The sequence below is a fragment of the Lithobates pipiens genome, unplaced genomic scaffold (genome assembly GCF_037356315.1).
Source record: "Lithobates pipiens isolate NorthernLeopardFrog02 unplaced genomic scaffold, aLitPip1_a1.2 Scaffold_30, whole genome shotgun sequence".
NCBI classification, from domain to species: domain Eukaryota; kingdom Metazoa; phylum Chordata; class Amphibia; order Anura; family Ranidae; genus Lithobates; species Lithobates pipiens.
The window spans coordinates 144,394,835-144,539,013 of NW_027507791.1; positions in this window are offsets into that span (position 1 = coordinate 144,394,835).

Genomic DNA, 144,179 nt, shown 5'->3' on the forward strand with positions numbered 1-144,179 from the left:
CTATTTACAGTGAGATATGGGGTCAATAAGACCCCTCATCTCACCTCTAGGCTGGAAAGCCTGAAATAAAAAATTAATAAAAAAAGATTCTGGCTTTGATCGTATTGGGGAGCCTGTAGAAGCACCGGAGGGCGGTGGGAGGGGGGATGTCTATGGCTGGGTACTGCAGGGCATCACATAGTATGGCTGGTTATGGCAGGGTATCTCCGAGTATGGCTGGGTATCTCCAGGTATGGCTGGGTATCTTCGAGTATGGCTGGGTATCTCCGGGTATGGCAATTTATATTGGCAGGGTATTGCAGAGTATTGGCAGGGTATTGCAGATTATTGGCAGGGTATTGCAGAGTATTGGCAGGGCATTGCAGAGTATTGGCTGGTATAGTACTGCAGAGTATTGGCGGGTACTGCAAAGTATTGGTGTGTATTGCAGAGTATTGGTGGGTATTTCAGAGTATTGGCTGGTATTGCAGAGTATTAGCGGGTATTAGCGGGTATCTCCAGGTATGGCTGGGTATCTCCGGTTATGGCAATTTATGGCACAATATGCAACTGCACAACTGCAAAGTATTGGCGGGTATTGCAGAGTATTGGCGGGTATTGCAGAGTATTAGTATTAGCGGGTATCTCATGGTATGGCTGGGTATCTCCGGGTATGGCTGGGTATCTCCGGGTTTGGCAATTTGTGGCACAATATTGGCAGTGTATTGCAGAGTATTGGCAGGGTATTGCAGAGTATTGGCAGGGTATTGCAGAGTATTGGCGGGTATTGCAGAGTATTGGCAGGGTATTGCAGAGTATTGGCAGGGTATTGCAGAGTATTGACTGGTATTGTACTGCAGAGTATTGGCGGGTACTGCAAAGTATTGGCGGGTATTGCAGAGTATTGGCTGGTATTGCAGAGTATTGGCTGGTATTGGCAGAGTATTGGCTGGTATTGCAGAGTATTAGCTGGTATTGCAGAGTATTAGCTGGTATTGCAGAGTATTGGCTGGTATTGGCAGAGTATTGGCTGATATTGGCAGAGTATTGGCTGTTATTGCAGAGTATTGGCTGTTATTGCAGAGTATTGGCTGGTATTGCAGAGTATTAGCTGGTATTGCAGAGTATTAGCGGGTATTGCAGAGTATTAGCTTGTATTGCAGAGTATTAGCGGGTATTGCAGAGTATTGGCAGGGAATTGAGGGGTTAAATTCGGGGAGCAGAGATGTGGGCACTGCAGATGCAGCCCACAGCACTGCTGACACCGATATCTTCCCCCTCTGCTGTACCGATCGGTACAGAGAGGGGAGGGAGGAACCGGCGTCATGTTATGTTGTTTACAAGTGATCACTCCGTCATTTGATGGAGCGGTCACGTGGTAAACGACCGTGATCCGTGATGCGCCGTGTCCCGGCGGTCATGGATGCTCTCGAGTGCGCGCCCCAGGGGACGCACGAGAGCGGAATTCTGGGAAGATGTCATATGACGGCCTCCCAGAGTTAAGAAACCACCCTGTAGCCGTCATTCGACTATGGGGCGGTTGTTAAGTGGTTAATCAGTATCAGCTATATTTCAAAATGCAACCTGCTGCATTTACCTCTGAGGAAAAGAAGGCACTATTTGTTATCAACCTTCTGACTAAGGAACCCCTGGCTTTGGCCTTCCCTTATGTTGAACAGGGATGAACTTCGAGTTCGAGTCGAACTCATGTTCGACTCGAACATTGCCTGTTAGCCTGTTCGGCGAACAGTGAACAATTTGGGTGTTTGCAGCAAATTCGAAAAGCTGGGCACACCTTGAACAAGTCTATGGGGAAATCTAAAGTGCTAATTTTAAAGGCTAATATGCAAGTTATTGTCCTAAAAAGTGTTTGGGGACCTGGGTCCTGCTCCAGGGGACATGGATCAATACAAAAAAAAGTTTTAAAAACGGCCATTTTTTGGGGAGCAGTGATTTTAATAATGATTAAAGTGTATTAAAATAAAATAAAAGTGTAATATTCCTTTAAATTTCGTACCTGGGGGTGTCTATAGTATGCCTGTGAAGGGGCGCATGTTTCCCGTGCTTAGAACTGTCCCTGCACAAAGTGTCATTTCTGCAGGAAAAAAAAGTATTTTAAAATCACTCACGGCTATAATGAATTGTCGGCTCCCGTAATACAGAGAACACTAATTGAAAGTCATTGATATAAAAAAAAGCGTGGGGTCTGGTATGGATATTAAGGGGAACCCCGCGTCAAATTTAAAAATAAATTGACGTGGGGGTCCCCCTAAAAATCCATACCAGACCCTTAATCCGACCTCGCAACCTGGCAGGCCGCAGAAAAAGAGGGGGGGGACGAGAAAGCGCCCCCGAACCATACCAGGCCACATGCCCTCAACATTGGGAGGATTCTTTGGGGGTCTGTGACCCCTCAAAGCACCATGTCCCCATCTTTATGGGGACAAGGGCCTCATCCCCACAACCCTGGCAGGTTTCCGTTACATCAGAGGGTCACCCATACGTCATTGGGGAAGCCCTGCTTCCCTCACCAGCGTCAGAGAGGGGCGGGGTCAGGTGACGAGTGGCCCCGCCCTCCTCATATAAGAAACGTCTGCCGCCGGGATCCCCGCAGTGTCTCCTCAGTGGAGACAGAAGATGGATTCGCTGCGCTGGACTAAGAAATCACCAGTCGCTGGATCAGATCAGCCATCGCTGGACCCCGCAGAGATGACCATCCGTCGCTGGATAGCAAGAGTGGATTACCACCGCTGGAATCTTTTTTTTATTTTTAATAAAGGAATTTTTCAAAAGTGTGTTTGTCTTATTTAACTATTTTTTACACTTTCTTTGTGAAATGTTAGGGATACTTTTGTACCCCCTTACCATTTTAAACAGGGGGGGGCCCGGGATCTGGGGGTCCCCTTGTTAAAGGGGGCTTCCAGATTCTGATAAGCCCCCCGCCCGCAGACCCCCACAATCACCGACCAGGATTGTGGGGATGAGGCCCTTGTCCACATCAACATGGGGACATGGTGCTTTGAGGGGTCACAGACCCCCAAAGCATCCTCCCAATGTTGAGGGCATGTGGCCTGGTATGGTTCAGAGGGGGGCACTCTCTCGTCCCCCCCTCTTTTCCTGCGGCCTGCCAGGTTGCGTGCTCGGATAAAGGGTCTGGTATGGATATTTAGGGGGAGCCCCACGTCGATTTTTTTTTTTTTTACATTTGACGTGGGTTCCCCTTAATATCCATACCAGACCTGAAGGGCCTGGTAATTGAATTTGGCGGAACCCCACGCTTTTTTTTTTTTTTTTATCAATGACTTTCAATGAGTGTTCTCTGTTTTACGGGAGCCGACAATTCATTATAGCCGCAAGTGCAGGGACAGTTCTAAGCACAGGAAACATGCGCCCCTTCACAGGCATACTATAGACACCCCCCAGATACGAAATTTAAAGTAATATTACACTTTTATTGTTTCACTTTAATCATTATTAAAATCACTGCTCCCGAAAAAACTGCAGTTTTTAAAACTTTTTTTGCATTGATCCATGTCCCCTGGGGCAGGACCCAGGTCCCCAAACACTTTTTAGAACAGTAGCTTGCATATTAGCCTTAAAAATTACCACTTTAGATTTTGAAAGTTTAAGTCCCATAGACTTTAATAGGGTTCTAAAGTTCACATGAAGTTTAAGGTCTGTTTGCAGGTTCTGGTGCGAACCGAACAGGGGAATGTTCGACTCATCCTTAATGTTGAACAAGACAGCGCTACTCCTAACCGTTACGCTACTGCTGAACCAAAGTTGCATAGTATGCAGCAGGGTAGACATTCTGTTGCTGAGTACACAGCTGAATTCTGACGTTGGATCGCAGATACCACTTGAAACCCAGCAGCGCAAAAGAGTTCTGCCAAGGGCTCTTTGAACAGGTAAAAGATGAGCTTGTCAGAGTAGAGACTCCTAATGATCTTGAAGCATTCATCCAATTACAGTATGCATTGGAATTGATCAGAGTCTAAAGAGAGGAGGCATTCAGAAAACTTCTGTCTATTGTGGGGACTCTGGGCATTATGCAATGAATTGTGCCAACAGAGTCAAAAGAACAGCTGCTGCAACTGATGTTATAGGGCCTAAACCAATAAACTCCATTACCCAGTCTATCTCCCCATTGATCCATGAAGAAAATAAACTCTATACTTTCTCATCCCCATTAAAGTTATTACCAAGGGCCATGAAATTCCTTGCTCTGCTATGCTGGACTCTGGGGCTGGGGGGAACTTTATGGCAGGGCTGCCAACGTCCATACATTTTTGGACAGTTTGTACATTTCAACTGATTTACAGACTGTCCATAAGTGTCCGTTACAGCCAGCCTCTGCTCATAAAAAATATAACAGCGAGCCAACTATAAAAACTGTGCATGTGCAATTCCCGAAGCCAGCCGGGCTCAGGCAACTTCAGACATGTTTTGCAATTTTCGGTCATTCTATTCCATTATATCAGTGACCCCCTTACCTTAGTGTATTCACCCTGCGGAAGGTGGTCTATGGTCAACAAAATCCCCCCCCCCCCCCCCCACATCAGCATTTCCAGTGTTCCCCTTTACATCAGAGTCAGCAGGACTCCCCTGCAACTCTGTGCTGGGTTATATTAACCTGACCTTTATATAAATGGAGAAATATGGTTTTTGACTTTCCTAATAACTTAAACACATTGCTAATAGCACCAGGTATATGTTTATGCAGATGTACTGTGGCAGGTCGGCTCTATAGTGCGCGAAACTACGTACCTGTAAGTCATTCCGTGCAATAACCACTGGGAAGTGTGTGCTGCCATTAGTAGTAAAAGCTTGTAGATTGATAACTTTCGCACAAACCAATCAATATACCCTTAATGGGATTTTTTTTACCAAAAATATGTAGCTGAACACATATTGGCCTAAATATGTATTATAGCAGAAAGTAAAAAATATTGTCTTTTTTTGTTTATAACGCAATAATTAAAAACCACAGAGGGTGATCAAATACCACCAAAAGAAAGGGGAAAAAAAGGACATCAATTTTATTTGGGTACAGCAACCACACAGTTTTCAGTTAAAATAATGCAGTGCCATAATGCAAAAAATGGCCTGGTCATTAAGGGGGTAAAACCTTCCGGTCTGAAGTGGCTAAATACTGCTTTATGGACATAGAATTTGCCCATGGCAATAATATTCAAACTAAACATAAATCTTCCGCTACTGATATGGAGACGGTTGATAGTTCACCTTTATCATCACGGTCCTGTTACCCTTCAAACAGTCCACTAGTACTCCAGTTTGAGGCTGAGCATCGTGAAACTACCGGCTGATATGTCACCAAAATATCCTGTCATCCTGGGTATCCCTAGGTTTTCTACCCATAATCCCTCCATCAACGGGGGGTGCACGGACCATAAATTTTACATCACCCCATTGCAAGGAACATTGTAAAGAACCTTGTCGAACAAGGTCTCCACCGACCAAGGAATAACAAGTTGATGTAGTAACTACCCAGTTATATAACAACCTGCCTACGCAATACCATAAGTTCCAGGATGGTTGTGAACAAAAAAGAACAACAACCAATTACCTCCTGTTTGACCTTATAACTGTCCTATTGAACTGATCATAGGGGCAGAAATACATTTTGGCCACCTTTTCAATCTGTCTGAACCCAAATTAAAGGGAGTGGCTTGATAATAATTAAGAGAAGGACTTCATTAGACATTCAAGGTCTCCTGCAAGGGCAGCCCTATTCTTTGTTGAAAAAAAGGACTCCACCATGCATTGGTTACAGGGACTTGAACTTCCTTTAATCTCTGAAATGTTATGCCGCGTACACACGAGCGGACTGTATGGCCTACTTAGTCCGCCGAAACACATTTCAGCGGACAGTCCACTCGTGTGTGGGCTTCAGCGGACTTTTTCAGCGTGCAGTCCGGCGTACTAAGAATTTCTTTTTTTTCGAAATTCTGTCCGTCGTACTCGCATTTCGGCGGACAATCCGGCCGTGTGTATGCCAGTCCGCCGTACTTTTGAAATGAGCGGACTTTTCCCGCCTGGAGAAAAGTCCGCTCATTTCAAGCGGGTATCCAGGTAGGCGGGGCCCGCGAAGGAGACGTCGCTGGCCCCGCCGCCTGGTATGGACTTAAAGGGGAACCCCAACGCCGGAAAAAAACGGCGTGGGGGTCCCCCCCAAGTCCACAACAGACCCTTGTCTGAGCACGCTACCCGGCCGGCCAGGAAAGGGGGCGAGCGAGCGCTCCCCCTCCTGAGCCGTACCAGGCCGCGTGCCCTCAACATGGGGGGTGCCTTGGGGAAGGGGGGGCCACGCGGCCCCCCCACCCCAAAGCACCTTGTCCCCATGTTGATGAGGACAAGGGCCTCTTCCCGACAACCCTGGCCGTTGGTTGTCGGGGTCTGCGGGCGGGGGGCTTATCGGAATCCGGGAGCCCCCTTTAATAAGGGGGCCCCCGGATACCGACCCCCCACCCTATGTGAATGAGTATGGGGTACAATGTACCCCTACCCATTCACCTGTAAAATAAAAGTACAAAAAAAAACACAACACACGAGATAAAATACTTTATTGCACAGCTCCAGGGGTCTTCCGTCTTCGGGGGTCTTCTCGCCGGACTCTTCCGCTATCTTCTTGTAGCTCTTTTGCTAGCGGAGGAGTCCGGCTTTCTTCCTCGCCGCCGGCCTCTTCTCCCGACTTCGGGGGTCTTGTCCCCCTCTTCGGTTCTTCTGCCGGGCCACCGCGCCTTCTTATAGCTCTTTTACAGGCGGTGGCCCGGTCTTCTGTCGCCGCCACCGCCGCCTTCCATTCTTCTTCTTCTTCTTCTTCTTCTCCTTCTTCTCCAGGAGATGTCGACTCGACGCTCTCTCCGGCCACAATGCCAGGGCCGCGCTGCGCGGCCACTTATATAGGGACAAGGGGCGGTGTCACATGGCTTTATGTCACATGGGTTGGTCACATGGGTTGATGTCACATGGGGACTATGACATCGTAAGGGGGCGGGGTCACCATGTGACACCAACCCATGTGACATAAAGCCATGTGACACCGCCCCTTGTCCCTATATAAGTGGCCGCGCAGCGCGGCCCTGGCATTGTGGCCGGAGAGATCGTCGAGTCAACATCTCCTGGAGAAGAAGGAGAAGAAGAAGAAGAAGAACGGAAGGCGGCGGCGGCGGCAGCGACAGAAGACCGGGCCACCGCCTGTAAAAGAGCTATAAGAAGGCCCGGTGGCCTGGCAGAAGAACCGAAGAGGGGGACAAGACCCCCGAAGTCGGGAGAAGAGGCCGGCGGCGAGGAAGAAAGCCGGACTCCTCCGCTAGCAAAAGAGCTACAAGAAGATAGCGGAGGAGTCTGGCGAGAAGACCCCCGAAGACGGAAGACCCCCGGAGCTGTGCAATAAAGTATTTTATCTCGTGTGTTGTGTTTTTTTTTGTACTTTTATTTTACAGGTGAAGGGTAGGGGTACATTGTACCCCATACTCATTCACATAGGGTGGGGGGCCGGTATCCGCCGATAAGCCCCCCGCCCGCAGACCCCGACAACCAACGGCCAGGGTTGTCGGGAAGAGGCCCTTGTCCTCATCAACATGGGGACAAGGTGCTTTGGGGTGGGGGGGCCTCGCGGCCCCCCCTTCCCCAAGGCACCCCCCCATGTTGAGGGCACGCGGCCTGGTACGGCTCAGGAGGGGGGGCGCTCGCTCGCCCCTCTTTCCTGGCCGGCCGGGTAGCGTGCTCGGACAAGGGTCTGTTGTGGACTTGGGGGGGACCCCCGCATTTTTTTCGGCGTTGGGGTTCCCCTTTAAGTCCATACCAGGCGGCGGGGCCAGCGGCGTCTCCTTCGTGGGCCCCGCCTACCTGGAGACGCGCTCGAAATGAGCGGACTTTCCTCCGCGTGTGTGGGCGAGTCCGCTCATTTCAAAAGTAGGGCGGATAGTACGGCGGACTTAGTACGCCGCATTAGTCCGCTCAAAAAGTGCCGTGTGTGGGCAAGTAGCCCGTTCGGAAATTCCGACGGACAGTCTGGCGTACTTTTCCGCCAGACTAAGTACGTCATACAGTTTGACCGTGTGTACGCGGCATTAGAAAGACTTTGTTTTGCCAAAGTCTTTACATAACTATAACATATTTGTCAAGGAGATTAATGAAAAAATACTTTTAGAATCAGATATGGGGATTTTCAGTTCCTTTTGGCCTTTGCAATGCTTCCACAACTTTTTAACACTTTCTCAATGATGTTTTTCAAGATCTGTTGGACCAGTTTGTGTTTGCTTATCTGGATCATATCCTCATCTTTTCTGATAACCTGGAGGAGGATCACAACCATGTTTGAACTGTCTTTGAAAAATTAAGGAAGAATCGACTCTACATTAAACTGGAGAAATGTCAGCTTGAATGGACCCAGATCCAATTCTTGAGATATAATATTTCTCCAGAGGTGTGAGCATGGATCCCGAGAAGATCAAAGCAGTGGTTAATTGGCCTAACCCTAGAAATATTAATAAAGTACAATGGTATGTTTGATTTTCCAGCATCTATAGAAAATTCATAAGACACTTCTCCAAAGTGATAGCACCAATTATGCAACTGACAATGAAAGGGATGCCTTTTGTGTGGTCACCTAAAGCAAAGACTGCCTTTAGTAAGCTAAAGACTATTTTTACTTCGGCACCAATATTGGTGCATCCTGATCCTAAACTTCCTTTTATTGTGTAAGTGGATACTTCATACTCCGCCATAGGAGCTATCCTTTCTAAGCAAAAGTGAGAAAAGATTCAGCTTCATCCTTGTGCTTATTTTGCATTTTTAATGTCTTCAGCCAAAGGGAATTATGAAATTGGAAATAAGGAGTTGCTCGCAATTAAGGAAGTGTTTTCCGAATGGAGGCATCTACTGGCAGGGGCTAATCATCCTGCAACTGTTCTCACTTATCATAAAAAATTAAAATGCATTCATTCTGCAAAGAGATTGTCTTCTAGACAAGCATGTAGGTCTCTATTCTTTTCCAGGTTCAATTTTATTATCTCGTATTGACCTCAGTCAAGGAATGGTAAGGCTGATGCATTATTGAAGAATGTTGTCTGAACCTCTCTAGGAAGACAACTCTGAATGTACAATCCTGCCTCAAAAGAACTTCCTAGGGGAAACAATTTCAAAGACTTTCTTGAGTCTCCTCAAACAAAGATAGGAGAATGACCCACTCCTCAATCATCCTCCTAAGGACATTTATCTTGAGTACAAGAACAGCTTTTGGACTCAAGAACATGTCTCTATGTAGTTGAATCTGCTTGAGATGAAGCCCTCAGGTTGATTCATGATTCCAAACTTGATTTGGGGTTTCTAAGACAGAAGAACTGTTATCATGTTCCTTTTGGTAGCTTTGATATAAGAAATATGTCAAAAGCTGTGTAGCCATGTGCCTGACCTGTGCGTGCAATAAGACACCATGAGCTTCTCCTTTGGGGTTGCTCCAGCCGGTCTCTGTTCCATTAAGACCATGGGGGGTCAATGTGTATTGACTTTGTGGTTGATTTACCTCCTTCAAAAGAAATTACCACTATCTTGGTAGTCGCTGACTGTCTCACTAAGATGGCTCACTTAATATTTGTTAAAGGAGAACCCTCTGCTGTACAATCTGTAAAGTTGATGGTTTAAAAAGTTTTTAGACTACATGAAATGCCTGATGATGTGGTGTCTGACAGAGGAGTACAGTATACTTGGAAAATTTAGAAAAGCTTTTGCTCAGCTTCAGGAGTAACAGTTAATCTGTTTTCTGCTTTTCATCCTCAGTCTAATAGTCAGACTGAAAGGACCAATCAAACTGGACTATCTTCCTAAAGCAGAGTTTGCTTATAACAATTCTAAACATAACTTTACCTCCCAAACCTTTTTTCCTAAATACCAAGTATCATCTAGTTTTTATTCCTGATCTCCCTATCTCAACTCCAATTCCTGCTGTCAACAACAGATTAACTACATTGCAGGAGATTCATGAGAAATCAATCAAGACTTTGAGGGAGGCTCAGAGAAAATTGAGTACTGCCCCTGATACTTTTTTTTATTTGCACTAACATGCAATTTTTCAGGACAAGCTTTCAGGGTATGTCCCCTTCTTCAAGGTCCAAGCAGAAAAATTGTACGTTAGTGCAAATGAAAAAAGTATCTCGGACAGTACTCAATTTTCTCTGTCACAATTGCACTAATACGGCTACAATCACATCAAGGGAGGCTCAGGAATGTTAGAAAAAGGCTGCTGACAGATATCATAGATCACTCCCTCCCACTTCTTTCATGTGGGTGACAAAGTTTGGTTATCAACCAAAAATGTGAAGGTACACATTCTATCTGCTAAATTGGGTCAAAAGTTTGTATTAGCTTTCCAATTTTAAGCTCAGATTAACCCAGTCACTTTTGCTTAAAACTTCTTGACAATTTGAAGATTTATTCAGTGTTTCATGTATCCTTGCCCAAACCATTTCATGAAAACCTCTTATCTGGGAAAATTCTCACACCCTCTCCACCTTTGCTAGTGGAATAAGAATTTGTGGTTGAGAAAATTATTGATTCCAGGATCCTAGATTAACACCTGGCCCTAAGACATTCAAGAGATGTCCTGGGAGGAGGGGTGTACTGTCGGGACCGGGGTCTGAGCCTGCAACCTCTGCTCTGTCTAGGAATGTCTCTTATGGTTGAGCCACTGGGACAGCACCCTCTCTTATCCACTGGAAAATCCTGCTTCTCACCATGTAAGATTATTTTACTGTGTCATTAATAAATTACGTCTCTTTTCTTTGGACATCATGGTTCAGTGTAAATTTGTGAGCTTAAAGCCCCGTACACACGAGCAGACCTTTCAACATCCAAAGTCTGACGGACTGATTCCGTCAGACTATTCGATCGTGTGTGGGCTGCAACGGACTTTTGACTCGCCAAAGTCCGAAGGAATTTAGAATATGGAACATGCTTCAAATTTTTCTGAAGGAACTCCGCCGGACCCGGTCCCTACTCGTGTGTATGCTATTCCGACGGACTAAAACCGACGCTAGGGCAGCTATTGGCTACTGGCTATGAACTTCCTTATTCGAATCCAGTCGTACGTCATCACGTTCGAATCCGTCGGAGTTTAGTGTGATTGTGTGTGGCCAAGTCCGCTCAGCCGAAAAGTCCGTCAGAACTCCATCGGAACTCCGGCAGAACTCCGACGGAACTCCTTCGGAAGTCTGTCGGACATAAGTCCTCTCGTGTGTACAGGGCTTAAGACTGTCATTTGCATTCACCAGTGCCTGTCGAGCCTAACATTTATTGCTATTTATACGTTCTCATAGGAGTGTTCTAAAGCACCTTTATTGTGTTTGCAATCACCAGTCTTAACACCCCAGTGGTCACTTCTGAGGCTGCCTGTAATTACCCACTCACCTGCACCTTTTCCCAATTAACCGCTTGCTGAGCATCCGCAGTTGTGCTGCGGCAGAATGGCACAGGCAGGTGAATCAGCGGGCATGCGGCCAGCTGGTGGTCGCAAGCGGGCCAGGACCATCGCATTCAATCATGAACCGATCAATCCCCAGGCCCAGGCCAATGATATCTGGCCTGTACCTGGTGATTGGTCCTGACGAATGAGATCCTTCCCCTGTCGTGTAATTGTAAACACTGACAGGGGAAGTGATGTCATCTCTCCTCGTGACGGTCTTTCCCGTTCCAGACCAAGGAGAGAAGACATCTCAGAGTGAGTTGCACAACACTACACTGACACCAGGTCACGTAGGCACACAATTCACCCTCCAATCAATCCCCCCCCCCACCCATTAACCCCCTCCCCACCTGTCACTGTGTCACCCAGTACAGCAATCAGATTTTTATTATCGCTGTACTGGTGTCTTTAATGACAAAAATCAGTGTTAGGGCAATTTATATTGGGCCCAGATAGGTCTAGTGACACCCCTCAACACCCCCAATAAAGGTTTAACCCCTTGATTACCCCCTGTCACCTGTGATCACTGTATAAGTGTCACGGGTGACGCCGTTTAGCTAGATTTTTTTTATATAGCGCCAGGGCACCTGCCGTATTTTACCTAATAAAGGTTTAACTCTCTGATCACCTGATGGGTGATCAAAGTTAGGTTTTAGCACCAGAAAGGGTCTGCATTATCCCAGGCAGCATCAGATCAGTGCCAATATGGAGCAGAGAGCAATTACTAGTGCCGCTATTCCTTCTGGTCAGCGGCCTAGTACATCCTGGTCGTACACCCAGCACTGCAGTAACACTTGGTGATGTGGCGAGTCCCATAAGGGCAGTTCAAGCTGGCGAGGTGGCAAGCACAAGTAGTGTCTCGCTGCCACCAAAAAGAAGACAAAGACAGGCAAATCGAGCCCATAGTACCCTTCCTGCTGCATTCGTCAATCCTAACTGGGAACCCACCACTTCTGCAGCACCCGTACTTCCGCCATTCACTGGCCAACCTGGAATTCAGGTGCAAACAGTTGATTTTACGTCACTTGATTTCTATTCGCTGTTTTTCTCCGAAGATCTAGATCTATTGTGGACCAAAGCAATTTATATGCTGGTCAATTTATCATCGCCAATCCCCAGATGACCCTTGCCAGAGACTGGATGCCTATTACAGTCTCCAAATTTAAGACCTTCCTGGGCCTATCCCTCCTCATAGTGAAAAAATGGGGGAAAATACTGCGCTATGACTATAATTTAAAAGCAGCAAACATTACCAGAAGACTAACAGTTATCAAGAAGTAGAAAGAAAAATTAGGTTGCGCTAAAGTGCTAATATACATAAATTGTGAAAATATATTGGTAACCACAATAGATGTCACAGGTCAAATTCATACCAATAAACATATGGATACAAATAAAAACCTACTCATACTCAGAATGTGCACACAGAGGGAGAGGCAATAATAATAATGTCAGCAGAAAAGGTCAGAGAGGTTGTAGGGGCAATCATTCTAATCCTCTGAACTATTACCCCAATCCGAGGAATCATTATTATGAATATGATGATTATCAACAAAGGGGTTCCCCTGCCAGACACTATGAATATCCTAACAATTATTCCAACTCCACACAAGTCTACTATCCCCCTATTCCAACTCAAAATCGGTACCTACCCCTACAGGGGCATTATGATGATGTGGTTTATCCATATCCTAGTGCTAAACATGATCAGCCTACATATGGATACAATCAGGTTAACCACTTTCTCACTCAGGATTTTCACGAGGCTGAAAAAGAGGTCCCGACCCAAGAGAGGCTGCAGAGGAGGGAGGAGGGTACAGAGACGGAAAACGAAAACGCACATAATTTGTAAAGGAGTATTCAACTTGAGCAGTGTTTAACTGACTAATGAAGAAAAAATTGTCCTCGATAAGGGTCTCAAATTTGCACCCCTACGCAAACTGAACAAGTTTGAGACCTTTATCGATGTCCATAAATATATCCAGAAAATATTCAGAGATATATTATTTCAAATCCCACTAGAAATCAAGCTAGGGCTGCTACGTCGGGCACCGTTCATTCGGGCCTCTCTAACCCTTTGCTTTTCAATCCCCCCACACAGTTAGTCCTGTCTCTGAACATGTTTAGAGACTTGGTACTAAAGGACCTAGCTCAATTGCCCCTAAACGCAATTTTAGGAACCCCATACCTAGCATAGGCCTAAAGTCCCTACGTGATAATAAAGACCTAGTGATTCGCCCCGCCGGCATAATTCTACTTGACAAATCTGCATATATGACAGAGATGTACAAAATCCTTGGGGATTTTACCACATATATAGAATTAATTACAAACCCTACATTTAGGTTTAAGAAGGACCTCACAGACCTTATTACTAAGGCCGCGTACACACGGGCGGACTGTTCGCCCAACTTTGTCCGCTGAACAGTGTTTGGGCGGACAGTCCGCTCGTGTGTGGGCTTTCAGTGGACAGTTTCAGCGGACAGTTGGACGGACAAGGTTTTTCGGAATTTCCGAAAAACTGTCCGCTGAAACCTTGTTTCAGCGAACAGCCCGCTCGTGTGTAGGCTTGTTCGTCAAACAAAGTTGCGCGCATGCTCAGAAAGGATTTTCACGCCGAAAGCTATAATGCAGTGTATAGGACGTCGTATTTTTCGTCCCGTCGTACGTGCTGTTCACGTCATCGCGCACGGTTTCAGCAAACTGTTCGTTCGTCGTGTGTGGGCATGTCCGTCCATGCTAATTTTGAGCGGACTGTTTGCTGAAACTGTTGGACGGACAAAGTTGGGCGAACAGTCCGCGCGTGTGTACGCGGCCTCAGGGTTTCAATTCGTCAATTTTAAATCGTAAAGAAAAAGATTTTCTCATCCCTATAGCACCCCGCATACCCATCATCTACTACTTGCCGAAAATCCATAAGGATGCTATAAATCCTCCAGGTCGTCCCATAATTAGTGGGATCGATTCTGTGACATCAAGGATCGGCAAGTATGTGGATAATTTCTTACAACCAATAGTGCGGAAAATTCCCTCATCTCTTAAAGACACTAAGCATGTCATTAACATTCTTTCCTCAATAACTTTTTTGGTGAATTGGTACTCATTCACATATGGAAGGGCTGGAATCTGGGGGCCCGCTTCTTAAAGGGGGCTTCCAGATTCCGTCAAACCCTCCACTCACAGACCCCCACAGCACAGGGTTGTGGGGAAGAGATCTTTGTCACCATCAACATGGGGACAAGATGCTTTAGCACCCACCCCCTCCATGTTGAGGGCATTTGGCCTGGTATGGTTCAGGAAGAGGGGTTCTCATTAGTCCCACCCCCCTTTCCTGGCCTGCCAGGCTGCGTGCTAGAATAAAGGTCTGGTATGGATTTTGGGGAGACCCCACACTGTTTGTTTTTTACATTTTTAAAAATTTTCTATTGTCAGCAGTGGCATTGTATTGCCAGTAATTTAAATGTCATTTCATGCATTCTATTTATTTATTTGCTGCAACATGTTCTATACATGGTACAGATGCTCCACTTTACAGGCAGACTAGGGGGAACCCCCCCCCCCCCCCCCCCCCAACACTATATTTAAAGGAATTTTTCATTTTTATTGTTGCACTTTAACCACTTCAGCCCCGGAAGGATTTACCCCCTTTCTGTCCAGGCCATTTTTTTGCAATACAGCACTGCGTCGCTTTAACTGACAATTGCGTGATCGTGCGAATAAATAAATTGGACTTTCTTTTTTTCCCCACAAATAGAGCTTTCTTTTGGTTGTATTTGATCATCTCTGCAGTTTTTATTTTGTGCGCTATAAACAAAAAAGGCCAACAATTTTGAAAAAAAAACAATATTTTTACTTTTTGCTATAATTAATATCCCAAAAAAACAAATCCCAGTCCTGGCTCTCGCGCCTGCTGACCATGCGCATCAGGTCCTCTTAAAGGAGCCGCCGTACAGGTAGGGCGATCTGCACAGCAGTGCCACTTTGCCGACGTATATCGCCGCGAGCCGTTCGGCAAGCAGTTAAGCATCAATAAAATCACTGCTGTAAAAACTGTTTTTTTAAAAACATCTTTTGCACTGATACATGTCCCCTAGGGCAGTACTCGGACCCCCGTACACTTTTTATGGGCAATTACTTTTAATTAAGCCTTTTGTTCTTTTAAATTCAGCTCCCATAGACTTGGGGTTCGCCATTCGGGTCAGAACTTTTTCTCCATTTCTGGAGGGGTGTTTACCTAGAAATTGGTCTTGGAGATTGAATGATACTGTTACAATATTCTAAGATCTTGAAAAGATTAGAAATTATTCTGGGTATTTTTTTTTTCCTCTTAATGAATTCTCCGAAATTTCACAGGCTACTATTTGGGGGGAATATAGGGCTTATGTAAGAGGCATTTTGATAACTGCAGAAGCCCAGAAAAAAATAAATAAATGTGGAGTAAAATAAATGCCCTGGTAAAAGAAATTCAGGAAATAGAGCAAAGACATACTGTAAATTAAAAATAGATACTCGAGTTACAAATGGCTAGAATACCTCTTCTGGTGCAGCACTACCATGACCAGTGGTGTCACCGCCCCCTTCATTTGCATGTGGGGCGCCAGACTAATAGCTTTGTATGAGGTCTGTCATTTCTTACAAGCACGTGATTAGAGCCTGAGGCTCTAATTGGCTTGTAAAAGGTTGTCCTCAGGGCGAAGAGTACTACGCCCTGAACCTTCCCACTTGTGATATTAGCAAATCATTATTCGCTATCAGTTTCCAGCTTCTCATCCCAGCCAATCAGGATAGGAGGCGGATCTGAAGAACGGTTTAGCCAGGTGGAATATGGGTTGAAGCTAGGAGAGCTATGACCGCTGAAAGGGCTCCATTTGTAGGATGAGTGTGGACCTGAAGGGATTTGTTTGCCATCCCCCCAAAATTGCTTATCAGACCCCTGCTGTGAGCTGTGAGAACAGTCTATCTGCCTTTAGTAAATCAACCTCCTTATTTCCTAGGAGTGCAAAGTAAGGTAACAATTAAAAAACTTCAATACAAAATTAAGGACATTTTCAAAGTTTCTCAGTGCAATTCAAAGGTATAATGTAACTATTCAAATTGCCCTGTTTATTTCCAAGCCAATTTGTCACTGATATTTTTAAAGGGGGCAGAGCTGTTCTACCTAACAGTGAAAAGTAAATGGTATTGATATGCTGGAATATTCTGGGAAAATCTATGAATTATATTCTTTCTAGTGATTGCTAGTCACAGTGGAAAAGGAGTGGAGGAAAGCAGGCAGTTGTGGCTGTGGGGGGCCCTGGGGACACACTGCTTGTGTAAACAAGGAAGCCACCTGATGCGTCTAAGGTCAGATAAGACCCTCGTCACTTAATAAACAGGTGCTTCCTGACTGTGCAGTGTAATGAGTCTCCTCACAAATAAAACAACCAGGCTCACCAACCAGTTATACAAAGCCACTGAACATGCAGAAAGAAGACAATGAAATAATTAGGTATCAATGCAATAATGCTGTAGCAATTTTGTGTCTTTTTTTTAATAGAGCTCAAATAGTATTGTTTTGAATAACTCATAGTTTTATATCTAGTTATATTAGCCTGAAGTTTTTTTTTAAATTGAGTTGCTTGTTATACTGTAGTTACTGTATTGTGTTCTATTTGCAATGAATCAGAGTCCATTTACATTTGTGCGGTGAGTTAATGCACCTGTTAAAGCACATTAGGTTGCACATTAACATGTATTGCATTAAAGCAGTTCATTGAAAATAATAGTAAATAATAAATGTGGTACTAAAGCGCTGGTATGATAAATTTCAAAAAATCATATAATAAAATAAAAGCTGCAAACCAATGACGGTGATCGTTCACTGGTGAAGTATAAATAAATAAATAAAATTGGTGTACTAATACCTATATAGTAAACACAGTGCCTCTTATGTGCGTGAAAAAAAACAATATTATATGTGAACTACCATTCACAGAATGTGCCGCAAGGCCTAATATATCAAAACACTTTGAAAACCTTATGAGTAGTGCAGGTATAGAAGGTTCATGCAGCATTTATATATATTGATATCACAGCGATATTCATGCTCATATGATTCATTCTGGTATATGAGTTGTTTTTGTGATATAAGAGGTCCTTGCAGCATTTCACTGTACTATGTATAAGATTTTCAACATGTTTTGATATATTAGGCCTCACAGCACAAATATAAATTGGCCAACATTACATTATTGTTTATAAGGAGAGGCGAGAGATGGGACTTTGAGTGAAGCACACAGCAGTAAATGGATTGGTCAAGTGACTGGAAAAATTGTATTTATTTATATTTCACAAATCATACATTGTTTGCAAGTATTTTGGGCAACAAGCCTCTAAAAAATACTTGGGACAACATGCCTCGTACAATATAAATCACAGTTGAATAAATAAACATATATTGAGTAGTCTTGAGACCTTAGTTAGTAAGCACAGTGGTGTGAAAAAGTGTTTGCCCCCTTCCTCATTTCCTGTTCCTTTGCATGTTTGTCACACTTAAGTGTTTCGGAACATCAAACCAATTTAAACAATAGTCAAGGACAACACAAGTAAACACAAAATGCAATTTGTAAATGAAGGTGTTTATTATTAAAGGTGAAAAAAAATCCAAACCATCATGGACCTGTGTGAAAAAGTGATTGCCCCCCTTGTTAAAACATACTATAACTGTGGTTGTCCACACCTGAGTTCAATTTCTCTAGCCACACCCAGGCCTGATTATTGCCACACCTGTTCACAATCAAGGCATCACTTAAATAGGAGCTGCTTGACACAGTACGGTCCACCAGAAGATCCTTAAAAGCTACACATCATGCCGAGACCCAAAGAAATTCAGGAACAATTGAGAAAGAAAGTAATTGAGATCTATCAGTCTGGAAAGGGTTATAAAGCCATTTCCAAAGCTTTGGGAATCCAGCGAACCACAGTGAGAGCCATTATCCACAAATGGCGAACACATGGAACAGTGGTGAACCTTCCCAGGAGTGGCCGGCTGCCCAAAATTACCCCAAGAGCGCAGCGACGACTCATCCAAGAGGTCACAAAAGACCCCACAACAACGTCCAAGGAACTGCAGGCCTCACTTGCCTCAGTTAAGGTCAGCGTTCATGCCTCCACCATCAGGAAAAGACTGGGAAAAAATGGCCTGCATGGCAGAGTTCCAAGGAGAAAACCACTGCTGAGCAAAAAGAACATCAAAGCTTGTCTCAATTTCTCCACAACACATCTTGATGATCCCCAAGACTTTTGGGACAACATTCTGTGGACCAATGAGACAAAAGTGGAACTCTTTGGAAGGTGTGTGTCCAAGTATATCTGGCGTAGAAGGAACACTGCATTTCATAAAAAGAACATTATACCAACAGTAAAATATGGTGGTGGTAGTGTGATGGTCTGGGGCTGTTTTGCTGCTTCAGGACCTGGAAGACTTGCCGTGATAAAAGGAACTATGAATTCTGCTGTCTACCAAGAGATCCTGAAGGAGAATGTCCGACCATCTGTTCGTGTACTCAAGCTGAAACGAACTTGGGTTCTGCAGCAGGACAATGATCCTAAACACACTAGCAAGTCCACCACCGAATGGCTGAAGAAAAACAAAATGAAGACTTTGGAGTGGCCTAGCCAAAGTCCTGACCTGAATCCTATTGAGAGGTTGTGGTATGACCTTAAAAAGGCCGTTCATGCTCGAAAACCCTCTAATGTAACTGAATTAGGACAATTCTGCAAAGATGAGTGGGCCAAAATTCCTCCAGGACGCTGTAAAAGCCTCATTGCACGTTATCGCAAACGCTTGGTTGCAGTTGTTGCTGCTAAGAGTGGCCCAACCAGTTATTAGGTTTAGGGGGCAATCACTTTTTCACACAGGGCCATGATGGTTTGGATTTTTTTTCACCTTTAATAATAAACACCTTCATTTACAAATTGCATTTTGTGTTACTTGTGTTGTCCTTGACTATTGTTTAAATTGGTTTGATGTTCCGAAACACTTAAGTGTGACAAACATGCAAAGGAACAGGAAATGAGGAAGGGGGCAAACACTTTTTCACACCACTGTAAATTAACCAAACTACCAAAATAAAAATTTCTAAATGTGAATAAAAATTCAGATTATGTAAAAACTGGATATTCCATGATTACAATAAAAAGAAGGTAATAATTCAAGGCTCTACGCATTTCGCGGCACTGTAGCCGCTCATCAGGAGAAAGTATCATGGAATAAATCTAAAAAAGAAAAATAGCAAAAAATAATAAAAGGAAAAATAATGAAACAAAAATGAGCTAAAAATGGGTGTTAGTCCATATTTAAAGAAAAACTGTGCATCCAACTTACAATTGCATCAGCACACCATCTGGGTGGCATCAAGGATCGCCAAAAAAAGACTGCAAGGTGAAGCCCCCAGGTAGCATGGTAGCCTGCATGGATGACCGCCAAGGACACCTCCAGAGTCGGCGAGTGCAATGGGTGTGATGTGAACATAATGATTGAAAGAAACACCTAGGGGGACCTAAGTGAGATAAAAAATAAAAATATATGAATTGTGAGCAAGTGTTGCAGTGGTGGTGAATGAATGGTGCAAGAAAAAAAATCCATCCATTCACCACCACTGCAACACTTACTCACAATTCATATATTTTTAATTTTTATCTCACTTAGGTCCCCCTAGGGTTTTTTTTCAATCATTATGTTCACATCACACCCATTGCACTCACCGACTCTGGAGGTGTCCTTGGCGGATGCAATCATCCATGCAGGCTACCGTGCTACCTGGGGGCTTCACCTTGTGGTCTTTTTTTGGCGATCCTTGATGCCACCCAGATGGTGTGCTGATGCAAATGTAAGTTGGATGCACAGTTTTTCTTTAAATATGGACTAACACCCATTTTTAGCTCATTTTTGTTTCATTATTTTTCCTTTTATTATTTTTTGCCATTTTTCTTTTTTAGATCTATTCCATGGTACTTGCTCTTGATGAGCGGCTACAGATTGTAATCATGGAATATCCAGTTTTTACATAATCTGAATTTTTATTCACATTTCGAAATTTTTATTTTGGTTGTTTGGTTAATTTACTTACTAACTAAGGTCTCAAGACTACTCAATATATGTTTATTTATTGAACTGTGATTTATATTGTACGAGGCATGTTGCCCCAAGTATTTTTTAGAGGCTTGTTGCCCAAAATACTTGCAAACAATGTATGATTTGTGAAATATAAATAAATTACATTTTTCCAGTCACTTGACAAATCCATTTACTGCTGTGTGCTTCACTCAAAGTCCCATCTCTCTCCTCTCCTTATAAACTACTGACAGGGATGGAGGCTGGTGTCGCTTTGATGCTGGCCTCATTTAAAGTCCCAAAATGCACTTTTCCTATATTGATATTACATTATTGTTGTTTTTCTCTTTATTCATGAGAACCGGGAGCCAGTGACAAGGGGTCTCTTGGAATGAGAAAGTAAGAGAAGTTGTACAAATCAGCTGGATTGATCTGTCATCTAAGATTTCAGCAGGGTGGATTGCTAGATGTATGCAGGCGGACTGACCATCCGGTCACTCGGTGGCTGCCCGAGGGCCCCGTGGTGGGAGGGACCGGGCCGGCTCAGTCCGCCCCTAGAAGTGTTGAAGCTCAACATGCAGCCAGAATAAAAAAAAACTATACCCCTGAGGAAGCAGTGCCACTGTCTGCCAGTGAACCATTAAATCTTGCCTGGCTGATGGCTAGAGAGGCACAGAGGAGCGAGATTGCTGGGAATGGGATGGATCATCAGAGCCATCAGCCTTGCGGGGGATGATTTAAGTGACAGGCGCTCTCCGGCCACCTCTCCCCCTGTGGAATTTAGCTGAGGGGCGGGGCCATACATCGCTGCCGTGGGGGACAGACCGTGAAGGAGCTGGAGGCTGCAGATTTCACACAGAGGGGAGCAGACTGCAGAGTCATCTTACGATTTCCAACGGCACCCACACTGACCTGCCTTGTGTGCAGCATCAGGTCAGTGTGATAATGACAGAGACAGCATAGAAGTGCCAGTTAGTGTGTCTGTGTTGATATAAAAAGAACTTCAACTAGCCATGTGAATGTTCCTTCCTTCCTGCCCTGTGATGTGCCTATTTACCAGGTGGCAAGTGCTATTCACTAGTGCACACTGATATCTGGTACATTGAATGCCATTCAGTGTATAGATATCAGTGTTATATATATGGAATAGCACTTAGCCCTGGTTCACATTGGAGCAATTTGGCATGCAATTTGACATGTCAAATCGCATTGGCAAATGATCAGTAATTGCCAGCAATGGCATTCCCCAAATCGGTGCGATGCCGCATTTGTGTCACTGCACCGATTCCCAAAAGTAGTTTCTGTACAACTTTTGCTGACTTCTAGGTGCAATTTCTATAGACATCTGTGCAGCCACCCGCACAGATGTCTCTGAAATCGCTGCCAAACTCACACTGACATGTGGGTATGAAATTGTGCGAGTTTAGCTGAACTTGCACAATTTCATTCCCACTATCAGTGTGAACCTTGGCTAATTGACTTTATTCCATATAAATACATTAGTGATCAGTGAGAAGAATGTCCCTTACATTGGTGATCAGTGAGAAGAATGTCCCTTACATTAGTGATCAGTGAGAAGAATGTTCCTTACATTGGTGATCAGTGGGAAGAATGTTCCTTACATTGGTGATCAGTGAAAAGAATGTTCCTTACATTGGTGATCAGTGGGAAGAATGTTCCTTACATTGGTGATCAGTGAAAAGAATGTTCCTTACATTGGTGATCAGTGAGAAGAATGTCCTTTACTTTGGTGATCAGTAAGAACAGGGGCGGACTGACCAGTCGATCACTGGGGCGCCACTCGAGGGCTCGAGGCCATTAGGGGTTCGGTCTCGGCCACATGAGAGGCCACTTGAAGCGGCTGTGCCTGTATCGCATGCCATGATTATGTCGATTACAATACTGCTAACAGCGCGCTGCTCCCCACCGGCCCCTTCTTCCCTCCCGTCCGTCCCAGGTGATGTCACGACGCATACAGTACAAGCACCTGGGACGGACGGGAGGGAAGGAGGGGCCGGCAGTGAGCAGCGCGCCATTAGCAGTATTGTAATTGCCATGATTACGGCATGTGATACAGGCACAGCAGAAGAATGGAGGGGCCGGCGGGGAGCTACGTCATTAAAAGTATTATTGGCATCCGGTAAGTGATAAGTGATGGGGGATGGGGATGGGGGCCCTGGATCCCCCCACCCCACAGTGTCCCCCTCTGTGAGTGTCCATGTGTGTGTGAGTGTCTCCCCCTGTGTGTGTGTGTGTGTGTCTCCCCCTGTGTGTGTGTGTGTCTCCCCCTGTGTGTGTGTATCCCCCTGTGTGTGTGTGTGTCTCCAACTGTGTGTGTGTGTGTGTCTTCCCCTGTGTGTGTGTGTGTCTCCACGTGTGTGTGTCTCCCCCTGTGTGTGTGTGCCTCTCCCCCTGTGTGTGTGTCTCCCCCTGTGTGCATTCTCCCTCCAGTGACTCCCTGTGTGTGTACAGTGGTGTGAAAAAGTGTTTGCCCCCTTCCTCATTTCCTGTTCCTTTGCATGTTTGTCACACTTAAGTGTTTCGGAACATCAAACCAATTTAAACAATAGTCAAGGACAACACATGAAAACACAAAATGCAATTTGTAAATGAAGGTGTTTATTATTAAAGGTGAAAAAAAATCCAAACCATCATGGCCCTGTGTGAAAAAGTGATTGCCCCCTAAACCTAATAACTGGTTGGGCCACCCTTAGCAGCAACAACTGCAACCAAGCGTTTGCGATAACGTGCAATGAGGCTTTTACAGCGTCCTGGAGGAATTTTGGCCCACTCATCTTTGCAGAATTGTCCTAATTCAGTTACATTAGAGGGTTTTCGAGCATGAACGGCCTTTTTAAGGTCATACCACAACATCTCAATAGGATTCAGGTCAGAACTTTGGCTAGGCCACTCCAAAGTCTTCATTTTGTTTTTCTTCAGCCATTCGGTGGTGGACTTGCTGGTGTGTTTAGGATCATTGTCCTGCTGCAGAACCCAAGTTCGTTTCAGCTTGAGTACACGAACAGATGGTCGGACATTCTCCTTCAGGATCTCTTGGTAGACAGCAGAATTCATAGTTCCTTTTATCACGGCAAGTCTTCCAGGTCCTGAAGCAGCAAAACAGCCCCAGACCGTCACACTACCACCACCATATTTTACTGTTGGTATAATGTTCTTTTTCTGAAATGCACTGTTCCTTCTACGCCAGATATACTTGGACACACACCTTCCAAAGAGTTCCACTTTTTTCTCATCGGTCCACAGAATGTTGTCCCAAAAGTCTTGGGGATCATCAAGATGTGTTGTGGAGAAATTGAGACGAGCTTTGATGTTCTTTTTGCTCAGCAGTGGTTTTCTCCTTGGAACTCTGCCATGCAGGCCATTTTTGCCCAGTCTTTTCCTGATGGTGGAGGCATGAACGCTGACCTTAACTGAGGCAAGTGAGGCCTGCAGTTCCTTGGACGTTGTTGTGGGGTCTTTTGTGACCTCTTGGATGAGTCGTCGCTGCGCTCTTGGGGTAATTTTGGGCGGCCGGCCACTCCTGGGAAGGTTCACCACTGTTCCATGTCTTCGCCATTTGTGGATAATGGCTCTCACTGTGGTTCGCTGGATTCCCAAAGCTTTGGAAATGGCTTTATAACCCTTTCCAGACTGATAGATCTCAATTACTTTCTTTCTCAATTGTTCCTGAATTTCTTTGGGTCTCGGCATGATGTGTAGCTTTTAAGGATCTTCTGGTGGACCTTACTGTGTCAGGCAGCTCCTATTTAAGTGATGCCTTGATTGTGAACAGGTGTGGCAATAATCAGGCCTGGGTGTGGCTAGAGAAATTGAACTCAGGTGTGGACAACCACAGTTATAGTATGTTTTTTTTTTGTTTTCAAAAGTGTTTATTAGAAAATAATAATCAGAATATAGGATACACTGTGGTGAAGCATATATAGTTATACAAGACAAAAGATGCGAATTATATAGTGCACATCGTATAAGTTCAACAATGTGTGAACATGCCAGAGTAAGCAAAAAAAAGGACACTACAAAAACAAGGTGAATAACCTGAGAGGCAACTTTTGAGATAAATAATACCACATGGATCGAAAGGAAAAGAATATTGGTGAGAAATCAGGAAAGACAAAAGAAAGGAATATGAAGAAATGAAGAGAAGGTGACAGGATAGCAGAGCAAAGAGAAGGAGAGACCAGCACAGTTAATAGAGAAGTCTAAAGGTAGACCAGGGTTTCCATTTAGTGTCATATAAAGGGATAGAGTCATACAAAGTGTGGTGAATTTTTTCAACATGCATCATGAGATCTATACGGGAGAGGATCTGGGAAAATGACAAAGAGGGAGATTTCCAATTAAGTGCTATAGACCATAACATGGCTAGGCAGATCGAATGAATCAAACATCTTAAAGGTTTAGGAGTGTCCGGTGGAGCAACAAATAATAAGGCATGAGATACATCCATGTCTATAGTATAACCAGCTACCTTATTGATCATATCAAAAAGCAAACCCCAGAACGGCTGAATACGGGCGCAATCCCAAAAAATGTGTTTAAATGAACCCGGACAGGGGCAGCCCCTAAAACAGGTGGGGGAGACCTGGGGAAACATGCGGTGTAACCGTTGAGGCGTATAATACCATCTGGTTAGTAACTTAATAGCCGTTTCTCTAAGGGAGAGAGATTTAGAGCATTGGCGCATGTTCCTCCAGGCTCGGTCCCAGTCCAAGGCGTCCTGATCCAATTCAAGTTCATTTTCCCATTTGGGACGGTATGGCATCCCTACGGCCTCAGTCATCGAGGACATGGACACGTAGAGGTCAGAGATAAGGCCCCTCTGTCTAGGAGCCGTGAGGCAAATATCCTCGAAGGAAAACCCTTGGGGACGGGAGTAAGGGCCAGGGTAATGTTGTGAGAAAAAATGCCGAATCTGCAGATAGTGGAAGAATTCTGAATTCGGGATGGGATGATGGGATTGTAATTCCTGAAATGAGGCAAACCGGGAGCCCACCAGGAAATCCTTCAAGGTGACCAGGCCAGATTCAATCCAGATACGGAACGCTTTACTAGAATTATGAGTCGATATGAATCTGGGGTCACCTAAGAAAGAGACCCCAACCGGAGTCTGGGGTACTAAGCCGTATTTACTGCCATACATATGCCAGAGGCGCATGGCATCCAAAACACAAAAATTTTTATGGATGTAAGGGCAATGTGGTATATATGGGGACCACATGACATTCGATAGAACCAAAGGACGTATGGATTCCTGCTCAAATTGAACCCAGTTATAGTATGTTTTAACAAGGGGGGCAATCACTTTTTCACACAGGGCCATGATGGTTTGGATTTTTTTTCACCTTTAATAATAAACACCTTCATTTACAAATTGCATTTTGTGCTTACTTGTGTTGTCCTTGACTATTGTTTAAATTGGTTTGATGTTCCGAAACACTTAAGTGTGACAAACATGCAAAGGAACAGGAAATGAGGAAGGGGGCAAACACTTTTTCACACCACTGTATGTTCTCCCTCGTGTGTGTGTTCTCCCTCCAGGTCCCCCTGTGTGCTTTCTCCCCCCCCCCCCGTGTCTCCCTGTGCAGGTGTGGCTTGAGTGTGGCGCCCAAGGGGGCCCCATGATCGTCTATTGCCCGGGAGCCCCATGAGTTGTCAGTCCGCCCCTGGATGTATGCTGGACTATGAGTTATTCTGCCATGCTTCTTTATTTTCATTTTGCTTAGAACAATGTTCACCTAACAATGTTGCTAGGTGAAACAGCAGTAAGAGTGTCAATCCACCATAATATGCAATATTTCCTCCACTAGTTGGCCAATCTATATTTGCTATAGAAGGTTCATGCAGCATTTATATATATTATATATATATCACAGTGGTATTCATGCTCATATGACTCTGGTATATGAGTTGTTTTTGTGATATAAGAGGTCCTTGCAGCATTTCACTGCACTACGCATGAGGTTTTCAATGTGTTTTGATATATTAGGCCTCACAGCTCATTCTGTGAATGGTAGTTCACATATAATATTGTTGTTTTTCATACACATAAGAGGCACTGTGTTTACTATATAGGTATTAACTCACCAATTTTGTTTATTTATTGAAAATAATAGACTTCCAAAGCACTAAAACGTCTCAAAAATCAGATGTGCCACAAACATTTTGATGGCGCATTGGGGTGCTATTTAAAATGAATGGCACCACAAAACATCAATGCGTGTAACATGCATTTGTCATGTGTGGAAGTAATGCATGTATTCCCATGACACACAGATGTAAGTCAACTTAAATTGTGTTTATTTTTGGCTGAAATAGCAATGAAAATTGAAAATGTAGTGACTCATGTACAGTACGTCAATCAACAATGCTTTTAAGCTTTTTAGTCATCTCTATATAGATTATAACCCATTAACATTTGTGAGGTACATTAACCGCTTCAGCCCAGGAAGATTTTACCACCTTCCTGACCAGAACACTTTTTGCGATTCAGCACTGCGTCACTTTAACTGACTATTGCACAGGCGTGCGACATTGCACCTTTGCACATTTCTTTTGGTGGCATTAGATAACCTCTGCAGTTTTATTTTTTGTGCTATAAACAAAAAAAAGCGTAAATTTTGATAAAAAACACATTTTTACTTTTTTGCTATAATAAATATCCCCAAAAATATATAAAAAAAATAAAAAAATATTTTTTCCCTCAGGTTAGGCTGATATGTATTCTTTGGTATAAAAAAATCGCAATAAGCGTGTATTGATTATTGGTTTGCGCAAAAGTTATATGGTCTACAAAACAGGGGGATAGTTTTATGGCATTTTTATTATATATATATATATATATATATTTTTTTTTTACTAGTAATGGTGGTGATCTGCGATTTTTATTGGGACTGAAACATTATGATGGACACATCGGAAATGTTTTTTTTTTTTTTTTTTTTTTAATCAGTGATGTTTATTGAAAAGTTTTCAAATAACAATATTCAAGAATATTTTTAGCAGTAAAAGTACAGGCATTAATTGGTAAGGAGAAGAAAATAGAAAGTCTACTCATGTAGTACTTGACATACACAATATGGAGGTGTACAATAATGTCAAAAGTGTGTCCTTGTTTTATAAAGAACAAAGATAGGTAATTCGAAGTATCCATAGAATTCAATATCAGTGAGAATTATACTTAACCCAAGTAACCCATTGTTTATCAAATTTCTGGCCCTGCATAGCGTTAAGTGCAATAAGACGCTCAAAGGTGTAATTTATATGCACAGCCCTGGTCACATCTGAGAGGTTTATCACTGTGTTGGTTTTCCAATGGCGTAAAAATTAGAGCTCTGGTTTCCAATAGAATGTGGCTAACCATTTGTCTATATTTGGCAGGAAAGTCTTCTATAACAATGAGTAATAACGCCAATGCTGGGGAGGAGGTACAACATTTCTCCATGAGGGAGGAAATTAATTTGAATACCTGGTTCCAGAGACTTCTGATGTTTGGGCAATTCCAGAACGTGTGTAGCAGATTGCCTACCTCGCCACAGTCTCTCCAACACTGTGAAGACGACCCCAAAAAGTATTTGGACAATCTAAAAGGTGTATATTGCCACCTATTTACAATTTTTAGAGTCACCTCCCAGTGCTTAATACAATGTGTTGATGAGTGGATGGACTTGAAGGCGGTCCTCCACTGAGTATCAGAGAAGACAGTCTGCAAGTCCCCCTCCCAGTTGGTCATTGTTTTCGTCCGTTTAAAAGTAAGTTTATCTTGTAGTTGGGTATAACAAAATGAGGTGCTCCGAGTTTGCTTGGTATGGCCGGAGTAAAAGTGCCACAGTAGTTGTGGGACATAGGTTTCCGGATACGGAAGTGTTTTGAGGAAATTAGTAATATGCAAGCAAGTGAACAGTTCCTTACGTGGTAGATTATAGTGTGTAACTAATTGATCTATGCTTCTGAGTTTGTTTCCGTTATAAATATCCGACAAGGACGCTATACCATATTTCAGGAGGGATTTAACCGATAACAGTGGTATTTTCGTCTCAAGTATTGTTACAGGGATCTGATAGGGTATTTTTTGGGTCTCTCTATGCTTCAGATTAAGGAAAGCTCTCCAAGATAACAGAGATGCCTGCATGGGTGGAGATAGGGGAGCCAAACTCCATGGTGACCACTTGTCGCTCAATAGCAGTAACTTTAGATCAACAGTAGGTGATATCGATTCCTCTATGTCCACCCATATTGGGGGTTCCTGAAAACCTATCCAGTGTTTAAGGGAGTCTAGTCTAACTGCAGTCAAGTAATCATGCAGGTCCACTAAACCTGCTCCTCCTACTTTTTTATGCGCTATTAGGTTGTTACGTGAACATCTGGCCCTTTGTCCTTTCCATATGAATTTCCAACACATACTTGATAGCTGGGTAATGTAAGATGCGGGAATATGTACCGGGAGGGAGCGGAATAGATACAGAATTTGTGGCAATATCAGCATTTTGTATGCTGTAATCTTCCCCATCCATGAGATTTCCTTCTGGGACATCTCTCTAAATTGCTTTTCTAGTTTAGGGATTAATTGAGACATGTTGGTCTTGACTAAATTGGCTAGTGTACTAGTCAGTGTGATGCCTAGATATTCTATACCCGTATCACTCCAGGTGTAAGGCAGTTGGGTTTTCAGCTTGGTCTTGATCTTGGAGGGCACCCCTAGGTCTAATATGAGGGAATTGGTAAAGTTCACTTTATAATAAGAAGCCTCTCCAAATTCCGTAAGGACCTTGTGAGCCTGTGGCAAAGATTGTTGCGGGTTAGTCAAAAGTAAAATAACGTCATCCGCGAAGAGATTTATAGAGTGTTTACTAGCACCAAATTGGAACCCAGTGATAAGGGGGTGTGAGCGGATAGTTTCAGCCAATGGTTCTATTATAAGGTTAAAGATGGTGGGTGATAATGGGCAACCCTGCCTGGTGCCATTTGTGATATTAAAGACTTTGGACAAAAAACCTGCTGATTGCACCTGGGCTGAGGGACAGGAGTAGAGTGCCAATATGGCAGAAAAAATGTGGCCTGTAAAACCAAACTTTATCAAGACGGATTTCATATACTCCCAGTGCACCCTATCGAACGCCTTCTCTGCGTTAATTGATAACAACAGAGAAGGCGTTCGACTCACCCCAGCAGAGTGTATCACATTTATGATTCTCCTCGTAGCATCAGAAGTCTGTCTCCCCCTCACGAATCCCATCTGGTCACATTGAAGGAGTGTGGGAATAATATTAGTCAACCTTTTAGTCAATAATTTGGCATATACTTTTATATCGGAATTCAATAATGATATTGGCCTAAAATGTGTCGGGTTGTAGGATCTTTCCCTGGTTTAGGGAGTGTGACAATATGGGCCCTCAACATCTCTTGTGGAAATGAAGCAGTAGCAGCTGCTTTGTGAAACACCTGTTGTAAATGTGGGGCAAGAATAGATTGGAATGATTTGAGATATTAATTTGCGAATCCGTCCGGCCCTGGTGATTTGCCATTGGGAAGGCTAGAAATAGTTTGTTCGATTTCTTTGAGTGAAATTACCGTGTTGAGGTCATCTAGTTGTTGACTAGAGAGGGATGGTAGCTTTAAATGGTGCAGAAAAGATTGAATTTTGTCAGTGGATGGTTGTAATGTAGCAGGGTCTTCTGTAAGATTATATAAATTACTATAGTAGTCAGCAAATTGGTTCGCAATGTCTAGGGGATTGAATATTTTATGCTGCGTCGCAGACCTATAGAGAAATGGAATTCTGGTTTTCATACGTGAGGCTTTAAGTCTATTAGCCAAATATTTGCCCGCCCTATTGGCATTGGCATAATGATTGAGTTGTAAACGTCGTAGGTGTCTATCGTATTGCTGTGATAGATGTTCTCGCAGTGTTTCTCTGAGGTTGTTAAGTTTGCTAGCCAAGTTGTGTGTAGGAGCTCGTTTGTTTAGTACGTCAATGTTGTGAATCTCCGTTAGCAATTTATTTAAGGTTTGTGTGCGTTTTCTTTTTTGTTGGGCGCCTAGTTGGATAAGGACACCCCTCATATAAGCTTTGTGTGAGTTTCACAGGGTGTAAGGGTCATTAACTGAATGTTGGTTATCTGCAAATAAAATCCGGATATGTTGTGATATGGCATCATTGGTGTTAGGTTCCTGCAACAATCGTACATTACAGCGCCATATGGGAGGTGAGGAAGAGACAGACCCCTCCGAAATAGAGATTGCAGCATGGTCAGACCAGGTAATATCAAATATCTTAGTAGCTTCTATTTGTTGCAATAACCGCTTATCCGTCAAGAATAAATCTAATCGTGAGTAAGAACAATGCCTATGCGAAAAAAAAGTATAGTCCCTCTCGTTGGCGTGGTAACACCTCCACGCATCGAACAGTCCTTCGGTCTGCAGAAGGGGTTGAAGGGATGGTGTACCTCTGGATCTTTTGGTAGTTGTGTCCATGGCTAGGTCGGGTACAGAATTGAAGTCACCACAAATAAGAAGATTGCCATACAACATAGAGGCTGTTTTTTTGAGTACCCGTTTGAAGAAGCGGAGTTGGTGAGAGTTGGGAGAGTACAACGTTATCAATGTGTATGGCTTGGAATTGATATCACCATTAACAATTATGTATCTACCACCCTCATCTAGGAGAACTTTCCGGAGTTGAAAAGAGACAGAATTGCCAATGGCCATGAGTACCCCGCCTGCTTTACGATCCGGAGTGCAAGCCATAAAAACATGAGGGAAATTCTTGTTAGAGCAATAGGGTACTTTGTCTTTTTGAAAATGAGTCTCTTGGATGCAGAGTATGTCCGCTTTTTGTTATTTAGCCTCAGCCCATAAAGAAAATCTTTTGGCAGGGTGATTTAACCCCTTGGCGTTTATAGATAAACAGTTAATTACCATAGTTCAAATGCTGAATAGTCGGTTGTGTGGTACAAGTACTCACCGTTGCCATGTTCAAATCGTTTGGACCAGACCTATATGGTGGAAGGAAGGTATTGGGCCGTATTGCATCGGCGAGGTTCAACTGTAATTCTTCAGACTCACTGTATATATCGAGAGTAGAAAAAAAAGAACAAGTAACAAAACAGATAGAACAGGACAATACGAAGAAAAAAAAAACAGTCAACAAGATATGTTTAAGAAATGGATCCATAAACGATCCGTGTGCAGATTTAACTGCTTTGAGTCACCAGGGAGGGTCGAGGAGAACAAGAGAAACAGCTCCAATCCCCGGAGAAATGCATCTTGTTTAGTTTTTGTTGGATCTTGAGACTCCACTGTTGGGTTTCCTAGGGGATCTTTTACGAGTGACCACTTGCCATTCATCAGGTATGTGTTGAGGGTTACTCGGAAGCAAGCGAGATGATGAGGGATCCGGCAAGATGTTCCACTTCCTCAAGGCCTCAATGCGATCTTCCAAGTTCGAGACCATAACCGAAACCCCATTGTGGGTAATAGCCAGAGTCGCTGGGTATTTCCATTTGTGGGGAATGGCATGGTTACGTAGGGCTTTAGTAATGGTCCCAAGATTTCTGCGCCTTTGTAGTGTGTGTCTAGAGAGGTCCGGTAACATCCGTACGTCAGCATATTGGGGAGGCAACGTGTCCAACTTGTGGGATTCATGCAGTAGCCTTTCCTTGACATGGTAGTAATGAACCCTCAAGAGGACATCCCATGGCATTTCAGTAGGGAGAAACGAGGGCTTAGGAAGTCTGTGTATTCTATCCACTATTAAATCCTGGACTGTGAGTTCCGGAATCATTGTGGAAAACATAGTCTGGGCAAATTGCAGGAGTTGAGTGGCGGGGACGGACCTTAGTTTAAGGTTGTTTCTCCTGGATCGGTCCTCGAGGTCTGCGATTTTGTCTTTCAGCCATTGTATGTCATCTCCCTGAGCCTCATGTGCCTCTACCATAACATTGTAAGAGGAGGCGTGTGAACCCATTTGTTGTTCCACCCTATCAACTCTGTTGCCCAGGGCCTGCACTGATTTCTGACAGTCAGTGATTTCTTTAACCAAGTCAGCTTGAAGGGATGCCCTGAGAGACATTAACATGTCCTTCAGGGTAGATTCTGGTACCGGAGCATCTGTGATAGGAAAGTCACCAATGAGGTCCCTTTCCTGTGTCCCTTGCTTAGCTGTGGAAAGTTGCGGCCTGCTTACCTCCATTGAAGCCTCAGGCTGGTGTTGCGGCCTATCAGGGGATGTCCTCCTTTGTTTGGTTTTCGCTGGGCTGCGTGTAGAAGGGCTTTGGGTGCCCGAGGAGGATCCGCTGTGTACACAGGCTGAATCGGAGGCACTATGCGGTGGGCGGTGAACCATGTTGTACTGACCGGAGGCTCCGTTCGCCCGAGGCGTGCGTGAGCCGTCGCCATTTTGTTGCCTGAGGCAAAGTATGTGTCTAATTTATGTGGCTGTTGGACCATCTTTCGCCTCCGGCCCATCTCCGCTGGATGCCTCTGTGAGAGAGCCTCTCGATGATGCCTGTGAGGACTGTGGAGGACGCTGGTGGATGTTCTGTGAAAGATGATAGGAGTCTCTTGTTTTCTTGATCTTCAGCTAGCTCAGGTAATTAAACTGCAGTATTTGTAACTCCAAACAGGGAAACAAGTAAGTAGTAGATTGTAGAAGGAAAAATGCGCTGATAGTTGCGTGCTTGAGACAAAAGGCACTTATAATAATTCCTTATTAGCGGTGGATGTGTTGCAACATTAACTTTATAGCACATGGAAAGCAATCCTGCATATCCGTTGTGTGCAGATTATGAATGAATGAAAATACTCCTGGGGGGTCTTGTCTTGCATACACACAGTCACACAAAGTTGTCATAATTTCCGATCGTCAAGAACGCGGTGATGTACAACACGTACGACGGGACTATAAAAGGGAAGTTTAGCACCATGTGTGGCACCTATTGGGCTCCTTCTGCCGATCTTGTGTTTACCGCGTGTTAGTAGAAGTTTGGTTACTGCTCTTCAGTTTGTGTATCTGCTTTTCAGTGCGTGTAGTCAGTTTGCAATTGTTTGTCAGTGCGTTCTATTTATAGTACTGTATTTGATATTCAGTGCGTACTTGTCCATGCTTTGCTGATTTCAGTTCGTTCTTTCAGGCCTTGCTGTTTTTCAGTGCTTTCTGTTAGTCCATTCTGACCAGCCGACTGTTTTGAAGCCATGTTGCGTGTATGTACTCATCGTAGAGCTCGTGCTATGCAGGGGCTTGGTGTTGGGCTTTTAGCTTTGACACAAGCCCAGTCCAAGAACAGGGCGAGGAGGAGTTTATGGAGCAAGAATTGGTTGCTCCAGCGTGACCAATTCTCACACATGCCTTTGCTTCGTGAGATCCAGGAGAATAATCCTGATGATTTCAGGATGACGGACCCCGTTTTTCACCATCTGTTGGCTTTGCTGTCCCCTTATATCTGCTGACTTTGCCAACCCATACACACTATACCTACCTCTTTTGTGGTCATATTTTATGGATGAATTCACCAAAGCATGTAGTGCAAGAGCCTGTCTGAATACTTTCAAATGGTACTGTTTGAAGTTTGTTTTTCATATTATTATCTTGATAGGTAATAGCAGAAAACGTGCTTCCATTTGTTCAGTGTGCATTTTTTTTTTATTATGACACTTATTACCTGTCCCGTGGACGGCCAATAGTGTAAGTAAGGAGGGGCTGGCCAAAACACCCCCCCCCTACATTTTTGCAGTGGGCCATCAGATGGGGTGAGGAATCTGATACGTGAACCTTATACTTTTGTCTTTAAATACTAATTTCAAAAAATGTTATACTTATGTTGGCCAAAAATGTTTGTGTCTAATCTGCTTGCAATGTTGATGTGCAAAACGACTACATTTTTTTTTTCGTGTTTGACTCCACAGTTTCCTTCAACGCCGCAGGAATGGCAGACTGTGGCCTCCCACTTTTCCACCTGTTGGGACTTTCCCAATTGTGGAGATGCAATTGATGGGAGATATGTCCACATCGTCCCACCCCCTAACTCGGGGTCATACTGTTATAATTACAAGGGGTATAATAGTATAGTGATGTTGGCAGTGGTGTCAGCTACCTACGAGTTCCTCTATGTGGACGTGGGGAAAAACGGCCTGATGTCGGATGGTGGAGTGATCGCCCAGACAGAGTTCTACTGGTGCCCCCAGAATGGCAGCTTGGGCTTGCCACCTCCAGAGAAGAATGTGGAAGAACTCCCTGAAAGGTTATGTTAAGCATCCATCTTGTGTCTGTCAGCCATCTTAATATTCACAAACTTCCATTTTACAATATGTACAGTTTGAACACCCCTTTAACTTCTCAGATAACTGTCTCAACATGAGATTCTTCTAACTCATTTGTTCTCACACACTTATCTAAAACTTTCACACATTTTCTCAGCATTCCTTTAGCTACTGAAGAAATCATGTACTGTCTCTTATCTTTTTCTTTTATTAATTTAGCTAGCTTAGAACAAAGAACAATAGCGTTTTGTCTTGACCAGCTGTAATCATCTTGATGTCTACTGCGCATGTCTTATTCTGTGTGACGCGAAATTTACTATATCAATCACTTTGTAATAACTCAATACAATCAGTGGCGGCTGGTGACGTTTTTGGATGGGGGGGCGCCAGACCCCGCCCATCATGACCCCGCCCATCATTTTGGCCCCTCCCACTTCTCATAAAACACGCCCCTTATGTAATCTGAAAAAAAAATTGGCGTGGGTTCCCCCCTCCGAGAGCATACCAGGCCCTCAGGTCTGGTATGGATTCCAAGGGGAACCCCCTACGCCGAAAAAACGGCGTGGGGGTCCTCCCCAGATCCACACCAGACCCTTATCCGAGCACGCTACCCGGCCGGCCAGGAAAGGGGGTGGGGACGAGCGGGCGCCCCCCCCTCCTGAGCCGTACCAGGCCGCGTGCCCTCAACATGGGGGGGTGACTTGGGGGAGGGGGGCGTGCGGCCCCCCCACCCCAAAGCACCTTGTCCCCATGTTGATGAGGACAAGGGCCTCTTCCCGACAACCCTGGCCGTTGGTTGTCGGGGTCTGCGGGCGGGGGGCTTATCGGAATCCAGGAGCCCCCTTTAATAAGGGGGCCCCGGATACCGGCCCCCCACCCTATGTGAATGAGTATGGGGTACAATGTACCCCTACCCATTCACCTGTGAAAAAAAGTACAAAAAAAAACACAACACAGGGTTAAAATATTTTATTGCACAGCTCCGGGGGTCTTCCGTCTTCGGGGGTCTTCTCGCCGGACTCCTCCGCTATCTTCTTGTAGCTCTTTTGCTAGCGGAGGAGTCCGGCTGCCTTCCCCGCCGCCGGCCTCTTCTTCCGACTTCGGGGGTCTTGTCCCCCTCTTCGGTTCTTCTGCCGGGCCACCGCGCCTTCTTATAGCTCTTTTACAGGCGGTGGCCCGGTCTTCTGTCGCCGCCGCCCGTTCTTCTTCTTCTTCTTCTTCTCCTTCTTCTCCAGGAGATGTTGCCTCGACGATCTCCCTGGCCGGAATGCCAGGGACGCGCTGCGCTGCCACTTATATAGGGACAATGGGGTGGTGTCACATGGGTTGGTCACATGGGTTGATGTCACAGTCGCCATGTGACATCAACCCATGTGACCAACCCATGTGACACCGCCCCATTGTCCCTATATAAGTGGCAGCGCAGCGCGTCCCTGGCATTCCGGCCAGGGAGATCGTCGAGGCAACATCTCCTGGAGAAGAAGGAGAAGAAGAAGAAGAAGAAGAAGAACGGGTGGCGGCGGCGGCGACAGAAGATCGGGCCACCGCCTGTAAAAGAGCTATAAGAAGGCGCGGTGGCCCGGCAGAAGAACCGAAGAGGGGGACAAGACCCCCGAAGTCGGAAGAAGAGGCCGGCGGCGAGGAAGAAAGCCGGGCTCCTCCGCTAGCAAAAGAGCTACAAGAAGATAGCGGAGGAGTCCGGCGAGAAGACCCCCGAAGACGGAAGACCCCCGGAGCTGTGCAATAAAATATTTTAACCCTGTGTTGTGTTTTTTTTGTACTTTTTTTCACAGGTGAATGGGTAGGGGTACATTGTACCCCATACTCATTCACATAGGGTGGGGGGCCGGTATCCGGGGCCCCCTTATTAAAGGGGGCTCCCGGATTCCGATAAGCCCCCCGCCCGCAGACCCCGACAACCAACGGCCAGGGTTGTTGGGAAGAGGCCCTTGTCCTCATCAACATGGGGACAAGGTGCTTTGGGGTGGGGGGGCCGCACGCCCCCCTCCCCCAAGGCACCCCCCCATGTTGAAAGCACGCGGCCTGGTACGGCTCAGGAGGGGGGGCCCCTTCCCTGGCCGGCCGGGTAGCGTGCTCGGATAAGGGTCTGGTGTGGATCTGGGGGGGACCCCCACGCCGTTTTTTCGGCGTAGGGGGTTCCCCTTGGAATCCATACCAGACCTAAGGGCCTGGTATGCTCTCGGAGGGGGAACCCACGTCAAATTTTTTTTCAGAAATTTGGCGTGGAGTTCCCCCTTCAGAGCTCATTCTCTGATTGGCCACGGCAAAAGTCGCCTGGCCTGGGGAAACCTTTCTGGCTGTGAAAGCTTTTTGCATTCATTCAGCTAAATGCATGAACATTCTCCACAAAGTAGAAGCTAGAAAGCCTTTATGCGGTGACTCACCTCTCACTGTCTGGCAGCTCCGCTCGGGCTAAGGAACGGAGCTGCCTACGTCACTTCCGGGTTTCGTGAAGCACCCGAAAGCCGGAAGTGACTGCCTGTCTAAGAATGACAATGCTCCCGCCCGTAGAATCACAGTGATTTTACGGGCGGAAGCTAGTCGGCGTTCTGCAGTGCGCCGTAAGGCGGATTTTTAACCCGCAAATGAAGCGCCATGGATGCAATCTTGTGATTGCATCGACGTGGCGCTTCTCATAGTGCACTGTGACCGGCGCCACAGTACGCTGTGTTAAATTGTTAAATGACATTTTTTTTTTTAAATGTCTTAAAGGGCCCGTTTTTTTTTTTTTTTTTTACTTTTTTTTTTTACACCTAGGGAGAGGGGGGGCGGCGCCCCCTATGGGCGGGCCGCCACTGAATACAATTAGTTCTTGAAGGACGCCATGGTGTGTGTGTGTGGTTTTATTTGTCCTTCGAGAATTGATTCCAGAGTACTCTGAATTTATACAATACATTGGATCTAAGGTCTGAGAGGTTGAAGGGACCACCCTAGACACAGGATTAACCCTTTCAGCACTGGGGGTTTGTCCCGGGATGAATGTTTATTTACCCTTAACGGACTTGGAAAGCTACTTTTAATGGCTCGGTAAGTGAATTCTATTCTTATTGAGTGAAATTGACTTGCCGGGGTCCAGGTGTCAGGTGTGTGACTTGGCTACCATCCCGCAGAGATTGCTGTTGGGTTATAGAACCTCTCATGAGTATAGATAAGTTGACCGGTCATGACCTTAGGGGTCATATAGTGTTTTGGGGGACACTAGAAAAGGTTTTGGTGACCTTAGAAGAAAAGTTTTTGGTGACCGTAGAAAAATTTACAGAGTACTCTAGAGTTTTAGTTCTGTTCGGGACAGAACTGGTGACTGATGATCAATGTATTGTGTAAACTTTGTGTATGATTGTATAACTGCTTTGCTTTAAAAGTATCACGCTGAATGAAGTGCCCCGAGTGTGTATGCGGACTGCTGTTTTGCTTCAGGAACCAAAGGGAATACTTGATTAGTAGTGTTCCTGGAGGGTACTGGCACAATTTGGGCAGAGGTCCATATTTTAGGGAAGGTAAACCAAAAATCGAAGTTTTAAGAATTAATCTACATTGCAAAGTTAATTTCATAGAAGGATTAAGCTTGCCTGAGGCAAGACAGCAGGTCCATGAGCAAGATTGTGCGTTTATTGTATCTGAAATACTCTTGAACTTGTTCCAAATTTATTCTGTTAAAGACTTGAAGTGATTGTAACTGTATTAGTATAAAAAAGTATCACGGACAGTACTGATATTTTTTGTTAAAGGAATCTAAGTTGAGGTATTGTCTAATTGTCTGATTCACACCATTGTCTGATTGTCTGCACCGTTAGGTGGCAGTCAAGCATGATAAATTGTTTTGTTTTCATAGGAAAATGAAATGTACGGAGCAATACCTAGTTAACCCTTGGGTGGATCATATGGCAGGATGGACAGAAAGCCGGTTTGGTTATTCTGACAATTTTGGATCCATTATTGATCCAGACTTTCCTGAGTAATCTCAAACCCCATTTAGTGGTCCCGGTCAAACAAATGATTACTGAATGGTCAACACTTTCTAGAACTGACTTTGGCAAAGCTCTTTCACAGAAAGATGCAGCAGGTTGTTTTGATATACCAAAGCTGTCGCCTGTCTCCGCACAACATTTCCAAGGGAATATGAAGGGGAACTTTAGAGGCAGAGGAAATTTTAGAGGCAGATTTAAAGGCAGAAATGGAAGAGGGATGAGTCGCTCTAGAAACAATGGATGTTTCAATTGCGGTGCTGAGGATCACTGGGTGAGTCAGTGTCCTCACCCCACCCCTCCTCAGACTCCCGATTCCAGCTCTGTCCCTAACCAGACACAACAACCACAGGCATCCATCCAACAAGGTCCAACATTTCCAATCAAATGGGGAAATCAACAACAATGATGGGGCCCGGAGGGTAGTGTCCCAGCTTTTCCTTTTGTCTCAGATAATTTCACTGACAGTCCAATGGTTGCTATTTCAATAAATGGGAGACTCCTCCCCTATCTCGTTGATAGCGGGGCCACTAGGAGTACTATTTGTGAAGATCATTTCAGAGGCAAGTGGGAACCAGCGGAACCCTCTTTGGGAATTAATGGGATACTGACAAAAACATATAGGACTCCCCCCCTACCAATAGAAGATGTTGAAGGGTACACCATATGCACACATTCTTTTAGGATAATACCAAGGTGTCCTGTAAATTTGTTGGGAAGAGACTTGTTTGGACCACTAGGAATCACAATTAGAACCAACTCAGTAGGAGGTCTAGACATTTACTCAGATAAAATCACTATAGTAGCATGCAAACCAGGTTTATTGATGCTGTCACAACAAAATAGTGAAGAAGATTTTGAGGATATAGACCCCCAGGTCTGGTCTACATCAGATCTGGATGTAGGACTTGTTTCATGCACACCATACAAGGCCAATCTCAAAGAAGGTGCATTTTCTATCTATCACAAACAGTATCCACTCTCTAAAGAAAAGATGGATGACATAGTGCCAATGGTGAAAAAGTTTCTGCAGGATGGAATCCTGGAGGAAATTATTTCTCCATACAACACACCTGTTAACCCTGTAAAGAAGCCGGATGGCTCCTTCAGATTTGTACAGGACTTGAGGGCCATAAATGACCTCATAGTCCCAATAGCACCCATTGTACCTGATGTTCCATCACTACTGTCCTCCATTCCAGCAACAGCCAAATGTTTTACTGTAATTGATTTAAAGAATGCTTTTTTCTCTGTCCTTGTAGACAAGGAGACAAGGCCACTCTTTGCTTTTACTGTGTCGATTGACCAACACAATCGCCAGTTTACCTGGTGTAGAATGCCCCAGGGCTACATAGACTCACCTATGGTCTATTCTATAGTACTCCAAGCCACCCTCAGGCCTTGGACTGCCCCTCATGGTTCTGTACTGTTGCAATATGTTGATGATCTTTTGATTTGTAGTTCTTCAGAGGAGGACTGCCGAGCTGATAGCCTATCCTTATTGAAATGGTTATATACATGTGGTCACAAAGTGTCTAAGAAAAAATTACAATGGTGTAAACAGGAGGTTGAGTACCTAGGGTTTGTGCTGTCTCCGGGAGTTAGGAAAGTCAGTCACAAAAGAACTGTTGCTATAGTGGGTCTGCCCCGCCCACTTACCAAGAAAGATCTGCTAACCTTTCTTGGAATGATTGGTTACTGCCACCAATGGATACCTGACTGTTCTTTCTATGACAATATATTGAGACAAGCAACCCTCTCTGAAATGTCTGACATTGTAAAATGGTCTGATGAAATGTTAAATGCTTTTACCATGCTGAAAAGTGCAATGGTTACCAGCCCGAGCCTCGGCCTCCCTGATTTTGGCAAAATGTTTCACTTGTTTGCCAGGGAAAATTGCAGAACCATGGCAGGAGTACTGGCCCAGGAACATGGTGGGAGACTGCGCCCTGTAGCTTTTTTCTCAAAGGTGGTTCCAGTACAGGTGCAAGGCATGCTTGCTTGTCTCAGAGCGTTGGCTTCTTGTTCTATGGTTGTAGAGTTGGCAGCACCATTTACCTTGGGCCATAACACTACTTTACACACCTCACACAACGTTACCACACTCCTCAAAACTTTACATACTCAGCATATATCAGCACAAAGATTGAGTGGGTATGAAGTCATCCTCCTGTCCAATCCAAACCTGAAAATAAAAAGTTCAAACATAAACTCTGGCCCAGCTCCAATTTTGACTGCCTTATTAGGTCTTAAAGGAGAACAGGATGACTTACCACCACCTCATGACTGTACACAATCAATACATCAGGACACTTCACCTAGAGCAGATATGCTTTCAGTACCAATTCCTACTGCACAAACAGTTTTTGTTGATGGCTCTTGCACTAGACCAAGTGATAATGTCTATCATGCAGGATATGCTGTTGTCCAACTGCCGGATACTGTTCTCGAGGCCAATCCAATATCCTATCAGTCTGCACAAGCTGCTGAATTGATAGCATTAACCCGTGCATGCCAGCTATTTGCAGGAAAAGAGGTAAACATTTACACCGATTCCAGGTATGCTCATGGTGTGGTTTGGGACCATGGTGTAATATGGCTTCGCAGAGGATATGTGGCAGCAGATGGAAAGAGCATCTCACACTCTGACCTAGTCACAGCATTACTAGATGCAATTCAGTTGCCTTCAAAACTAGCTATCATGCACTGTAAGGCACATACAGGCCAAATGACTGAAATAGCCAAAGGTAATGCACTAGCTGACAGAATAGCTAAAGAAGCTGCATCTACACAAAAGGCAAACATTCAAATGCCCATGCTAACACCTCAGCCATGTCCCCTGAAAGAGACACATTGGCTCATGGAACTACAGGCTTTTGCCACCCCTGATGATATTGCGCAATGGAACTGTGATGGGATGGTACAAAAGGATCCTAAAACAGGATTAATCTGCAAAGAGGGGTAGCCGTGTATTCCTGTTGCTAGCGCCCCCCCTGTTCATTGCACAATACCATGGACTGGGTCACAAGGGATGGCAGGCCACATGTGAACTTCTAGATGCAGATTTCTTCATTGCACGATTACCTAATCTAGTCAAAGCTTTTGTACGGAGATGTGTCACTTGCATTAGGAACAATCCAACAAACCCAAAGAAATCAAAGCATGAACATCTTGAGTACCCAACACCGTTTACCCATTTACAGATAGACTTTACACATGCCCAAAGAAGGAAAGAAACAACAATATCTTTTGGTCATAGTGGACATGTCACACTGGCCAGAAATCTTTGTCGCCAACAATGAAAATGCACAAACTGTAGTGAAGATCCTCACACAGGAAATTATTCCTAGATGGGGATGTCCATTGCAAATAAATTCAGACAATGGCCCAGCTTTCACAGCTAAAATCTGCCAAGATCTTGTAAAAGTACTAAAAATAGACTGGAAATTTCACCTCCCCTACCATCCACAGAGTTCAGGAATTGTAGAGAGAATGAATAGAACAATTAAAGACAGGATAAGGAAAGCTACGGGTGGGAATTTTGGCAAGTGGAAAAAAGTTCTCCCAGCTGTATTAGCTGAAATCAGAATGATCCACAGTGTGACGGGTTATTCCCCCTTTGAGGTACTCATGGGTAGGCCATTCCCCACACCGTGGGCTAATCATCCCTTGATGGTAGAGAAAGGTGATTTGTAACAAATACAGGAGGAATATGTAAAAAAACTGATTGAAACTCTTGATATTGTTGAAAGAAGAGTTGCTCCCACCTCTCCTTCTTCTTCACAGGTACCAACCCACCCGTTCCAGGTCGGTGATCAAGTTGTGGTCCAGAGGCTTCATAAAGGTCGAAAGCCGCAAGAAGTTTCATTCGGACCAGTGACCAAAGTGGTAGCCGTCACCAGGACCGCCATCCTTACAGAGGAAAGTCCTACTTGGATCCATGCCAGCAGAGTAAAGAAGGTTGATCTAAGCCAAGGAATTGAAGAAAGGCTGAAAAGAGGTGAAGCAGTTGTTTTAAGTCCTCAAAAGACAAGCAAAGACATAAAGGACAGTGATGTCACTCATTTCACCACAGACTTCTGGGAAGGCCTTTTGCCTTCTGGTGATGTTTCTACTTCTGATCTTTGTCCCAGTGTGGATAATAACTAACTGTATCTTTCATCCTTGTGACTTAGGTGCCTTGAAACTCATATGTGGTAAAAGCGAAATACACACCAACCATACTGATTTTCACCTCAGAAATCGCAGTAAAAGACACGTCTCTAATGAATTGATCAAAGAAACAAGTTTTTCTGGAAAAATGTTACTGTTAAAATTTAAATATGCTTATGCTAGAAAGTCAGGATATGAAAAATGCTGGATTTGTAGTAAGTTGCACCCAGAAACTGCTAAGATCCCACTTTTAGCTGTCCCTCTAAACCTCAAGTCATTATTGGAAAATACTCTAGTCTTAAGTATTAAGAATGTCTCAGAAGGGTACCGCAATCAGAGTATTATGTTTTACACTTTAGGAAGGACACATCAATCCGAGTGGTGTGTTCAGTTAGGCAATACATCCAACGGAATAGGTATGTGTTCCAAGTCAGTATTTAACATTTGAAAAAGGGTATTCCCTTCCACACCAGTAACATTATCATAGGTCATATGTGTAGTTACAAAAATCAATCCCTTAACAACACCATTAGTGAACTTAATACATACAGGAACACAACCTCTGGGATACTTGTGAGTAAACTTGTTAGTGCTGCATTTGAGGCTGGAACTGAGCCCCAACGTAGTTCTCTAAGAAGTTTTTCATTGGGAAACAATACATACGTATGCTGTGCTAAAATTTGTTTCCCATGGATCCCCGCAGGAGTGAAAGGATGGTGTTATTTAGCACAGTTGGTACCAGTCATGTCAGCCCTAGGCCAGAATCAGGAACATCACATACAAGTGACTTCAAGTCCAGTACATAGGTTAACTTATAAATACAAGAGAGAAAACCCACCTATGTTTTCTACTTCAGATAAGTCATGGACATGGTTTCCATCCTGGACAGGATGGGGCATAACCATGATGGACAAATTAATTAACTACACTAGTCTAATAAATGATGTTATGGAAAAAAACTCCCAAGATATAGGACTACTCAATGTTGAGCTCAAAGCAATTAGAAGACAACTAGAGTTACACGAATTGGCTATTGAAAGCATGAGTGCAGCTCTGACAAGTTTATGCGAAATGACCCCAGCTTTATGTAAATGAATATAACAAACGTAGCAAGAACCGTATATTTCAGGAGGCTGCGGATCTGTAGAAAGTCATTACATGACTTAAGAGGGGGTTGAAAGGTTATGTTAAGCATCCATCTTGTTTCTGTTAGCCATCTTAATATTCACAAACTTCCATTTTACAATATGTACAGTATGAACACCCCTTTAACTTCTCAGATAACTCTCTCAACATGAGATTCTTCTAACTCATTTGTTCTCACACACTTATCTAAAACTTTCACACATTTTCTCAGCATTCCTTTAGCTACTGAAGAAATCATGTACTGTCTCTTATCTTTTTCTTTTATTAATTTAGCTAGCTTAGAACAAAGAACAATAGCGTTTTGTCTTGACCAGCTGTAATCGTCTTGATGTCTACTGCGCATGTCTTATTCTGTGTTACGCGAAATTTACTATATCAATCACTTTGTAACAACTCAATACAATTAGTTCTTGAAGGACGCCATGGTGTGTGTGTGTGGTTTTATTTGTCCTTCGAGAATTGATTCCAGAGTACTCTGAATTTATACAATACATTGGATCTAAGGTCTGAGAGGTTGAAGGGACCACCCTAGACACAGGATTAACCCTTTCACTCCCCTTCGCCTTCGTCGCGGATGAAGCGTTTGTGCTGGGGGACCATCTTATGCGGCCATTCCCTATGAGGACCCTCACCCTGGACCAAAAGAGTGGTGGAGATCACTTTTGGGATAATGGCCAGCCAGTTCCTCCTATTTTTGACACCGATCCACATGGCTGAATATACACGGAATCATATAGTGCTTTCCTGCTGCATTTTGCACAATTTTCTCAGAAAAAACTCACCAAACTATGTGGCCTCAGTTTGGCCTGAGGCCAACTTTCCAACCGGATGGCACTTGAAGCTGGCCATCCTGGCTTGCCCCTCCCCCCCCCCCCCCCCAAGCGCCAGCGAGGTCAGAAACAGATACACAAAGTACTTTGCAGGTACGGGGGGGGGGGGGGGGCATTGATATTCCAGACAATGTCTGAGAGACTTTTTTTAATAAATTTATATTTGAAACTGCAATAATATTTGTCTTCATTTACTGCTTGGGTTTGTTTTCTGTCTCTGAGGTTTTTATTTTGAATTTTTTTGGGACTATTTCTTCAACAGTGCAAACCAAATTTCTTTGAGACATGAAGTGACAGTCTCTTCTTCAGATAATATTATTATTATGTTGTGGGTCTGCTACACACACCTTGTTTTTGTTGTTAATATATGTAGTGCATTACTGACAAAAATATTCCTCATTTTCAGCACCATGACAGAAATGTGTGGAGTCATGAAAATAGCATGATTGGAGCAAATTAAAAAGCACTGTGGTTGTTATTTACTAAAGGCATATCCAATATGCACTACAAGTGCACTGCAAAAGTGCACTTGAAACTGCACTTGTAGTGCAAAGTGGATTTGCCTTTAGTAAATAGCACTCATTGTCACAGAAAACACAAACTTTTCTACAACAACTGCTTTTGAGCATTGAAAGAAGAAGCCACACATTGTTGATGATAATAAAACTTTTTACTCAAAGCACATTCACATTTGCATTTATAAAAGGGTTTTTCAACAAACCAACATATTTGGTGTATATAAAATTATTTTTGGTAACATGACTGTTGTATAACAGATATGATGCTTCCAGACCCCAACCTTACCTTATACCCCATTAAATTGAGACCACACTGGTTGGAGTAACAAAGGCCGTAGCAGCCTACTTTATTTAAACAAATAAACAAATAAACTGTAATAAAATATGAACTATCAAAAATATAAAATTATAAAAATATAAAACTTCTGAATAGCAACCACTATGTGGCATTGGTCTGTGCAGGCTAGTAATTATAAAACTAATTATAATTAGTAATTATAGTTCCTGAACCATTTTCTGCCATATCACCTTCACCTGCACAGACCAACACCCGCCTCTCTGCCACGACATCCACCTTCCGGAACCTGTCATAATGAAAAATTCCCAACATACCACAGTATATGCCATGTAACCTTACCATCAAAAAGGGAGGGAGGGTGGGAACTTTTTCCTCCGTCTTCTGTTAACTCCCAGCATGCCCCGGGAGATTATAATAACTTTTCCTGGTGCCTCCATGGCAGCATACCAGTGATAACTCCGCCCCGGAGTCCTCTCCTCAGGATAGCTACTAGCTTATAAAAAGGAAACCCATATCCCCCCCTATCATTCTCCTTTTTTTCCTCATACCTGATGGATAGTTTTGTATGTGTTCTTACCTCTGCCTGGCGCAGCTTCCGTCTGGGTTCCGGCCTCTCCCAGACGCAGTCCCCTGTCTTGGGTTGCTAACAGCACTGAAAAGAGGGGAGCCCCTTCTGAGGGTCTTTTGGGGCAGCAGCAACAGCTTCCTAAATTGGGTCTTCAGTTCTGCAGACAGGCTATGCTGGTCTTTGAAGGCAGGTAGGGGCTTTTTCTGAGTCTATTTTCCTTTGCTTCCCTTTTCTCCTCCCCCCCTCTCCATTTAAGCTCAAACAAGCTAAAGGTGGCAGGCTCTGATAAAATTGTGCTGCCTGGGAGTGCTCCTGCAACTTTACCATTTCAACTTAGTAAGTGGTCTATGCCTTACCTTACTCAGGGATGTATGTGGGTAGGTGTGTGTATATATGTGTGTGTGTATATGTATGTGAGTATATATGTGTATATATATATATATATATATATATATATATATATATATATATATATATATATATATATATATATATATACATATATATATATATATATATATATACATATATATATATATATATATATATATATACATATATATATATATATATATATATACATATATATATATATATATATATATATATATATATATATATATATATATATATATATATATATATATATATGTATGTATGGTGGCCTGAATTTATGGGAGGAGCCCGGAGGGGTATTTAATCAGCCCGTTCTGGCTGTGTTCCTTGTCGGTTCCTGTGCGCGATATCTGTTACGTCAGAGATCTAGGGCCGACTATTTGAGACTATACGTTGTGAGTTCTGTGTTCGTGAGTTCCCGTTTTCGTTAGTCCCGTCTCCGCGAGTTTGTGTTGCGAGTCTGCCTTCGTGTCCGTGAGTTGAGCGTTCGTGTATTGTCGTTGTCCGAGTTTTTCAATACTCAAATCGCCGTTGTCGTACAATGCATCTGGCCCGGCTGTCGCAGGTAGGGCTTCGGCTCCCATTTCTCATTTCATGCATTTATTATGTCACTAAACTGCGATTTCCTGAACTCACAAGCTACTCACGAGCATTTCACCGAACGTGCTTCGATCATGTCGCATGCATTCGTTGCCAACACATCGGTTGCTCCTTTTCACGAATCATTCGTAGTCACTCGTTTGTAACACATCGGTCAATGCCACATCAGGCATTTTGTTCGCAAGCATGTCATTTAATTTCTAAACATTTCGGTTTGTTCGAGTCATTTCTTAAAAGTCACAGGTCGTTGGTTATCATGCCAGCACATTCTAAGCAGTCCTGATCATTTCAAGTCAATTCCGAAAATTCACAAATAATTTCTAATCATTTCATTCATTTCTGTCACATACCGCGCTCCGATTCGAATCCAGTTGCATCTTCCATGCACCGATTCGTTCCAGTGTGCCCCAGTTTCGGCCTCATTTCAGTACATGCTCCAGAGACAGAGTCACTCGCAGGTTCTGGTTCAGTTTCTGATTCTTGTCTTGGCATATCATTTCTTGTCACGGATTACGCTCCGATACGAATCCAGTCGCATTTCAGGAATGCACCGATTCACTCCGGTGTGCCCAGTTGTTTGGCCTCATTTCAGTACATGCTCCAGAGACAGAGTCACTCGCAGGTTCTGGTTCACTTTCTGATTCTTGTCTTTGTCATGGCATATCATTTCTTGTCACTTATTACGCTCCGATACAAATCCAGTCGCATTTCAGGAATGCACCGATTTGCTCCGGTGTGCCCAGTTGTTTGGCCTCATTTCAGTACATGCTCCAGAGACGGATTCTTTGTCAAAATCGTTGGTTCAGTCGCTGATTCTTGTCTCTGTCATGGCATATCATTTCTGGTCACTTATTACGCTCCGATTCGAATCCTGTCACATTTACAGATGCACCGATTCGTTCCGGTGTGCCCATTGTTTGGCCTCATTTCGGTACATGCTCCAGAGACAGGATTCATTTTTCAATCATGGGCTTACTCTCTGATTCTTGTCTTTGTCATGGGTATCATTTCGTTGTCACCTATCACGCTCCGATATGAATATAGTCACACCCATGCACTAAATTCTTCCCGACATGCCCCAGGACAAGCCTCATTTCTTGTTCAAAAATGTTATTGACAACAAGCAGAAAATGCAAGAGATACAGTCACTGTTACAATCGTTTTCGTAAGAAAAACACTGTTAGCAGAGCATTGGTACAGGAAGATAGGGGGGGATAAAGGCTATATATAAAAATATATAGACTATATAACGCTTTGACACTCAATAGGAAGCATATATCAAAAGTTGGTAGCGATGTTGACATCATAGGGTTATAGGCCCAATTTATACTGAAACAGCCAGTGAGAAAAGAGACTCTGCCCGAGCAAGCTGGGCAACAGAAACGGAAATGTAATGAGTAATGTGTGCTACATCATCAATAAAGTTTAAAGAATGGAAAGAAAAGTGTGAAAAGTAGTAGTCAAGAGAGGAAAAGGAGAAAAGGGAACGAAAAAAGAAAGGAGAAATAAAAATAGACATAAAAGATGGAAAGGAAAGTGGGGTAAAGAGGGAGTAAGTACTGGCCAGGTGGCCCACAAGTGCTGTGGGAGCTGGAACCCCCCCCCCCCCCCCCCGAGTCTTGGAAGAAAAAATCAGGGCTCCAGAAGGCGTTTATCAAAGTCATGGGGAAGATAGTGATCCGACCATGGGTGCCAAATTTTAAGGTGTTCGGGAATTTTGTCTAATATTGTAGCCTCAATTTTACTGTGAATCATGGCCTGGGTAACTCTACATTTAACTTCTGCTATATGCAAAAGTGGTGTCTTCCAAGCTTTCGCAATGGTCTGCTTGGCGGCCATGGTAAGTTGAAGGAGGAGTCGCAATTGTGCCCTAGAAAAATTATGAGGAGGAAGGTTAAGCAAGGCAAGGGCCGGGTCAGGAATAAGGGTAGTATTAAACAGGACAGAAGCCATTTAAAATATCATTCCCCAAAAGTGTTCTACCACTGGGCATGTCCACCATATATGGAGGTGTGTGCCCCCTGAGTCACAACCAAGAAAACAATTAGGGGAGTAGGCTGGGGTGTATTGAGCGATCCTAGTCGGGACCAGGTACCATCTCATGAGAACTTTATAGCTGGCCTCCAATGCGACTACATTCTGTGATGCTAATTTGGTTGTTGCCCATATCCCTGTCCAATCGTCCGCATCCAAGTTGATGGATAGGTCCTTAGACCAGGCCGAGGCATATGATGGGAGTGAGGATGGAGGGGACGTGAGGTGAGCATAAAGATTGGAGATGATAGCCGGAGCATGTGGCTCAAATATAGATAGATTGTTTGAAACTCTGTGGGGGCCCATGATTGTATGGATGAAGTGTGTGATTTGAATGTATCGGAAGCATTCCTGTGAGGAAATACGCAACTGCAACTGGAGGACTGGAAAGATTTGATGGTTCTGTTAGAGACGAAATCCCGAATACGTTCCAGGCCGGCCCGAGACCATGCCTGGAAAGAGGCAGGCTGGGAGAAGGCCGGGTAAAAGAGTGGTTGGCCAAATAGAGAGAGTAAAGGTGAATGTGGAGAGAGCAATTTAAACGGTTTACACAGTTTGTCCCAGATTTTAAGGGAGTGCTGGGTTAAGGGGTTAGATAAAGGGCCCGAGCCGAAGCAGGGAGCCACAGAAGATTGGCGATAGAAATGAGATGTATATCTATTGTCTCCAGGGCGACCCATAGGGGAATATCTGTCTTTGCGTGGTAGAGGGTTAGTTGTGCTAGTTGAGCGGAGTGATAATAATGGAGGAAATTAGGGACTCCCAGGCCCTCATTAAGTTTACTGCGAAGTGGGGTCTTAGAACCCCAAATATATTTATATACCCTGCTCTGGATCACTCTATGGAAGTAGGGTGGAACCGTGACCGGGAGAACCCTGTATAGGTAAAGCAATTTAGGCAGTAGGGACATTTTCACAGCTGCGATGCGACCAAGCCAGGATTCGTGGAGGGTTAGCCAAGTATTAAAGCGGGAGTCCACCGGGACTCCGCGTTTTTTTTTTTTTTTTAAAGCCAGCAGCTACAAATACTGCAGCTGCTGACTTTTAAAATAGTGACACTTACCTGTCCAGCGCGCCCGCGATGTCGGCACCCGAAGCCGATCGCTAGGTCGTCTGTCGTCTGTCGGGTCCTGCCGCCGCCATCTTGGGTATGGGAATCAGGAAATGGAGCCTTTCGGCTTCATTTCCCGGTTCCCTACTGCGCATGCGCGAGCCGCGCGGCGCAATCCGGACGGTCCCCGCTGCCTCTGGGAACTGTGTGTTTCCCAGCAGGCAGCGGGGCACTTGCGCAAAGGGGCGGGCAGTTGCGGAAAGGGGCGTAATCTACGCCCCTTTCCGCAGACAGCTATCCCGGAAGTGGGTGCAGTTACCTGGATTATCCAGGTAACTGCACCCCCCTCCCCCCTGAAAGGTGCCAATTGTGGCGCCGGAGGGGGGGGGATTCCGATGAGCGGAGGTCCATTTTAGGGTGGACCTCCGCTTTAAGTAGGGAGGACAGGTATTTTAGCATTGGGAGATAATTAGATTGGAACAGTTGGGCGGGGTCACTAGTTAATTTAATTCCTAAGTAGGGGATCGAGGAAGAGGACCATTGGAAAGGGAAGTTCATCTGTATGAGTTTAAGGTCAGTCAATGGAAGGGACACATTAAGGGCTTTGGATTTCGCTTGGTTAACTTCCAGTCCTGAAATCTTTGCAAACTTGGATAGGAGTTATAGGAGGTTGGGCAGGGAAATGTGTGGGGAAGTAATGAATAGTAAAGCGTCATCGGCAAAGAGGCAAAGTTTGTGAGATGTGGAGGCTATGTCTAGACCATGAATATTCGGGTTCGATCTAATGAGGGCTGCAAAGGGTTCGATTACTAGGGCAAATAATAGTGGGGATAAGGGACAGCCTCGCTCCTCTACGGATGGGGAAATACTCTGAGCTGAAACCGGAATATTTTACAAATGCTTGTGGGTGAGCGTATAATGAGTTAATCCAGAGCTTAATCCTAATATATAGTGAAGATAGGGCCAAGAGACTGTGTCAAAGGCTTTCCTGATATCAAGCGATAGGAGATGCATGGGAATCTTAAAGGATTTCGCTATGTGCTGTAGAAGGACAACTCGGCGGATGTTATCACTGGCCTGACGACGGGGGAAAAAACCCACCTGGTCTTTGTGAATCAAGTTTCCGATTATTGGATTGAGCCTCAAAGCAAGAATTTTAGCTAGGATTTTCACGTCCAAGTTTAAAAGGGAAATGGGCCTATAATTGGACCAGAGGGTGTGATCAGTGTTGGGTTTGGGGATCATAGCAATGATGGCAGTCAAGGTGTCATGACCGAGGGATTGTTTCTTTAGTAGGGCGTTAAACGAATTGGCAAGAAGTGGGGCCAAGGTGGTTGCAAATTTTTTATAATATAAGCCAGGAAGGCCGTCTGAGCCAGGGCGCTTGTGGGGTTTGAGTGTTTTGATAGCACCGAGTACCTCATCGACCGAGATTGGTTTATCGATAGACTCCCGACTAGCATCAGGCAATTTAGGTATAGGCATGTCCTGAAATAGTGTCTCTGCCTCCTGAGAGGGAAAAGACCCCTGCTCTTTATATAAATCAGCAAGATGCCTACGAAATTCAGAGAGAACTCTGACGGGGTTACTGGTATGGTTGCCGTTAGCCAACCGAAGCCTAACTGGAGCGTGGGTATGATCCGGTCGCCTGAGGCGGAGTGCCAAAAAGGTATCTGGTTTATTGGCCTTGGTATAAATCTTGTGGCCAGACCGGCGGATAGACTTTTCCGCAGATTCAGCCAGAAGAAGGTCCAGTTCCAGCCTGGTTTTCTCTAGCAGCTTTTTATTAGTACTAGATGGGGACGCCTGAAATTGCAAAAACTGGTGGTGAAAGTCATATTCCAGCTGTTGTAGCCTGGCTCTCTTCTCCCGCTTAAGGTGGGTGGCAACGGAAATACAAGTACCTCTGACTACTGGTTTGTGGGCTTCCCAAAGCAGGATCGATGGGACATTGGGTATGGTATTATGTAAGAGATAGTCATTAAGACCCGATTGGATGTCTAGGCAGTAGGACTGATTTGTTAGGGGGGCTTCGTTCATGCACCAAGTTTTGGCCTCAGGATGGGGTATTAACGATGAGATCGTAGTGATCACAGCACAATGGTCCGACTATGTAATAGGGTGTATAATGGAATGTTGTAGGATTGGAGAGGATGCGATTGGAACAAGGATATGGTCAATTCTAGAGAAGGAATTGTGCGGGTAGGAGTAATAAGTGTAATTTTTCTTCAACGGATTACACTCTCTCCATGTGTCCAGAAGGGAAAATTGGTGTAGTAGTCTACGTAATTGTAATGAAGGGGAATAATGACCCGGAGAGTAGGGCGATTTGTCAAGATGTAGGTGAAGTACTAAATTAGAGTCACCACACATAATTAAGGTACCTTTAGCGTGCGTCTTGATTACCCTCAGTAGATGGGAGAAAAAGGGGATCGGGTTAACATTAGGGGTGTAGTAGGAGACAAAGGTCGTTTCCACTTCTTGTAGCAAGCCTATTACCATAATGTAATGGCCAGCAGGATCTTTGATTTCTGTAGTCACTGTAAAGGGCAAGGATTGGTGGAAGGCCAGTAAAATCCCTCTTTGTTTAGATTCAGCAGAGGCGGTATACACTAGGGGGTAACGGGAACTAAAAAATTTAGGGGTATTACGAGCAGAGAAATGGGTCTCTTGGAGGGCAACAATATCAGCCTTCAGAGAAGCAAAAGTGCGGAAGGCCTTGACCCTTTTATTCGGGGAGTTAAGTCCCTTAACATTAAGGGAGAGTATGTTTAGGGGGGCTATTCGGACGTACGGAGGGGATCATTAAAAAGTGGAGGGAGGGGTAGAGGGACCACCTTACCAGAAAGGGAGAATGGGAAAGGAGAGAGAAAGAGAGGATAGAGACAGAGTAAAGTGAAGAGAAAGAAAGTGTGGTGTATTGAACGTAAGGCACCTCATTGAAGTTGAGAAATGATAAGTAAGTCTTGTATAGCCCGACTAAATAGCGCACTCTCTTTTCGGCCAACCAAAAACGGCCCAAGAGAAAGATCGCCGTAAGGTGGGGAAGCAGTGACAACTCCCCGCTGCAAACGGATCTAACAAATATAACAATTCAGTAATTCTTAAAACAACATGCTGAGTAAGTATAACATAGACCTTTAAACATTAACGAGAAAGCATATAACCTCCAGGAATGGGCTTAACGCAATTGACCTTTGGGCTAGTGCAGGGGCGTTAGAAAGGGCAGAGGGGGGGAAAGAGGGGGAGGGAGGGAGAAAGAGGGAATTGAAGCAAGGATGGAAATAGAGGGGGGGTGAGAGGAGAGAAAAAAGAAGAAGCAAAAGCTGAAGGAGAAGAAGAAGAGATGACCTGGGGGGTAGGGATCAGAAGAGAAAGGAATTGGGGGAAGGGGAAAAAAGGGAGAGGAGAGGACAGCAGCCCAAAAGACTTATATGGGGGAGCAAACGGTAGAAGCCATAAATCACTGAATAAGTAACTTGACATTGGAGGAGGATGCGATACGGGAGTAATTAAAAAAAGGAAAAAACAGGGTTGGGAAGGAAGGGTGCCCCAAGGCAGAGAGAAGGGGGGGGAAGGGAACAATCCCAACCCCCCCCTCTACACCCCCTCCCCCCAATGTACATATCGCATAAAAAGAAAACAATAAGAATAAGCGGCTGGTCTAAATAAAAAAAGGGGATAAAAAAGGAAAAATGTAAATGCATGACTGAACCCTGTTAGCAGCTCCGTATGGAGCACGCAAGTCCCAAGGGACGTCTCAATGTTGCTTACAGTTCAGCAGGTATCGCTGGGACCCAGCATGATGGCACAAAAGCAGTGAAGAAAAAATAAAAAGTAAAAAGTAAAAACAAGGACAAACGTAATAACTAGAAACCTGAGGAGGCTTGAAAGGTAGGGCCATCATTGCAAGGCAACTGTGGAGTCCTGTGGAACAGGGACACAGTGGGGGCACTTCGAGAGTACCAGAAGGGAGAAAAGGAAGGCATATGCGAGCAAATCAGCGTGGAGTACGGGACTTTGGACTAAGGAAAGTGTCTTCATATCGTTGTTGCGGAGTCCCTTTGCGAACAGAGGCCGGGTGTAGATTGTTGCGTTTAGGCGTAGCCGAATACGGATGAGCAGCTGATCGGGCGGGTGTACAGGGTAGCGTGGTCTCCGGAGGTTGGGCCAATGGGGCCAGGTGAAGTGCTTCCAGGAGCTGTTGCAGGGATTCCGGGGAGGAGCATGAGTGTTGTTGTCCCAGATATGTAAATTGCAGGGCAAAGGGGAATCTCCAAGTATATTTAAGTTGGTGTTGCATAAGAATCTGGAGCTGGGATTTCATAGCGCAACGTTTAGCAATAGTCAGAGGGGCCAAATCAGAGAAGAGTTGATACTTGTGGGTTTGAAAGATAAGTTCCTCTTTCTTGCGGGCGGCATTAATTAATTGCTCCTTCGTGCGGAAAAAGTGCAATTTTATGATGATATCCCGAGGGGGACCGTCTGGTTGACGGCGTGTGAGGGCTCGGTGGATTCTGTCGAACTCCAGTCATTCTATCGGGAGAGAGGGTGACAGTTCCTGGAACAGAGCAGTGGTGAATGACTGTATGTCATCAATAGATTCGGGGATGCCACATAGGCGTAAATTGGACCTACGGGATCTGTTTTCGGCATCCTCTAAGCGTGATAACAGGGTAACATTCTCCTCCCTGAGCACGGAGAGATCTTGCGAATGCTCCCGGAGGGTGAGTTCCATATCATCCACCCTCGTTTCCAGATCAGCAGTACGCTGACCTATCTCCCGGAATTCTCGTGCAAGCCTGTCAGTGATCTGCTCAGAGGTAGTCTTGAGAGCTTTCTGGAGCATAGACTCCATATGTCTTAGAAAGGCAGCTTGTGACATACCTGCGGAGGGTAGAGGTGAGGAGCCGCCAAGGTTAGTATCAGTGTCCTCTTCATCACCACTGTCCGAGGCCGGAGATGCAACGTGGTGTTTCGCTAGGGCCTTCGCCGCCATTTTGGAGGAGGCCCGGGCCAGAGCTTCTTTAATGGGTTTTGGCTTTTTTTTGCCCTTGGTTCTCGTGAGTACCATACCGCGAGGTACAGCGCTGATTCAGAGAGCGATCCCGTGGAAATCAGAGCAAAAGATCGGTTCAGATTGTTGTAAATGATCCGTTAAAGCAGCAGGGAGTGCAGAGCTCTAAGGAAGAACATCTGCCATGTCGAGCCTCGCGCATGCTCCCCCCCGGACAAGCCTCATTTCAATACATGCTCCAGAGTCCGTTTCGTGCTCAGTCGCAAGTTACGGCATGGTGATCCGGGCCTCTGTCATGGCAGAATCATTCATTTCATTGTCACGTACTGCACCCCGGTTCGAATCCAGTTGTTTTGAAATGTTCCGATTCATTCCGGGGGGCCTTGCTCATTGGCCTCATTTCACTTATTCAGTACATGCTCCAGAGTCCGGTTCCTTGTCAGTTGCATCTGCAACACGACCGAGTCACACCTCTGTCATGGCAGATGTTTCATTTTAAGGCAACGTTTCATTGTGTTTGTTTGTCTCATTTCATTTCAAACTCACCACCCCCCATTAAAGTCACCATTTTAGCCAGTTGTCTGTGACAGGTATGGAACTCTCAACAAGTTTTCCCTTCATATTTGCAAGTCAGTCGAGTCCAGTAGCATCCGCCATGCACTGATTCGTCCAGGCATGCCCCAGTTGTCTTGACCTTGTTCATTCTGTGCTCCACAGTCTAAACTCATCGTTAATCACAACATACCAATTCTTGCCTATATCACGGCATACATTTCATTTTATTTCATTTTATTTCATTTCACATATTCATTGCTTTATCGACTCGAATCCACTCAAACCAGCAACGCATTGATCCGCACCCGTCATTTCAGCCTTACGGGTATAATTCAACAATTCATATCGGATTAATTTCATACACTCCACGATCACTTTGTATCAGATTTATCGCATATAACCAATTCATAGGATTCATTTCATACCTACATCCGATTCATATTGGATTCATTTCAGACACGTCCAAGTACAACTTCGTGCAATTGTTGCTAGCACGCATTCAATCACAAACGTCCTGCAATCACCGCAAGCACACACCCAAACATAACTCCCTGCAATCGTGGCAGACTCACATACAAGCATAACTTCTTGCAACCGTTGCAAGCACGCATCCAAGCATAGATTTCTTGCAATGGTTGCTAGCACACATCCTAGCATAAACTTTGCAGTTGTCGCTAGCAAGCCCCAGGCACAAACGTATTGCTTCCTTGCTGGCAAACAGTTCTGACTGGCTCAGTGCATTGCTCTGGGTAAGGCCTGGATACTTTCCTAACGTACGTAATATAAGGGGGTACTATATTATAGGTAGGTTGATCCAGGGAGAAATCTGATTGCCTCTTGGGGGATCAGGAAGGATTTTTTTTCCCCCTGCTGTAGCTAACTGGACCATGCTCTGTGTTTTTTTTTTGCCTTCCTCTGGTTCAGCTGTGGGTGTAGCATTGGGTGTGTCGGGTTGTGCAATGTTTTGTTTGTTTAATTGATGACTTATTGTCCTGGGCTGGGTGGACTTTTGTCTTTTTCGACCTAGCAAACTATGCATCCTAGCATAACTTCTTGCAATCATAGCAAGCACGCATCCTGGCATAACTTCTTCAGTCTTCGCAAGCACATGCAGTCATACTGCTCACAGCCACTACAAACACATCTCCAGTGACATTAACTCCCTTGCAGTCGTTGCAAGCACACATTTAAGCACAACACTTGCTATCATGGCTAGGCGCGCAACTTAGCATAACTTGTAATCATTGCAAGCACTTTCAATGGCACTCAGACAGCCACACATCATTTTCAGCGGTACTCATTTGGCCACTTGGCCCCAGTGGCATTTTCATACGAGCCATTCACGGTTCCTGTCTGTCATTTCTCCCTTAGGACACTTGAGTTCAGCTTCCGTTCTACACCAGATGTCAAGTTGCCACACGCAGCTGGCTTCTTCTCGTAACACTATCAGGCTATATCTAGCCAGCATTTCTATCCTTACAGGACCCCGGTGAGCCGTCTCTGTTTACGGCCCATACAGTAAGATCCCCTCTACCTGGCATCCAGAAGCATAAGCCCGTAGCTAACGCCAAACGCTTGCCCATCCCAACTGCCATCTTTAAGGAAATGTAAAATATCCTCGCACGCCAGCCTCCCCCTTGACAAGCTGACCCTATCAGGTCAGTTTTTCAACACTTCACCCATACACAGGGGTGTACCAGGAAGCAGCTTCAGTCTGTTTTGAGAATGCTCAGTTCTGCAATATGGTCATTACCCAGGGTTGATCTTTATGTCATGCTTCCTGGTCTTCCCCTCCCAGACACAGGACCCCTGTCAGATCCTTAATCTGGACGCCGCGGACCTTTCAATGTCAGAGGTTCCGTACTACGTAGATCGGTATATCAATGTTCATACCGTCTATCTCGCCCCTATCACCCCAGGTAGTGACAGATGTAGCGACCATCACAGGCTTCGCTGCAATTTTTGGCCACCATTGGTATACAGGACCATGGCCTCCAGAAATATTCCTAAACCCTGGGTTTACCCGGATTTCCTCCCTCTTTAGCTACACCCCATCATGGCAGCTCTGTCCCATAGTAACAGCCGCACAGCTCTGGGGTCATTGCTGGACAGGGCAAACTATGGCCTTCACCACCGACAACCAGCAGAGATTATTGCAAAGACAGGTCTAAATCCCTAGCAGTCATGTCCTTCCTGTGTAGGCTGGTACAGCTGTCATTATAAATTCAGTTTAAAGTTGACTGTACATTGTTCCCGGGCAAGAGCAATCTCGCAGCAGATGCGCTGTCATGTTTAACTACACCTTCTTTGCACAGGTGCCAGGAGCCGATCCAGTATGAGCCATTATCCTTGGTCGGTCTCAGCTAAACCCCTGTTTAGCACAACATCTACAAACAGCGACCAAGCTCATCAACGTCTCACTTTCTCGCAACACCCTCAAGCCTACCAGATGGCCTGGAGGGCCTTCAAAAATTCCTGACACACCACTCCTGTGAAACTTCTAACATCAAGCAGATACTGGCCTTTATCTCATACTGTCATACCCAGCTAGCGCTATCCCATAACATGCAACATTTCTTGTCCTTGTGGGACCCCGCAAACCTTCCTTATTCATGTCCCACGCTATTTGAGCCATGCTACATGAAGTCCATGAACTCCAACCGGTGGTCAGTGCCAAATGCTTACCCAAACGGGTGACATCCTTAAGGGTATACCGACCATCCTGACTACCTCATTGTTTGGTCTCCCCCCTAGCATGGTCCTACAAGCAGCCAGGTGTTTGGCCTACTACGGGTCCCTGCGACCTGCAAAGCTCACCTGCAGCAATCCAGCAAGCCAAGAGCTACGTAGACACCACTTAGTCCGCTACAAAGATCACTTCATACTTCACCTAGTGGTTTCTAAAGAGCAGCAAGTAGGCGCCAGGGTAGACATCCACTTTACAGAACCGATAATAGCGGCTGTCCAGTTGCCACACTCAACCAACTGTCGACACTACTCCCCCAACAGTTGGACTTCAGTCCTCTTCTTCCTTTCTCGTCAAAGCCCTTGAGTACTGGTCAGTTTATGAAACACATGAGGGTACTTCTACGCAACTTTCACCTAAACCCTATGCGGTACCCCCGTCAATCATTCCGCATCGGGGCAGCCTCAGCAGCATCCCGTCACGGGGTCCCAGACCATGTCATTGAAAGGCTAGGCAGGTGGGAGTCTGCCTGCTTCGCCCGGTACAGCCACAATCCGCAAGTGGAAATGGCTCAGGCATTTATTAAACTCACTCAATGATCAGACTCAATTAATAAAGAACTATCCCCTACCGGAATGTTTTTGCCCCCTTATTTTGGTATACCGTACGTTAGACCAAGGCACACTTTCAGGTCCATTTCAAGTGGTAAGTTTATAATAACCCTGTATGTCATCCTTTTCCATATCGGCCGTAGGGCTCTAAACCAAACCATAAATATATATATGCGGTAAGGATTAGTCAATATGTTTGTGAATGTACATATATGTATATATATATATATATATATATATATATATATATATATATATATATATATATATATATATAAATTCTAGGGAATATGGGGTCTTTGGGGAATATTTCCTTTTTTCGTTTGCAGTTAGTTAAAAATATATATATATCATCTGTAATAAAGAAAAATAATATATTAAAAAAAAATTGAATTTATTATTTCATAATATTTATTAAATAAAAAAGAGGATTTAATATTACGGTCACACCCGACATGTGGACACGTGCCTTTCGACATACCTACACAGCGTCACACTGTTCCAATCATTGGGAATCATATCAAAAGACACTTCACAGATGGTACCTCACACCCTATCGTCTCTCTAAATTCTTCCCGGACCTTCCTTCTACATGTTGGAGGTCGTGTGGAAGTACTGGTACTATAGCGCACATTTTATGGTTTTGCAGATCCCTAAGCTCCTTCTGGAAACAAATTTTCGCTTTAATATCCTTTTTATCACTGATTCCAACATCCCCCAACCCCTCCCTGGCCCTACTACACCTTGGTGTTGACAAATTTCCGCCACACACACGCGTAGTGATAATTCACCTTCTTCTTGCAGCAAAATTAAACATTACAAAACTATGGAAAACCACTGACTCTCCATCCATCACGCATACGATCTCTGATCTAAACTTTCAATGCGAGATGGAAAGACTACTAGCTCGCAAAAATCTAAGTATGAAAACGTTTTTATCTGATTGGCATGTATGGCTTACTCATCCGAAATGTACTGTAATCTCATGAGTTTCTTTCCCGCGTGTAATTTTGTTTGTCATTATTACTATGCGCCTGATTTATTCTCCTGTGTTCCTAACCCCTCTGGTGTAACTAATATAATGTCTAGCTGATGCTCTCCTTCCCACACCCCTTTTCCCTCCGACTGGAGTTATTGCATTAATATGCTACAATTCTAATGTTCATCATTCATTTAACCACCTGTAGTTAGTCTGCGTTGTGGACTGGTATTGAGTGACTTAACCCCAGTTTGTATTCTTTGCCTCTGTTTGCTCTAGTCGGAACATCTGCTATGCTGTTTCAAGTGTTTATCTTGTTTGCCTTATTGAAATCAATAAAGAAACATTGAACTAAAAAAGAGGATTTAAATGACTAACATGACAGTCAAGAATTGAACTCCACTTGGCAATAAAAACATATTATGGATGCACATATATAGACAAAGTTAATTATGTCACATAAACACTGTACACCTGTATATACAATGAAGAAATGACCCTAACGCGTTTCGACCCTCACAGGGGTCTTCTTCGGAGGATTTGTCTATTATGGAAGAAAAAGACATCTATAAATAGATATATGAAAAAAAGGAATTGCTCATCATAATATACTAAGAACAATTTGCTGTAAGCAATATATATATATATGCATTCTTCCCGTGCCACACTCTCTGAAGCCTGGGCACTACCAACTTTTACAGACCCACACTCTGGGGCGGTACAAGAACTGGACATTTCAAAAGTTTTAACACGCTACTTACAGGTCACGAGTCCCTTTAGGGCCTCGAATAGGCTATTCATAATACCATGGGGTAGGAATAAATGTAAAGAAGCCACATCTAGGACTATCGCCTCTTGGATCTGCAAATTAATTCAAAAGGTGTATAGGGCAAGAGGTTTGGATCCGCCAGCGGTCAGAGCTCGATCCACTAGAGCTGTTTCATCGTTTCATCGTCATGGGTGGCAAGGGCAATGCGTATCTTTAGAGACTATCTGCAAGGCAGCCACATGGACATCTCCAAATATGTTCATGCGTCACTACAGAATTGACCCAGGGGCACTAACTTTGGTGGAATTTGGTAGAAGGACTATTAAGTCAGCCCTGGCATTGCCTTAAATAAAGTTTTCCTTTTGAAGCATTACCCACCCTGGTTTTAGCTATTCATTGTATCACTGGTATGCTGCCATGAAGGCACCAGGAAAACGGAAAATTGTTTCATACTTACCGTAATTTTCCTTTCCTGATGCCTATCCATGGCAAAATACATACCCTCCCTGGTATTAGATATAATTGGAGAATGATAAGGGGGGATATGGGTTTCCTTTTTATAAGCTAGTAACTATTCTGAGGGGAGGACTCTGGGGTGGAGTTATCACTGGTATGCTGCCATGGATAGGCACCAGGAAAGGAAAATTACAGTAAGTATGAAACAATTTTCAGTTTTCTTAACCCCTCCCCTAGGCACCCTAGCACTTCCCCTTTTGTCTTTCTTCTATCCTTACTTCTGGCTGTTTGCTGCGGGCTCTCTTGACTGTTGTATAACAGATATGATGCTTCCAGACCCCAACCTTACCTTATACCCCATTAACTTGAAACCACACTGGTTGGAGTAACAAAGGCCGTAGCAGCCTACTTTATTTAAACAAATAAACAAATAAATTCCAATAGGAAAAACTCTGTAATAAAATATGAACTATCAAAAATATAAAATTGTAAAAATATAAAACTTCTGAATAGCAACCACTATGTGGCATTGGTCTGTGCAGGCAATTATTACAAAACTTCTGAAACCATAACCAACTTGACACTGCGGTCCCTCTCCAAGCGTAATAAGACGCCTCAAGCCGACAAGCAGGCTCAAAGACAAACGCTGGCCGCAGTGCCCTATAACACTTTCCGTCTAACCTCAGTTATCCGGGAAACCACCATCAGGAGCCCATCCAGCGATAGTTCCTGAACCATTTTCCAAGTCTCAAACTCAAGCTCCAAGTGCCTAATGTCCAAACCTCCGTTCTGGACCATGAAGTTGCTGACTGCCCTATTCACCTTTCTCCTCGCCCTATTCACCCCATCTACAGACCTGGCCATCTGCCACGTGGTGCAGGCCACCATGTGAAATGGATAAGAACTACAAACTAGTTCGAGGTTATCTGCTGCTATTTCCAATTAAAAAGTATAAATGTGCATGCACATTAGAAGTAAACACTCTCTGAGATACGTTCAGCTCAGGCTACTTCTAACTTCTGATTTATTCGTGGGCGGGGTTAATATTTTATACAGAAAGATATGTCATTGCTATGTCAGTCTAATAGGTACATCTTATTGGTTACAATACAAGAGAAATGAAGAAACTTGATGCTTGAAGTTTGGTTGAAGCTGGTTCTGTTATCTCGAATGCATTCTTCTAACGCGTGGGATGTAGGGTGTAGATGCCATCTTTAACTCCGAACAGAGAGTCAATATGTATACTACATAATAAGTAAGGAACATGTATACACATAAGACAATAGACATTTTCTGATTATCATTATGTACATTAGATTCCTTCACAATCCCCCCTAAAATGGCTATTTTCTTCTGTCCCTCATCTAAAGGTCCTCTTCACCTGGCCCGTTCGCCTTAGCAACTCTTTTTAAGCTGTATATAGAGTTAAGCAGCAACTAATTCACTACCCCCCTCGATACAGCTGGAGAAGGGCAATCAGGTGCTATCCATCCCTATAACCCTATAGGATTGTGAGATTTTGGACAGGGAGTGACTGTAGAGGAGTGAAGGGTTTGTGATCCTCCATCATAAGAGGGTCCTCTTCTTCTTGGTGGAGAAATGTAGGTGGGCTTTTGTCTACAGCCTTGCTCATTGACTTCTTTACGAAATGTAGAATACAGCATACAATCGGGGCTAAAAGAACCAGGATTATTAGTACCGTTACCCCTATCTGGGCGAGAACCTTCTGCCACCCGCTCATCCAGCTAAAATATTGATCCCATGGGTCTGTAATACCGGAGTTCTTCTTCAACTCCAATGACAAATCTTCTAATTTCTTTATAGCTAAAGTTACTTTACCATTTGGTCCGGTATTATCAGGAATGTAGGTGCAACAGGTTCCCGTTTTTTCTATGATTTTACAGACACCTCCTTTCTCAGCTAACATCATGTCTAAGGCCATCCGGTTCTGGAATGTCATTTAGGAAGTGGGGCTAACTGATCAGCAATTCCCTGGAGGGCATCTTTAGTGTAATTCACGAATCTTTGTTGGTTATAGTTTTTTTTTTTTTTTTTCCAAAAATAATTTATTGAAGTTTCCAATAGTATAAGAACAGTCGATACACAATGTATCCATACAAAAGGAAAGAAAACCATAGTGCAAAATAAGAACACAGATAACAACATGAACTGCAATTGGTTACAAACCCCTCTTATTATATAATGCGATTTACACCGTGAACAGTATCAATCATAAGCTAAAGGATCGAGCAGGTTTACCCGGTAGGACCCCTTGCGGGTGGTCGGGGATTGTAGCGTAAACAGTTCAAAGTGGACACTGTCAGGGTTTGCCATCGTTTGCGGGTGTAGTCACGTCCCTGAGGGAACGTGGCGATGGATGAGGGCAGGGGGGGAATGATAAAACTGTCGGGCGATAATACGGTACGTGGGGCCAAAACAAATGGGTAAGCAGTTGACTGGAACCAGTCAGTCGGGCCATGAACATGGTCATCTGTGTCTGAGCTAACTTCCCACCGGGGGGGAGTCAGTGGGATTTCAGGAGATGTGGGAAAAAGTGAAAGGGGCAGGTATGGGGGGGACAGGGGGATGGGAAGGGGTGGGGAAAGGGGCGGGGGGGGGAAGGGGTGTCGTCTCTCCGGGCTCCTCCACAAAAAAAAAAAAAAAAAAAGGGGAAAACAAGCGTCGTTGTAAAGGTGTATACGATCGTCCGCTTGGGTTCCTTTCTAATGAGGGAGACTCGCAGAAAAGCAAGGGAAAACTAAAAACAAGAGGACTAGCCCTACTTGGGCCAGCGCCAGGTCATGTGGCAAAACACACAAGGGTTGATTGGAAATGTACTCAATAAGGAGAGTTATCCAAAGAAAAAAGGCAGCCATAATCCCGAAACTGTGTCCACTTATCCCAGGTCCGTGCAAACTTCTGTGGGGAGTCACGGGCAATGTGGATGAGCTCCTCCATTTCTGCTATTTTTGCTACTTTGTTTAGCCAATCATTAATGGAGGGGACGTGGGGGGAGCCCCAATGGATAGGGATGCAGAGCTTGGCGGCGTTAAGGAGGTGTAGAGTCAGTGATTTCAAGTAAAGGCGTGTGGGGGCAGAGGAGTGATGGAGAAGCATGCAAGCCGGTGTATATTCTATTGTGCTACTGGTGATGGTGCTAGCTATCCTATGAACTCGTGTCCAAAATGTTTGGATTTTGGGACAAGTCCACCATATATGCAAGAGCGATCCCCCATCGTTTAAGCATCTCCAACATTTGTTAGGGACGTCAAGATTGAATTTATGCAACAGTTCAGGCGACCTGTACCATCTAGATAGAAGTTTGAAGTTATTTTCCTGAGTGTGGACGTTCAGCGAGCCTTTGTGTGTGTAAATCAAAATCCTATCCCAGTCGTCGTCAGAGAGGTCTATTTGCAAATCTTTTTCCCAGGCCTGACAAGCTTTCCAGTCCTTCGGAGAGGCGGACTGAAAGAATAGGGAATAGATTATAGAGATTAAGTGTCGTTGAGGAGTGTTTTGGGAGCAGAGACTTTCAAATACTGTTAATCGCCTAGACAAGTTGCCATCTGCGTTTTCCGATCTAAGGAAGTGGCGAATTTGGAAGTATGTCCACATAGGGCAGGGGGGGCAGTCATCCTTGGTAGGGAGGGCGCTAAATTCCAGCAGATCCCCATTGCTAAAAAAGTGGTGGGCCTGGACTTCCTGGTGCACCCAGCACTCTTTGAGAAAGTTGTTAGACATTCCCGGGGGGAAGGCTGGGTTGAGTCGGATGGGTGTGAGAGGACTCAGGGTGGAGGATATCTTGAATTTACGGCACGCTTCCCTGAAGCTAGTCAGAGTAGCACTTACAAGGGGGTGGTCTTTAGACATTTTGGAAACGCTGGCTGAGGGGATCCACGGGGCGTTTTTGATGGGTATGGCAGAGAGCGAGTCGTCTATGTGGACCCAGTCCTTATCCCCTAAGCGGGTGGACCAGTCCACTATTCTAACCATATGGCAGGACAAGTAATAATTTTTGAGGTCAGGGAGGCCGATTCCACCTGCGTTCTTGGGGAGCGTGAGCTGGGAGTAGCTGATCCTAGGGCTCTTGAGTTTCCACAGAAATTGGGTAGCTAGGCGTTTAATGAGTCGAAAGAAGGAGGGCGGTAGTTGGATGGGGATAGTTTGTAAAAGATAGAGAACTCGTGGGAGAACATTCATTTTGAGAATTGCTGCACGACCAAACCACGAGAAGTGGGATTTGTCCCATTTCCGTAAGTCTTCGGCAATGGTTCTAGAAAGGGGGAGAAAGTTTCTAGCGAAGAGATCGTTAAGGCGCGTGGGAAGCTGTATCCCCAGGTATGTTATAGCTTCTCTTTGCCAGGAGAACGGGAATGAGCTTTGGCATTGGGAGACTAACACATCAGGCAATGTGACGTTCAGAGCGCTAGACTTGGAGAAGTTTATCTTGAGATTGGAGATACGGCCGAAGGTTTCGAAATCTTTTAGTAGATTTGGGATCGTTACTAAAGGGTCACTGAGGAAAAGCAGGATGTCATCTGCATATGCGGCTAATTTATGGGTACGCCCAGCCACAGAGATTCCTTTAATATTTTCGTTTGTCTGAATACGTCTGAGCAGGGGTTCTAGTGTCAGGATAAATAAGATGGGGGAAAGCGGACAGCCCTGTCTCGTTCCGTTGCGGATGGGGAAGGCATTTGACAGGCGGCCATTAACTCTTATGCTAGCAGTCGGGACTGAATAAAGGGACATGATAAGATTGATCATTTTTTCAGGTAATCCCAGGTGACGAAGTACCGCCTCCAGATAGTCCCAGGCAAGCCTGTCAAATGCCTTCTCCGCATCCAGGGACAGGAAGAATCCCTTCTGATTTCGGGACGTAAGCCAGTGGTGTAAATTAATGGCCTTGGTAGTATTGTCCCTGGCTTCCCTACCAGGGACAAAGCCCACTTGGTAATTTCCTATCAGGGAGGGGAGGAAGGGGAGTAGGCGGTTAGCCAAGATCTTTGCAAAGAGTTTTATGTCCGAATTGAGGAGGGAAATAGGCCTATAACTGGCAACTGAGGAGGCATCTTTACCTTGCTTGGGGATGACCGTTATATGTGCTTCTAAAAGCCTATGGAATGGAGTGGGCGTATTGTTTAGAGAGTTAAAGGCACTAAGAAAGGGAGTTACTAAGGCGTCAGTGAAGGTCTTGTAATAAGGGGCGGAGAAGCCGTCAGGACCTGGACTCTTACCCGGCTTCAATTGTCCGATAGCCTGTCTCAGTTCCAATTCGGAGATGGATTTGTCAAGTTCAGAGGCCTGATCTCTGGATAATTTATCGGGGCTAAATTTATCAAGAAACTGGGAGATGAGGGTCTCCCTTTGTCTCTTTGTAGAGCTAGAAGCAGAGGGACAAGGTAAATTATACAGGTCTCTGTAATAGCGTTCGAACTGGGCAGCTATGTTCTCCGAAGAAGTATGAGCTTTTCCCGACGAGTCGGTTATAGTGTGTACATTTGTGGAGGCCTTTCTAGTGTGTAAGGCACGGGCTAGAAGTCTACCGCATTTATTACTTTGTTCGTAGAACAGCTTCTGGCTCAGGACTAGTTTACGACGGGCTTTATAGTTTAATGTCTCTAAAAGAAGTTTTCTGGTGTCAGTCAGATCTTGGAGGGTATCTTGAGCTAGCGATTGTTTATGGGACCGTTCAAGCCTATGGATTTTTTGTACCAACTCCGAGGTTTTAGCTTGGTTTTCTTTTTTCCTGATAGCAGAAAGCTCAAGAAACTTTCCCCGTATCGTGCATTTGTGGGCTTCCCAGGTCGTTATAGGCGAGATCGAGGGGTCTACATTTTCACGGAAAAAATGAGCCAGGCTAGAATTAATGAGGTTAATGTTAACCTCCGAGGAGAGTAGAGAGGCGTCCAGACGCCAGATCTTTGTGGCCTGTCTCTGGTGTGGAAGGGTAAGTAGAATCGAAATGGGGTGGTGGTCAGCTATAACAAGAGGTTCAATCGTGGTGGCTTTGAGGAGGGGAAGGTCCCTCTGGGAAATAAATAGGTAATCCAAACGGGAGTACTTATTGTGTGGGGGCGAGAAGAAGGTGTAATCTTTGTCGTTGGGGTGAAGGGTGCGCCAGGAGTCATGCAAAGTGAGGTTTTGTAATAGGGTTCTAATTTGCCGCAAGTTTCGATAGGGGAGGGATGAGGTACCTGATGAGGAGTCTAGGAGAGGTTGTAGCGTTACATTAAAGTCCCCACCAAGGATGAGCAGCCCCTTCCCGAAGCTTGTCAAGAGTTCTGTAACTGAGCGAAAAAAGCTTAATTGAGCAATGTTGGGGCTATAGATATTTGCCAAGGTGACAGGGATGTTATGAAGGCGTCCTTTTAGGAAAACATATCTCCCTTCCGGGTCAATGAGGGATTCCTCCAAGTGCCAAGGTATATGTTTTGCTAGAAGAATAGAGACACCCTTAGTTTTTGCCAAAGGGTTGGTAGAGTGAAAGACCGTGGGATATTTACGACTTACAAGGTTGGGTATATGTTTGGTGCAGAAGTGGGTTTCTTGAAGAAAGATAACGTCTGCCTTTTGCTGTGACATCAGGCTCAGGACTTGGCTGCGTTTTTCAGGCACGTTAAGGCCTTTCACGTTTTGGGATACTATTTTCAGAGTAGCAGGGCGGGCACCTGTGTTTGAGGCGTGCATAGTGTAGAAGGAAGGATGGGTAATGTAGCGTGAATCAACCAAAATTGGGTCTCAAACCTCAGTGATAGCGTCACAGAGAAGGAACAAATTAAACAGTTGGCAGAATAGCGGAGATAAAGGCTTACTGGCCTCTATAGTTTATGTAATTGATCCAATCTACATTCTTGTTCACAGTTATTATGGGGATCAAAGACTCAAAACCAACTTTTACCTGATCCTTGGCTTTGAATTAATCAGGGACCCCCCTTGGAACTCCTATAGCATCTATGTACACATGAGGGTGAAAGCTTATGGAGAGAGCTGCTCGCTTCCTCCTCTGACTGTGTGCTGGGTCAGTGTATGTATCAGGAGTATCTTCTGCTAGGATATGGAGGGGCATAATGACCTTTTCAAGGGCATATTCACCGGTCCAGATTCCCTCTAATCTGGTCCTATGTTCCAACCCACTGTCCCTCCCAGGAACCACAATTCTGGCCCCAGTAATTGTCCGTAAAACACACATATATATCCTTACCATCAGGGATGTCACTGTACCAATGGCATTGCCATGAAAGGGTCAAACGGACAAGGTACTATGTCACAGTAATCAAAGGTAAAGGTGGTCACATGTGTATATGAAGAGTTATACCAAAATGTAATTATGTTATCATTTTTTGTGATGACCACCTCCTGGGCCTCCCCCCTAGACCAAACAGAAAAAGGATATGCAGCATGGTTGTCATGAAGTGGGCGGGATCTTGTTCTCAGGGGTTGGAGCTTTCTTGCAGTGGGAAGCGTGTATTCAGGTGTTCTTCCCAGCCAATTTCGACTGAGGTGGCTGTGGTCAGCAAAACTTGGAATGAAACCATCATATCTGGGTTCAAGAGAATGTTTTCTCACAAATGTATTTACCAGCCTCCAATCTCCAGGCAGTAGTTGGTGTGTTCCTGTATCTAATTCAGGATCTGGAATGGAAGAAAACACCTGGACATGCATTTGGGTTAATTCTCGTGATAATGCGGTTACATAATTAGTCAACACATCAGATTGTAACTGTAACTGTTGGGGAAAGTGACAGCCAAGTCTGGGGGCTGAACCAAACAACATTTCATAAGGGGATAGGGCATGTTTCCCCCCGGGGAGTGTGTCTGACACTGAACAGGGCAATGGGCAAACTGTCTGGCCGACTCATCTTAATCTTTTGGGCCATCTTTAACATCCTGTTTTTCTAGTGTCCCTTTCATCCTTTCTACCTTCCTGCTACTTTGAAGGTGGTAAGGGGTGTGTAGAGCCAACTGAACCCCCAGTGCTTCCCTAATCTTTTGTAAGGGTTACTGTGAAGGCTGGGCCTGATCGCTCTCTATCACCTCTGGGACCTCAAATCTACATACTATCTCACTCAGTAGTTTCTTAGCTGTGGTCCTGGCAGTCATGTCCACCTCCACTAGGGCATATTCGAATCTGTCACTCCTTTTGCATTTGGGAGTGATCAATTTGTATCCTCTGGAAGGGGTATAGAGCTTTTGCCAGGTGCTTCTTCTGTGCCTTTTCTGTACATTCTGGGTTACATTTGTTGCAGATAGTACATGATCTGCAGAAGTTGTTGGTCAATGGAGTAACTCATAGGTTCATAAGAGTCTTTGTCAAGTGGGCAGCTCCATTTGCCCATTGCACCATGGCTGGGTACATACTCCTGGGTAGACAAGGCTTCTTGTTGCACTCGAATAGTCCATCTCTGAGAGTTGCTCCTCTCCGTTTTCCAGCTTTCCTTCTCATCCGGACTTGCTGCTTCCTGTCTCAGATAAACTCTGTCCACTGGGAGAGTCTGTAGGATAAGCACGGAGTGCTCTTCTTCTACCACCCTGCTGTCCACTTCCCGTGGACCACTGGCTGTCTGTTTGGCAGCTGAATCAGCTAGATTGCCTCGAGCTTCCTTTGAGTTGAGTTTGTCGTGTGCTTTACTTTTAGAATAGTCACTTGGGTTGGGAGAAGCAGGGCGTCCATCAAGTCCTTGATGGCTGAGCTGTGTTTCACAGGTGTTCCTTCAGCCGTCAGGAACCCTCTGTCCTTCCAGATAACACCAAAATCATGTGCAATGCTGAAAGCATATCTTGAGTCTGTATGAATGTTGGCTCTTTTCCTCTGCCAATTTAAATGCTGTAGTAAGTGCTTGCAGCTCTGCCACCTGTGCAGACATCACTGGCGGTAAGGTTTCAGTTTGGAGAACTGAGTTTTCAGTGGTGACCTGGATCCTGCAGGGGTATTTCACTCATGGTGGGGAGATGAGTGGTTTCCAGCCGCATTAGTTCGATGCAGTCATGGGGTGACAAGTCAAGACTCGACTCCTCCTCCTTTCCCCCCTCAAGAAGTGGAAGAAGGGTGGAAGGTTTCAGTGTTTGACAACATAATAGAGTAATGCTGTCTAGAAGGTAGGAACACAGGAGTCTCAAGTGTCTAGCAGTGGACGGATGTTTCGGCTGGATCTTGGTGGAGTATGGGAGCAATGTCATGGGAGCAAGCAGAACGAGGCAGAGTCCGAGAGCCAAGTCTGAAAATTTTGTCAAACAAGGCTTGTGCAGCAAAGACAGTTCACAGACACAATGGGCCTCCTCTTGCTATCACATCCAGCTGACAGGAATAATATCCTATAGGGCGTAGGCAGATGCTGGGTGATTGGGTGAGTACACCTGCAGCATGTCCCAGATGTTCGGATACAAAGGGCTTGAACATTTTGTCGTAGTCTGGGAGCCCTAGCGCCAGAGATGGTGTGCTTGAAGGCCTCAAAGTTGGATATTGCTTCAGGAGACATCTGGAAGGGGTCTGCTTTCAGGGTATCATACAAAGCTTGCATCAGTAGGGAGCCTTCTGGAATCCATGCTCTGCAATAGGAAATTAGTCCAAGGAAGGAATGAAGGGGCTTCTGGCCTTGTGGCAGTGGGATGTTGGAGATTGCTTTTACCCTGTCTTCAGTGAGATGTCTTGTCCAAAAAAAATTACAGATGTTGAGCACCACTACAATTTGGGCTTTGAGGCTTTGCAGCCCTGTTTGGCAAGATAGCACAACTGGCTTTCTGAGGTGACTTCAACAGTGGGTAAGTCAGCTGCACAGTGGAGAAGGTCATCAACATATTGGAGGAGAATTACTTCCAGGTGATCCTCTTGTTATGTGTCAAGGATGATAGCCATAGCTTTTGCAAACTAGCTTGGAGAGTTCTGTGCCCCTTTTGGCATAACTGTCTAGATATGTTGCTGTTTTTTCGTGGGTGAATGCAAAAGGTACCAGCAGGAGGAGTGAGGGTGGACACTGAAGAGAGCGTTTGCATGGTCCACCACTGTGAGGTACTTTGCAGTCAGGCACACCCCCGCAAGTAGCTGGTTCTCTTTTAGGGGTTCTCTTCTTCCTAGAGAACAGAGGTTTGTTGCATAGAGATGCACAGGGTATCAGGGCTCCATTTGACACGAGGGCCTTGACATGCTTCAAAATAGCTGCAGATTGAGCTAACTTTGGGGGGGGGGGGGGTATTGTGGTTTCCGGGGCAATGATGCGCCCTCTTTGAACTTGAATGAAACTGGTGGTACTTTTAAGTGACCGATGTCTTCCGGGCCTGTGGACCATAGACACGCAGGAATTCTGTCAAGTACTTCCTGCGGTATTGAACTTGGAGTTATTGCTTCATGAAGTGTCATCAGGAGAGGCAGAGAACACAAGGCAGATGAGTCTTCCAAGGATAGGGGAGTATGTAACTTCACCGCCGCCACCCCCCTTCAGGTGTGAAAATGATTGACGCCTGTAGTCTGGACAGCACATCAGTAGATTCAAGGGACATGTAGAGGACACCACAAATCCAGCAAGCAAATCAGGAAATGTCCCCACTTGGAGAGGCTCAGTGAGTGGACTGGAGCGGGGCACCCCATCCACTCCCAAGCAGAAAACATCAATAGTGGAAAGGAAAGAATTATCAGGCAGGTCCTCAGCCCTCAATATACTCCTGGCTGCACTCATGCCAATGAGAAAAGTGGTAGGTTTTCCTTGTATAGGTAACGTGACCTTTGCTAGGGGTCCCCCAGTCTCATTTGAGGACACTGTCATAAGGGGTGACACGGGTTTGCCCATTTCCAAGCTTGAGTTAGGGTGTGGTGGTTCATGTCCACGTTGCCCTTCACGGGGATCCCTGTCTTGTCTCGGATGTCTTGGGGCTCTGCATGCTCTTCTGGTGTGACCCCGCTTCCCACAGTTGTAACAGATGATCTTTTCCCAGGTATTGGGCAGTGGTGGTGGACGAGTGTAGGCGGGATCTTCGTCTTGTGTTACCATGAGGGGCGTTGTTTTTTTTTCCCCTTTTGGTTTTCTATCCCTCTGGCCACCAACAGTAAATCGGACATTTTCATTGAGCGATATTCAGGGCGGGCCACCATCAGGCCTGAGACAAAAGCAAATGATAACATGTGTGTGTGTGTGTGTCTTTTCATAGAGGGAGAAGCCCAGATCATCAATGGCCTGTATGAGTCTAGCATGATACTTCTCCGCAGACTCCCCTTTATCTTGGGCAATATCTTGGATTGTGGCGGTCTGATCTGCCAATTTCTCCTTTGTCCAGTTGCGTAGTTGTGCACAGAACTCCACGCCTGAGGTGTAGGAAGTGGCACTTGTCAGGCAGACATCATAGTAGGGCCGCCTGCATGACCGACAAAAAGACATGTCCTACTTTAATTTGGCATAGGCTGATCAAGTCTCTTGTAGTCGCCCTATCCTGCGGTAGAAGGGTATTGGCTGTTTTTCTGGGTCAGGCAGACTTGTCACTAAGGCCGCCGCTTGTGATGGGGTAAAAGCAACATACATCACCAGTGCCCCTTCTGGTAACCGAGACTGGTGTTGGGGCGGGGGGCTGAGAATGGGCACTGTTTCTTATGGTTGTCAGCATATGTTTGAGATCCTCTCGGAACTGTGAGTTCGGAGCCAGATTGGGGGTTAAATCAGCAGGTGGCCTTGCTGCCTGTTGTTGGCCTTCCCACTCGGACGCTTCTTCATCATTAACATACCCAGCCTGTGAAGGTAGTGCTTCCATATTAGGGAAGACAGGTGTGTGGTAGGAACCATCCTGGTTTAGAACAGGAAGAACTGGGTATAGGCCATGGCTGGGCCTACTGGGTGTACCAAGATGGCCGCCGGCAGGAAGTGCACTGGGCTGGGCAGAAAGTGAAGGCATGGGTGCACTAAGATGGCTGCCGGGTGGAGTTGTCATAGTGGGTTGTGCTTGGGCTGGAGTTTTGAGAAGGGAGTGGGTGTAAGGCGGATGGCAGGGCTGTCCCTCTCCTCCTTTGTTCCAGTTTTAGTATATGGGGCGGTACAGCCACATTATCAACTCTGTGATACACATACATAGTACAATTGGCATCTTTCTTGATTTCCTCTTCTATCAAACCCTCTTTGCGCAATGCCCTTGCCGTCCTGTACTATGCTTCTGCCACATCCAATAAGCCATTATCACACAGAGCGCCCCTTTGTTCTCTTATCAGCACACGCCATTCCTCTGCTTCTTGCAACATCTTCTCTCCTCTTCACAATATCACATGCTAGCATTCCCTTCTCTCTCTCTCTCTCTCTCTTTCTTTCTCTTTCTCTCTCTCTTTCAGCGGATGGCTTCAGAGGAAAATACAGGCAACTAATGGGTTAATACTCCTTTGACCGCTGTCTTATCAAAGAATTCCTAGGGTGGGGACTCGTATACCTGCGAGCTGTCTCCTCCACACTTCTGACTGTTCTATCTCTTCGAGGGTCAAAACTAGCACGTCAGAGGTGGTGGGGAGCAGTGGCTTATGGCCCAACTGATCCTTCAGGTAGCCACCTTCTCTCACCTTCACCAATCCCCAACCCTCCTCATGTATGGCAAACAATAATCCACAAATACACTCATGACAGGACATTACACCTGACACTCTTTGACCTGCAAGGATAGCTCTCGGGAGAAGCTCACCTGAGTTACAAGCCTGCCAAATTCCAGCGAGCCTTCGTTCAGTCTGCCCAATCTGCAGCTGAGATTAACCCTCAAGAAAAGCTCACCCGAGAAGAAAGTTTATAGACGTTTGCAAGACTGCCACTTCCACAAGCCTTCTTTCAAACTGCCCTAATTCACAGCTGAGATTAACCCTCAGAGGTCCAACACAGCCAACCTCGAGTAACCCTGTCTATAAAGGCCTGCAGAATTCCACCCCACCACTAGAGGTAGAATCTAGGGGTGAGGATGGACACACGCCTGCAGCTGCACTTTCAGTCTGCTAAATTTGCAGTCCTTCAGAATGACAGACACTGATCAGGTAATAGTCAGCAGAAAACCATTAGCAGGTTTGTTAAAACAGCTCCAGGTGAGAAATAAGTTACCTGCCTCTTTGAACAATCGAAAGGAGCCAATAAGACAAAATCAACCGGCCCAACCAGAGAAGTCGTACAATAGTAAGAATAAATATGCTTACCGTACTGTTAGGGCTGCGCACTTAACCCCCTTCTCTGATCTGGCCAGCTGTTCAGTCTTGGAATGCGGTCTCCCTTCGATTGAAGCCTGAAGTCCCCACACTCGGGCGCCAGATGAAATGGATAAGAACTACAAACTAGTTTGAGGTTATCTGCTGCTATTTCCAATTAAAAAGTATAAATGTGCATGCACATTAGAAGTAAACACTCTCTGAGATACGTTCAGCTCAGGCTACTTCTAACTTCTGATTTATTCGTGGGCGAGGTTAATATTTTATACAGAAAGATATGTCATTGCTATGTCAGTCTAATAGGTACATCTTATTGGTTACAATACAAGAGAAATGAAGAAACTTGATGGTTGAAGTTTGGTTGAAGCCGGTTCTGTTATCTCAAATGCATTCTTCTAATGTGTGGAATGTAGGGTGTAGACGCCATCTTTAACTCCGAACAGAGAATCTGTATACTACATAATAAGTAAGGAACATGTATACACATAAGCAAATAGACATTTTCTGATTATCATTATGTACATTAGATTCCTTCACACATGTCCGACCAAACTATAATCGTGTTAGGAAAATCCGTGCTTAGACGCCACACATCAAACTTAATGTCGCGTGTAAGGTCAATCATAGTTCTATTGCCCAGGTCATTACCTCCCGCATGGATGACTAACACATCCGGTGGCCTATCTCTCTGCGCAAAACGATGTACCTCCCCCACCAATCTACCCCATAACATTCCTGGGAAATCAAACCACTTAATACAAACCTCCCTCTTTGAAAAACCTAACTGCCTGCCTCCCCTTCTAGCATCACCCCTCCGTGCCTCCCAGCACACATAGGAATGGCCCATTATCCAGACTAATCCTTTTGCCGTACCTGAAAGTAGAAGAAAAATAGAAACCATCCATGATCACCGTATTCCACCAGTACATTATCTTTAAAGAAAACAAAATAAACACTCGCCCCATCCAACACCCCAGCCTAGGAAAATTTTGTTTACTATTCATAATAAACTATAAAAAAATTTTTTTTTTATTATTATTATCCACCAAACCCCAAAGTGAAAAACATGTTAGCACTAGCCAACGAGGCACTTGACCACTTACCAACATCAAAAGTAAAAAAGAAACCTGCCCGGTCAAAAAGCCCACAACCATGTGCACTACTGCCATGCATGTACTCCCCCCATCCGACCAGTCCCCCCAAGGGGATAACATACACTTGTAACCCCACCACCACGCTTGCGAAAATGACCACGTACACTCGTGTTCTTATCCGTGGTCCGTACTACAACCTCCTTCACTCTACCTCCTGACCCATATCCCACACTGTGGTGCAATGCCTAACCGCTTCCACCCCCACTGTGCCAACTACTAAACCACCCTGCCGCTCTCAACGACCCTCTCCTCTTTCTGGCGGTGTGTCCCACAACCATGCAGGGCAAGGCGTCCCAAACCGCTCCTCCTCCGGCACTAACTCCCGGAACCTGTCCAACCTGAACCTGGACAGCGCATCCACCACCACGTTCTCCACACCCGGGAGGTGCACTGCATGAATGAAAACATTCAGTTGCAGGCACCACAATACCAGATGACGCAACAACCTGATGACCGGGGGGGAAGAAGACCTATTGCTATTAATGACCTACACCATCCCCATGTTGTCCCCATGGAAACACACCTTCAGATCCCTGAACGATGCACCCCACATTTCAACTGCCAGTACGACCGGAAACAGATTCTTTGTGTATCTTGCTGCCACCCAGGATTGTGGCCAAGGACCCGCGCTTCATTGTCCCTGGAAAAACGCCCCAAATCCAAAGGCACCGGCTGCATCAATGAAGAGTTCCAGGCCAAAGTTGCTGACTGGTCCCGACATCCACATCGCCCTACCATTAAACGACTCCAGGAAGGTCTGCCAAACCTTCAGGTCCCCCTTATGCGATTTTACCAGACGCATGAAATGAGTCAGGGATCTGATTCCTGCCGTGCTAGCAGTCAACCTGAGGTTGGAAACTCGCCGCATCGGCAAAATACCACAGGCAAAATTAAGGTTTCCCAAAACCGATTGCAACCTCCGCTGCTGAACTTTTTGAACCCCCAACAAACCTGCTGCAGGTTCCTGCCGCAAGTCTACCAGTTTGTCTTCTGGTAACCGGCATTCCATGGCCTCGGAATCCAGAACAATGCCCAGAAATATGACGACTGTTCGAGGTCCCTCAGTTTTTTCCGGTGCCAAAGGAATGCCAAATTTTTGTGCAATATGCTGCAGCATCACCAACAATATCGCAGAAATCTTAGAAGCTGCAGGCCCAATACACAGGAAATCGTCAAGGTAGTAAATTATTGAATTCACTCCAGACACATCCCTAACCACCCATTCAACAAAAGAGCTAGATTGTTCAAATAACGCGCATGATATTGAACAACCCATTGGCAAGCATTGGTCAATGTAAAAACCATCCTCCCAATGACACCCCAACAAGCGAAAACTATCCGGGTGCACCGGCAACAACCTAAAGGCCGATTCCACGTCACGCCTTGGCCAATAAAGCCCCTTTACCATATCTGCGCACCCAATTTACCGCCGCATCAAATGACGTGTAGGACACTGAGCAAGCCTCCTGATCTATCCCATCATTAACTGACCCACCCTTTGGGAAGTAAAGGTGGTGAATAAGCCGGAACTTATTGGGCTCCTTTTTGGGCACTACTCCCAACAGAGAGACCACCAAGTCATCCCAAGGAGGCAAAGGGAAAGGGCCGCTCCTCCTACCCAATGCAACTTCCTTCCGCAGTTTCTCAGAAATCACCTGCGAGTGTTGCAGGGCCGACTTCAGATTATGGGACAACGGGGGGAACAACTGCCAATGAACAAGGAATCCTAAAGCCTTCCGTGAGTCCAGACTCCAGTAGCTTCGCTGCTCCCCTGTCCGGAGAAACGGCCGCATCCTTTCTACTATCACCAGTGTCCTCCCTCTTGTTGCCAATGTCCCCAGGTCATCCCTTACCTTGCTTAAAGCATCTGGATGAGGGGTGAGATCCGCCGCATCCCGTACACTCGTGCTTAAATCTGCAACTGCTTCCAAACTTACACGTCCCTGAGTTATACTGCCAACACACCCCCTTTTTTGTTTCAGGCCGGTTGTCCTGAGGCCGAAGGTCCACCCCCCTGAAAAAACTGCCCCGGTGCCCTCGCCGTCATCATCAAGCGCATCCACAAGCTGATGTCCTTATGGTCCCATCTCAATTCAGGCCACACTGCTCTCCGCTGTCTGAACTGCTCGTCGTAGCGCAGCCACGCAGTTCCTCTGTATACCCGGTATGCCTCACCTATGGCATCCTAATAGCAAAACAACGCCGAACAATGTTCGGAGTGTTTTTCCCCTATGATGCTGGCCATAATGGCAAACGCCTGTAACCAATTCGCAAACGTCCTATGAATTAATTGGTACCTCCGTTTCTCCTCATTCTCCTTCTTGGAATCGTCCGGCTTCACCCTATCCAAGTTGAACTACTCAAGCGGTAACAGGGAGAAAATATCCACATACTCACCTTTCCACAGTTTCTCCCTGACCTCTTGTTTTAGATGAGCCCCTAGTGGTCCCTCATAACATATGTAGACCTCACATCCTGCGGCATCTCGTAATGTCCTGCCTACCGCCTTTTTCGCTAGCTGCCGCAACCTTTTCTCCCGCCTGTGCCACACTTTTTTCTCCAACCCTTGCTTCCAAAGCTGTCCCCCCCACTGAGGGTTCCTCAACTGGCTGGACCACTAAAGTGCCCGCCCCTGCCGTAACTCCTGCCGGGGGTATCCATGCCGCCACAGGCCCAACTGGGGCCTTCTCCCCAATCTCAAACCAGCTCACCAGTTCCTTCAACCCTGCCAAAAAACCCTTCAGTCCTGTGGAAACCCCTGCAGCCTCCCCCACCCCCAGAATCTGCCCGTGTCCCCCCTCTTGACCCACCTGCTCCATTTTACCTGGTGCATACATCCCGGGTAAAAGTACAAGTGACTTACTGGGTTGCACAGGTGACGCCCCATCAGCCGAGTGCCTGTTCTCTCCTGATGCCATCCTGCTGAATGGGAGGGCTGCCTCATCCGTCCCCTCCGATTCCTCCATGGCTCTCTGCTCCAGCTCTTCTTTGTCATCCTCATCTGATGACAAAGACAAAGACAGGTCCCCTCTGGCTGCCGCAATGCTCACTGCCATTCGATTTTTCCTGCGCTCTGCATGTCCTCCCACCGATTTCCGTACGACTTTGCCATGACTGGTGTAAGGAACCGCAGTCCCAGAGGCCCCTGCCCTGCATGGTGTGTACCTGGATAGCTCCCTTCCAAGCACGCTGTGATCCTCTGCTGTGGCTGCAGCTGTCCTGGGGATAGCTGGTCTCCTATGCATGCTCCGCTCCCCTCCACTGCTCAGCTCCGCTCTTTGGGCGGGGCCAGTGCTCCAAGGTGTCTCCACACTATGATCCCCTGTCATAAGCAAAGTAGGCCTGGGGATATCAGCTCTCCCTCTCCTGGTACCAACTGCTGCATGCTGTTCTGTTCTGGAGGCAGGGCAGGCACTCTCTGAAGCCCCTCTCCTGCCTGGTCTGGTCGCCATGTTCAGGTCCCTGAGCCTCCCCTGCGTGGCTGGTCCTGGCTGTGTAAAAGCCTTATCCGGGTGCCCACCGCTGCTCACTGCTTGTTTCTTGGCTGGGGGAGACACCGTGCGCACCGCCATGCCGCTGCTCCTGTCCGCTGTCCCCCCTGCCTCTCAGGCGAAAAACACTCTGACGGCCGTGATCTGTGGGCACTGGTCCCGCTCCTAGCCCCCTCTCCACCACTCTGCTCAGGCTGTTTAATTAAGTCCCCCAGGGAATGCAATAGACAGTCCTCACCCCGGATCGCCGTCTGCTCCCTCAGCTGGGCCAACATCCTCCCCACATGGTCCAAGCTGCAACTTTTTCCTCCGTCTTATGTTAACTCCCAGCATGCCCCAGGAGATTATAATAACTTTTCTTAACCCCTCCCCCTAGGCACCCTAGCACTTCCCCTTTTGTCTTTCTTCTATCCTTACTGTTAACCCCGTCATGTCCGCCCTGCGCTTATTGCTTCTGGCTGTTTGCTGCGGGCTCTATTTAATATAACTAGCCGTGTTTTATAAAACAGACATGTTTCAAAGCATAACATACACAACTCAGGAACTTACAACGAAAGTATCAACGAATGCATCAGGAACGTATAAACACACCAAGTATTATACAAAATGCAGGCATACATCTATTACCTGAAGCTGTGGTCTCAGACACGCACCTGTTGTGGTCATTTTCGGTTGGAAAGTCTGACCGCATGTACGGGGCATTAGTGCACTCCACAAATCAGTTTTTATTTTTAGAAGAACAAAAAGAAGAAAGCCATTGTTGAAAGAAAGCCACAAGAAGTCTCGTTTGCAGTTTGTGAGAAGCCATGTGGGGGAAACAGCAAATATGTTGAAGAGGGTGCTCTGGTCAGATGAGACCAAAATGGAATCTTTTGTCCTAAAAACAATACACAATGGGGGTTATTTACTAAAGGAAAATTCATTTTGCACTGCAAGTGCACTTGAAAGTGCACTGAAAGTGTACTTGGAAGTAAAGTCGCTGTAGATCCAAGGAGGACATGCAAGGAAAATAAGAAACAGCATTTTAGCTTTCATATGATTGGTTGATAAAATCAGCAGAGCTTCCACTCATTTCAGATCTACTCCTTATATTTAGAGCGACTGCACTTCCAAGTGCACGTTTAGTGAACTTTCAAGTGCACTTGCAGTGCAAAGTGGATTGGCCTTTTGTAAATAACCCCCTATGTGTGGAGTAAAACTAACACTGTCCATCACCCTGAACACACCATCCCCACTGTGAAACATGGTGGTGGCAGCATCATGTTGTGGGGATACTTTTCTTCAGCAGGGACAGAGAAGCTGGTAAGAGTTGATGGGAAGATGGATGAAGCCGAATACAAGGCAATCTTAGAAAAAAAACTGTTAAAGTCTGCAAAAGACATGAGACTGGGGCTGAGGTTTATATTCCAGCAGGACAATGACCCTAAACATACAGCCAGAGCTACTATGGAATGGTTTAGATCAAAGAATATTCATATGTTAGACTGGCCCAGTCAAAATCCGGACCTAAATCCAATTGAGATTCGGTGGCAAGACTTGAAAATTGGTGTTCACACACGCTCTCCAATCTGACAGAGTTTGAGGTATTTTTCCAGGAAAAATGGGCAAGAATGTCACTCTAGATGTTGGTAGAGACATACCCAAAAAGACTTGCAGCTGAAATTGCAGTAAAAGGTGGTTCTACAAAGTATTGACTAAGGGGGGCTGAATACAAATGCACAGCACACTTTTCAGATATTTATTTGTAAAAAAAAGTTGAAAACCATTTATCATTTTCCTTCCATTTTTCTTCCACTTCACAATTATGTATCACTTTGTGTTGGTTTATCACAAAAAATCCCAATAAAATACATTTTCATTTTTGGTTGTAACATGACAAAATGTGAAAATTTTCAAGGGGTATGAATATTTTTTCAAGGCAATGTAAGTACTAAATATCAGATGTTCCACAAAATTTTGGATACAGTGCACTATAATATGTTACCATGCATTACAGCATGCTGCAATGCATGTGTGTTGCCTTGGTGTGCTGGAGTGCTATTCAAAATGAATGGCAAATGCATTACAACATTGCACAAATGTAAATGAGCACAAAAAAGTTCATCTTTTATTGTGGTAGGAAGGTAAGCCTGCATTAGCCATCTATTCTGGGCACTGTTGTAGTCTCTAGAAGGGTACATAACCTATAATAATTATAGTCAGCGGGGACTTAGATTGCTAATGCAAGTGATGTTTCTATAGAAACAATAATATGTTCCTGTGCCAAGGAAAGAGAAACAGAAATACCAGGAGCTCAGGGCAACAGTGGACACTTCATTAGAGAGATTATACACATATTCTCTGTACAGACAATTAGCACAGGTCTCTGCCTCAAATCCAAAGGGAGGTTTACCCTCTTCCTGAAATGGTCATTAAACAAACAAATGTGGTTTGAGATTAACCACTGCTTCACCAGAATGGTGAAAGTTAATGTGGTATGTAGTAAAAACAATGGGCTCACAAAAATCAAAGTGCCAATTCAAGTGGCTCTTAGTAGGAAAGAGCATTATATTTCTCAGTTGACAAGTTGCATTAGCTAAGCATAGTTTTGTATATGATCAATGACACCCATACAGCACAAACAACTGTTCCATTGGTTTAAGACAAAAGCACAACAACAGTTCTACATTGACTTGCATTGACTTTAAAGGGTGCCATTAGATGTTCTAACACACTTCAGTTTTTTTTTTTTTTTCATAAAATTTTATTGAGAAAAGAAAAGGGTACATTACAGAAGGGTAATCAGCACGTACAAAATTTTCTCATTTTTTGAAAATGTACAGGCTATATAAGAACAACATACAACAGAGCACCGTCCCATAAACCACAAAAATGGAGAGTATCACTCTCCCTGACAGTCACACTTCAGGTTTTTACAGCACTGATTATTTATAGTGTCATAACCCACACACAGTCATATTGCAATATTTCAATGTAAAGCATTTACATGACGTTTTTGCTTATTAAAAACAAGAAAAGAAAAAGTGACAAAAGTTTAAATGTTATTTAAAAAGCTATTAACTATATATCAATGGCATTATTTTTATATATCAAATATAGAGTGAAACAGTACCAGTATACCAAAGAATTTCTCATATATCAATGTCACATAAGAATTGTTTTAAGGGACTGCTGTGAATCAGTCATTTTTTAAATTACAGTGGCTATCATAGTTGCAGTACTTCTGGATATACAGTGAATGATTACAAAATAAGTGAATGATCTCTGGATTGTTCTTAAAAAGCATTAGGCTCAATGAAACACTGGCTTAAAAATCACTGCTACTACAGGGGTTTTGCATTTTGTCTGTAGAAGCAGCTCAATGTTATCCTATGAGTCCATGCACATTAGGACAGTTAGAGGTATATTTTAAACTCAACGTTTAGAGGGAGGGAAAAAAAACTTCTGGTTTGCGTTTCTGATTGGAGATTTTTGGCAGAAAAAATTGTGTACAAGAAAACACTCTATATGAGTTTTTTTAAGCCCAGTGTGCATGGAGCCTTGACTAGTGTAGCCTGAATGTTCCCCTTCTATTTTACCTCCCAAAACACCTTACCCTTCAGAAACGAGACCACACCATTAGTTGGAGTAAACTGGCCACAACACAACTTGTATATATGAAAATATATAAACATATAAATATATATAAATAACTTTATTCACATCAACAACATCAAATGCCCATTCTGGTGATCTCTGATGGTGACTCCACTTAAACCAACACCAACTCACTGCGGTACACCTGACCAACTTTTCCAAGGCCTCCACCTGTGACCGGTCGGAGACAACTTCCGCCAGTGAACATAACCGTATTCCATCTACCGTTCAGGAATACACAGAGGGGCTGATCTTTCGATGAGCCTTCCACACCCTCAGATCCCTTCTGAGTAACCGTCTACCATCAGAAACCACCAGAACACACCGCTCCCACTGTTAAAATCCTCCCGCTGTCGTGACAGCCAACGATACCTGCAAAAGAAGAAAAAAACAGCAACAACATCACACCAAAACAAACACCTAAACATTAGGGCGGGAGGGTGGGAAAAACTGCCTCCTCTGTGTCCCACCAGGCAACGAATGATCCCTTCGCCCCCCCCCCCTTTTATTTGTCTCCTCCCCTTTTCCAAACAACTTCCTCGCTCTATCTTTTCCTCAGCTCCACCTCCAAATGTTAACCCTGTGAGTCCCTCATTCACCCTGTCATGCCTAGCACTCTCTAGTACCTTTGGTCCTTGTTCTGTGCTTCTCTTGACTAGTGTAGCCTGAATGTTCCCCTTCTATTTTACCTTTCCCAAAACACCTTACCCTTTAGAAACGAGACCACACCATTAGTTGGAGTAAACTGGCCACAACAGCCTTTATTAAACACAAAATAAAACTCACTCCAATAAACTTGTATATATGAAAATATATAAATATATAAATATATATAAATAACTTTATTCACATCAACAACATCAAATGCCCATTCTGGAGATCTCTGACGGTGACCCCACTTAAACCAACACCAACTCACTGCGGTACACCTGACCAACTTTTCCAAGGCCTCCACCTGTAACCGGTCGGAGACAACTTCCGCCAGTGAACATAACCATATTCCATCCACCGTTCAGGAATACCCAGAGGGGCAGATCTTTCAATGAGCCCCACACCCTCAGATCCCTTCTGAGTAACTGTCTACTGTCAGAAACCACCAGAACACACCACCACAGCCCAAAAGAGTGACTACCTCAACCTTGAGGGCAACCCCACACCGGAAGAGCCTTCTGTATGCCCTCCTGCAGGCCCAAAGACCAGAGGTCTATACCCACGTCGGATAGATGAACTCCATCCTTCCACAGATAGAGCCCAACATTGACCTCCAATTCCTGATGCCTCACAACAATCCCACGTTCTGCACTACGAACCTCCCCACCACCTTGTTAACCCTGATCCTGGTCTTGTTTATGCTTTCCACGGACCTAGCCCACCGCCACACCGTTCTGGCCACAATGTCCGACCAAACCAAGATGGTTGCCGGCAAGCGGACTCGTAAGCGCAAAACATCCGCCTTAATATCTGCCAGAATGTCCTTCACCTTCCGTATTCCCCGGTCGTTCCCCCCTGCGTGAATGACTAACACATCCGGGGGCCTGTCTCTCATAGCAAAGCGCTCAACTTCCTTCATCACACGCTCCCACTGCATGCCCGGGAAGCCCAACCACATCAAATAAGCCTGCCGGCCTTGCATCACCTCTCCTGGCCCCCCAGCACACATATGAGTGCCCTAGGATCCAAACGAGGTGTGAGGATCCTCCATCTGGAACAAAAAACACAACACATAACACATAACAACCAACCAACTTATATACCATAATTACCTGTAACTACCAATTTGTTCCAACACTCCCAGCCGCGCCCCAGTTACCCCAGGATCAACTGCGGCCGGACATAAGAACGGAATCTCCTAGATTCCCAATGCCCGATCCGGCGAACAATCGCCTCATCCAACCCACATCTGGCAGCCTCAGTGGCCGCCCCGATGCGGAAGGAGTGCGACACGTACTCCCGTCCATCCAAACCCACCTCCCGCAGGCACCGTCGAAAAACTGACACAATTGAAACCTGGAGAGAAAAGAGCCCTCCTCATGCAGTAAGAAAGGCCCCCTCCGGCCACACCGCCCGAAATGCCCGTACTGCCTCCACTGGGCACACTGCCGAGCTCGGCAAGGCAAACAGTGCAACCACCACCCCCCTGCCTAGCTGATCAGTCTTTCACCTCCCCAGCCGTATACTCACCCGATCACCAGCCACCTGTACATCCTGATCCAACAACTCCCCAGCAACCCGCTTTGACCGGCACACCAACTCCCCAATCCTAAATGCCCCATAAAACGCCAAAGAAAAAGCTGCTGTGAACAGTAGCGCCCTGTAAGCGGAAATACAAACTTCCCCAAGCCGAGAACAAATCGCTACCAAGTTATCAAACGTCAACGGCCTGCGTGCGTCCCGACATTTCCGTTGCCTCCTATACCCCTTCAGAGTTTGCCGCACCCAAAAATCCTTAGTCCCATCCGATTCACCCCACAGCTTAAATAAAAAGGCCAACCCCGCCAACTTCCGATCAATCGACGCAAGCGCTAAACCCAGTTCAATGTTCCGAGCCACCCAATACAGCACCAACCGCCCCTACCTCCCGGACCAATTCCAACCATTCCGACCACACCCTAGAATAGGCCGCCCACGTAGACTCACACAAAGACCTCTGGATCCAACCTGCGGCGACTCCAAGGGCAGCTCCCACATCCACCCGGGGCAAGGAGCCCCCGACTCCTCCGCTTTCGGCGCCAGCTCCCGGAACTTGTCCCACTGAAAACGAGATAGCGAATCAGCCAAGGAATTCTCCACCCCAGGTATGTGCACTGCATACACGTAGACATTCAGCCGCAAACACCAAAACACCAGCTGACGCAGTAACCGAATGACAGGGGGTGAGGAAGCTGTCATCTGATTAATTACCTGAACCACCCCCATGTTGTCGCAATTAATGCGCAGCTTCAGATTACGAAAATCCTCCCCCCACAGCTCCAATGCCAACACCACCGGGAAGAGTTTGAGCAAAACCATGTTGCCCAACAACCCTGCCTCCTCCCAGGATCGCGGCCAAGGTTCCGCGCTCCACCGTCCCCGAAAATACGCCCCATAACCCGCAGACCCTGCCACGTCAGTGACCAATTCCACATCGAAATTGCTCACCGGCCCCGACATCCACATGGCCCGCCCGTTATACGGGGCTAAAAATTCGTACCACGCCCGCAAGTCTTCCTTGTGTTCCTTCCGTAAACAAAAAAAATGGGTAGGTACATTCACCCCGGCCGTGGCCGCGGACAGCCGTCGGCAGAACACCCGCCCCTTGGGAATGATCCGACAAGTGAAATTCAGCTTGCCCAGCAAGGACTGCAAGGCCCTCAGCTGGACCTTCTGCCGTCCCTGAATCTCCACCAATTACTTTTGTAGATCAAGTAATTTATTCTCGGGCAATCGACACTCCATTGCCCGTGAATCGATCACTATCCCCAAAAAACTAAATTCTGTAACTGGTCCCTCCGTCTTGTCCCCTGCCAACGGTACCCCAAACTTGCCTGCGATGTGCTGCAACATGGACAGAAGAATCGCACACACACTGGAGGCAGGCGGACCCATGCACAGAAAGTCGTCCAAATAGTGGATGACCGACTCCAGGCCCGAAACGTCTCTCACCACCCACTCCAAGAATGAGCTGAACGCCTCAAAGTAGGCACAGGAAATGGAACAGCCCATGGGCAGGCATTTATCCACATAGAACTTGCCCCGCCGATGGCACCCCAACAGCCGAAAGCTGTCCGGGTGGACCGGGAGCAGGCGAAACGCCGATTCCACATCCGCCTTGGCCATGAGAGCCCATAACGCCTGACCCACCTCACCGCCGCATCAAACGATGTGTAGGAGACCATACACGCATCTGGGTCGATGAAGTCGTTGACCGACCCCCCTTTGGAAAGGACAAGTGATGAATCAATCAAAATTTCCCCGGCTCTTTCTTAGGTACTACCCCCAGCGGGGACACCACCAGGTCACCCCACGGTCGCACCTCAAAAGGCCCATCCATCCGTCCCAACGCCATCTCCTTGCCCAATTTTTCGTCTACCACCCCCGGGTGTTCCAAAGCCGATCGCAAGTTCTGAGCCACTGGCGGCACCTCCGCCAAAGAACAAGGAATCCTGAAACCGTCCCGAAACCCCGAGACCAACCCCCGCGCCGCCCCACCATCCGGATACTTACTTAGGAAAGGAAGCATCCTTTCCAGGATCACCGGCGTCATCCCTTTTGTGAGCAACATCGCCGGCACGCTTTCCTTTCTTAAAACAGCGGGAAAGTGCGTGGGCACTGCCTCACCCTGAGCACTCATGCTTAAATCTGCACGCTCCCCCGAATTTACAAGCCCCCTCGTTAAAGGGCCAGCACACCCCCCCACTTTTTTCCGGCTGGCAGCCCTGAGGACGGTGCACTCCCGGCCCCCCCCTGAAGAAACGGAGGCGGAGTCCGAGCCGCAGACATAAGCCTCATCCAGAGGCTGATGCCCTTGTGGTCCCAGTGCAGCTCCGACCGCACTGCCTTCCGCTGCCTGAACTTCTCGTCGTAACGCAGCCAAGCCACCCCCCCATACACCCGATAAGCTTCCCCAGTCGCGTCCATATAGCAGAACAACGCCGAGCAATGCTCAGGGTTCTTCTCCCCTATCACGCTAGCCAAGATAGCGAATGCCTAAAGCCAATTAGAGAAAGTGCGCGGAATCAGCCAATTCCCTCGCTTCTCCTCGTCGTCCTTCTTGGAACTGTCCGGCTTAACCCTATCCAGGCTGAACTTTTCAAGGGAAAGCAAAGAGAAAATCTCCACATACTCACCCTTGCCAATCTTGTCCCGCACCTCCTGCTTCAGGTGCGCCCCCAGCGGGCCCTCGAAGCAAACATACACTTCACACCGGGCAGCATCCGCAATCCTGACCACGTCGGTCCGTGCCCCGGCATCCGCAACCACCTGGGGGATCCCCGTGCCCCTAGGCCTGGTATCCACTGTCCCCCTGATGCCGCGGCTGCCGGGGGGTCCACCACCGGCGTGGCTCCGGACCCCCCGCCCACTGACCCTGGGCCTGCAGCTGTCCAGGGACCCACCTGTGGCTCCCCTGCACCCCGTCAAACTTACCCACCAGGGCCTGCAGTCCCTCCAAAAGGTCCTGCAGCTGTCCCGTGGGCACCACCGGGGTGACACTCCCTACCCCTGATGACTGGCCCTCCGCCCCATCTCCTTGCTGCTCTGCGATTCCGGGACCTCTGAACCCCCTTGCGCCACCCCTAGCAAATCCCGCAAAGCTTCCATCAGAATTAAAGGGTCATGTGACTTACCCGGCTGAACTGGAGCCCTGCCTACAGTCGCCGTGGGTGGAAGATCCTCCTCCGCGGTGCGTGCCGGGGACGCCGCCATCCCCCTGGGCGAATAGCAGTCCTCCTGTTCCATGCGTTCTGGAGTAGCCCGCAGTGCACGTGTATCCCGACCGCCCCTGGCATGTTGGCGTCCATAACCAGCCCTGCCAGGCACCCCCCCCGTGCCAAACCCCGCCCCTGAGCCGAGTACTTCCCTAGTCCTGAACCCCCAGGCTGTGGATCCCCCCCCCGCCGCTGCCCCCGCGTTGACCATGACCTGAGTCTCCCGCCCGTCCCCCCCTCACATGCTTCTGGCCCGGCGTGGAGCCGGCGCCATGCTGGTCTGAGGCCCAGCCCCCCGCCGGATCGGCGACACAGCGACTGCCTGGACCAGGGAGAGCTGGTGACCTTCCTCTTTGCCGGGGGGACCGATTGGTCCTCTCCCAGGCTCCGACACTCACAAGGTGGCCGAGGTGTAGGCCCTGGAGAAAAACGCACCGGAGGCCGAGACCTCCGCGCGTTGTGGCGCCTCACCTGCCTCCTCGACATCCTCCGCGGCGTCCTCCAGGTCCCTGACATTGTCCCGTAGCCAATCTACTCCCCGCACCTATGCCACCCGCCTCAGCTGCGCAAAAATTCCCTCCATGTTGGCCATTGCTGAGGAGCAGTGAAAAAACTGCCTCCTCTGTGTCCCACCAGGCAACGAATTATCCCTTCGGCTCCCCCCCCCCTTTTTATTTGGCTCCTCCCCCTTTCCAAACAACTTCCTCGCTCTATCTTTTCCTCAGCTCCACCTCCAAATGTTAACCCTGTGAGTCCCTCAGTCACCCTGTCATGCCCAGCACTCCCTAGTACCTTTGGTCCTTGTTCCGTGCTTCTCTTTATATCAAGTAAAAGTTTTGCAGTTGGCAATTATGTAGATTGGTTGGTTAAAAAAAAGATTATGTATTTATTGTGACATCACATGGTTGTATTTGACGTGTCAATCAAAGGCATTATTGTATGCAACGTGTTTTGGGAGAATTCCTTTGGGCAAAAAATATATTTAGAAGAAGACCTACTTCCTAGTACAAAGTCATTTTTTGTAGTAGGAATGAATTGGTAGCTGTAATATTTTGCTTTCTTTATATTGCATATGGATTTTCTGAAAATTATATAATTTATCTGTATATTAAAGTTTTAAATATAGCATGGACCCCATAAGCTTTTAGACTTGTGATTAGTATGTGTGGGGAGTTTTTAGATTTTTTTGATTATCTGGATTAAGACAGGAGGGGTTATCAGTGCTTTGCAGTATTTAAAAAGAAATCGGTCCTCCAACACAGTTACATAGTTAGTCAGGTTGAAAAAAGACACAAGTCCATCCAGTTCAACTACAAAAAAAAATAATATCATACAATCCCATATACCCAAGTCTATACCCACAGTTGTTCCAGAGGAAGGCAAAAACCTATTTTCCTCTAGACGTAAAGAGTGCCCCTGTGTCCTCTTTGTTGACTGTAAAGTGAATAACTCAACACCAAGTGCTGTTGCACAGGGAGGAGCCTAGTAATGGCGTGTGTCTGCACCTAGCATGTCCAGGAGAGGACTAGGTCTCCGTTCCCAGTCTTAGTAAAAAGATGCAGCAGGAGCCACCCATGACTGCCTGATCCCGGCATCCCGCACCCCCCCCCCTCTAGCCCGGTTGGTTTCGATTACATGTGTGGACATGTGTAGAGGCACAGTGACATAACGAGGGATATGCCTAGTCCTAAAACACTTGCCTGAGTATACTCCATGCCTGAGTCCTGTGCCTGCTGGCGGTGCTGCACTGTGGGGGACGGGGTGTCCCCAGTCTGTTCCCGGGACGGCATGCTGTGTGGTGGGCGGCCTCGCTGGACTGTCTGGCTCAGGGCTCTGGATGCCCTCTGCTGCCTTCTGAGAGGTAAACCAGCTGGTGGAGTTGGCTAGTGGAGTCGGCTCAATCAGGCAGTGAGTGGTCGTTCATCAGTGGGGAGAATGGGCGTTGTTGACCTCCTGCCGGTCACTTTCTCCCCACTCTCTCCCCACTTGCTAGAGAGGGCGCGGACGAAGTAATCCCCCCCTTTGCCCACCCTGGAGCAGCTCCATGAAAAACTGCATTGTACAGTAAGCCTTTGTGGCACTATACAGCAGCTAGTAACTTTTTTTTTTTTATTGTGAGTATACCTGGACTCAAACAGGCAAATGATGTAAAGTAACATTAAAGACAGAAAATCAAGTCTAGCGGTGAGTACATCGTACATATTATGGCTTATTGATATGCTATGCTATGCTGAAAAACATGCTGTGAAAAAGTTTCCGGGGGAAAAAAGCTTGTATACCTTGACTTAAGCGGGCTAGCGAACTGAAACAAAATATATGTTAGAAAAAAATAGCGCAGCCTTGAATATATTTGACATAATACTGCATATGGATATGGTTTGCTGCCCTACGCTGAGGGACTGATTGTGAAATATAAATTGAAAAAACTTTTATGCCTTCTAGGTGAATATGAAAAACGTATTCTTATTTGAAATCCAGGGTACAACATATATATAAAAAACGTACTATCTAAGAAGGTTTTCTTTCTATAAACGCCATAAATTCTCTTAAGAACATAACATAAACTGGCGCAGACATAGACAACAGTACATAAAAATCCCTTGGGAGTATACAAACAGGATATAACTAAACATAAGGCATAAGTAAAACCCTAAATACACTTCACTTGCCTAGGACATAAGTTCACATGAAGTGGAGAGTGGGAGGAGGATACCGTCACCCCTCCACTAACGCACCACCAGAACCAACTAAAGGATACACCCTGGAACTGATTACATGCATAACGGATATTAATATCAGCATCAACATCAATATTAATAAAAATATAATCAGGGCGCAAACAAACCTGAGACCCCACCCCCTAAATAATGAGGGGGAAGGCAGCTAGAAGGGGAGCAATACCCAAATCGTCCCGTCTGGGCATGACCACTAGCCCTGGCCCAATGTACAAATATGTCACACAAGTGGGACATATGGAGAAGCAAGTGACAGAAAAACAACAAACTACCAGAAGCAGCCAAGCAGAAAATAAAGATAAAAAGGAAAAGCACAGGGGAAAAAAAAAGTGCAAAATAAATCAACACAGGAGAGAGATATCTTATCAGAATCTGTAATTGATCCAATCCCAGAATTAGAACCGGAAATAAAAGTTGAACAGTTACAAGATAATCCTTCTTCCTTACCAACTAAAAAGGAAATTGTATCCATTGTAATGTTTGCTGTCCTGGAAAAATCTATGAAAACTGAAATGGAAAGAATACACAAAAATCTTAGCCATATCTTAGAAAGAGTAGAAGAAGTGGATGAAAAAAATTGGAAAAAATAGTAATAATATAGGGAAATTAGAAGCAGGAATTAAATCCCTGAAAAGGGCACAACAAGAACAAGCATATAAAATAGAAGATCAGGTAAATAGGGACAGAAGAAAAAAATATAAGGTGGTGTCTCAGAGAACTTACAACAAGAAGATCTAACAGAAAATATAAAACAGATTTGTAACTCGCTGATGGACAAAGAAATAACAAACCCAATAAAAACTGAGAGGGTCCATAGGATAAAATAAACAAATAGCTCCCACAGGAGAATCCGCGTGATATCATTGTGTGATTTAAGAACTGGGAAGACAAAAATCTCATATGGAGAAATATAAGAAGGAAATCGCCCATAGAACACGCAGGGTACTGCATTCAATTATATCAATCGCAGAAAACTCTGAAGAGAAGAAGAGCTCTAAAACCATTATTAGCAACTCTGGTAGAGAACGATGTTCAATATAACTGGGGCTTTCCCTCATGCCTAATTGGTAGAAAAAATGGTCATACAGCAAGACATAGATTCATCTAAGACACCACGGAATTCTGTAAAAAATGAGATATCCCTATACCAAAGACTGAATAGATATGATGTTAAGCTAAAAACGTAATTTAAATAGTGGAAAGCCCCACATTTTGTATTGGGGGGGGGGGGTAGAAGAGATAGGGGAGGAAAGAGAGGAAAGGAGGAAGGGAAAGGGGGAAAAGAGGGAAACACATTTTTTTTGTGCTGTTTCTCCTTTTCCTTTTTTCCCCTCCACCCTTCTTTCGTTATCTTATTTTCCCAAGAAGGATATGGGACGTGGGAGTGGTAGGGGATGGGGAGGGGGGGCGGAGAGGGGAAGCGGGAAAGGGAGAAGGCGGGGCGGCTTTTGAAAGCAATTAGACAAATAGTTAAACAACTGGGAATTGGGGACTAGTACCCCTGGCTGGTTAGGATACCATCCCACAGGCAATTGGGGAGGTGTGTCTGGACGGCGCCAAACAGAACTCCACCTCAGGTCAGAGAGAGCATAGGGACCTGGTGGTCCCCGAAAATGTGCCCCAGACCAAAGGGTCAGGATTCCATCAAATGGGGGGGAGGAGGAGGAAGTTGGGAAGGGGGAGGGAGGGGTGGGAGGTGGGAAGGGGGAGATAGAGGATCTGTTGACCTGCATCTACATATGGAAATAAGAAAAAACAGCAAACTATTGAATGGTAGACATTACGTTTATAACATATAATGTAAGAGGGCTGAACTCTCCAAAAAAAGGAACATTGTCTTTAAAGAGGTTGAGAGGTATTTTTCAGATATAATCTTCTTACAGAAGACACATATATGCCTGGACTCCAATGTTAGATTATATTCATGTACGATTCCAACTTGGTACTATGCTGACTCCCCAAATAAGAGGGCAAAAGGAGTCGCTATTGGAATAGCAAGAAATGTTAGTTTTATATGTAACTATGTAACTACCCTGTTTCCCCGAAAATAAGACCTAGCGTGATTGTCGGTGATGGCTGCAATATAAGCCCTACCCCCCAAATAAGTCCTACCCTGTTTCCCCGAAAATAAGCCCTACCCTGAAAATAAGATCTACAAGGACTTTAACTTGGGCTTATTTGGGGGGTAGGGCTTATATTGCAGCCATCACAGACAATCACGCTAGGTCTTATTTTTGGGGAAACAGGGTATGTAACGTATATCCCTGGACTCCAATGTTAGATTATATTCATGTGCGATTCCAACTTGGTACTATGCTGACTCCCCAAATAAGAGGGCAAAAGGAGTCGCCATTGGAATAGCAAGAAATGTTAGTTTTATATTGTAAGAAAGGAAGGTAGACCCAGATGGGACCCTTCAAGGAAAAAGATACACATTAGCAAACGTATATATTGCCCTAATAAACGTCCAAAAAAATACGTAAATGGGATTCTGAATGCCCTAACAGAATTTAAACAAGGTCATGCGATCCTAGCGAGTGATTTTAATTTCTCAATGGACCAGGATCTTTATAGTACGTCTCATGCACAATGTCAAGAAAATAAACAACTAAGATTGATTAAAAAAAAGTATACTAAGCAACTCCTTTTTATATGGAGAAGAAACTATCCTAATAAAAAGGACTATACATATCACTCCATAGTGCATGATACGTACTCGAGATTGGACTACATTCTAGTTGACCATGAAGTACTGGAATGTGTGGTAGACGCAGCAATTGAAATAACCACTGTGTCTGACCACGCCCCAGTGACAGTGAAAATTAGATTCAGTGACATGGAGTGTAGAAAAGGCACCTGGAGATTGAACGAGTTGGAAAGAAGCATTAAAATTGAGATTGAACAATATTTTAAAATAAACAACACATCGGCGCATGCGCGAGGGTTCCAATATGGCCGCGTAAGCCGGGAGCTCCGCGCCATGCCGCCTCTCCAGCACTACTATCAGGTCACCCAGCCCAGCTACCGTACCCGCGCACCGCGCACCAGATTCCCCGCCTACCGGTGATCACCCCGATACCGCTCCGACGACTCAGGACGATCGCAGGCCCCGAGGAGGCCGAGTACCTTACTGCGGGCTGTACCAAGATGGCCGCCGGTCTATAAGCACCCACGAGGAGAAGCTTCCACCGTTCCGGAGGGTCAAACGACCGCTTTTAGAGGTACTCCCCACCCCCCTGCCCAATAATACCCCCTTGTATGCACAGAACGGGGGCCAGGAGGAGCTTGCAAGGGGAGTTTAGCTCCACCACGCTATCAGGGAGTCACAAGATGCCACCGCAGCAGCTACAGCCTCTCAGCCCTCTCCACAGCAACTGGAGCTGACTCCAGACCACAAATCGGTCATAGCTCCGGCTATTCTCCACTTCTCATCAGGGCCACACTGTCTGGGGACCCCCTCCCCTGCCTCTACAGAATCACTACTTAATCAAGCCTTTGGGGGCCAAGCCCTATCCCCGGCTGGCCCCCCTGCCTTAATCACCCCTGGTCCTCAGGGTCCAACCACACAAATCTCCCAGTTCTCCATGGAAGAACTGTTTATCAAGTTCTCAACACTCCTGGATAAGGGTCTCGCGGCTAACGCAGCAGCCATAATGGGAGAAATCAGGACAGATTTGCAAACTATAGGCTCCAGGATGGATGCCATGGAAGACAAAATTGAACAAACAGCGGCTATTTCCCATCAAAACACTGGGCTCATTCAAACTTTGCAAGATCAATTAGAAACAGCGTTCTCACGCATTGACGACCTGGCAACACAAGATTTAATCCGAGCTCTTGTCCCCAACATCCCAGCAGCTCGCCTGGAACTGGACAGAGTCCACAGAGCCATGGGACTCCCCAGGAAGGTTGGGTCTCCCAGGGACGTCATTGCTAAACCTCTATATTATGCTGTGAAGGAGGCGGTGATGAAACAAGCCAGAACCCTTCCGCAAATCTCCTGCCAAGGACACCCAGTGCAAATATTTGCGGACATTTCCCCCGCTACCATCCAAAGGAGAAGATCCTTGAAGCCGCTCCTGATAGCCATGGCCCAAAAAGACATCAAATATAAACGGGCCTTCCCATTTGCTGTACGATTTACACTCAAAGACCGGCCCTACTCCTTTTCCACATTTGAATCCGGAGAAAGGTTACTTCTGAAATTGAATGTAATTGCTTAAGAAATGGAAATGGAAGCTGCTGCTCCCACCTCAACTTCCAACAAACGCCCTCCACCAACTGGATCCCCAAATCCACTATGGAGCAAAACCAAATCCAGAAGATCATCCAACCACGTCTCTCCTCAGTGATTTAATTCCTGGACGTATTTTTTCATGGACCTTAAGAACCGAAAGGTTTCCCAGTCCTCCCTCAATGGGGGCACTGATACCATTTTGTTCCCCATAGACTAAGGGGCCATTTTCCTACCCTATACCCAACTATTCCCCTAACGGGACTTTAGTTAAATTTATCTTCTTCCCAACCCTCCCCCCCCCTCCCCTCTCTCCCCCCCTTTTTTTTTTTTGCAAGCTATCACTGTATACCTGACTATAGCATTTGAGGCTTGAAGCCTCTTGGGTGGCACATTTACTGTTTTACTGTTTAAACCTGTTGGCTGGCGCCTGGTTAACTTGTTGCTTGTTTTAATCCAGAGTGCTGGGGCGCGGCGTGAGCCACATATGCCTCATCCTACCTTTTCGACTACCTAGGTTGTCGGAGGGGTCGGACGACCAACCCTAGGGTTGGCATTTTTTCTTTTTTTTACCAAGTTTTTAACAAGTGACTGTGAGATGACCACAGTTCTCCTTCCTCCCCTCCTGGTCTCCTTTCCACCAGGGGGGGACACTCCTTTTCCGTCTTGCTTCTCCTTCTTTCATACTTTTCTTCCCCCGCCTGTCTCAGAGCATCACTCACTCACTTTTTATTTTTCAGACCTGACGGAGTTCGGACTCATCACAAGGGCTCTCACAATCAACGAACAAACTCAACTTTCTAGGCTAATGCTACCTGCGTTGTTCCCTGAGAGGGTAAGTGATGTATCAATAAGTAGCTCCCCCCACCTCAAGGTTCATGGCTGACCAAGCACAACATACCTGGAGGGTAGCTTTACACAATGTGCAAGGCATAAACTCTCCTCTTAAGCGTAAAAAAATCTTTAACTCATATAAATCTTCCAAAATAGATATCCTTCTTATACAGGAAACCCACTTTCCTATTAAGTATAATCCCACTTTCTTACACTCTCACTACAATACATTCTTTCTGGCCAACGCAGCTAACAAGACCAAAGGGGTAGCAATAGTATTGGCCAAATCCTGTAACTTTCAAGTAATATCCGAAACCAAAGATCATAACGGTAGATATCTGCTGGTGAAAGGCACATTGGATGGCCACCTTTACTCATTTATATCCTACTACTCCCCTAACAAGGGACAAGCGGCTTTTTTCAGACATCTTCTCTTGCACCTCACTCCCCTACTAGAGGGGACAGTCATACTCGGAGGAGACTCCAACGTGGCTTTTGACCAGGCATTAGACAAATCTAGACCCTTAGGCTCTCAACTTACCCGTCCCTCTAATGAGAGTCTCAAACTAGCGAAATTGATACACGAACAGGGATTGTCAGATGTCTGGAGAGAACTAAACCCCACCAAAAGAGATTACACCCACTTTTCCCACCCCCACAATTCTTACGCCAGGATTGACCACCTTTTAGTAAAATCCTCATCTACCCCTATCATACTCCAATCAAAAATTATTGATTCCACCCTATCTGACCACTCGTTAGTGGTCATGACTATCCGTTCACACTTCAATAGACCGGGCCAGAAACAATGGAGGCTTAACGAGTCCATCCTCTCAGATCCCGTTAGGGTCTCAATGCTAGCCGACTCCCTTAAGGAATACTTTAAATTTAATGACTGTGAGGAGGTCTCGGCGGAAACACTTTGGGCGGCTCATAAAGCCGTCATAAGGGGGGAACTCATCAGATTGTCATCTGTCATTAAAAAAGAACGAGAGGCTTCTATTAAAAAACTAGAAAAATAATACGTTTCCCTTAAGATACATCATAAACAAGACCCGGCCCACAATTTGCTCCCTCAACTGGACAAAATCAGGCTGGAACTGAACCTAGCCCTAAAGGCCAAAGCCAAAAAGCAAATAAGATGGTCTCAAAACAGATTCTATACACAGGGTGATAAAATGGACTCTATGTTGGCTACTAAATTGTCTCCTAGACTCAAAATGCATGCGTTACCAAAGATTCTAATCCCTGGACAAGGCCCCACAGCTAACCCCTCAAAGATACTTGATTCATTCACAGAGTTCTACAATAAACTATACTCACCAACCCCAGCCCCTACTGATCACTCCATCGATGCATTCCTAAATGGCCTTCCTATCTCACAACTTTCTTCGGACCATAGAGATAGTGTGGAAGCTCCTTTCACAACGGAGGAAGTCTTAGCAGCAATTAAAACCCTAAAAATGGGCTCGGCCCCCGGCCAGGATGGCCTATCCAATCCTTATTACAAAAAGTTTGCCGAAACCTTAGCACCTTATCTTTCTACATTTTTTAACCATGCCACGAAGGGAAACCCACTTGATCCTCAGCTGAATGCAGCGCTGATAACCGTCATCCCAAAACCTGATAAGAACCCGGAAGAGGTCGGGAACTATCGCTCAATCTCTTTGATTAATTGCGACATTAAAATACTGACCAAAATCCTCGCCACCCGGTTGGCAGATTTCATCAATGCGTATATGCATAGGGATCAAGTGGGTTTCATTCCAGGCAGACAGGGCCCAGATCAGATAAGGAGAACCATAGATATTATGTAAATTCTTCAAACGAACTGGGATGGTGGACCTAAACAATCGGGCATGCTCCTCTCGCTTGATCTACAGAAGGCCTTCGATTCGGTCTCCTGGCCTTACATCTTTGCTATCCTCCGCAAATGGGGATTCGGACAACATTTTATAGGCCTAATACAGGCTCTTTACTCTACTCCTACAGCGAGGATCCGAATTCAAGGCTTCTATTCTAAACTCATAGACATAAGACAAGGGACCAGGCAAGGATGCCCATTGTCCCCATTAATCTTCGCAATGGCGATCGAGACTCTTGCTATTGCTATAAGACAAAATCAGGACATAAAAGGGGTTCGCATGCGGGTCTCATATTCACAAATGTGCCCTATTTGCAGACGATATCATGCTATTCTTCACCTCACCCATAACTTCCTTGCCCAATCTAAACGCCCTGCTAGATACCGTCTCCAAGATGTCAGGCCTTCAAGTGAACTACAGTAAATCCCAAGCTCTCAATGTCTCCCTAACTTCCTCCACTGTGTAACTTTTAAAACAGAACTTCAATTTCCAATGGAACGATTCCTCCATTAGATACCTAGGTATAAATCTCACAGCTAAGATAGAGACCTTGTACAGTCATAACTATCCCCCGATGTACCGTAAGCTAGAAACAGATCTTCAGACTTGGTCCCAACTCCCCATATCGTGGCTAGGCAGGATACACGCTGTCAAGATGACACTATTGCCCAGATTACTATACCTGTTTAGATCTCTCCCAATCCCCATTCGTAAGGATCATATCTCTACCTTCCAAAACAAAATTCTAAAGTTTATCTGGGGTAAGAAAGGATATAGACTAGCCCGCAATATCCTCTTTGCCCACAGAAAGAAAGGTGGATTAGGTCTGCCACACCTGTTCCGATATTACCAAGCAGCTAGACTGACACAGTTATCCGTAATTTACTCCAAATATGAGAAGCCAGACTGGATCCATATAGAGAATCAGGCAGTCCCCACTTTTACCCTAGACTTCCTACTGTGGACCCCCCAGAAAAACAGACCCGCAATCTTATTCCAATCCCTCTCGCATTCATTTAAACTGTGGGATTCCCTGCGCTATTCTGCCTCCTTGGTCTCAACAATTAAACCTCTAACTCACATTTTTAACAATCCTCGCTTTCCTCCAGGGAACAATGTATTAGCCTTCAAATGGTGGGTCGATAAGGGCCTTTATAGGATAGGACACTTCTTTACAGCAACAGGACCAATCACCTTACAATTTTGTTTTAAGAAACGAAACCTCCCTAAGACCGAGATATTTCGGTTTCATCAGATTCAACATTTCCTGCACTCCCTTTGCAAAGGGGACTCAAACCCCCCGACCTTTACAGAATATGAACTATGGTGCGGTCAAGCCATGGACCAAAAAGGGGGGATCTCCTAAGTATACACATCACTCACCGCTCCCAAAACAAAGGCGCCCTATATGGTTGCTTGGGAAACTGACTTTACTTTTCAATGGCCATTGGACAAATGGCACTCAATGGGGGCTAAATCTTTCCGGGGTCTGCTCAACACCAACCTTATGGAAGCAGGGACAAAAGTACTAACCAGATGGTATTACACGCCAGCCAAAATCGCATCCATGTTCCCAACAGCTAGCCCCCTCTGCTTCAGGGGCTGCCTGCTTACAGGGACAATGTCTCATATCTGGTGGGAATGTCCAAGAATTCGCCCCTTCTGGAAGAAGGTTTTTAATCTGATTGAAAGGCTGGTTAGTTCCACTGTTCCCAGGTCCCCCACGGTAGCTCTTCTTAATTAACCCATCCCCCATCTTTCTAAACCCTCCAGCAGATTAGCCCAATTTGTACTTCTGGGAGCCAAAATTTCCATAGCTAGGAACTGGAAGGAACCAGGGGTTTCTTTTACAATAGCCAAGAGAAAGATCTCCTGGATAATGTCTCAGGAGAGGCTGGCCAGTCTGCTGGAGGACACCTCTGATAGATTTATAGCCACCTGGGAGCCCTGGGCCCGATTAATGGGCCTATACAACTTTCCATATGTGGGAACTCCTCTTATTGAACTGTATGCGAGTAGTGACACTCTCCCCCCTCCCTCCCCCCTCTCTGTCCCCCCTTTTCTTTTTTTTGCTTTTCTCGCCTTTTGTTTTCACTTTTCCTCTCTTTATCTATTCTTAGCATTAAGGTTAGTTCGGAAAGGAATATAATTATCGGTAAACGTCTCTTAGGCAATGCTTGATGGTCAGCATGAAGAGTCCTCTGTGACTTGCTTTTGTATTTTCCACCCAGCAGATGAGCTGATGAATATCTCACGGGCTGATAAGCTGGCAGAACAGACGTGCTCTGGTATGAGACAGACAATTTTCTTTTATCTATCTTTTTTTTTATATATAATTTGGGGGCGCCAGCCTACCCCGACACAGTGTGATCCCATTTGGGGTGTCGGGGGATCTAGGCGGCGACTCGTTTTTCATCACTCCTAGTAGTCAAGCCAGTCCTTACCAGACATATATGATTATTTAGCAACACAGCTGCCATACAGTCCACGGTTTGATCTCACCGGTTTATACTTATTGCCTGTACTTTCTTACATGTTTTCCATGTTTTTTATGTTCAAATGAGACGACAAGTTGTCATTGTTTACTGTATGGACTTTACTCTGTAATAAATAAAAACCTTTGAAAGTAAAATAAACAACACAATAGATGTGTCTAAAGCAACACTCTGGGAAGCCCATAAGGCCTCTATATGAGGGAAATAAATGTCCATTGGAGCTAGTAAAAAAAAAAGGAAACAGAACTAAAAATTAAAAACATAATAAAGGAATTACATGAGTTAGAGCAAAAACACAACTAGATATAAATATGCATCAGAATATTATTATAATGCAAGGTCAATTAAATTACATGATGGTGCAGGAGACCAGGAAAGTATTTAAGAACGCGGCATAAGACAGATACATGAGGGGGAATAAGCCTGGGAAATACCTTGCCAAAATTTCAAGGGAAAAAAAAGTTTACTTTAAAATTATATAGAAAAGATTAAAAACGAGAAAGGTGAAATGAAATTTAAAACATCAGCGATTGCTAATGCCTTCAAGTAATATTACAGTGCACTATATGGAATTAGAAATAGAGAGACAGGAAAAGTAAAACAGATCAGAAAAGCTAAAATACAAGAATACCTAGCTGAGGTTAACTTAACAAAAATACCAGCAGAAAGCGTAAAAATATTAGACGACCCAATCACCCAGGATGAAATCCTTAAAGCTTTAAATGAAACACCAGGAGGGAAATGCCCAGGCCCAGATGGTTTTTCAATCAAATATTATACAAAAATTTAAAGAACAACTAGTCCCAGAACAATGCAAATATCTGAATAAAATAGAGGAGAGTGAGAAAATAAGAAAGGAATCCCTGTTGGCAAATATCACTGTTATACCAAAGCCTGGTAAAGATAGAACTATTTGTTCTAATTACCGGCCTATAGCGCTATTAAACGCTGATAAAATTATACGATAAAGTTTTAGCAACAAGATTAAAAAAACTTCATGACGGAATTAATAAATGATTATCAAGTCGGATTTGTACCAGGAAGAGAGGGCAGGGATAATAGCATAAGAACCATGTTACTCATGAATAAAGGAAATTAAAAGAAGACCCAATGATACTAATATCGATCGATGCCGGAAAGGGCATTTGATCGAGTAGATTGGTGTTTTCTAATGGGAGCACTCCAGAGTATAGGTATGGGACCAAGAATGCTGAGATGGATAAGTAATTTATATAAACAGCCAGCGGCCAGGGTAGGGGTCAATGGGAGTATGTCATCTGCATTTGAGATGTTCAATGGGACAAGACAGGGGTGTGCACTTTCGCCACTACTGTATGTGATTGAATTAGAACCATTACTAAACAAAAATACAAAATAAGGATATAGGGGGGTAAAACTGGGAGAAGATGAGCACAAAATTGCAGCATTTGCAGATGCCATACTCCTATATATGACCAAACCACGGTTGTCACTACCCAGTCTGAATAAAGAAATGAAGGAGTATGGAGCTCTCTCAAATTTCAAAATAAACCCTAGAAAAACTGTAAGCCCTTGTACACACACATTTGGAGATTCCGACGGAATGTGTCCTATCGGACCGTTTCGTCAGATAATCCGACTGTGTGTGGTCTCCATCGGACTGTTTCCATCTGAGTATCCGACGGACCAAGTTTTCCAACTTGTTCGTAAAATTTTCCGACAAAATGCTCTGATCGGACATACTCCGATCATGTGTAGCCTACTCCGACGGACAAAGTGCCCCGCATGCTCAGATCAAATTCCTAGACCAAAGCTATTGGCTACTAGCCTGAACGTAGTCCCGACGTAACGAAATAACGTCATCACGTTATGTACAATCGGATTTTCCGACAACTTTGTCCAACCGTGTGTATGCAACAGTTTCGGACAAAATCCGACGGACAAAATCCGTCGGACAAAATCTAACGGATTTGGTTGTCAGAATGTCCGACCGTGTGTATAAGGGCTAATATTTAACCTAGGAATAGATATAAAGGAAGAGAAATTATTACAACAAGAATTCCCCTTTACTTGGGAAAAAAAGAAATAAAATATTTAGGAATCAAAATAACACCTAGTGAAGATTAGGGTTGAGTGAACCCAACTGTAAAGTTCGGGTCCATACCGGACTTTTGGATTTTTGGGGTCCGAACCTGAACCTGAACAATTCACTGTATGTTCGGGTTTGGGTCCGGTGTTCGGCAATGTAATGGCGCATTTTAAAAAGCCCTGAAACAGCCAATCAACATTCGTTTAACTGGTGTGCCCTTAGAAGCCATCACAGCCATGCCTACTAATGGCATGGCTGTGAATGGCCAGTGCAGCATGTGACCCAGCCTCTATTTAAAGTGGTTGTAAACTCTTACAAACCACTTTGACCTACAGGTAAGCCTAGATTAAGGCTTACCTGTAGGTCCAAGAAATATCTCCTAAACCTATACGGTTTAGGAGATATTTACCTGAAGACAGCCACCGCTGTCTACGGCGCATGTACCGTAGACAGCGGCGCGCAGGCGCACTGGGTAAACTTCAGATCACTGTGATATGCCGCGAGTGTCGGCTCCCATGCGCATGAGCGGAGTGACATCATCGCTGCTCCGGTGAATCACAGCGCCGGAGCAGCGAGACCCACCAAGAAGATGGACGCTCGGAACTACAGAGGAAAACGGTGACTTCGCTGGCTCCTGTGTCAGGTAAGTGACACATAATGGACTACTATGCGATGCATAGTAGTCCATTATGCTTTACCTTTGCAGGGAATGAAAGAGGAAGTAAACCCATCAGGGTTTACTTCCTCTTTAAGCTAAAGGCACACAGCACAGCACGTCACTTTGCTTTAGACAATGTAGGGAAAGGTTCCTGACTGCTGCTGCTGCTGTGAGGGAGAGAATTACATGATAGGAGTCCTGATTCTGAAATCTATTTTAATTAGTCAGCATTCTACATTCTACATAGTCAGCAGTCTACATTGATTTAGTTGTGTTTTACACTGCACTGAGAGAGAAGTTAGACAGTGTAGTGCAAGGTCCCAGAGAGGCCCCGGAACGAAAGCCTGCAAGGAGGTAAAGAAGGGGCTGGCATGACAGGGTGACTAAGGAGGAAGGAAGGGGTTAAGGTGAGGGAGAGAAAAATAGAAGGGGGTGTTGCAAGTAGTCAGTGAATGGGGGGGGGAGCATTATAAAAGAGGTGGGCGGAGAGATCGGGGCAGTGCGAGGAAAAACTTGAAGAAGGAGGCAGTTTTACCGACTGCTCCTCCACTGGAAAACATGGCGGATGTGCAGGAGCTATTAGTCCAGCTGAGGTAGGGGACATTATCGCAGCAGAAGGGACAGCGGCGAGGACGGGTGAGCTGCAACAGCGGCAGCACATTTTTCACCTGGGCCTGCCACTCGGCCCCCTCGTACTGGGAGAAGCCCTGGGGAGGACAGTGCCTTGCCCCCAGCGAAACGGCTGCAAACAGAGCCCCCGGAGCCCGGGCGGTACACACACTGGCCGGCGGCAGGGGGCGGGGCCACATGCCTGCATGGCACTGTTTCCCCTAAAGTTATGCAGTCACCATCCATGAGGGGGGCTTCTGTGGCAGGGCCTAGTGGGGACAGCAGAGGAGCCAGGAAAGAGGACAGAGCGGTTGCAGGGATGCCAGGACCAGGGCCAGAGACTGGAGGCACAAGCAGGCCAAAAAGGGGCCATGCCCACTGGAAGGACGTTCGGCCAGGAAGGCTAGCAGCATGGATGGGATGGATAGTCGTACGGGGAGGGGCAGATCCGGTTCGCCGGGGGTAGCCAAGGGAGGTGCGGGGGCCTTTGGGGGGGGCCGCACCTTCCGTGGCGCCTTCCATAGTGCAAGTCCGGAGCTGCGTTGGGACCACAAGGACATCAGCCTCTGGATGAAGCTGATGTCCTCGGCGCGGGCCCCGCCTCAGTTTCTTCAGGGGAGGGCCAAGAGTACGCCAGCCTCAGGACTGCTGGCCGGAAAGAAGTGGGGGGTGTGTTGGCAGTTCAATGAGTGAGCCTGCAAGTTTGGGGGAGCATGCAGGTTTAAGCATGAATGCTCAGGATGTGGGGAGCCCACATGCTCGCCAGATGCTTCAAGAAAGGTAAGCGGGCCGGAGACACTGCTCACAAAAGGGAGGACGGCGGTGATGCTGGAAAGGATGCTGCCTTTCCTAAGTAAGTATCTGGATGGGGAGGCGGCTCGCCTACTGGCTTCGGGGTTTCGGGACGGTATCAGGATTCCCTGTGCATTGACGGTGCCGCCGCCGGTAACCGGGAATTTGAAATCGGCATTGCAGCATCCGGGGGTGGTGGCTGAAAAGCTAGGCAAAGAGGTGGCCTTGGGGCGTATGGGGGGGTGCATTCGTGGGGAAACCCTGGGTGTACTTGGTGGTTTCGCCATTTGGGGTTGTCCCCAAGAAGGAGGCGGCCAAGTTCCGCCTGATACATCATCTTTCCTTTCCAAAAGGGGGCTCTGTGAATGATTTCATCGACCCGGAAACGTGCACGATGTCTTACACATCGTTTGACACGGCAGTGCGATGGGTTAGGCACTATAGGCAAGGGGCACTTTTGGCTAAGGTGCACCCAGATAGCTTTTGGCTGCTGGGGTGTCACTGGCGGGACCAGTTCTATGTGGATAAGTGCCTGCCCATGGGTTGCTCAATTTCATGCTCCTTCTTTGAGACATTTAGCTCTTTTCTGGAATGGGTGGTGAGGGATGTTTCAGGCCTGGAGTCAGTCATCCACTATCTGGATGACTTTCTGTGCGTTGGCCCTCCTGCCTCCACTGTGTGTGCGATTCTTCTGTCCATGTTGCAGCACATCGCAGGCAGGTTTGGGGTCCCTCTGGCGGCAGATTAAAACGGAAGGACCAACATTGGAGTTGAGTTTCCTGGGGATCGTGATTGATTCGGTGGCGATTGAGTGCAGGTTACCTAGCAACAAATTGTAGGACTTGCAGAGGGAGATTAGGGAGATTCAGGGGCGTCGGAAAGTGCAATTAAGAACCTTGCAGTCGATGCTGGGCAAGCTGAATTTTGCTTGCAGGATCATCCCCATGGGACTAACATCACAATATCACTAACATCACAATATCGTATAATTACCAGTTAATGTACATCATGTACATTAACTGGTAATTATACGATATTGTGATGTTAGTTATATATTTTGCTTACAGCAAACTGTTCTTAGCATATCATGATGAACAATTTTGTATATATCCATTTATAGTTGTCTTTTTTCTTCTATAATAGACAAACCATCTGAAGAAGACCCCTGTGAGGGTCAAAACGTGTCAGGGTCACATCCTCACTGTGTATACAGGTGTACAGTGCTTATGTGATAGAACCATTTTTCTGTCTATATATGTACATCCATATTATGCTTTTTATTGCCAAATGGGGTTCAATTTTTGACTATTGTGTCATTTATTCAATTCTCCTTTTTTTATACTAATAAACATTTATAAAATAACAAATTTGCCCCATTTTTCTGTTTATTCAGTAGTTTAATCTCTACTGTGCACAAATATACGTTTTTCATTTTATTACAGATATTGTGTTGCTGCCCAAAAACCCCACCACAGGGGATATCTCTCTCTTTTTTGTTTTCAATATGCAAGATGTTGTCCTAAAAAGGGTTTGGGGACCTGGCTCCTGCCCCAGGGGACATGGGTCAATGCCTAAAATGTTTTTAAAAACTGCAGTTTTTTCGGGAGCACTGATTTTAATGACGATTAAAGTGAAAAACAGTGAAATATTCCTTTAAATATCATGCCTGGGGGGTGTCTCTAGTATGCCTGTGAAGTGCCACGTGTTTCCCGTGTTTTGAAGAGTCCCTGCACAAAATGACATCTAACGGAAAAAAAGTCATTTAAAACGGCTTGCGGTTTTAATGTAATTTCTGGTTCTGGCAATATGAATGAAAATCATTGAGAAAAATGGCATGGGTAGCCGCCCTGCCCATTACTAGCCCTTTTGGGTCTTGTACGGATATTAAGGGGAACCCTGTACCCATATTAAAAAAAGAAAAGGCGTGGTGCCCCCAGGCCCTATATACCCAGAACAGCAGTATACAGGCAATGCAAACAAGACAGGGACTGTGTAGGTTTGTTGTGTTAAGTAGAATCTGTTTGTAATTTTGAACTGGTATATTTTTAAAGTGTAGCTCCAGTCAAAAAATCTATTTTTAAGCTTTTTGGAAAACATAGGGAAGGGTTATCACCCTTGTATAATTTGTTTTGCCGTCCGTCTTTTTTCATCTCACTTCCTGTTGTCTCCTTCCGTTTGCAAGTAGGAGACGTTTGTAAGTTGGATGTTTTAAAGTAGGGGTCTGCCCTATATGCCCTGCAGAAATGGCAGAACAAGGTGTTGGTGTTGCCATAACATTGCAAGCCCTCAAAGGGACTCTTGGTGGGTGCTGGAGTGCCCTGCTGTGAATGATTATATCAAGAATTGTAATTACATGCCATTGTTGAACAGTGGTAGAAAAATTGGGCCTTTGGTGGTTGTGGTGCTGGTGCTGGTGCCACAACACTATAAGTTCTCACAGTTACTCTCGGTGGGCACAAGAATGGGCTATGCTGTGAAATATTATATCAAGAATTGTAATTACACGCCCCTGTTAAACAGGGGCTGAAAAATTGGGCCTTAGGCACTGGTGCTGGTGCCACCACACTGCAACCTCTCCTATATACTCTAGTTGTAGTGCAGGAATGAGCCCTGATGCAAGGCATTGCATCAAAAATTGTAATTAAACTCCCCTGTTAGACAGGGGCAGAAAAATTGGGCTGGTGGCATCACCCAGAACCAAAAATGTTCTTCCAAGATATCAGCGGAGGAGGAAGAGGATAGACAATCAACATAACAGGACAGTCACTCAGCATCAGCATAGGCAGTCTTGAAGGGCTGTGATATTTAAAAAATAATTATTCGGTTACATCAGCTTCAGGTGCTTGGTAGCTGTGGGTGATCCAAGATTGATTCATCTTTATTAAGGTCAGTCGATCAAACGAGTCGGTGGACAGGCGCAACCTGTGATCGGTAACAAAGCCACCAGCAGCACTGAAGGTGCGTTCCGAAAGAACGCTGGATGCAGGACAGGCCAGTAGCTCAATTGCATACTGTGCAAGCTCTGGCCGGTGATCCATCCTCAAGACCCAGTAAGCCAGAAGATTTTCGGTGGGAAAGGTGTCCAAGTCTGACCTTGCCCCTAGGTATTCCTGCACCATGTAAATCAGACGCTGGCCATGGTTGCTGGAACCGATCATACCTTGGGGCTGCGGACTAAAAAATTGTCTGAACGCATCGGTCAGATGGCCACCTTCTCCATCGCTCCTTCTGACCGATGCCTCAGCAACACGTTGTCCAGGACCAGGAGTTTGTAACCTCCCAGTCTCTAGGAACGCGTTGCACAGACCTTTCTGCAAGGCCTCATCCTCTGCTCCCTCTGCGATGGCAAGATAAGGTTGGCAACCTTACCCTTGTACCGTGGATCAAGGAGAGTGGCCAGCCAGTAATGGTCCCTCTCCTTGATCCGAAGAATACGGGGATCCTTCCGCAGGCTTTGCAGGATCAGGGAGGCCATGCAGCGTAGGTTAGCTGAGGCATTTCGGTCAGGAGTCCTCTGGGTCACTAAGGACAACATGATCCGCAGCTACCTCCTCCCAGCCATGTACAAGTCCACGGGTTTCTTGGGATTGTAAATCATCCCTACAAGACTGCTGCTGCTGCTAATGCTGAGTGCCAGCCTCCACCTCCATGCTGACACAATCATCCTCGTCCTCCTCCTCCTCCTCGTCCTCTTGCTGTGTGATGGGTGGGACAGCAGGAACACTGTCAGAATAAAGGGGGCCTTGAGAGGCAAGGAAGTCCTCCTCTTCCTGCCTCTGTTCTGCCTCAAGCAGGGCCGTCTTTAATATTGATTGAACCCTGGGCAAAAATTTTCTTGGGCCCCCCCATGCAATTTCACTCTCCACCTGCTCTGAGGCATACAATAAATAGCAGCTAGACTTAAAATCAGTTTACTGTATCAGATCAGGCAGAAAATGTGATTGGTTGCCAGCAGTTAAAGCATATCATTACTGATTACTGACTGGTTGCTAGAGGTTACAGAACACATTACGGCTCACTGATTAGTTGCTAGAGGTTACAGCACATCATCTCCTCACTGCAGGGGAGCATGATATACATATGAATTTTTTAAACAAAAATCTGCAAGGTGGATGGATAAATCAATTCACCCGTAGAAAAAACAGCGCATAATACTCAATAGAAAAAAAGAAAATTATATGCAAATTGTGCTAGTGCAACCTATTGTTCTATGGAAAGAATATTTCTATCTTCCCAAATGTAGCCATACAATCACAATATTGTCCATGAACACTGTCCATATATCTAAATTGTACTGAGTACGTAGGATAGTTACAGGGAACAAGTTGAAACAGGATATCTATTTCAGTCCATCAACAGACCATAAAATTGAAGGCTAAAACTAAAACAAAATGTCCTGGTATAAATCAAGAGGAGTGTACGATGCAATCCTTTCTTAACATGAAAAAACAGTGATCCCGAATTTGCTGGGGTACAATCTCAAGACTGAAGTGACCCCCCCTTAGTAATGCTCTTACCAGATATGCCTGGTTACATAGGCTCTTCGAAAATAATCCTCATCCGCTCGATTTCATCCGGTTCATCTGTGCTAGGTAATACACGGTCGGATGTGCTTGGTTACACGGGCTCTCAGATGTTACTCATCAGCTGGATCCCATCCACTGCATACACGGTCGGATGTGCTTGGTTACACGGGCTCTCGGATTTTACTCATCGGCTGGATCCCATCCACTGCATAAGTGCCAGGTGATTCAAGATCTTTTTTTCTTTTTTTATAAGTGATCACATAATCTCTGTTCCCAGCTGCACAAGACCTGCCAGAGGAGAAGGCTTCTCCTCTGGCAGGTCTTGTGCAGCTGGGAACAGAGATTATGTGATCACTTATAAAAAAAGAAAAAAAGATCTTGAATCACCTGGCACTTATGCAGTGGATGGGATCCAGCCGATGAGTAAAATCCGAGAGCCCGTGTAACCAAGCACATCCGACCGTGTATGCAGTGGATGGGATCCAGCTGATGAGTAACATCTGAGAGCCCGTGTAACCAAGCACATCCGACCGTGTATTACCTAGCACAGATGAACCGGATGAAATCGAGCGGATGAGGATTATTTTCGAAGAGCCTATGTAACCAGGCATATCTGGTAAGAGCATTACTAAGGGGGGGTCACTTCAGTCTTGAGATTGTACCCCAGCAAATTCGGGATCACTGTTTTTTCATGTTAAGGAAGGATTGCATCGTACACTCCTCTTGATTTATACCAGGACATTTTGTTTTAGTTTTAGCCTTCAATTTTATGGTCTGTTGATGGACTGAAATAGATATCCTGTTTCAACTTGTTCCCTGTAACTATCCTACGTACTCAGTACAATTTAGATATATGGACAGTGTTCATGGACAATATTGTGATTGTATGGCTACATTTGGGAAGATAGAAATATTCTTTCCATAGAACAATAGGTTGCACTAGCACAATTTGCATATAATTTTCTTTTTTTCTATTGAGTATTATGCGCTGTTTTTTCTACGGGTGAATTGATTTATCCATCCACCTTGCAGATTTTTGTTTAATGTTTTTTAGTGGTTTTATTGATTTAATACCTTTTAGAACAGCTGCTTAAAATTCCACAACTCCCAGGTAGAAAGCATATTCTTTAATGCTAAGCGCCTTTTATTTGCGTGGTTAACGGGCGGAGGTTATCCTAAGCAAAGGCACATATATATACATATGAATGCTGCCTTTATTTACATATCAATGCAGCCAGCCGCAGTTATTTACATATGAATTTTGGTTATTTACATATGAATTTTGGTTATTTACATATGAATTTTGGTTATTTACATGTAAACACGGGGTCTGCAGGTGAATCATCTGTACACAACAATAGGGCAGAGGTGGGTAGCATTAGTACCATCACTTCACACTGAGATATCTGCACACAGCACAGGACTAAAACTTCAAGGGACAAGGGAATTCAAACTGGGATAGTTGGCAAGTATGAGGCAGCTGCTTTGGGCCCTACAACAATGACAGGGCTCAGGGCAGCTGCCCCTTTTGCCCTGCCTTAAAGACGGCCCTGGCCTCAAGTGCCCTGTCCATTATTCCACGCAGCGTATGTTCCAACAGGTGGACAAGAGGTACAGTGTTACTGATGCATGCACTGTCGCTGCAAACTGTCAAACAGTGACAGGACAGTGCATGCATCTCTGATCATGCCCCACTGCCGTGGTGAGAAAAAACCGAACTCCCCTGACACTGTGCTGGTGCCGTAGTCACACAGGTACTCATTGATGGCCCTCTGCTGCATGTGCAGCTGCTGCAGCATGGCCAACATTGAGTTCCACCTGGTGGGCATGTCACATATAAGGAGGTTCTTTGGCAGGTTCAACTCTTTTTGGAGCTCAGCCAGCCGAGCACAGGCATTAAATGATCGGCGGAAATGCACACAGACTTTCCTGGCCTGCTTCAGGACATCCTGTAAGCCCGGGTACCTGCCCAAGAACCGCTGCACCACCAGGTTAAGGACGTGAGCCACACAGGGCACATGGGTCAGTTGTCCCTTTCGGAGGATGGAGAGGAGGTTGGTGCCATTGTCGCAAGCCACCAATCCTGGCTTAAGCTGGCGTGGCGCCAACCACCTCTCGGCCTGCCCCTGCAGAGCTGACAAAATCTCTGCCCCAGTGTGGCTCCTGTCCCCCAAACACACCAGTGCAAACACGGCATGGCATCGTTTTGCCTGCGTACTTGCGTAGCCCCTTGAACGCTGGTTCCAAGGAGAGAGCACTGGAAGAGGCCATGGAGGAAGAAGAAGAGGAGGGGGTGGAGGAGAGAGGTGTGTCACATCCAGTAGTAGCATTTTGGAGGCGTGGTGGTGGAACAACCTCCAACACTACTGCACCTTGTCCTGCATTCTTCCCAGCTACCAGAAGAGTGACCCTATGGGCCGTGAAAGACAGGTAACGTCCCTGTTCATGCCTGCTGGACCATGAGTCAGCGGTAATATGCACCTTACCGCTGACCGCCCTGTCCAGCGAGGCAAGGACATTGCCTTCCACATGCCGGTAAAGAGCTGAAATTGCCTTCCGTGAGAAAAAGTGGCGTTTTGGGGACCTGCCACTGAGGAACCGCACATTGTACAAACTCACGGAAGGGAGCTGAGTCTACCAACTGAAAAGGCAGCAGTTGAAGTGCTAGCAATTTAGCCAAGCTAGCATTCAACCGCTGGGCATGTGGATGGCTGGGAGTGAACTTCTTTTGACGGTCCAGCAACTGGGGCAAGGAAATTTGCCTGCTACAATCAGACGTCGGTGTACTGCTAGCAGAGTGCCCGCAAGTACTTGGCTTTGACACACCTAATTCTACACCTTCATTCCTCTCAGTGCCGGTTTCAGAGAGGACTGAAGGTCTAGTGGGGTTGGAGATCCCAGCTGATGAGGGGCAAGGAGATGTCCGCTTTATTCTTTGGTGTGGGTCTTTGAGGTACTCTTGCCAACGAGCTGCATGGCAGGTCAACATATGTCTGGTCAAGCATGTGGTGCCCAAGCGGCTGATGTTTTGGCCACGTGAGATACTCTTGAGACATAAGTTGAAAATAGCAGCGGTGCGATCTGATGCACTCGTCTCAAAAAAGGCCCACACCAAAGAACTTTTAGAATAACGTGCAGAGGCAGCGCCCTGCACAAGCGTCCATGACCAGCACTGTTGTCTCTAGACACAGAGCCAGCTTGCCCGCTTTTATCAGCTCGTGCCTGTGTGCCTCTCCTTGTTGGCCTTCCAGACATGGTAATGGCCTGAAGGGAGATGGGAAAACCAGCAATTGGGAAGTGTATATTGTGCTGGAGGCACACAACACCCACTAACTCCTGCAGATGCCTTTATTATAGAACAACAGGAATTAAAGGGTATATACCGGTGTATACTGTGCTGTGCTGGAGGCACACAACACCAACTAACTCCTGCAGATGGCAGATGGCTCAATTAGAGAAGAGTAAAATAGGTGGATAATGGTGTATACTGCACTCAGGTCACACAGACAACACCCACAAACTTCTGCAGCAGGCTGAAAGCTCAATTACAGAAGAGCAATATAGCTATATAGGTGGATAATGGTGTATACTGCACTCAAGTCACACAGACAACACCCACAAACTCCTGCAGCTGGCTGATAGCTCAATTACAGAAGAGCAATATAGCTATATAGGTGGATAATGGTGTATACTGCGGTCAGGGCACACAGACAACACATACAAACTCCTGCAGCTGGCTGAAAGCTCAATTACAGAAGAGCAATATAGCTATATAGGTGGATAATGGTGTATACTGCACTCAGGTCACACAGACAACACCCACAAACTCCTGCAGCTGTCTGAAAGCTCAATTACAGAAGAGCAATATAGCTACAGTATATAGGTGGATAATGGTGGATACTGAGGTCAGGTCACACAGACAACACCCACAAACTCCTGCAGCTGGCTGAAAGCTCAATTACAGAAGAGCAATATAGCTATATAGGTGGATAATGGTGTATACTGCGGTCAGGGCACACAGACAACACTCACAAACTCCTGAAGCTGGCTAAAAGCTCAATTACAGAAGAGCAATATAGCTATATAGGTGGATAATGGTTTATACTGTGGTCAGGGCACACAGACAACACCCACAAACTCCTGCAGCTGGCTGAAAGCTCAATTACAGAAGAGCAATATAGCTATATAGGTGTATAATGGTGTATAATGTGGTCAGGGCACACAGAAAACACCCACAAACTCCTGCAGCTGGCTGAAAGCTCAATTACAGAAGAGCAATATAGCTATATAGGTGGATAATGGTGTATACTGTGGTCAGGACACACAGACAACACCCACAAACTCCTGCAGCTGGCTGAAAGCTCAATTACAGAAGAGCAATATAGCTATATAGGTGGATAATGGTGTATACTGCGGTCAGGGTACACAGACAACACACACAAACTCCTGCAGCTGGCTGAAAGCTCAATTACAGAAGAGCAAGAATGTTAAATCGCTGGATAACGGATGGTGTATACTGCGTTGAAGGAACACAGAGAACACCCACTAACTCCTACAGATGCCAACACACTATACAAGGCCGCCGCGCTGGCGGCCTTATATAGTGTGGGGCATGTACTACACAGCCTGAGCTATGATTGGCCACAGGCATCCTGCCTGTGGCCAATCATGGCTCTCCTCACTGCCGATGCTGTGATTGGCCAAGCATGCGGGGTCACAGTGCATGCTTGGCCAATCATAAGCCAGCAATGCACTGCGATGGCGCCGTGCATTGTGGGCCGTGAGCGCCACACAAATTTGGCGCGAACGGCCCACAGAGTTCTGGCTTCGCCGAACGGGCGAACAGCCGGTGTTCGAGTCGAACATGCGTTCGACTCGAACACCAAGCTCATCCCTAGTGCACACGCTTACACGTACTGAATGACGGGTCTGCCTCCTTCAACTTCTGGGTCTCCAAATTGGGCACATGGCCTGAGCTTGTCCATTACTTAATGAAATCAAAACAGAGATAGAGAACATAACAAGGAGACCAATCTCGTGGATAGGCAGAATAAATATGTTAACGATGGTGATTTTACCAAAAATAACATATAAATATCAAAAGCTCCCGATAAAACTATATCAAAAAGCTTCTTCAAGGTAATAAAAAACACTATTCTTGAAATATATCTGGTAAAATAAAAAATCCAGGATAAGTAATCTATTAACCACTTGCCTACTGGGCACTTAAACACCCCTCCTGCCCAGACCAATTTTCAGATTTCGATGCTCTCACACTTTGAATGACAATTACTCAGTCATGCAACACTGTACCCAAATGACATTTTTGTCCTTTTTTTTCCACAAATGGAGATTTCTTTTGGTGGTATTTGATCACCTCTGGGTTTTTTATTTTTTGCGCTATAAATGAAAAAAGACCGAAAATTTAAAAAAAAAAACATTTTTCTTTGTTTCTGTGATAACATTTTTCAAATTATTAATTTTTCTTCATAAATTTTGGCCACAATTTATACTGCTACATATCTTTGGTAAAAATAACCCAAATTAGTGGATATTATTTGGTCTTTGTGAAAGTTAGAGAGTCCACAAGCTGATGTACTGGTGGCCTATCTCATTTCTTGTGACCCGAACAAGCCAGGAAAGTACAAATATCCCCCAAATGACCCCTTTTTTGAAAGTAGACATTCCAAGGCATTTAGTAAGAGGAATGGCAAGCTTTTTGATGTTGTCATTTTTCCCACAATTCTTTGCAAAACAGATGGCACGTGACACTGACAGGTGGCACTGATGACAGATGGCACTAATATGTGGCACCGATGACACGTGACACTGATATAGCACTGATGACAGATGGCACTATGTGGCACTGATGTGGCACTGATGACAGATGGCACTATGTGGCACTGATGACATGTGGCACTTATGACAGGTGGCACTGATGACAGATGGCACTTATACGTGGCACTGGGGACAGATGGCACTGATGATAGGTGGCACTGGGGACAGATGGCTCTGGGGACAGATGGCACTGGGGACAGATGGCACTGATGACAGATGGCACTGATGACAGGTGGCAGTGGGGGCAGATGGCACTGACAGGTGGTAGTGGTGGCAGATGACAGTGGGGGCAGTGGGGATAAGTGGCAGTGGGGACAGATGGGCACTTTATTTTGCTTTTTTTTTTTACTCTAACCGCTGTGAGATCTCACAGCGGTTCATCTCTCCCTCCTCACACGCTGTCTGTGTGAGGTGGGAGAGCCGGGATGAGAGATGATCTCATATGTTTACATATGAGATCATTTCTCATTGGGTATGCCGATCGCGCTGTAAACGGCCGCTGTGATTAGGCGTTTACAGCGATCTGTGACTGGCTGTGTCCGGGGGACACGGCCAGGACAGAACTTCCCCAATGCGTGCCCGCGGCGATGCGCAGAGGGGAAGTAAACAGGAGGACGTCCAGGGACGGCCTCCCGGCAGATGGCGTCCGCTCTGTAGCCGTCTTTTGGCTATAGCGTGGGCGCAAAGTGGTTAACCAGAAAAAAAAAAGGAGGGATTGCATTTCCAGATGTCAACAGGTACTACAAAGCAATTATATTAGCTAGATTAGTTGAATGGGCTAACTTAAACACTAAAAAGAAATGCGTAAAAATGGAAGACGCACTATATATGGCACACAACTCCAAAAAATTATTTGGATTCCACCGAAATATAGAATATGTAGTAAAATGACACATGGGATAACTCACACAGTATTTAAAACATAGGAAGCACTTTATCGCAGGAAAAAATGGAGGTACAATTCTCCATTAATTTCATTGGTTGGCACACATTTTTTTTATTCCAGGAAATTGAACACACTTAGGGAAATTAATGGGCAATGTACAATTAAAAGACATCACATCGCAAGGGGAAATAATGACAAAGCAGGACTTAATAAAGAAACATGGTGGCAATACTTAAAAGATTGGGAGTACCTACAAATAAAACATTTGGTAAGCACAATTCCCTACCCCATTAGAGAGGAGACCAAGCTAATGCCAACGGAAAAGATTTGTAACTCCAAAAACATTGTAAAACACTGCATATCACGATTATATGAAATATTAACAGAAGTACAGTAGGTGCCCGTGCTATTGTGTCAATCTTGCCGCTTTTATCGGCGGGATTAACACCCTGCAAGCCCCATCATGGGAGCCAGCACCGAGCCAGCTCACATCGGGAAAGGAAAAATGTTTATTTTCCTTTCCTGATAAGCGACAAGCATCGCTGACATTGAGGCCGGGTTTACACTGGTGCGGGGATCTGAATTGGATTTCCGCCAATACCAGGCACTGTATTGGGTATGAATCTTAAGGGAGAACTCCACGCCAAATTTAAAAAAAAAAACGGTATGGGTTCCCCCTCCAGAGGCATACCAGGCCCTTAGGTGTGGTAGGGATTTTAAGGGGAACCCCCTACGCCCAAAAAAATGATGTGGGGGTCCCTCTAAATCCATACCAGACCCCTATCTGAGCACGCAGTCCAGCCGGTCAGGAAAAGGGGTGGGGATAAGCAAGCATCCCCCCCCCGAGCCGTACCAGGCCGTGTGCCCTCAACATGGGGGTGGGTGCTTTGGGGAAGGGGGCACTCTGCGGCCTCTTCCCAACAACCCTGGCCGTTGGTTGTCAGGGTCTGTGGGTGAGAGGCTTATCAGAACCCGGGATCCCCCTTTAATAAGGGGGTCCCAAGATCATAGTACATAGTACCCCTACCCATTCACCTGGGGAAAAAGTGTTAATAAAAAAGAACACACAACACAGGTTTTCAAAGTAATTAATTAGGAAGCTCCGGGGGTCTTCTTCAGACTTTGGGGGTCTTCTTGCCAGGCTCCTCCACTATCTTCTTCCAGCTCCTTTACTAGCGGAGAAGTCTGGCTTTCTCCTTCGTCGTCGTCACTGCTGACCGGGGGTCTTCTTCTGACTCCTTGGTGCTCTCCGGTTCTTCTCCGCGCTCATGGTCCTCTTCTCCCGCTCTCTGTCCTATTCTCCTGCTCTCCGGTGTCTTATCCCACTCTCTGGCTTCTTCTTCTGGGCTACTCTGCTATATTCTTCCAGCTCTTTAACAAGCGGAGGAGCCCGGTCTGCTCCGTCCTTCTTCCCTCTTCTTTTTTCTTTCTTCTTCCGACGTTGACACGATGCTCTCTCTCACTGTAATGCCGTGTGAGTGCTGCGCGATCACTTATATAGGTATGGGTGTGGTCACTGGCTGAGTGATGTCACACTGTGGCCCCGCCCCTTATGATGTCAGGTCCCGGGGTACACCACTGATAACCTTAGACCATTCAAAGTAAGAATCATTAACCACTACACTGAATTCTGTCTTTTAGCCAGTTTTCTATCCATTTACAAACTGATATTTCCAAACCTGTAGACTTTACCTTACACATGAGCCATGTGTGTGGAATTGTATCAAACGCTTTGGCAAAATCCAAGTATACCACGTCCACCACCACCGCTCTGTCCAAGGTTTTACTTACCTCCTCATAAAAAGAAATCAGGTTTGTCTGACAACTTCTGTCTTTCATGAATCCATGCTGTCTGTTGCTTAAAATATTTAACTGACACTAGTGTTCCTTCATTTTTATATTTTTAAAAGCTCTTTTCTTATAGTTTATAGCTTTTTTAACTTTGGCCGTGAGCCACATAGGTTTTATTTTTAGCCTTTTAAACGTATTGCCCACGGGAATATACTTTGCAGTGAGTTCACAAACAGTCTTTTTGAAGAATTCCCATTTCTGTTCTGTGCCCATTGATGCCAATATTCTCTCCCAGTCTAAGTCCTGGAGAGAAGCGCTCATCTTTGGAAAATTTACTCTCTTGAAATTAAGTGTTTTTATCTTTCCCATATGCGATTTTTGCTTACAGCTAACATCAAATGAAATCATGTTATGGTCACTGCTACCCAGGTGTTCCTTTATCTGAACATTAGTAATACACTCTGCATGGTTTGAGATTACCAGGTCCAACAGAGCATCATTCCAAGTTGGGGCCTCAATAAACTGGACCATAAAATTGTCCTGTAATAGGTTTATACATTTTTGCCCTTTAACTGTCCCAGCAGTGCCATTAGTTAATTTCTGGGTAGTTAAAATCCCCCACTATTATCACTGACCCAGCCCTTGCATCCCTTTCCATCTGTGCAAGGAGCTGAGTCTCCACCTCCTCATTAACATTGTGTGGTCTATAACAAACTCCAATGAATAACTTTGAACTACGGACATCTGTAAGCAGTTCCACCCATAATGCTTCAGACTCATACTCTCCATCCACCAGTTCCTCTTTCACACTCGCTTTGAGATCACTTCTCACATACAGACAGACCCCTCCACCTTTCATTTTTACTCTGTCTTTCTGAAAGAGTGCATAGCCAGGAATATTAATAGCCCAGTCATGTGAGGAATGAAGCCAAGTTTCAGCAATACCGATTACATCATAGCTTTCCTGATGCACCAGAGCTTCCAACTCACCTATTTTGGCAGACTTCTGGCATTGGCGAAACAAACACTTTAATGCATTAATATATTTTGACCGGTCACATACTATCCTCTTGGGTGTTCCAAGATTGCAACTAGGACTTGCTACTATACTGACCTTAGGTTTATGTGCTTTGGTTACCCTACCACTAATGCTCCTAATGTTACCCTCTGGAATATGTTCTACGTTCATCTTTGGACCCTCCCCCCATCGCCTAGTTTAAAAACCCCTCTAACTTTTTGGCCATCCTTATTCACAGCTGATCTGCACCCTCCTCATTTAGGTGCAGTCCGTCCCTTCTACAGATCTGATCAGACCACCTGAAATGATGAGTTACAAAATGCATTCCTCTCCCATATTTCAATCATATTGGTTATATAAAACATGTACTTGAAAATATACCAGCTTGATGCACATTATATATTGTTACGTGTAACCCATTGGCTTGATATGGCAAACATTTTTCAAGTGTACTTTATACATTTATGTGTCAAATCCGTGTACAAAAAAATATATATTTTATGACTTTTGTATAATGCCTCATTTAACCACTTCAATACCTGGCCATAGTCATATGATGGCCACAGATGGGATCTCCCATCCTGGGTGGACGTCATATGACGGCCTCGGTATTGCGCCACTCCTGCGGGGCCCCCAGGGGCCTGCAGTGCGGCGATTGTGGATGAGCTGTGTCCCTCGGACACAGCCCATCCCCGATCTGTGGGGTTTTTCTCCCCATCAACCCCCCGATACATGTGACCGGCCTTGTCCAATCACAGCCGGTCACATGTACTGTGCCGTTATAGGGCTTGTGCATGTGCCTAGGGCGCGTGCAGAGCGCCGATCGGGAATGCGGCTTGTCACCCTGACACAGCCCAACCCCGATCGCAGTAAAGAGTCAATGAAATTGGCTCTTTACCACGTGACCGGCTGTGTCCAATCACAGCCGGTCACAGAATGTAAACAAACTGATGTAACCAGATGTTACCGGGTTCTCCTCCTCACAAACGATCAGTGTGTGAGGAGGAGATTGTGGTAACATCTCGTTACCGCTCAGTGTACACACCAACACACACTGATTACCCACCCTACAATAAAGAGGATCTGTCACCACCCATCAAAGTACCTGTCATCACCCATCAATGTACCTGTTATCACCCATCACAGCCCATCTGAGTACCTGTCAGCCCATCTGAGTACCCGAGTACCTGTCAGCCCATCTGAGTACCTGAGTACCTGTCCCAGCCCATCTGAGTACCTGTCCCAGCCCATCTGAGTACCTGAGTACCTGTCCCAGCCCATCTAAGTACCCGAGTATCTGTCCCAGCCCATCTGTGTACCGAGTACCTGAGTATCTGTCAGCCCGTCTGAGTACCCGAGTACCTGAGTACCTGTCCCAGCCCATCTGAGTACCCGAGTACCTGAGTACCTGTCAGCCCATCTGAGTACCCAAGTGCCTGAGTACCTGTCAGCCCATCTGAGTACCCGAGTACCTGAGTACCTGTCAGCCCATCTGAGTACCCGAGTGCCTGTCACAGCCCATCTGAGTACCCGAGTACCTGTCACAGCCCATCTGAGTACCTGAGTACCTGTCACAGTCCAACTGAGTATCCGAGTACCTGAGCACCTGTCAGCCCATCTGAGTACCCGAGTACCTGTCCCAGCCCATCTGAGTACCTGTCCCAGCCCATCTGAGTACCTGAGTACCTGTCCCAGCCCATCTGAGTACCCGAGTACCTGTCATCAGCCCATCTGAGTACCTGTCACAGTCCATCTGAGTACCGAGTACCTGAGTACCTGTCACAGCCCATCTGAGTACCTGAGTACCTGTCACAGTTCATCTGAGTACCCGAGTACCTGTCACAGTTCATCTGAGTACCCGAATGCCTGTCACCAGCCCGTCGGAGTACCCAAGTACCTGTCACCAGCCCGTCGGAGTACCCGAGTACCTGTCACCAGCCCATCGGAGTAACAGAGTACCTGTCACAAGCCTGCCAGAGTATCCAAGTTCCTATTTGCAGCCCATGCCTCATAGAATACACATTGGGGTGTTTGCTTTCCAAAATGGGGTCATTTTGTGGGCAATTCCATTGTCCTGGTGCTCCAGGACCTTCAAAAGTGTGATAGGTAGGAACGAAATGAGATGTGTAATTTATGCTCCTAGAACGCCTGAAGGTACCACTTCTATGTTGGACCTCTATATATGGCCACACTGTGTAAAAGTCTCACACATGTGGTATCACAATACTCAGGAGGAGTAGCAGAATGTGTTTTGGGGTGTAATTTTTGCTATATACATGCTATGTGTTAGAAATATCTTATAAATGGACAACTTTGTGTAAAAAAAAAAGATTTAAATTTTCTTTCCACGTTTTCTGAAGACTTGTGTAAAAAAAATTAGCCACTCAAAAGACTCATAATGCTTCATAGAATATACTTTGGGGTGTTTGTTTTCCAAAATGGGGTAATTTTGTGGGTAATTCCATTGTCCTGGTGCTCCAGGGCCTTCACAAATGTAATAGGTCGTTAGGAAATTAGAGGTGTCATTTATGTTCCTAGAACACTTGACGGCGCTTCCTGCATGTTGGGCCTTTGTATGTGGACACGCTGTGTAAAAGTCACATACATGTGGTATTGCCATACTCAGGAGGAGTAGCAGAATGTATTTTGGGGTGTAATTTTTACTATGTACATGCTTTGAGTTAAAAATATCTTATAAACTGACCACTTTGTGTAAAAAAAAATATGTCTTCATTTTCTTTCCACGTTTTCCGAAGGCTTGTGGAAAAAAATTAACTGTTCAAAAGACTCATTATGCCTCATAGAATATACGTTGGGGTGTTTGCTTTCCAAAATGGGGTAATTTTGTGCGTAATTCTACTGTCCTGGTGCTCCAGGGCCTTCACAAATGTAATAGGTCGAAATTAGAGGTGTCATTTATGCTCCTAGAACCCTTTACGGTGATCCCTGCATTTTGGACTTTTCTGTGTGGCTAGCCTGTGTAAAAGTCCCACACATGTGGTATTGCCAGAATGTATTTTGGGGTGTAATTGGAAGTATGCATATGCTGTGTATGAGAAATAACTTGTTATTATGACAATTTTGTAAAAACAAAACAAAAAAACATTCTTCTTTTTCCTAAGAATTGTGGGAAAAAATTACAACTTCAAAAAACTAACCATGCCTCTTACTAAATACCTTGGAATGTCTACTTTTCAAAAAGGGGTCATTTGGGGGGTATTTGTACTTTCCTGACATTTCAGAGCCTCAAGAAATGAGATAGGCCATCAGTGCATCAGGTGTGATCAGATATGATCAATTTTCAATGATTTGCACCATAGCTTGTAGACTCAATAACTTTCAAAGAGACTAAATAATATCCACTAATTTGGTTTATTTTTTTACCAAAGAGATGTAGCCGTATAAATTTTGGCCCAAATTTATGAACAATAATGACTTATTTGCAAAATTTTATCATAGAAACTAAAAAAAAGTGTTTTTTTTTTCAAAATTTTCGCTCTTTTTTCACTTATGCCGCAAAAAAAAAAAACTCAGTGGTGATTGAATACCACCAAAAGAAAGCTCTATTTGTATGAAAAAAATGATGAAATTTTTGTTTGGGTACAGTGTTGCATGACTGAGTAACTGGTATTCAAAGTGTGAGAGCGCTGAAAGCTAAAAATTGGTCCGGTAAGGAAGCTGTATAAATGCCCTGTATTGAAGTGGTTAAAGTCTCATGGGTGAATATAGATTGTGTGCATGGTATATATGGGGATGGAGGCATGATGTGTTAGGCACCTGGTCACAGTTATTTTCCACACCTGAAATGTTTATCTTATCATTCATATAGTACACATACATTTCTACTTCTATTTTCAAAGTATTTGCATGGAAAGGACCTGAAGAATCAGTCAAAATATATGTAAACCCTAAAACATAAAAAAAAAAAAAAAGATTCAGGCACAGGCAGTGTTTCACTTACAATTACACAGACACATGCAGTCAGCTCAGTGAAGCTAAGCCTGTAAAAAGTATAGGCTTATGCCACGTACACACGTAGCGAACTATCCGGCGGACTTCCCGCCGGACTGTCCGCCGGACTTTCCGAACGGGCTACTTGCCCACACACGGCACTTTTTCAGCGGACTAATATGGCGTACTAAGTCCGTCGGACTATCCGCCGTACTTTTGAAATAAACGGACTCGCCCACACACGTGGAGGAAAGTCCGTTCATTTTGAGCGCGTCTCCAGGTAGGCGGGGCCCCGCGAAGGAGACGTCGCTGGCCCCGCCACCTGGTATGGACTTAAAGGGGATCTCCAACGACCAAAAAAACGGGGGGTGCCTTGGGGAAGGGGGGGCGCGGCCCTATGTTGAGGGCATGCAGTCTGGTACGGCTCAGGAGGGGGGCCGCTCGCTCATCCCCCCCTTTCCTGGCCGGCCGGGTAGCGTGCTCAGACAAGGGTCTGATGTGGACCTGGGGGGGACCCACACGCCGATTTTTTTCAGCGTTGGGGTTACCCTTTAAGTCCATACCAGGTGATGGGGCTAGCGACGCCTCCTTCGCTGGCACCGTCTACCTGGAGACGCGCTCAAAATGAGCGGACTTTTCTCCGCGCGGGAAAAGTCCGCTCATTTCAAAAGTACGGCGGACTGGCATACCAACGGTCGGATTGTCCGCCGAAATGCAAGTCCGGCGGGAAGATTGGAGTGCAAAAATACTTTCTAAGTCCGCCGTACTTTCGGGTAAAAAAAGTCCGCCGGAGGCTACACACGGGGGGACTGTCTGGCGGACTTGAGTTTGCCGGACTTTTCCACCCGATTGTTTGATCGTGTGTACGCGGCATTAGTGTCACTGAACAGACTTTCCTGCCCAGCCACTGTGCCTGCCACACAAGAAGCGGCAGTGACCAGCAGCACTGTGCTCAGTTATACTTCACAACTTTTTGAGATAGGAACGAGGGACACCTATTGGCAAAAGTATGTAGGCATTAGACACACCCTCTGCCACACACCCTTAAAGGAGAACTATACAAAAAAAAAGATTAGTAAAGCCCACAAATGCTGTTTTTACCACTACTATTCCTTATCCACTTCAATACTGAGCACTTTCACCCCCTTCCTGGCCAGGCCAATTTTCAGCTTTCATCGCTGTCACACTTTTAATGACAATTGCGCGGTCATGCAACGCTGTTCCCAAACAACATTTTTTGAGACACATAGGGCTTTCTTTTGGTGGTATTTAATCACCACTGTTTTTTTTATTTGGAAAATTGAACTGCAAATTTGGAAGAAAAAAGTTTTCCTTTTCTATCAAAACATTTTGTAAATAAGTAATTTTTCTCCTTTACTGATGTGCACTGATGGGCATTGATAGGCTGCACTGATGAGGTGACACTGATGAGGAGGCACTAATCTGCAGCATTGATGGGCACTGATATTCAGCACTGATGAGCACTGACAGGGGGCACTGATATGCAGCACTGATGGGCACTGATAAACGGCACTGATAGGTGGCATTGATGGGTGGCACTGATGGGTCCAAATCAGGGACAGTCCCTCAAAATCAGAGACAGTGGGGAGCTATGTGCTCAGTGATGATGAATCTGTATTTAAAGGCCTTCACATTACTGAAGAGGCTCATCTGTTGCTCCAAACACGAAGCTCAGTAATGCTGAGGTCTCTACCTTGTCTTCAGACAACTCCCTGTGTTCCTGGACATACCCAGGAAAAATAAGCTTCTCTGTTTAGCTCCCCCAGGAGCTCAGCCACACCTGATGAGGCAGAGGCAACTGAACAAGTAATCTTCAACCAGGGCAGAAGCCTTCCACTGTCAGAACAGGGGTTTGGCAGCCCGGCTAGATTCTAAAAGCATGTGGTTTCTCCAGAAGACTCAGCTACTGTGGGAGGTCCTTCCCCAATTGCTACCAGGGTACTGTTCCATTGGGGTGGCCCTCTGTCCTTGTAAATTGTATGTCCTTGTATACATGTTTGTTGCCATCTGTTTTACAATATTGCTTTTAACTTTGCAACTGAAAATTACAGTTACTCCCTGTCTCCTCATTCAGCTGATTACCACTTCTGTTAAACTCCTTATAATGGTATTAGTGACCTAAAAACAAACAAAAAAGATTGTTTTCTGTGGTTTATTGTAGTTCATTGAATGTTATTAAATACGTCCATATGTTCTATTTGCCCCAAACCTGCATCATGCTGCTTTTTCTAAACAAGGAAACAAGAAAAGTGAACAATGACGCCTGCAGACTTGAAGGCACCTGATTTCGTCTATGATCTTGATCTAGATTTTGTCACATACATTCACAAATATCACAAATCTTTTACACACCAGGCAAACCTGTATTCTATGTACTGAACCAGCGTTTGGTTAATTTTTAGTGTGTTTGGAAGAAACTTAATGCATTTGGCATAGACTGATGTACAGCTAGAAAAACGTGTACACTTATAAAAACAACAAAAAAACAACACATGTACAATATGTATCATCTTTCTGTTCTCATGAACATAAAATGCAAATGCAGGCCTGAACTGGGAATTTCCCAATAGCAAAATTATGGGGTATATTTATTAAAGATTTTGTATAGAATTAGACTAAAATTTGTTTAAAATCCAAATTATTGTAAGTTCACCCATCAAAAAAAAAAAAAGGATTGAGTTGTCGACCCCAATAACCTTCTAGAGAAGAAAGCGAAGATGTACCTAAATGTAAACTACCAAATGTTAGAACACAGGATATTATTTTATTTATTGATCCAAATGACAACACATGTGTACAGAATACAATTTAGGCCTCATGCATACAGGACATTTTAAAACATGGCAGCTCTACAGCAGCGCTAAAAATAAACCTTTTTTCGCATTTAGCTGTGTTTTTACATTAACGCTATTGCACATTTTTACATGTTTTCCTGTGTTTTTTGACATTTTCATAAAAAAATACTCTCTATAATGTAAAAACGCCTAAAACCATACTGCTTGACGCATTTTAGCCCCATTTTCTGGTATTTTCCATTTTTACTGCTCCTGGAAGCACAGGCTGTCATTTTTTTCTACTGTCCCTAAACGCTTATGCCTCCAAATGCCTCTGACAGTTTATGTGTGTATGGACACATAGGCGAACATGGGGGGCTTTTAGAGGCAGTTAAAAAATACTCGAACGCCCCTAACAGCAGCTGTAGAAACATCCTGTGTGCATGAGCCCTTAAAATGCATTTTGAAAAACATTTAAAAGGAACCACAAATACAAACTGTCTTTCTCCTATGTGAGCAAAAAGGCTTATAAGGTACTATATACAAAACTATAAAGTAACCCAGTATTGCTTCAATATTGGACATTAGACCCCTGAGCCTCTATTTCCTCTAATGCAGCCGGTGTTCTGGTGAAAACGGTCAGGCCGCCTTTACTCACTGGCTTACTCCTCCTATTTACCTTTTTAATACAGTTTTACCAATTGATGGATTATGATATTAAGAACCATGATTGTGGCACAATGACCTGATGAACTGATAATATATCTCTAAACGCTTCAAATCTCAGTCCCAGGGGCGGACTGACAACTCATGGGGCCCCCGGGCAATAGGAGATTATGGAGCCACACAGTATACACACACACACACACACACACATACAGTATACACACACAGAATACACATACACACACACTGAAAATGTACTGGAGAGGCGGGGCAGCTATAATGTTGTTGTTTTTTTTTTTTTTAAATACAGATTTTTACATACTGTCCCTGGTTTTATTGAGGCTGGAAACCCTGATGGGGCCCCCTGGTGGCATGGGGCCCTTGGGCGGTGCCCGAGTGCCCCAATGGTCAGTTTGCCCCTGCTCAGTCCCAATAGCTGGAAGAGCCACATTTGAGCTTTTAGTGGATGTTCACATTTGGGGCGGGGCTTTTTTGGTGCCTATTACAGCATATTGTTGATATAATAATGCCACTCAGATGCAGTACTAACACATCAGTTTATTTTTATGTAGGAGGCAACTGCATTACATGTTGAAGTGGAATATCTTCCTCACTGTGTGACTCAATCCCAATGTCTAGTAACTGGATGTGCTTGATCCACTGATCCACTGCATAAAGATGGTCAGGAGTAAGGGTGAGCCGAAAATCCCACGCCCCCCCCAGGTTCGGTTCGCAGCAGAACCTGTGAACAGACCTAAACTTTGTGTGAACTTTAGAGCCCTATTAAAGGCTATGGGACTCGCAAACGTTCAAAATCAAAAGTGCTAATTTTAAAGGCTAATATGTAAGTTGTTGTCAAAAAAAGTGTTTGGGGACCTGGGTCCTGCCCCAGGGGACATGTATCAATGCAAAAAAAGTTTTGAAAAACTGATATTTTTTCGGGAGCAGTGATTTTAATAATGCTTAAAGTGAAACAATAAAAGTGAAATATTCCTTTAAATTTCGTACCTGGGGGGTGTATATAGCATGCCTCTGAAGGGGCGCATGTTTCCCATGCTTAGAACTTTACCTGCACAAAGTGTAATTTCTGCAGGAAAAAAAGTCATTTAAAATCACTTGCGGCTATGATGAATTGTCGGCTCCCCGTAATACAGAGAACAGTCATTGATAAGAAAAAAAAAAGTGTGGGGTTCTCCCAAACTCAATTACCAGGCCCTTCAGGTCTGGTATGGATTTTAAGGGGAATCCCCGCTTCAAATTAAAAATCCCTCCAGCGCAGCGCATTCATCCTCTATCTCCATCCTCTATCCTCTGAGACACTGGGGGGATCCCGGAGAGATGATCATCCGTCACTGGATAGCAAGAGAGGATTACCACCGCTGGAATCTTTTTTTTTATTTATTTTTTTAATAAAGGACTTTTGCAACGGTGTGTGTGTCTTTTTTAACTATTTTTTACACTCTCTTTGTGAAATGGAAGGGGTACTTTTGTACCCCCTTACCATTTCAAATGGGGGGGCAGGATCTGAGGATCCCCTTGTTAAAGGGGGCTTCTAGATTTTGATAAGCCCCCCGCCCACAGACCCCCACAACCACCGGCCAGGGTTGTGGGGATGAGGCCCTTGTCATCATCAACATGGGGACAAGGTGCTTGGGGTGGACCCCAAAGCATCCTCTCAATATTGAGGGCATGTGGCATGGTACGGTTCGGGGGGGCACTCTCTCATCCCCCCTCTTTTCCTGCGGCCTGCTAGGTTGCGTGCTCGGATAAAGGGTCTGGAATGGATTTTTAGGGGGAACTCCACGCCATTTTCTTTAAAATTTGATGTGGGGTTCCCCTTAATATCCATGCCAGACCTGAAGGGCCCGGTAATTGAATTTGAGGGAACCCCACGCTTTTAAAAAAAAAAAATGTATCAATGACTTTCAATGACTGTTCTCTGTATTACAGGGAGCCGACAATTAATTATAGCCGAGAGTGATTTTAAATGACTTTTTTTCCTGCAGAAATGATACTTTGTGCAGGAACAGTTCTAAGCACGGGAAACATGCGCCCCTTCACAGGCATACTATACACACCCCCCAGGTATGAAATTTAAAGGAATATTACACTTTTATTGTTTCACTTTAAGCATTATTAAAATCACTGCTCTCGAAAAATGTCAGTTTTTAAAACTTTTTTTTGCATTGATACATGTCCCCTGGGGCAGGGCCCAGGTCCCAAAACACTTTTTATGACAATAACTTGCATATAAGCCTTTAAAATTAGCACTTAAGATTTCTCCCATAGACTTGTACAGGGGGTTCCATGGCTTTTCGAATTTGCTGCAAACACCCCAAATTGTTCGCTGTTCGGTGAACAGGCGAACAGGTATTGTTTGAGTCGAACATGAGTTTGTCTCAAACTCAAAGCTCATCCCTAGTCATGAGATGATTTACATATACCCTCTACTGTATACAGAAGGCGCTGCATTGCTTGTTCAGGTGGGGTAACATATATACTGAGAATTTCTATCATTAAAATAGTTATATGAGGTGCTGGAACTGTGTCAGTTTCAGCATCATAAAAGTTATCAGCTGCAGTATTTGTAGCTGCTGATTTCATTTTTTTTTTCCGGCAGAATATTGCTTGAAGTTTGGTGCCATTCCTCAAGTGTGCGCAATTTTAAAGCATGACAAAGTTAGGTATCTATTTAATTGGCATAGCAGCATATTACATGGTATATGAATTCAGAGAGTAGTGGTTAATGATTCTTACTCCAAATGTTCTAAGGTTATCAGTGGTGTACCCCAAGGTTCAGTGCTGGGACCCTTACTGTTTAAGACAGTATAAATGATCAAAGGAGAGGGGGACAAGGAAAGTGGGACTTTATATGAGGCACATGATAGCAAAACATAATACCAGTTGAACAGGGGAATTTTATTCACATAGCAGTATAATACATTATTATTATCGAATAAAATGTATAACATGGTAACTATAATAGCAAAAATGACAACAGGGACATCGGAAGACATAACCACTGGTATTAATGGTAGATAAATAAACATAATAGTAAACATTAAACAATTTAATAACAATGGTATCTCAGAATATAATCATTGTAAAATTCCATAGTTCAACATGGACAAGCTTGGATAAAATCAATGTTGCACATTAATATCTGCAGGACCTACGGCCTCGCTGAGCCAGATAAGGTAGGGATCAAATAATAACTGGACAAATAGCTCTACGCGTTTCGTGGCTGATGCGCCACTCGTCAGGAGCATGCACGTGAGTATCTAGAAAGGAACAAAACGGAAAAAATAATATAGTAATATAAGGTAATCAAAATGAAACCCATAGACAGGGGAAGGATAGTACCCCTGACAGCACAGGAGTGCGAACTTACTAATTAGAACAACTGGCTAATGATACGGCGGGAAGGCGCCAAAGGCATCCAGAATGGCCTCCAACCGGGGGCCGTGGCAGACAGCCCAACAGTGGCGACCCAGGCAGGCTACAATCAGGGCGGGCAAGGGACCACAAGGATACTCTGTAAAGAAAATAGTCAAGATTGAAATAAGAAATCACTCGGAGTGACTAAAGTGAAGATGGGAAATAAAGCACCCGTGCTAGTGGAGAATAAGGTGATGAATTAGCAGCTGGCAGTGATAGACTGCCTAAAAATTAGTGACAGAACCCAAATTGTGAATAGTGATGGATACAGAGGCTGGTTGGCCAAACAAAGAAGAGTGCGGCAAAGACAATTACCTGACAATTACCTGACAATTTTCACAGGTAATTGTCTTTGCCGCACTCTTCTTTGTTTGGCCAACCAGCCTCTGTATCCATCACTATTCACAATTTGGATTTTGTCACTAATTTTTAGGCAGTCTATCACTGCCAGCTGCTAATTCATCACCTTATTCTCCACTAGCACGGGTGCTTTATTTCACATCTTCACTTTAGTCACTCCGAGTGATTTCTTATTTCAATCTTGACTGTTTTCTTTACAGAGTATCCTTGTGGTCCCTTGCCCGCCCTGATTGTAGCCTGCCTGGGTCGCCACTGTTGGGCTGTCTGCCCCGGTTGGAGGCCATTCCGGATGCCTTTGGCGCCTTCCCGCCGTATCATTAGCCAGTTGTTCTAATTAGTAAGTTCGCACTCCTGTGCTGTCGGGGGTACTATCCTACCCCTGTCTATGGGTTTCATTTTGATTACCTTATATTACTATATTCTTCTTTTCGTTTTGTTCCTTTCTAGATACTCACGTGCATGCTCCTGACGAGTGGCGCATCAGCCACGAAACGCGTAGAGATATTTGTTGCTGTGCGTTTACCTATTTTCACTTTTGTCCAGTTATTATATGATCCCTACCTTATCTGGCTCAGCGAGGCCGTAGGTCCTGCAGATATTAATGTGCAACATTGATTTTATCCAAGCTTGTCCATGTTGAACTATGGAATTTTACAATGATTATATTCTGAGATACCATTGTTATTAAATTGTTTAATGTTTACTATTATGTTTATTTATCTACCATTAATACCAGTGGTTATGTCTTCCGATGTCCCTGTTGTCATTTTTGCTATTATAGTTACCATGTTATACATTTTATTCGATAATAATAATGTATTATACTGCTATGTGAATAAAATTCCCCTGTTCAACTAGTATTATGTTTTGATATCATGTGCCTCATATAAAGTCCCACTTTCCTTGTCCCCCTCTCCTTTGATCTTAAAGGGATGGAAATGCATGACCTTACCAGCTCATGTTTTCATATAAAGTCCCATAGGGATAGAAATACGTGACCTTACCAGGTCTTGGCTTCCTTAACCACTTTCAGACCGGACCATTTTGCTGGTAAATGACCAGAGGTCTTTTTACAATTTGGCACTGCGCTGCTTTAACTGGTAATTGCGCGGTCATGCAATGTTGTACCCAAACAAAATTTGCGTCCTTTTCTTCCCACAAATAGAGCTTTCTTTTGATGGTATTTGATTGCCTCTGCGATTTTTATTTTTTGCGATATAAATGTAAAAAGACCGAAAATTTTGAAAAAAAAAGATATTTTCTACTTTTTGTTATTAGAAAAATCCAATAAACTCAATTTTAGTCATACATTTAGGCCAAAATGTATTCAGCCACATGTCTTTGGTAAAAAAAAAGTCAATAATTGTATATTTATTGGTTTGCGCAAAAGTTGTCACATCTACAAACTAAGGTACGTTTTCTGGAATTTACGCAGCTTTTAGTTTACGACTGCCTATCTCATTTCTTGAGGTGCTAAAATGGCAGGGCAGTACAAAACCCCCCCAAATGACCCCATTTTGGAAAGTAGACACCCTAAGGAAATTGATAAGTGGCATGTTGAGCCCATTAAATATTTTATTTTTTTGCCTCAAGCGATTGAATAATGACAAAAATTATTTTTTTTTTTTTTACACAAAGTTGTCACTAAATGATATATTGCTCACACATGCTATGGGCATATGTGAAATGACACCCCAAAATAAATTATGCTGCTTCTCCTGAGTACGGGGATACCACATATGTGGGACTTTTTGGGAGCCTAGCTGCGTACGGGGCCCCGAAAACCAAGCACCGCCTTCAGGCTTTCTAAGGGCGTAAATTTTTGATTTCACTTCTCACTACCTATTACAGTTTTGAAGGCCATAAAATGCCAAGATGGCACAAAACCCCCACAAATGACCCCATTTTAGAAAGTAGACACCCCAAGCTATTTGCTGAGAGGCATTTTGAGTCCATGGAATATTTTATATTTTGCCACAAGTTGCGGGAAAATTACAAACTTTAATTTTTTTTTTTTTTTTTCACAAAGTTGTCACTAAATGATTTATTGCTCACACATGCTATGGGCATATGTGAAATGACACCCCAAAATAAATTCTGCTGCTTCTCCTGAGTACGGGGATACCACATATGTGGGACTTTTTGGGAGCCTAGCCGCATACGGGGCCCCGAAAACCAAGAACCGCCTTCAGGTTTTCTAAGGGCGTAAATATTTGACTTCACTCCTCACTACCTATTACAGTTTTGAAGGCCATAAAATGCCAAGATGGCACAAACCCCCACAAATGACCCCATTTTAGAAAGTAGACACCCCAATCTATTTGCTGAGAGGCATGTTGAGTCCATGGAATATTTTATATTTTGCCACAAGTTGCGTGAAAATTACAAACTTTTTTTTTTTTTTTTTTTTCACAAAGTTGTCACTAAATGATATATTGCTCACACATGCTATGGGCATATGTGAAATGACACCCCAAAATAAATTCTGCTGCTTCTCCTGAGTACGGGGATACCACATATGTGGGACTTTTTGGGAGCCTAGCTGCGTACGGGGCCCCGAAAACCAAGCACCGCCTTCAGGCTTTCTAAGGGCGTAAATTTTTGATTTCACTTCTCACTACCTATTACAGTTTTGAAGGCCATAAAATGCCAAGATGGCACAAAACCCCCACAAATGACCCCATTTTAGAAAGTAGACACCCCAAGCTATTTGCTGAGAGGCATGTTGAGTCCATGGAATATTTTATATTTTGCCAAAAGTTGCGGGAAAATTACAAACTTTTTTTTTTTTTTTTTTTTCACAAAGTTGTCACTAAATGATATATTGCTCTTGCATGCCATGGGCATATGTGAAATGACACCCCAAAATAAATTCTGCTGCTTCTCCTGAGTACGGGGATACCACATATGTGGGACTTTTTGGGAGCCTATCCGCGTACGGGGCCCCGAAAACCAAGCACCGCCTTCAGGCTTTCTAAGGGCGTTACAGTTTTGAAGGCCATAAAATGCCAAGATGGCACAACCCCCCCCCAAATGACCCCATTTTGGAAAGTAGACACCCCTAAATTTAGGGGTACACTAGTGAGACTAGGTAATAAATGGCGGGTGCCCTGAAACTATAAAAAAATAACTAACCAACCAGCGTCACCTGTAACAGTTATATGGTGATCACTGGTGAAAGGGTTAACTAGGGGGCAATCAGGGGGCTTTATGCGGTAGTATATGGGGGTCCCTGGCGCTATAAAAAGCTGCGGCGAACCTAAATACCTACCTGCCTAACTAGCGTCACCTGTGACACTAATACAGCGATCAGAAAAACGATCGCTTATTAGGCTGGGTTCACACTGGAGCGATGCGGGAACGCCACAAATCCGCGGCGGGTTCCCGCATTACATGCCTCCCAGCGGCAGTTCACACTGCCCTATGCGAACTGCTGGGAGTGTCAGTGAAATGTTAATGACATCCCCAGATCAGTTTGCATATCGCAGTGCGATCTGCAAACTCGGATCGCATGGTGTGAACACCCATGCGATCCGATTCTGCTGCGGACCAAAAAAAGGGTCCCGTGCGAGTTTGCGGCGGGTGCGGCGGGTGCGACACGAATTCAGCCATACTATCTGTATGGCTGAACTCGAATCGCACAGAGATTGGATGTGATTTGCACTGCAGTGCGGTGCGAATCACATCCGTTCTCATAAACCGCTGCAATGTGAACCCAGCCTTAGTGACACTGGCGACGGGGGGTGATCACGGGGTTAAACCTTTATTGGGGGGGTTAGGGGGGTACCTTAGAACTAAAGGGGGCTAACCCTAACTGCCCTAACAGTTATTACAGTCACAAATGACACCCGCCGGGTGATCAGGGGGTTAAACCTTTATTAGGTAATAAATGGCGGGTGCCCTGAAACTATAAAAAAATAACTAACCAACCAGCGTCACCTGTAACAGTTATATGGTGATCACTGGTGAAAGGGTTAACTAGGGGGCAATCAGGGGGCTTTATGCGGTAGTATATGGGGGTCCCTGGCGCTATAAAAAGCTGCGGCGAACCTAAATACCTACCTGCCTAACTAGCGTCACCTGTGACACTAATACAGCAATCAGAAAAACGATCGCTTATTAGGCTGGGTTCACACTGGAGCGATGCGGGAACGCCACGAATCCGCGGCGGGTTCCCGCATCGCATGCCTCCCGGCGGCAGTTCACACTGCCCTATGTGAACTGCTGGGAGTGTCAGTGAAATGTTAAGGACATCCCCAGATCAGTTCGCATATCGCAGTGCGATCTGCAAACTCGGATCGCATGGTGTGAACACCCATGCGATCCGATTCTGCTGCGGGCCAAAAAAAGGGTCCCGTGCGAATTTGCGGCGGGTGCGGCGGGTGCGATGCGAATTCAGCCATACTATCTGTATGGCTGAACTCGAATCGCACAGAGATCGGATGTGATTAGCACTGCAGTGCGGTGCGAATCACATTCGTTCTCATAAACCGCTGCAATGTGAACCCAGCCTTAGTGACACTGGCGACGGGGGGTGATCACGGGGTTAAACCTTTATTGGGGGGGTTAGGGGGGTACATTAGAACTAAAGGGGGCTAACCCTAACTGCCCTAACAGTTATTACAGTCACAAATGACACCAATGCAAAAAAAAAAAAAAAAAATGACATTGGTGTCACTGTGACTGGGGGGCAGGGGTAATTGGGGGGGTGATCGGGGGGGTGTGAGTGTGCCTGGCATGTTCTACTGTGTAGTGTCGTGTTGGTGCAACTCACCGATCCTCTCTCCTCGGTGTCGGAACGAAAAATACCGACACGGAGGAGAGATTACATCACTTCCTCTCCTGTGTTTACATTACAGGAGAGGAAGTGATGTCATGGAGCATTTTCATTCGTCGGGAGCGATTGCGAGGGGGTGGCCATGAATGAATGGCCGTCCCCTCGTCCGGGATCGCTCCCGAACGAATACCGACCGCCGCAGGCACCGGGCGGGGGCCCGATCGGGCCCCCGACCCGCGGGCAGGCAAGGACGTACATGTAAGCCCTTATGCCTGCCCGTGCCATTCTGTCGACGTACATCGTCGTGCGGCGGTCGGGAAGTGGTTAAAGTCCCTAAAAATATCCTTCTTTTCATTCAACATAATTTAGGGATGGAAGCACATGTTTTAGCTCTATTGGTTTATTACTATTACATCTCTGCCATTTAAGACCTTATGTCTAGCCCCTCTGCCCTTTATATGTATCTTTTCTGCTTATCATTATATCCTTTCACCCATATTTATTAACTTAATTGTTTTATATTTATATTAATTACTGAATGCTGCCGACATTGGTATGGTTGGTTGGATTGCCCTGGCGCCCGGCTCCTTGTCCTCTCCTGGGGGCTGTGACGTGCACCAGGGACCTCCGCCCTTTCTCCACCTTCTTGCTTGGGGGGGGCGGATGTTCCGTTCTGCGTGTCAACGTCACGCTCTCTGTGCAATACTTGTGGCGTCTCTCAGATCGCCGCACGTTTGCTACAGATGCATCATACTCGTGGGTAAGGGGGGAGTGATTTTGGTCCCGTTCGGCTGGAGAGGATTCTCCGAACAGCGGCGCCTTTTCTCCTCCCCGCATCATGCCACGTTGCGTGACGATGGTGGGCGGTGCTGTGGTGATGCATATATGGGCGTCTCTCCGGGCGTTCTTGCCACTCAAGGCTTCCTGTACCTTTCACTCCACATAGTGCTATTCCTCTCTCTCTAGCTGGTTTTTGTTTTCACAGGTAATTGTCTTTGCCGCACTCTTCTTTGTTTGGCCAACCAGCCTCTGTATCCATCACTATTCACAATTTGGGTTCTGTCACTAATTTTTAGGAAGTCTATCACTGCCAGCTGCTAATTCATCACCTTATTCTCCACTAGCACGGGTGCTTTATTTCACATCTTCACTTTAGTCACTCCGAGTGATTTCTTATTTCAATCTTGACTGTTTTCTTTACAGAGTATCCTTGTGGTCCCTTGCCCGCCCTGATTGTAGCCTGCCTGGGTCGACACTGTTGGGCTGTCTGCCACGGCCCCCGGTTAGAGGCCATTCCGGATGCCTTTGGCGCCTTCCCGCCGTATCATTAGCCAGTTGTACTAATTAGTAAGTTCACACTCCTGTGCTGTCGGGGGTACTATCCTACCCCTGTCTATGGGTTTCATTTTGATTACCTTATATTACTATATTCTTCTTTTCGTTTTGTTCCTTTCTAGATACTCACGTGCATGCTCCTGACGAGTGGCGCATCAGCCACAAAACGCGTAGAGCTATTTGTTGCCGTGCGTTTACCTATTTTCACTTTTGTCCAGTTATTATTTGATCCCTACCTTATCTGGCTCAGCGAGGCCGTAGGTCCTGCAGATATTAATGTGCAACATTGATTTTATCCAAGCTTGTCCATGTTGAACTATGGAATTTTACAATGATTATATTCTGAGATACCATTGTTATTAAATTGTTTAATGTTTACTATTATGTTTATTTATCTACCATTAATACCAGTGGTTATGTCTTCCGATGTCCCTGTTGTCATTTTTGCTATTATAGTTACCATGTTATACATTTTATTCGATAATAATAATGTATTATACTGCTATGTGAATAAAATTCCCCTGTTCAACTGGTATTATGTTTTGCTATCATGTGCCTCATATAAAGTCCCACTTTCCTTGTCCCCCTCTCCTTTGACCTTAAAGGGATGGAAATGCATGACCTTACCAGCTCATGTTTTCATATAAAGTCCCATAGGGATGGAAATATGTGACCTTACCAGGTCTTGGCTTCCTTAAAGTCCCTAAAAATATCCTTCTTTTCATTCAACATAATTTAGGGATGGAAGCACATGTTTTAGCTCTATTGGTTTATTTCTATTACATCTCTGCCATTTATGACCTTATGTCTAGCCCCTCTGCCCTTTATATGTATCTTTTCTGCTTATCATTATATCCTTTCACCCATATTTATTAACTTAATTGTTTTATATTTATATTAATTACTGAATGCTGCCGACATTGGTATGGTTGGTTGGATTGCCCTGGCGTCCGGCTGCTTGTCCTCTCCTGGGGGCTGTGACAAGCAACACGGACCCCCGCCCCTTCTCCACCTTCTTGCTTGGGGGGGGCGGATGTTCCGTTCTGCGTGTCAAGGTCACGCTCTCTGTGCAATACTTGCGGCGTCTCTCAGATTGCCGCACGTTTGCTACAGATGCGTCATACTCGTGGGTAAGGGGGGAGTGATTTTGGTCCCGTTCGGCTGGAGAGGATTCTCCGACCAGCGGCGCATTTTCTCCTCCCGGCATCATGCCACATTGCGTGACGATGGTGGGCGGTGCTGTGGTGACGCATATATGGGCATCTCTCCGGCCGTTCTTGCCACTCAAGGCTTCCTGTGCCTTTCACTCCACATCGTGCTATTCCTCTCTCTCTAGCTGGTTTTTGTTTTCACAGGTAATTGTCTTTGCCGCACTCTTCTTTGTTTGGCCAACCAGCCTCTGTATCCATCGCTATTCACAATTTGGGTTCTGTCACTAATTTTTAGGCAGTCTATCACTGCCAGCTGCTAATTCATCACCTTATTCTCCACTAGCACGGGTGCTTTATTTCACATCTTCACTTTAGTCACTCCGAGTGATTTCTTATTTCAATCTTGACTGTTTTCTTTACAGAGTATCCTTGTGGTCCCTTGCCCGCCCTGATTGTAGCCTGCCTGGGTCGCCACTGTTGGGCTGTCTGCCACAGCCCCCGGTTGGAGGCCATTCCGGATGCCTTTGGCGCCTTCCCGCCGTATCATTAGCCAGTTGTTCTAATTAGTAAGTTCGCACTCCTGTGCTGTCGGGGGTACTATCCTACCCCTGTCTATGGGTTTCATTTTGATTACCTTATATTACTATATTCTTCTTTTCATTTTGTTCCTTACTAGATACTCATGTGCATGCTCCTGACGAGTGGCGCATCAGCCACAAAACGCGTAGAGCTATTTGTTGCCGTGCGTTTACCTATTTTCACTTTTGTCCAGTTATTATTTGATCCCTACCTTATCTGGCTCAGCGAGGCCGTAGGTCCTGCCGATATTAATGTGCAACATTGATTTTATCCAAGCTTGTCCATGTTGAACTATGGAATTTTACAAAGATTATATTCTGAGATACCATTGTTATTAAATTGTTTAATGTTTACTATTATGTTTATTTATCTACCATTAATACCAGTGGTTATGTCTTCCGATGTCCCTGTTGTCATTTTTGCTATTATAGTTACCATGTTATACATTTTATTCGATAATAATAATGTATTATACTGCTATGTGAATAAAATTCCCCTGTTCAACTGGTATTATGTTTTGCTATCATGTGCCTCATATAAAGTCCCACTTTCCTTGTCCCCCTCTCCTTTGACCTTAAAGGGATGGAAATGCATGACCTTACCAGCTCATGTTTTCATATAAAATCCCATAGGGATGGAAATACGTGACCTTACCAGGTCTTGGCTTCCTTAAAGTCTCTAAAATATCCTTCTTTTCATTCAACATAATTTAGGGATGGAAGCACATGTTTTAGCTCTATTGGTTTATTTCTATTACATCTCTGCCATTTATGACCTTATGTCTAGCCCCTCTGCCCTTTATATGTATCTTTTCTGCTTATCATTATATCCTTTCACCCATATTTATTAACTTAATTGTTTTATATTTATATTAATTACTGAATGCTGCCGACATTGGTATGGTTGGTTGGATTGCCCTGGCGTCCGGCTCCTTGTCCTCTCCTGGGGGCTGTGACACGCACCATGGACCTCCGCCCCTTCTCCACCTTCTTGCTTGGGGGGGCGGATGTTCCTTTCTGCGTGTCAACGTCACGCTCTCTGTGCAATACTTGCGGCGTCTTTCAGATTGCCGCGCGTTTGCTACAGATGCGTCATACTCGTGGGTAAGGGGGGAGTGATTTTGGTCCCGTTCGGCTGGAGAGGATTCTCCGACCAGCGGCGCTTTTTCTCCTCCCCGCATCATGCCACGTTGCGTGACGATGGTGGGCGGTGCTGTGGTGACGCATATATGGGCGTCTCTCCGGGCGTTCTTGCCACTCAAGGCTTCCTGTACCTTTCACTCCACATCGTGCTATTCCTCTCTCTCTAACTGGTTTTTGTTTTCAGAGGTAATTGTCTTTGCCGCACTCTTCTTTGTTTGGCCAACCAGCCTCTGTATCCATCGCTATTCACAATTTGGGTTCTGTCACTAATTTTTAGGCAGTCTATCACTGCCAGCTGCTAATTCATCACCCCTTTCTCCACTAGCACGGGTGCTTTATTTCACATCTTCACTTTAGTCACTCCGAGTGATTTCTTATTTCAATCTTGACTGTTTTCTTTACAGAGTATCCTTGTGGTCCCTTGCCCGCCCTGATTGTAGCCTGCCTGGGTCGACACTGTTGGGCTGTCTGCCACGGCCCCCGGTTGGAGGCCATTCCGGATGCCTTTGGCGCCTTCCCGCCGTATCATTAGCCAGTTGTTCTAATTAGTAAGTTCGCACTCCTGTGCTGTCGGGGGTACTATCCTACCCCTGTCTATGGGTTTCATTTTGATTACCTTATATTACTATATTCTTCTTTTCGTTTTGTTCCTTTCTATATACTCACGTGCATGCTCCTGACGAGTGGCGCATCAGCCACGAAACGCGTAGAGCTATTTGTTGCCGTGCGTTTACCTATTTTCACTTTTGTCCAGTTATTATTTGATCCCTACCTTATCTGGCTCAGCGAGGCCGTAGGTCCTGCAGATATTAATGTGCAACATTGATTTTATCCAAGCTTGTCCATGTTGAACTATGGAATTTTACAATGATTATATTCTGAGATACCATTGTTATTAAATTGTTTAATGTTTACTATTATGTTTATTTATCTACCATTAATACCAGTGGTTATGTCTTCCGATGTCCCTGTTGTCATTTTTTCTATTATAGTTACCATGTTATACATTTTATTCGATAATAATAATGTATTATACTGTTATGTGAATAAAATTCCCCTGTTCAACTGGTATTATGTTTTGCTATCATGTGCCTCATATAAAGTCCCACTTTCCTTGTCCCCCTCTCCTTTGACCTTAAAGGGATGGAAATGCATGACCTTACCAGCTCATGTTTTCATATAAAGTCCCATAGGGATGGAAATATGTGACCTTACCAGGTCTTGGCTTCCTTAAAGTCCCTAAAAATATCCTTCTTTTCATTCAACATAATTTAGGGATGGAAGCACATGTTTTAGCTCTATTGGTTTATTACTATTACATCTCTGCCATTTAAGACCTTATGTCTAGCCCCTCTTCCCTTTATATGTATCTTTTCTGCTTATCATTATATCCTTTCACCCATATTTATTAACTTAATTGTTTTATATTTATATTAATTACTGAATGCTGCCGACATTGGTATGGTTGGTTGGATTGCCCTGGCGTCCGGCTCCTTGTCCTCTCCTGGGGGCTGTGACGCGCACCACGGACCTCTGCCCCTTCTCCACCTTCTTGCTTGGGGGGGGGGGGGCGGATGTTCCATTCTGCGTGTCAACGTCACGCTCTCTGTGCAATACTTGCGGCGTCTCTCAGATCGCCGCACGTTTGCTACAGATGCGTCATACTCGTGGGTAAGGGGGGAGCGATTTTGGTCCTGTTCAGCTGGAGAGGATTCTCCGACCAGCGGCGCCTTTTCTCCTCCCCCGCATCATGCCACGTTGCGTGACGATGGTGGGCGGTGCTGTGGTGACGCATATATGGGCATCTCTCCGGGCGTTCTTGCCACTTAAGGCTTCCTGTACCTTTCACTCCACATCGTGCTATTCCTCTCTCTCTAACTGGTTTTTGTTTTCACAGGTAATTGTCTTTGCCGCACTCTTCTTTGTTTGGCCAACCAGCCTCTGTATCCATCGCTATTCACAATTTGGGTTCTGTCACTAATTTTTAGGCAGTCTATCACTGCCAGCTGCTAATTCATCACCTTATTCTCCACTAGCACGGGTGCTTTATTTCACATCTTCACTTTAGTCACTCTGAGTGATTTCTTATTTCAATCTTGACTGTTTTCTTTACAGAGTATCCTTGTGGTCCCTTGCCCGCCCTGATTGTAGCCTGCCTGGGTCGCCACTGTTGGGCTGTCTGCCACGGCCCCCGGTTGGAGGCCATTCCGGATGCTTTTGGCGCCTTCCCGCCGTATCATTAGCCAGTTGTTCTAATTAGTAAGTTCGCACTCCTGTGCTGTCGGGGATACTATCCTACCCCTGTCTATGGGTTTCATTTTGATTACCTTATATTACTATATTCTTCTTTTCGTTTTGTTCCTTTCTAGATACTCACGTGCATGCTCCTGACGAGTGGCGCATCAGCCACGAAACGCGTAGAACTATTTGTTGCCGTGCGTTTACCTATTTTCACTTTTGTCCAGTTATTATTTGATCCCTACCTTATCTGGCTCAGCGAGGCCGTAGGTCCTGCAGATATTAATGTGCAACATTGATTTTATCCAAGCTTGTCCATGTTGAACTATGGAATTTTACAATGATTATATTCTGAGATACCATTGTTATTAAATTGTTTAATGTTTACTATTATGTTTATTTATCTACCATTAATACCAGTGGTTATGTCTTCCGATGTCCCTGTTGTCATTTTTGCTATTATAGTTACCATGTTATACATTTTATTCGATAATAATAATGTATTATACTGCTATGTGAATAAAATTCCCCTGTTCAACTGGTATTATGTTTTGCTATCATGTGCCTCATATAAAGTCCCACTTTCCTTGTCCCCCTCTCCTTTGACCTTAAAGGGATGGAAATGCATGACCTTACCAGCTCATGTTTTCATATAAAGTCCCATAGGGATGGAAATACGTGACCTTACCAGGTCTTGGCTTCCTTAAAGTCCCTAAAAATATCCTTCTTTTCATTCAACAGTATAAATGATACTGGGTCTGGGATCAAAAGTAAAATTTCTGTCTTTGCAGATGACACCAAGCTATGCAGTGGAATAACGTCCTTACAGGATCTCTCCAATTTACAAGACAACCTTTTTTAAACATTTATTGCTGTAACCACGGCACTGCAAACGTGCTTGTAATTTTTTTGCCTCAAGCTCAAAATCAATATCATTGCTGCAGTTTCTCCTAAGGCAGAGATATTGCCCATAAGGAATGTTTACTATATTATACTTTTTGATATATTGTTTATGAATTTAATATATGTTGTTTTTCTTACTTTATTAGTTATGATCTGCTGCTGCGCCAATTCCTGATGAAGCTCGAGCTACGAGCGAAACATGTTGAATAATCGCAGCTTAGCGTCTTTGTTTTTATGTACCAAAGTGGGGTAATTCTGGAGATGATCTACAGCTAATCCAGCCTCACTAGTGGTTTTTATGATTGTATAATTTTGTTTTGTACATCTTTGATGGATGTTGATTGAATAAAAACATTTTTAGCAATTATCAGTTGATTGCATACCTTGTTGATCTGATACCGTTAAAAATCCCGGGGTTGGTATTTCCCAACCCGCTTTGGCCCCCTCCTTTTTCCTCTTTACAGAATTTTGGGATGTGGTATCCTCCTCTCTTCAATCCTTTCTTCTTAATTTCTCATGTATGTGGCAGATGAGGTTTAATGTTGAGAAATGTAAAGTTATGCACTTGGGGCTAAGACTATGCATGCATCATACATGCCAGAGGGAGTAAAACTGGGAAAATTTGTAGTGGAGAAGGATCTGGGGGTTTTGGTAGATCATAAGCTCAATAACAGCATGCAATGGCAAGCTGCGGTTTCCTTTCTTGTATTAAGAGAGGTATGGACGCTAGAGAGAGAGATATCATTTTGCCCCTGTTCAAATCATTAGTAAGACCTCATCTGGAATATGCAGTTCAGTTTTGGGCACCAGTTCTCAAAAAGGATATCGGGAACTGGAGAAAGTGCAGAGAACGGCAACCAAACTTATAAGAGGCATGGAGGAGCACAGCTATGAGGAAAGATTAGAGGAACTGAATTTATTCACTCTTGAGAAGAGGAGAATAAGGGGGATATGATCAACATGTTCAAATATATAAATATATATATACAGTATATAGTGAACTTGGTGTTGAGTTATTCTCTTTACGGTCAACACAGAAGACATGGGTGCACTCTTTAGGTCTAGAGGAAAAGAAATTTCATCTCCAAATACGGATTAAGGTTTTTTCACAGTAAGAGCTGTGAAAATGTGGAATAGACTCCCTGCAGACGTGGTTCTGGCCAGCTCAGTAGATTGCTTTAACCACTTCAGCCCCGGACCAATTGTCAGCCTAAGGACCAGAGGTCTTTTTAAAATTTCGCACTGCGCTACTTTAACTGGCCATGCAATGTTGTACCCAAACAAAATTTGCGTCCTTTTTTTCCCACAAATGTAGCTTTCTTTTGATGGTATTTGATTGTCTCTGCGATTTTTATTTGTTGAAATATAAACGGAAAAATACAGAAAATTTTGAAAAAAAAAAGATATTTTCTAATATTTGTTATAAGAAAAATCGAATAAACTCAATTTTAGTCATACATTTAGGCCAAAATGTATTCAGCCACATGTCTTTAGTAAAAAAAATGCCAATAAGTACATTTTCTAGAATTTACATAGCTTTTAATTTATGACTGTCCATCTCATTTCTTGAGGTGCTAAAATGGCAGGGCAGTACAACCCCCCCCCCCCCATGACCCCATTTTGGAAAGTAGACACCCCAAGGAAATTGCTGAGAGGCATGTTGAGCCCATTGAATATTTTTTATTTTTTTGTCCCAAGTGATTGAATAATGACAAAAATTGTTTTTTTACAAAAAGTTGTCTCTAAATGATATATTGCTCACACGTGCCATGGTTATATGTGGAATTGCACCCCGATTTTGCTGCTTCTCTTGAGTATGGGAATACCACATGTGTGGGACTTTTTGGGAGCCTAGCCGCGTACGGGACCCCGATATCCAATCACCACCTTCAGGATTTCTAAGGGTGCAAGTTTTTGATTTCACTTCTCACTACCTATCACAGTTTCGAAGGCCATAAAATGCCAAAGTAGCACAAAACCTCCCCAAATGACCCCATTTTGGAAAGTAAACATCCTAAGCTATTTGCTGAGAGGCCTGTTGAGTCAATGGAATATTTTATATTTTTCCACAAATTGCGGGAAAATTCCAAACTTTTTTTTTGTCACTAAATGATATATTGCTCACGCATGCCATGGGCATATGTGAAATTACACTGCAAAATACATTCTGCTGCTTC